The 114,727-nt window shown below is 45.6% G+C and overlaps 1 protein-coding gene across 1 annotated transcript; it reads left to right on the top strand.

Annotated features, from left to right (window-relative positions):
- Positions 1-9,289: 9,289 nt before the first annotated feature.
- On the top strand, positions 9,290-95,723 carry LOC135532198 (phospholipid-transporting ATPase ABCA3-like). Its single transcript, XM_064959803.1, is given in 34 exon segments — positions 9,290-9,454; positions 15,998-16,092; positions 20,884-21,142; positions 29,788-29,915; positions 37,642-37,750; positions 37,753-37,806; positions 43,758-44,017; positions 44,087-44,203; positions 44,364-44,484; positions 50,660-50,833; positions 51,046-51,227; positions 55,284-55,306; positions 55,308-55,419; positions 57,266-57,395; positions 57,996-58,042; positions 58,045-58,077; positions 58,080-58,160; positions 62,223-62,378; positions 63,371-63,581; positions 65,742-65,892; positions 66,365-66,469; positions 70,974-71,172; positions 71,401-71,707; positions 71,932-72,205; positions 77,161-77,261; positions 78,046-78,204; positions 78,770-78,942; positions 79,263-79,397; positions 80,266-80,460; positions 80,906-81,093; positions 86,862-87,032; positions 87,227-87,423; positions 89,687-89,760; positions 92,952-95,723. Coding segments are annotated over 33 exon segments (4,803 nt in total). The 5' UTR covers positions 9,290-9,454; positions 15,998-16,038; the 3' UTR covers positions 93,075-95,723.
- Positions 95,724-114,727: the final 19,004 nt, after the last annotated feature.

The following is a 114,727-nucleotide window of genomic DNA, read 5'->3' as shown; positions in this document are numbered from 1 at the left end:
CATTTGTCTTCTAAACTCTGTCTACAAACTGATATGTAATCTACCCCGATGATGTCTTTCTGTATTCACTTGATCAGCTTCGAACTGAAGTGTAACAAAAAAAATATTTCTGAGGGGTGGTCTTCAAAATTAGATTTATCGAAGTGCTGTATCCCCAGTCCCAAGGAGTTGCTCAGTAACCATACATGACACACACACTGTTGACCTAGGTTTTCAAACACCCCTAGAGCAGTGGTATTCAAACCTTTTCAGCAGGGACCCCATTTTTCTTCCCAGCAGAACTTCCGGGGATCCCATTATTTTCAACATTTCTTGCAACCCCTATTTTTTGGGGGGGGCAACACTAGGTTCCCTGTTACCCACCCTTTGAATACCTAGTCTAGTTCATCAGCTTCTCATTAAAACTTCTGAGGCGTTATTTTAATATTTGTTGAACAGTTGGACGTCATATCAGTCTTGATGCTCTAGTGTGTCGCCTTGACCCCTGCTCTTCCTCTCTGCATTGCAGCTCCCATCTGGCCCATCCAGCTGGCTGAGTATACAGGCTTCTCCAAGCAGGACCTGGTCCCCTGCACTTTACTACTCTTTGTCAAGTGGTAAGTTATAATGCCACGGACGTCCTAGAAATCACTATAACCGGTTATTAAACAGTTCTATATGCATACTAGATACAAGGGCTTATGCTAGTCTGGGTTAGAAAGTCCTCTTGTACTGTTCTTTCTCCAATATTTGTTCCCTCTATTTCTCTCCCTTGTAATCCAATGCCTGACAAACAAGGGGTGCTCGCTGGCTTGACTTTGTTCTCATGAGGGTTACCAAGGTGATAGAGGCATATTGGCAGAGGAGGGTGGGTGTGTAGCTGTGAAAGCAAAACACACAACCCTCACACTACTGCTACAAATACACTGTAAAAGTTGGTCGGCTAGAGAGATTTGACCTCAGGTGTCAAATCTGTGTCAAGCTGATAGTTCGAAGATGTCAGCAATTACATACTAGAGAACAGAAAATCCTCCATACTGCAATTGCCAGTATGGCTTGTTTTATGAAGTTTACACATCGTCCAGCCGTAGTCTAAGAGCTTTTGTGGCTATTCATTGTTGACTGAAACCAAGCTGTTTCTATTTTAGCTGGCCTGCTGGTTGTGGTAGTAAACAACCTCGTTAGCATGCAGGCTAGCTGTGGTGAGTATCAATAGCCCCTCTTCCTGGAGATCCCCATTGTCCCTCAGCAGCCCATCCTGCTATCAATTAGTATTCTAGCAATTAGCATTTCTCCCCTTTTTTCATTCCGTTACTAGTTAACACAGCCACAAAGTCATAAACCCTGCCTATTTAAAAAAAAAAAAAAAAATCTGATTTTAAGAATAGAAACCAAACCTAAAACTGCTAACCTTGTGCCCAATCCTAACCTTAAATTATTTTGTATGTTTATAGCAAATTTTTACTTTGGGGCTGTGTTATCTAGTGGAAGAAAAACAATTCTGGGAAGCAGCAATGGGGGAATGACAGACGGCGGTTAGTTGTGCTAATTAGCGCTGTCAGCGCATGATTAGAACCAATCATTAGCTTGTTTTGAAAGATTTTTTTATACTTGTAGTCTTCGTTAGGGGGAATAAGGCAACACTAGCGTACATGCAGGTGTGTTATTTAGAATGTGTTTGTGAGAAGACATCTTTATATAACTTACTGAGATGGGTTTTTTTCCATTCCTCGGTTCATCATCCACACACGTAGTCAATGTGAAGTGCTATTTAAAGGACTGCTCCAGTATTATTACAATCCTGAAGTGTTCTCTGGGCACCATTACTGTAGAACCCCCTGCAGGTCAGAAAGGTAGCAGTTCTGATGAATGCCATGCTTCTTTTCAATATGAGTGTGATTTCAAGCAGGTGAGGAATGCCAATCTCCTATAGTGATTTTAGTTGAAGAGATGAAAGGTTGTGTTTTGGTCCTCTTAGCCCTTTTGATCAGGCTGGGTTTTCTGTGTGTGTGGTAGGTGGTTTTTACCACATGGGTGGTTAAGACTCCGCCCACTCACAATCTCCCTCACCCCCTCCCTCTCCTTCATGTCCCCGGCAGGAGGGCTGTCAGTTGCTGTCTCATTATAAAGCCAGTAAAATGCACCGACCGCTGTTTGTCTTTCACCGCACACTTACAGAGGCCAGCTCCTGCTGTTCTACGTTTTCCCTCCTGCAGTTCTTTGAGCACACTGTAGAAAATCACATGAAGTCACATACTTATAAAGACAAATGAACAAAGTAGTGTGGTGATTTCTTAGACTGTTGCAAGCCAGCGCTGCAGACAGACAAATTGGACAATGGTATTGATTACAAGATCAGGTTGGTTGTTTGTGGCTATGTCCTAAATGGTCTCCTATTCCCTAGTGCACATGTTTTCCAAGGTAGTGCAATGTGTAGGGAGTGGGGTGCCATTTGGGACGCACACTATCTGCTCCTGTTAACCACAACGTAGATCATCATTAGCGAAGGGTCACAGTGACCCTGATGCAGAGGGCCGTAGGGGTGGGGTGTTGGCTGGGATCGAAAGGTGAGTGGGAGGGAGCTGGACCTAGGGTGTGTGTGGCAGGGAGGGAGGGGGTGTGTTTGCTAAGGACTGTGTGTGTGGGGGATGACTCACCCTGCACCATACTTGTGTGAGTCAGACTAGTGGGAGGCACTGCACTTTATTGACAACGTCCAATTTTCAAACAAAGTACTATCATATACTGATATGATTTCCCATTGGATCTAACACAGTTGGAGAACACAGACTGGATGATTAATCATGCTCCTCTCTTCTTTCATGTCTCTTTCTTCTCTCTTCTTTCTCCTCTCTCTCTCTGACAGCTTCAGTAAGGATGTACCCAAAGACTACAGGCAAATGTCTCTGACAGGTGTCAAGCAGAGGTTTGAGGATGAGGCCTACCAACACATCAGCAACGAAAAGGTGAGCTTGTCATCTCCTGACATGGACTGTTGCCTTTTTCAAACTAGTATGTCAAGGCGAAGTGCACAATGCTGGGCTGCTGGCCTGGATATTCTCCTTTTGGCTGTACTGGTGGTGTGCACATCGTAGCAAAACTAGGGATGGGAATCGCCAGGGACCCCGCAATATGACATTATCACAATACTTAGGTGCTGATATATGTATTGTGATTCGGTGTTCCAAACATTGGTCACTATATGTCTGTTACAGAGCGCATGAGAATGAGTTTTGATTGGCAAAAAAAATAAACAATTATAGGATGAAAAATAGTGAGTTTTTGTACAGGTACAGCTGACTAGTGCTAACTAATGTTACCTAGTGTTCTTTCCTTTTTACAAATCAATATTTGGAGTCATAATATCAATATGATGTTGTCCCCTCCATCACTAGGCAAAGAAAAACAATATGTTCTTATTGGACAAATTCAGATAGTACCTCTCAGTTGAAGAGCTTTGTCTTCCAGTTTGTGCCTACTTAACACTACCCTAACCAGTGTGTTTGTGTACCTGTGTTCTCTCCCAGGTGATTGATTTCAAGGAGCTGTGTCAGGTCCTGAGGTCCCTGAGGTGGAACCCTACATGGTGCTGCCCAGCCTCACGGGCCAGCCAGCTGACATCCACACCTTCTCTCCTCCCCTCCAGCAACAGCAAGAGGTGGGTTCCTACGTTAAGCCACTCAAATGTGAGAGCAATATAATGATTACTGTGCTCTCTTTTATAGGCCAGGGAGGATTTTCCTCTGTCCAATCCTTGCCAAGTGTCTAGGCAGATTGTCAAAGCTTGGGGTTAATTTGGGTCAAGGGGTGTGACCACTCTCACGGAGCCTTTATGGTGGTTGTCCAGCGCTGGTCTCATCTAAAAGTGCTTCTAAACCAAAGTTGTTTGTTTATGCTGTACTGAGTAATTGCCATCTGCCCACTAGATGACCAATGGAAATAAATATTCAACTTTGTCATCCTTTATGACTTTAACATTTAAAAAAACATTGAATTAACTGAACTAAGAAGACAGAGTAGCTCGGTTTCATCAAATAGGTTACATATTTTCATGCAAAAAATTTAAAAATCTCCACAGAGAAAATCTGCAAGTTTTTATACCAGTGGTGTTTCTGCCGAACGGCCTGCGTGATGATGTAGTGCACACAATGTACCTTTTGGCTAAGCCTTTTTCATGTACCGAATACAAATCTAAAGTCCAGTGCATTTCCATGGCATTTTCCACTTTGACTGATTTTAGTTTTGTCAGAAAGCTGTGTTAAACAAACTATTCCTACCTGCAGGACAGGCTTGTATACATGAGATTATTATGGAGAAGACTGGGAATATTCTATTAGTCAAGCATCGATCATCATGTCAACAGAATAAGATCTCTATTTCTTTGTGAAGGAGCATCAAGTCTATCACTGTGCACTTTCACCACCCGGTGACATTCTTCATAACTTCCATCTGTAGCCTAATAAACTGCATGGTTTCCCCAGTCCTAGTGAGAGGACCACACACCATATCACGTGGCTCCAAGCTTACTTGGATAAATATTTTTCTCCCCAGGAGACGGAGAGTCTTTGCCTGTGCACCGAGGCAGCTTTGTGGCCACACCCACAGCTGAGCTGTCCACTCAGGAAGAGACCCTGGTGGGGGACATGTTGGACTGGAGCCTGGACACCTCATGCTCCGGATACGAGGGGGACCAGAGAGCGAAGGGGAGAAGGAGGCCAAGGAGGGAGAGAGGAGGAGGGTATCAACTATATGAGTTCTGATCATTTATGATCAGCTCTTTACCAGGGGTGTATTCACTAGGAACCAAACAGGGAGGGACCTACCTGAATGTGTCCAATAAGAAACACCTGTTTTTTGTTTTCCATTGCAAAGCTTGCACTAATGAATACACCCCAGCCCTATCTAGAGATGGGGGTTAATGGAAGACGAGTGTCATGCTGGCCATTCTAACTGGTGAACTAGATGTAGTGACATCACTATGTACTGGAAGACATAGTCTGACATTATTCTCCTTATGTGGGGTACAGACCAGACTGCTCAGAGGCAGACACGCATGTAAACGCAGCATCATATGATGCAAAACGCATCATATGCATCATCATATGATGCAAAATGCAGCATCATATGATGTAAACGCAGCATCATATGATGCAAAACGCAGCTGATGCATGCATTCTGTATTTCATTTTGAAAGTTGAATATCTTGAAATCTATTGCGCAATTGTTTTTCACTACATCAGCAATGGACTAATGAAACAAATACAAAGAGTTTGTGTGCCGTTTTCCTTTTAAGGCATCCATAATTGATAGTGACGGGGAGGAAATCGATAGTTGTGTATATCAGTATTTCAGGATGATTATTATATCGATATTTGACTCTGAAGTATGGATTTGTAAAAAAATAAATAATAATTGACTGTAGCTAGCGCTAGTCGGCTCTACTGGCGCCAAAACTCTGGTATTTTTCTTCCCGTAGCTTGTTTTCCACCTTAAAAAAAAAGAAAGAAAAAAAAGAATAATGATCAATATATTTTCAGCTCTTTTATTTTATTTCCGTGGCTGATCAAAACTCAATTTCTCATGTTCTCTTATCTGCAGCAGACATAGTGAGCAATATGTTGGCAACCTCAAATCGCAATACATATAGAATCTTAAATATAGTCGTATCATGATATCGTGTGGTCCCAATGATTGACATGGGTTGGATTTTGTTCACATGAGGTCACTACACTCACTATCATATGCTGCCAAGCTAACAGTATCTTCTTCTGTGTAGCCTCTGTTCTGGCCATTACACTGGAGCTAGCAACGGAGCCCGAGGACTCAAAACTGCACTGCCGAGCCCTCTCCAGCGACGATGACAGTTTCTGTGAGGGGAACAAAGATGAAGAGGAGTATGAAGGGAGGGAGTGCCAGGAGCCGACTGCGAGAGCCCCTCTCCTCATTCATCACAACTGACTTCCACAGCTCAGGCTACTCCTCCGTCCAGAGTGCCAGCCCTTCCTCCAATTCCTCTTCACTCCTGATGCCCTGCACCTTCACGGCGCTGCCTCCGGACCCCACTCCAGGCTCCACCTCCAGCATCACGGAGGCTCTGCCTGGGTTCCGCCTCCTGGTGCCGGTGCAAAGACCCCGGGCTGCAGCTCGCAAACAGGTAAAGAGGAAGAACGCAGCAGCTCACAGCGGAGGGGAGAGGAAGGGGAGGATGAAGAGGTGGTATATGCCTCAAGTGTCGGTTTCCTAAGCCTGTAAGCACTGACTTGACTCACCGTTGAATGGATTCAGATGATTTTCTACCACCCTGCCTCAACTTCACCCTCTTTGCCATGGTCGCGTTCATTAGGCACCAAACTGAAGACAAACAGACCCAAAAGTAAAGGGACTACCTGGACTTGTCCAATAAGAAATTATAATTTCTGTCTCCTGTTGAAAAAGTTTAAATGTTCCTGCCCTAATGAACACGACCCAGGAGCACTGTTCTGTCGTTGACAATATTCTACATTTCATGAGGGCCTGAAATCTGCACTGGTTCCTGGAACGCCATAAGATCACAAATACCTGTTGTAAGCTTTACACACAAACCCAAACGGTCTCTCCAGAATCCAGACTTTTTTTATTTTGTTACATTCCGCACGAGTAAACAGACATCTTCTGCTTGGAGAAAGATCAGATGGCTCCCTCTCATATTTCACTGACTTCGGCTGTATCCCAAATGACACCTATTCCTATGTAGTGCACTACTTTGACCAGATTCCTACCCAATTCCTGTTCAAAAGTAGTACTGCATAGGAAGAGGGTGTCATTTGTGAGACTACCTTCATCAGCTGAAAAACCATTGGAAAAGCTCTTCACTATCCACCTCATGACTTTGTTACATTACATTGATCCAGATTGTGTTCCGCGCTGGTCTCACACATTGACTTTTGCAACAACAACCTATCTCAGATTTCAAAGGATTGCAGCTACCACCTAAAAAAAAGAGACACCTCACGGACCATTTTGAAATATGTCTGTATGAAGACTTCCACATGTGAAAAGAACCACAACCTGCATTGTTGACTGTATTTGATTACAATTATTAATCGATGCAACAGTTTTTGTTTTGCTCTCTGCAACTCTTCTGATGTTGGGAGTTTCCATGAATCCCCGTTTATACCAGTGAAGAGATTCTGATATGCACTGCCTGTACAGAATGGTCAGGAGTTGGCTGCTCTGTACTAGCCTGGGATCCAAACTGAGTAGTGAAACAAAGCCAAGTTCAGTTTGGATTCCAGGCTCGATCTGTACTTTAGATATCTACTATTGTGTAGTCTAAAGCCTTATTTTGAGTCTGAATTTTCTCTGATCCATTTTTGTCATTTGTTTGTTCACATACCAAAGGTACTTCAAAACTTAATTGAGGGGACTATCAGGTAAATAGCTTTTACCTGTGAAGACTGATATGATAGTAATTCAAGTGTACGGAAATACATTCTTAGCTACAGTTTTGTATGTACTGTACATGTGCTGCATGTATTGTACTGTTACTGTTTAGAGTTGTCGCACAGGAGAGAACCTATACTACAGGAACAAATCAATTCTACAAGCTTTAACAAGAGCAAGGTATTGTTTCATTTGAAAACAGCAACATTTTGTAGAAGCAGAATATTTCAGTCATCTCCACCACCCCTAACCTTTGACCCCATAACACCTAATTTCATGGGTGAGAGCACATGATTACATCTGTCTGTTAGAAACCACTAAAATTGATGCCCTAGAAATATAATAGATGATTGTATTTCTATGGTTCAATCATCAGTGATGTCATCTGAACATTGAGCCATGAACATTGACCAATGAGGTCACAGTTTTGTCGAAGCAAGTCTATTCGTTTGCCCACCGTTTCTCCCAATGGGTTCGTCTTGAATGAGGTCTGGCACTTCTATTGAATGAGGAGCGTTTGTTTTTCCACAGTGATGTTTTCTATGCTTGAACAATCAACTACTAATGTTATTCCATTAAGTGGATTTGCATTGCCTCCTTTTGGGGAAACGGAAGTGAAGACACTAAAAGGCAAATGATTACTTGATGTGTTGATAAGTACTGTATGCCTTCATCAGGACACGGAGTCCTTGGGCTCCGTCTGAAATGTCATCCTATTCCATATGTAGTGCACTTCTTTTGCCCGCAGCCTCATTGGTCTGGTCAAAGTAGGGCACTGGATAGGGTGCCATTTCAGACACACCCCTTGTGCACAAATGATTGTGACTGTAAATATGTTTTTAAAACTGTTAGGTCAGACTCTTATATCCCTGGTCTGTTATGTACATATGTAAATGTGGTGGGGGGAAGAAAGAACTGTGACAATATGCCTTTTACTTGAAATTGGATGATTGGTTTTGGCTTCATTCCAAGAAGTACATGTCTTTTTCTACATAAAGGTTGACATTTGGCTTGTTTTTTGTCTACATTGTACCATCAAGTGACTTGTGTGAAGATATTTCTGTGCACCCGGTATCAATTTCTATTAAAACAAGCATGTGGACTTGCAGATGTATGTGTTGAATATTTGCTTTGACTGACACTCCCTCAACCTGTTCCACCCTTTTTAACTGCCCTGCCCAGGGAGCAGTACGACCGCCAGGGGGCCACACCCGCAGCGTTCACACACACACGCGCATTTGAATATTTTAATTTAACCTTCTAAGTAGGCAAGTCAGTTAAGAACATTCTTATTTACAATGATGGCCGAACCCGGACGATGCTGGGCCAATTGTGCGATGCCCTATGGGAATCCCAATCAGGGCTGGTTGTGATACAGCCTGGATTCGAAGCCGTGGTGTCTAACACTGATATGCAGTGCCTCAGACTGCTGCCCCACTCGGTAGTTAAAAATACAGTATGTATGCACATGAATTTATGTGCAGAGTTGCACTGATGAGAGGGTTTATTTTCTTAATATCAAACTGATATAAGTAAAGTATTCTTGCTTATATAATTATTGGACCATGCAATTGTCACAAGTTTAAATGACTATACAATAGCACCCCAGCTACAGAATACCCAGAGACACACAAGTTTCATGTCCCCAAATGACTCCTGTATTTCGAAAGAAAAGGGAACATACGGTTAGTGCTATTCGGGATCATTGGGACGTCCCGGGCAGCAAGGAGCCAACGAAACCCCCACACACAGCTGGTGTAGGGTCATGTGACAGACAGGATACGGTCACGTGATTGCCTCTGTTGACGATTGTATCTGGATTTGCACAATGAATTCGGCCTTTCACTGTGTCTGGTGCAATGTCATCGCCTCCCCTAACTGTCGTTTACTGAGTAAAAATACACACTTTCACAGCCAAACGAACGCAACCTCGGGTGTTAAGTCGAACGTCAACAGAGAGGACATGTAAAGCCATCGTTTTGAAAAGGAGGAATTGTATACGCTGACTAAGGAGAACACATTAAGTTCACATATCGAGCCTTTCTTTTATAAGGTAAGGTTGCCTTGTATTTGGAATGATTTAATAAGGGTTTCATAAAACTGTGTTTAATAGTTGTTCTGAGACTAAAATAAATTACATATCATAAAGCAACGTTATTTTGGGGGAAATATTTGTTTTGGACCTGCTTCACCAGTATTGGGGATTGTCGTTTGTCCAATCATTTAGGCCAAATAATTCGGTTGGACCAATAACCGTGAAAACCGGAGGGCATAATTTCTATAGAAAATGCAGACGTATTATTTGCGTTACATCTATCATGTTTATATCAAGACCAACATCACTTGGACGTTTATCTTAGTTTAGTCAGCAACTGACGTTCAATTTTCACATGAACGACAAATCGTATATATTTACTGCATCAGCATTGCGTTTGTAAATGCATGAAAGGGAAAGGGGATACCTATTCAGTTGTACAGATGAAGGCATTCAGTTGAAATGTGTCTTCCGTAGGTAATGTCCTTTGTCTATCCCTTATGCAATGATTTAAAATTAAACATTAATAGCTTAATTCTAGAGTTTAGACAGAATATTTGTTGATTTAAATGAATTTGGGCCTAATATTAGGCCATGAAAGAGATGCATTTTGAGATTAATGACACTGCTTTTTCTATCATACATTCGTCTTTTAATTAGATCTTCAGCACATAAACTTTAGCATGAAGACACTGCCTCTGAGAGTTTTATTCCCTACCTTCCTCACCCAATGAACTAATATTACTATTCTGGTGTGACCCTCCGAACGTGACACAAGAAGACACACTGACCATTGGCAAGAAGTACAAGGGTTGATAAATGTTCCTAACTCCCCTTTCACAGAGGAGCCCTATTTCTTTGAGGCCAGTCACAACAGCAGTCCCTTTGTCTAAACAGAAAGACATAATCAGATTTGTAGCAACTGAGGATAGAGAGGCCTTATATTTCAAAAAGGAAGTTACCTGCCTTGCCTTCACACACAGTGAATGTAGTGGTGATTTAGGTCTTGGTGGTGGTGAATGATATGACAGGTGCATGACGGTTGTCATCTGTCCGCAGCAGACCATTCGGTGTTGCTCTCCAAGGCTGTTGAAACAGAGTTTCAGGGCCATTGAAGTTGATTGACAGGAAAGGGTACGGCTCACATCGGGATTATACCCTTTGCACCGCAGAGTGCAGCCAAGCTGTGCTGCACTGGCCCAATTCTGCATCAAACATACACGACAAGGGCCTCCCGAGTGGCGCAGTGGTCTAAGGCACTGCATCGAAGTGCTAGCTGTGCCACCAGAGATCCTGGTTCAAGTCCAGGCTCTGTCGCAGCCGGACGTCACCGGAGACCATGGTGCGCCGCACAATTGGCCCAGCACTGTCCGGGTAAGGACATGTTCTTGTCCCATTGCGCACTAGCGACTCCTGTGGCAGGCCGGGTGCAGTGCACACAGACACAGTCGCCAGGTGTACAGTGTTTCCTCTGACACACTGGCTGGGTTGTGTTGTGTTTCGGAGGACGTATGGCTTTTGACCTTCGCCTCTCCCGAGTCCGTACAGGGGGTTGCAGCGAAGGGACAAGACTGTAACTGTAACCAATTGGATACCACGGAATTGGCGAGAAAATGGGTAAAATAACATACATGACCAAAAGGTTTACACCACTCCAGTCAACGCTGGCATTGCACATGAAGTCAGGCTTGTGTGCGGCTGCTTGGCCATGGAAACCCAGTTCATGAAGCTCCCGACCAACAGTTCTTGTGCTGACGTTGCTTCCAGAGGTCGGAACTCCGTAGTGAGTGTTACAACCGAAGACCGAACACTTACAGTTGGAGGACCGAAATTTGACCAACTGACTTGTTGGAAAGGTGGCATCCTATGTCTGTGCCATGTTGAAAGTCACTGAGCTCTTCAGTAAGGCCATTCTACTGCCATGTTTGTCTATGGAGATTGCATGGCTGTGTGCTTGATTTTATACACCGGTGATCAACGGGTGTGACTAAAATGGCTTAATCTACTCATTTGAAGAGGTGTCTTGCACACTTTTGTATGTCTTATGTAGTTGCCGGAACAGTGCGTTTCGGGTCACGATAGTATGAAAACTGTATAATAGCTAAGGACGGCCAAACACCAGAATCAAATCCAATCAAATGTTATTGTTCACACGCGACGAATACAACAGCTGAAGACTTTACCCTGAAATGCTTACTTACGAGCCCTTTCCCAACAATGCATAGTTAAAAGGCTCCGACCTCCATCCTATGCTAGCTTGCTACTGATGGCCTGGCTCGCTGTCTAAATCGCCGTGACCCCCAACCAACCTCTCCACTCACCGGACCCTTTTGATCACTCGACTAAGCATGCCTCTCCTTAATGTCAATATGCCTTGTCCATTGGTGTTCTGGTTAGTGTTTATTGGCTTATTTCACTGTAGAGCCTCTAGTCCTACTCACTATACCTTATCCAACCTATAGTCCTGCTTAGTTCCACCACCCACACATGCAATGACATCTCCTGGTTTCAATGATGTTTCTAGAGACAATATCTTTCTCTTCATCACTCAATACCTAGGTTTACCTCCACTGTATTCACATCCTACCATACCTTTGTCTGTACATTATACCTTGATGCTATTTTATCGCCCCCAGAAACCTCTCTTTTTACTTTCTGTTCCAGACGTTCTTAGACAACCAATTCTTATTGCCACCACCCACACATTTTAGCCGCACCCTTATTCTACTCCTCCTCTGTTCCTCTGGCGATGTAGAGGTGAATCCAGGCCCTGCAGTGCCTAGCTCCACTCCTATTCCCCAGGCGCTCTCTTTTGACGACTTCTGTAACCGTAATAGCCTTGGTTTCATGCATGTTAACATTAGACGCCTCCTCCCTAAGTTTGTTCTATTCACTGCTTTAGCACACTCTGCCAACCCGGATGTTCTAGCTGTGTCTGAATCCTGGCTTAGGAAGACTACCAAAAATTCTGAAATTTTAATTCCATACTACAACATTTTCAGACAAGATAGAACTGCCAAAGGGGGCGGTGTTGCAATCAACTGCAAAGATAGCCTGCAGAGTCCTGTCCTACTATCCAGGTCTGTACCCAAACAATTTGAACTTCTACTTTTAAAATCCACCTCTCTAAAAACAAGTCTCTCACCTTGCCGCCTGCTATAGACCACCCTCTGCCCCCAGCTGTGCTCTGACACCATATGTGAACTGATTGCCCCCATCTATCTTCAGAGCTCGTGCTGCTAGGCGACCTAAACTGGAACATGCTTAACACCCCAGCCATCCTACAATCTAAACTTGATGCCCCTCAATCTCACACAAATTATCAATGAACCTACCAGGTACCTCCCCAAAGCCTTAAACACGGGCACCCTCATAGACATCATCCTAACCAATTTGCCCTCTAAATACACCTCTGCTGTCTTCAACCAAGATCTCAGCGATCACTGCCTCATTGCCTGCATCCGTAATGGGTCTGCGGTCAAACGACCTCCACTCATCACTGTAAAACGCTCCCTGAAACACTTTAGCGATCAGGCCTTTCTAATCGACCTGGCCGGGGTATCCAGGAAGGATATTGATCTCATCCCGTCAGTAGAGGATGCCTGGATATTTTTTAAAAATGCCTTCCTAACCATCTTAAATAAACATGCCCCATTCAAGAAATTTAGAACCAGGAACAGATATAGCCCTTGGTTCTCCCCAGGCCTGACTGTCCTTAACCAACACAGAAACATCCTATGGCGTTCTGAATTAGGTTATGTTCCCAAAGCAGGTAAGCGCTCTGTAGACAGCCCGACTGAAAAGACTCTTCAAGTAGTGTCAGGGCCTCGGCGCGCTTGTCGTCCTCCTTGAACTTGTTCTCAACTTGCCTACCTGGTTAAATAAAGGTGAAATAAATAAATACAATAAAAAAGTAAGAGAATAAGCAACTAGAAAAAATAGTAACACAATAACGGGGCTATATAAACTGAGCAAAAAAGGCCAGGCTCAGGGTCCCTGTTCATCTGCGTGAATGTGCCTTAGGCATGCTGCAAGGAGGCATGAGGACTGCAGATGTGGCCAGGGTAATAAATTGCAATGTCAGTACTGTGAGAATGAACCCAAACCGGCTGCGCGCGTGGGTCCATCATGGGGTCCATCATGGGGTCCATCATGGGGTCCATCATGGGGTCCATCATGGGGTCCATCATGGGGTCCATCATGGGGTCCATCATGGTCTGGGGTGGTGTGTCACAGTGGGGCGGTGTGTCACAGCATCATCGGACTGAGCTTGTTGTCATCGCAGGCAATCTCAACGCTGTGCTACAGGGAAGACATCTTCCTCTCTCTCATGTGGTACCCTTCCTGCAGGCTCATCCTGACATGACCCTACAGCATGAAAATGCCACCAGCCATACTGTTCGCCAGTGTTCTGCCATGGCCAGCAAAGAGCTCGGATCTCAATCCCATTGAGCATGTCTGGGACCTGTTGGATCGGAGGTTGAGGGCTAAGGTCGCTCCCGCCAGAAATGTCTGGGAACTTGCAGGTGCCTTGGTGGAAGAGTGGGCAAATCTGGTGCATTCCATGAGGAGGAGATGGACAGCAGGACTTAATGCAGCTGGTGGGCACACCAGATACTGACTGTTACTTTTGTTGTAGAATCTTATGTTCATACAAATATTTACGCATGTTAAGTTTGCTGAAAATAAACGCAGTTGACAGTGAGAGAATGGGGTTACGAGGTAATTGAGATGATACTGTATTTACATGTGGGTAGGGGTAAAAGTGACCAGGCAATCAGGATAGATAATAAGCAGAGTAGCGGCAGCGTGTGTGAAAGTGTTTTTCTACCCATTTTTTGGTATCCAATTGGTAGCTACATTGTCTCATCACTGAAACTCCTTTACGGACTCTGGAGAGGCGAAGGTCGAGGGCCATGGGTCCCCCTAAACACGACCCAACAAGCGCACTGCTTCTTGACACAATGCCTGCTTAATCTGGAAGCCAGCTGCACCAATGAAACACCCTGCGACCGTGTCAGCGTGCATGCGCCCGGCCTGCCACAGGAGTCACTAGAGCGCGATGGGACAAGGACATCCCTGCTGGCCAACCCCTCGAACCAGGATCTCTAGTGGCACAGTTAGCAACTGCGATGCAGTGCCTTAGAACACTGCGCCACTCTGGAGGCCCGTGTGTTTGAGTGTGTGGGTAGAGTCTAGTGAGTGTGTGAGTAGAGTCTAGTGAGTGTGTGGGTAGAGTCTAGTGAGTGTGTGGGTAGAGTCTCAGAGTGTGTAGAGTCTAGTGAGTGTGTGGGTAGAGTCTAGTGAGTGTGTGGGTAGAGTCTAGTGAGTGTGTGGGTAGAGTCTAGTGAGTGTGGGGTAGAGTCTAGTGAGTGTGGGTAGAGTCTAGTGAGTGTGTGGGTAGAGTCTAGTGAGTGTGTGGGTAGAGTCTAGTGAGTGTGTGGGTAGAGTCTAGTGAGTGTGTGGGTAGAGTCTCGTGAGTGTGCATTGAGTCACTGCAAGAGAGTCTGCGCAATACAGTGTCCATGCAAATAGTCCGGGAAGCCATTTGACTGACTGTTCAGCTTGTTGACTGTTCAGGAGCCTTTTGGTCCCAAACTTAGAGGTCCTGGATGACAGGGAGCTTGGCCCCGGTGATGTACTGGGCTATCCGCACTATCCTCTGTAGCGTCTTGCGGTCGGATGCCAATCAGTGATGCAGCCAGTCAGGATGCTCTCAATGATGCAGCTGTAGAACTTTTTATGGATCTGAGAAACCAATGCCATATCCTTTCAGCCTCCTGAGGGGGAAGTGGCTTTGTTGTGCCTTCTTCACGACTGTTGCTGTGTGTGGACAATGTTAATTCCTTAGTGATGTGGACACCGAGGAACTTGAAGCTCTCCACCTGCTCCACTACAGCCCTGTCAAAGGGATGAAGACATGTTATTTTAGATGGGTGTGTGGGGCTGTTCTTAACACCCATAGTTCATCCCAATTTGCTCAACATTCCATTGAATTGGTATATTATAACCTTTCCTGTCTGCCTGTCAAAGGCCTACTCTGTTGAGGCAGTTCAAAAACATTTAAACAAGCATGTCCTGTCAACACTCACTACTCACTAAACAAACTAGGTACAACTGGTTTGGTGAGCGATTGTCAACAGTATACTTTTTGCTTCGTGTTTTTTTTTTCGTGCTTCTCACCTTCTTTCTCATGTCCTCCATTGAGCTCAATGTCACTCATTCCCCAGTTGTCAGACTCAGTGTTTCTCTTCTCCCACTTCAAATTCCTTTTGCAGAACCCGGATTTAGGTATATACACTGATTGTACGTATCAAACACAGTTTATACAAATACCGAGCTGAGTAACATCCAATTTCAGTTCTCTTTTTTGCTTGTTTGTTTTTTCTTTGTTTACATTATGAACTGGTGGTTATCTGGAGGTGAAAAGCCTCTGTGGATCAACTGTGTTTGGTAGGATTGCTCTGTCAAATGTCCGTCAACACACCAAATACATTGATAAGCCTAGTTCAGAACCAGATAAACTTAGTAACTGAACATTTCTTTCTTTTGTCTGTCCAGGTCCTGCTGTAGTTCTGGTCTGTATCCAGTCTCCTCTCTAAATGGCGATAGCACGCCAGTTTGGATTACTCTTGTGGAAGAACTACCTTCAGCAGGTGGGTGGTGTAGAGATAACTACCTTCAGCAGGTGGGTGGTGTAGGGATAACTACCTTCAGCAGGTGGGTGGTGTAGGGATAACTACCTTCAGCAGGTGGGTGGTGTAGGGGATATTGAATGTAAATGTTCAGGGAGATGCTACAGTTAACCACCTGAATAAGATCTATAACTTTATTGTGAGTTGTACTTTGCAGAGAGGGAAATGTGTACAGTACTATTTAATAATAATAATCCATGGGACTTATAGTGCTTTTCAAGGACCCAACATCACTTTACAATTGTAAGAAAAACAAAAAACAGGAGTGAAGACATCAGACTTAACGAAAACATGAATAAAGAGAGGGGTGGGCTCAAAGAAGGTAGTGTGATGTGTATGGGGAGGGTTGGGATTTGGATACGAACCTGGTTTAGGGTAAGTGGTGGGATTGGGGTTGTATACAAGCCCGGTTTAGGGTAAGGTGCGGGTTTGGGGTTAGTATAGAAACCTGGTTTAGGCTAAGGGGCGGGATCGGGGTGAGTGTATATAAACCTGGTTTAGGCTAAGGGGCGGGATTGGGGTGAGTGTATATAAACCTGGTTTAGGCTAAGGGGCGGGATTGGGGTGAGTGTGTATATAATAAACCTGGTTTATATAAAGGGGCTGGGGTTATATAAACCTGGTTTAGGCTAAGGGGCGGGATTGGGGTGAGTGTATATAAACCTGGTTTAGGCTAAGGGGCGGGATTGGATTGGGGTAAGGGGCGGGATGCTGACACAGTGTCACAGCCACAGGTTCTGTCACAAGACTGTCTTGACCCATGTTTGGTCTAGCAGCCCCATAGTTCTATCAACTCTTGGGGAAATCAATGTTTGCAGATAAATTCGGTAATTTCAGGAAATGTTTCAATTTAAAACTTTTGAAGTAGCTTCTTTTCATTTAAATGATAAATGATTGATAATATATGCAAATGTTTTTCTATTCATGAATTGGAATTTCAGTGTAGTTCCTGACTTCAATTCAATCGTAACCCAACTCTGCCATCAACATTGATTTATCATGTGACAAGTTCATTTAGAGGTTAGCAACGGGACATGAAAGCCTGGTGTGTGTCTTGGCTGTTGTTGTGTTGCACTGAAACGTGTTAAGGTGGAGGTCAAAATGTAGTCATTTAAAATCTAAATTACCTTGCTGCCTTTTGTTTTCCATATATTCTATATTGACATGGTACTTTTGCCATCCCACCAATGGTAACCACTAGCTTCCATGGTGTGGATGAATTGACAAATCTACAGTAGGTTTTAAAGACCAGTTCTTTAATTGACTATTGTGAGTGATTAATATGTGATGGTTTGATATAGCCACCTCATCCAAACTCTGTCCTTTCACACATCCTGGGCCAGTATTTGTAAAGTGTCTCAGAGTAGGAGTGATGATCTAGGATCAGTTGAGCCTTTTTGATAGTAATGCTTATAAGATTACATGTACCTGATCCCTAGATCAGCACTCATACTTTGAGACTTTTATGATACGGTCTGACGACCCTCAGTCTTGATATATATTGCCAAGCTTAATGCTGCATTGAAACAGTAGGTGGTGAAACACACTGGCCTGGGATATGTATTCACTGATGAAAGATTGAATTGAATGGTAAGTAAATACACTTCTGTAGTTTTTCTTGTGTGTATAAAATGTGCTGGTGTGTTTGAGTTTGTTTCTCAGTACTTTGGGCTGTTTATTAACGATAGCTCATCACAATGGCTCTCATATCAGACTTAATCAAAACCCTTCACAAATATGGGAGGGTGGTTGCATTATGAAACACACACACGACAATGTCACACCACAGTTTCTCGTGTTAGTGTGTAGCTGCTCTTACTTCCTGCTTTCTGCCCCTCCCTTTAAGATTGTTGTTTCATTACTCATTAACCCACACTCCTGGAGTACTCATTTGAGGCCAGGCAGGAAAAGGGTGTCTATCTTGGCCCCATCACAGGGACACTGCAGAGTGCATGGAAGGTTCATACCAGGTAACTAGGATTGATCCAGAGAGAACTGCTCTGTAAGGGGTCAACGTGGGCCACAGTCTGTATTCAAAAATTATCTCCAAGTAGGTGGAGTAGTAGGAGTGCTGATCTTAGATCAGGTGAAATTCTGTCTATGTAATAGTATTCCTTTAGATCTAAAAGGCAACATTTATCCTATATTAGCACTCCTTCTGTGAGACCACATTAATACAGACCCTACAGTTAGCTGACTATTGTTAATACAGACTAGAGGTCGACCAATTAATCGGAATGGCCGATTTAATTAGGCCGATTTCAAGTTTTCATAACAATCGCAACTCTGTATTTTTGGGCGCCTATTTGCCTATTTATTTATTTAAAAATGTATTTAATCTTTATTTAAATAGGCAAGTAAGTTAATGACACATTCTTATTTTCAATGACGGCCTAGGAATGGTGGGTTAACTCCTGGTTCAGGGGCAGAACGACAGATTTTCACCTTGCCAGCTCGGGATCCAATCTTGCAACTTCATATTAATCAGTAAGGTCACGCTAACTAGAGGGACGGAAGCTAGTACTGTTACACTGGCAATACCAAAGTGCCTATAAGAACATCCAATAATAAAAGACAGAAACGAAATCGATAGAGAGAAATAGTCCTATAATTCCTATAATAACTACAACCCAAACTTCTTACCTGGGAACATGAAGACCTACAAAGCAGAACCCACCAGCTTATATGTTCCCCATGTCTTCTGTTGGGTACTGAAACGGCCAGCTTTCTTACATGGCACATATTGCACTTTACTTTTCTCACTTTGTTTTTGCATTATTTAAACCAAATTGAACATGTTTCCTATTATTTACTTGAGGCTAAATTGTTTTTTATTGATGTATTATATTAAGTTCAAATAAGTGTTCATTCAGTATTGGTGTAATTGTCATTGGCAACCTATGTGACGAGTTGGTGCAATGGGGTCAATGCAGATAACAATTGCTACCTGGACTAAACTATTTAGCAGTCTTATGGCTTGGGGGTAGAAGCTGTTCAGGATCCTGTTGGTTCCAGACTTGGTGCATCAGTACCACTTGTCGTGGCGGTAGCAGAGTGAACAGTCTATCACTTGGGTGGCTGGAGTCTTTGCCATCCAGGACCTCTATATCAAGCAGTGTCAGAGAGCTAGGCCCCAATGATGTACTGGGACCGTACGCGCTGCCCTCTGTAGCACTTTGAGGTCAGATGCCAAGCAGTTGCCATACCAAGCAGTGATGCAGCCAGTCAAGATGCTTTCTATGGTGCAGCTGTATAAATGTTTGAGGGTCTGAGGGCCCATACCAAATCTTTTCAGCCTCATGAGGGGGAAGAGGCGTTGTCGTGCCTTCTTCACGCCTGTGTTGGTGTGGACCCTGGATAATGTTTTAGTGATGTGTACCAAGGAACTTGAGTTCTCGACCCGCCTTGTCTGTGGATGGTGTGGACAGGCCCTTTGTTTCCTTTTAGTCCAGGATCAGCTCCCTTTTTCTTGCTGACATTTAGGGAGAGGTTGGTGTCCTGGCACCACACTGTCCGGCCGCTTACCTCCCCCTGTAGGCTGTCTCCTCGTCGGTGATCAGGCCAACCACAGTTGTGTCGTCAGCAAACTTAATGATGGTGTTGAGGTCATGGACAGGGAAGAGTGAGCACAGGAGGGAAAAAGCAGTTAACATTGAGGGCAATCACAGTTGAGGGTTATGTGGCGGTAGATGTTATTGCCACCCTCACCACCTTGAGATGGCCTGTCAGGAAGATCAGCATCCAGTTGAAGAGGGAGGTGTGCAGTCCCAAGGTCCTGAGCTTAGTGAGGAGCTGGAGGAACTGTTTTGTTAAGCGCTGGGAGCTGTAGTCATGTTGAAAATGTCAGTGAAGACACTTGCCAGCACGTCAGCGCATGTTCTGAGCACGTAACCTGGTAATCCGTCTGAATGTTAACCTGTTTAAAGGTCTTACTCACATCGGCTACAGAGAGCGTGATACAGATCCGGAGCAGCTGGTGCTCTCATGCTGGGTTCAGTATGCCAAGCCCCCAGCTGAAGAGCACTGCAATGCTCTGGCAGCCTCCGTTAATCTTTGCAACTACAGATAGTTTGCAAGCCCTGCCATTATCCGGTGGAGCGGTCCAGCGGCATAGTAGGGATTCACTTTAGTCCTGTTGTCTCAGTACCATCGCTAAGGGACTCGGTGGCCCCATGAAACTGTCTCTCGGATACTGTTGTTCTCCATGGTACACACTCACTCTGTATGGCAATGTCTCCAGAAATATCTGTTTAGGTTCAGCCCTGACCTGTGAGAATGAGATGAGAGCATCTCCACTGTGATAACTTAACACTGTCCAAGCTGCGGCTTTTTCTCCAGTCACTGTACAAGGGGTGGCCTTCACATATCCTATGAGCAGAGGAACTTGTCAAATGCACCATATCTCTCCTATGAGCATTCAAATAATTGATGTCTCGACTCATCTGGTCAAATGGCAGCTTGGACATTTCATCTAACATTTAAATCACCAATTTTCTTCTGAAACTATGGAAATGTACCTTACAGTACTGCTAATGGATAGTTTTTGTTTCAGTCTGAGCCAACTCCGGTGTGTCAGAGGAGGTCACAGAGAGAATTACTATTCGATAGTAACTATCTACTGAGTCCAGGCTTTTGATGATTTAGGTGACTAATGTTCTGTCATGCACAGCTCACTGATCTTTCTCCTTCTCTCCTCTTTCTAAAACTTTGTTTCTTTCCTCTGCCCATACATCCTTTCTCTCCCCCCTACAGAAGCGTCAGATCCTGGTGACTCTAGTGGAGATCGCCCTGCCCCTGCTCTTCTCGGGCATCCTCATCGTGCTGCGCGAGAACGTGCCCTTCAAGGACTACCCCAACGCCACGCTCTACCAGAGCTTCTCTGTGGATGGCCTGCAGTACCCACTGGACAACTACCATCACTACCAGTTGGCCTACGTGCCGGGCAACGCCAGTGTGGTGCGGTGGGTGGCGGAGGACGTGCAGCGCAGCCTGCACCCCGTCATCAGTTCAGGTGAGTAAAGAAGAGTGTGAGGGCTGTGCTGCTCTACCAAGCAAAAATTATGTGATGATGATGATGATGGTTTAGATGGGAACGGATGATGTTGAGTATGACTAAAACGTCTGAAAAAAAGATGTTCCTCTGCTGGAGAAAACATACAGTCTTCATCATGAAAACAAGCTCTGTTCTGCCAGTGTAAATACGTCCTACATTGAGAGGCCATCTCATAGACAGAAGATGGGGTTGGTCTGTCAAGTCTTTGTAGCCTGTATCTGTGTTCTGTTGTGAGGTGACTGGGACCATATCTCTGTGCTGGTCACTGTGTCCTACATGGAGTGGTAGATTATAAATGGATGGAAAACCTAATGCAAATGTACAGTTTAGCTTGGGTTGCCCAGGTGTAGTCAGTGTGTCATTGTCTCGAACATTATTTGCTTTGATGAGTTCAAGTTCATTTGGGGTTACAGCGTGTTTGTATGACAGCTTGTTACTGCATCCTGTTCTGTGAATGATGATCTCTCCGCTGCCCTTAGCTGTTCAGAGGACAATTCTATTATTTAAGTCCAGATTTGTGAGATTCTATAAGCATGGACCTGTAAAGATAATTGGCTATAGTGTTAAAGAAAGCCCTGAGCATTTGAAACCCAGTCACATACAATACTGTTACTGTAGTGACCCCACTTTCTCTGGAAAGCAAAGTCCACAATGCCATTCATCGACTTGAATCAGTGCCACTGTAGGTAAATGATCTCTTCTGTGGCTTGCATTTTGCCAGTGACACTCTATTCTAGGCATTAGGGGTGGATGTTGCTGTTTCTGTAACCAGTGGCACAGCTTTGATACTGTAAAGGCAAATCTCTATTCAATAGGAATCTACTATGTTATAGTTAAACCTGTTTCACATTATGTGTTGTTGTACTGTTGTAGGCTGACCTATTCAATATGAATCTACAAATGTTGTTATAGTAGGCCCAGTAGCCTGTAATAGTAGGCCCAGTAGCCTGTAATAGTAGGCCCAGTAGCCTGTAATAGTAGGCCCAGTGGCCTGTAATAGTAGGCCCAGTGGCCTGTAATAGTAGGCCCAGTGGCCTGTAATAGTAGGCCCAGTGGCCTGTAATAGTGGCCTGTAATAGGCCCAGTAGGCCCAGTGGCCTGTAATAGTAGGCCCAGTGGCCTGTAATAGTAGGCCCAGTGGCCTGTATGCCCAGTGGCCTATGCCACTGCTTTGATGTTATTGCAGATATACAGGTAGCTGCCAAATAAATTTTTAAAAAGCAGGTGCTTCCATACAGGTGTCATTCCTGAGTTAATTAAGCAATGAATATCCAATCATGCTTAGGGGCATGTATAAAAATGCTGGGCAGGGAATTTATTTTGGCTACCAAAGCTATGCCATCCATTTTGTCACCAAATCCCCTTATACCACCCACTGCGACCTGTATGCTCTAGTCGGCTGGCCCTCACTACATATTCGTCGCCAGACCCACTGGCTCCAGTTCATCTATAAGTCTTTGCTAGGTAAAGCCACACCTTATCTCAGCTGACTGGTCATGATAACAACACCCATCCGTAGCACGCGCTCCAGCAGGTATATCTCACTGGTCATTCCCAAAGCCCACACCTCCTTTGGACACCTTTCCTTCCAGTTCTCTGATGCCAATGACTGGAACGAATTGCAAAAATCGCTGAAGCTGGATACCTATATTTCCCTCACTAACTTCAAAACATCAGCTATCTGAGCAGCTAACCGATCGCTGCAGCTGTACATAGCCCATCTGTAAATAGCCCACCCAATCTACCTAACTCATCCCCATATTGTTTTTATTTACTTTTCTGCTCCTTTGCACACTAGTATTTCTACTTGCACATCATCATATTCTCATCTATCACTCCAGTGTTAATTTGCTAAATTGTAATTACTTCGCTACTATGGCCTATTTATTGCCTCACCACCTCATGCCATTTGCACACACTGTTTTTAGACTTTTACAATGGAGCCCCTAGTTCCACTCTTCATACCCCTGATACCACCTTTGTCCCACCTCCCACACATGCAGTGACCTCACCCATTACAACCAGCATGTCCAGAGATACAACCTCTTATCACCCAGTGCCTGGGCTTACCTCCGCTGTACCCGCACCCCACCATACCCATGTCTGCGTATTATGCCCTGAATATATTCTACCATGCCCAGAAATCTGCTCCTTTTATTCTTTGTCCCCAACGCTCGAGGTGACCAGTTTTGATAGCCTTTAGCCGCACCCTCATACTACTCCTCCTCTGTTCCGCGGGTGATGTGGAGGTAAAACCCAGGCCCTGCATGTCCCCAGGCACCCCATTTGTTGACTTCTGTGATCGAAAAAGCCTTGGTTTCATGCATGTCAACATCAGAAGCCTCCTCCCTAAGTTTGTTTTACTCACTGCTTTAGCACACTCTGCTAACCCTGATGTCCTTGCCGTGTCTGAATCCTGGCTCAGGAAGGCAACCAAAAATTCTGAGATTTCAATACCCAACTATAACATTTTCCGTCAAGATAGAACTGCCAAAGGGGGAGGAGTTAGCCTGCAAAGTAATGTCATACTTTCCAGGTCCATACCCAAACAGTTCAAACTACTAATCTTAAAAATTACACTCTCCAGAAATAAGTCTCTCACTGTTGCCACCTGCTACCGACCCCCCCTCAGCTCCCAGCTGTGCCCTGGACACCATTTGTGAATTGATTGCCCCCCATCTAGCTTCAGAGTTTGTTATGTTAGGTGACCTAAACTGGGATATGCTTAACACCCCGGCAGTCCTACAATCTAAGCTAGATGCCCTCAATCTCACACAAATCATCAAGGAACCCACCAGGTACAACCCTAAATCTGTAAACAAGGGCACCCTCATAGACGTCATCCTGACCAACTGGCCCTCCAAATACACCTCCGCCGTCTTCAACCAGGATCTCAGCGATCACTGCCTCATTGCCTGTATCCACTACGGAGCCGCAGTCAAACGACCACCCCTCATCACTGTCAAACGCTTCCTAAAACACTTCTGTGAGCAGGCCTTTCGAATCGACCTGGCCCGGGTATCCTGGAAGGACATTGACCTCATCCCGTCAGTTGAGGATGCCTGGTCATTCTTTAAAAGTAACTTCCTCACCATTTTAGATAAGCATGCTCCGTTCAAAAAATGCAGAACTAAGAACAGATATAGCCCTTGGTTCACTCCAGACCTGACTGCCCTCGACCAACACAAAAACATCCTGTGGCGGACTGCAATAGCATCGAATAGTCCCCGCGATATGCAACTGTTCAGGGAAGTCAGGAACCAATACACGCAGTCAGTCAGGAAAGCTAAGGCCAGCTTCTTCAGGCAGAAATTTGCATCCTGTAGCTCCAACTCCAAAAAGTTCTGGGACACTGTGAAGTCCATGGAGAACAAGAGCACCACCTCCCAGCTGCCCACTGCACTGAGGCTAGGTAACACGGTCACCACCGATAAATCCATGATTATTGAAAACTTCAACAAGCATTTCTCAACGGCTGGCCATGCCTTCCTCCTGGCTACTCCAACCTCGGCCAACAGCTCCCCCCCCCCCCCCGCAGCTACTCGCCCAAGCTTCTCCAGGTTCTCCTTTACCCAAATCCAGATAGCAGATGTTCTGAAAGAGCTGCAAAACCTGGACCCGTACAAATCAGCTGGGCTTGACAATCTGGACCCTCTATTTCTGAAACTATCCGCCGCCATTGTCGCAACCCCTATTACCAGCCTATTCAACCTCTCTTTCATATCGTCTGAGATCCCCAAGTATTGGAGAGCTGCCGCAGTCATCCCCCTCTTCAAAGGGGGAGACACCCTGAACCCAAACTGTTACAGACCTATATCCATCCTGCCCTGCCTATCTAAGGCCTTCGAAAGCCAAGTCAACAAACAGGTCACTGACCATCTCGAATCCCACCGTACCTTCTCCGCTGTGCAATCTGGTTTCCGAGCCGGTCACGGGTGCACCTCAGCCACACTCAAGGTACTAAACGATATCATAACGGCCATCGATAAAAGACAGTACTGTGCAGCCGTCTTCATCGACCTTGCCAAGGCTTTCGACTCTGTCAATCACCATATTCTTATCGGCAGACTCAGTAGCCTCGGTTTTTCTGATGACTGCCTTGCCTGGTTCACCAATTACTTTGCAGACAGAGTTCAGTGTGTCAAATCGGAGGGCATGCTGTCCGGTCCTCTGGCAGTCTCTATGGGGGTGCCACAGGGTTCAATTCTCGGGCCGACTCTTTCTCTGTATATATCAATGATGTTGCTCTTGCTGCGGGCGATTCCCTGATCCACCTCTACGCAGACGACACCATTCTGTATACTTCCGGCCCATCCTTGGACACTGTGCTATCTAACCTCCAAACGAGCTTCAATGCCATACAGCACTCCTTCCGTGGCCTCCAACTGCTCTTAAACGCTAGTAAAACCAAATGCATGCTTTTCAACCGTTCGCTGCCTGCACCCGCACGCTCGACTAGCATCACCACCCTGGATGGTTCCGACCTAGAATATGTGGACATTTATAAGTACCTAGGTGTCTGGCTAGACTGTAAACTCTCCTTCCAGACTCATATCAAACATCTCCAATCTAAAATCAAATCTAGAGTCTGCTTTCTATTCCGCAACAAAGCCTCCTTCACTCACGCCGCCAAACTTACCCTAGTTAAACTGACTATCCTACCGCATTTCGTTCCAGTCATTGGCAGCAGAGAACTGGGGGGAAAGGCGACCAAAGGGGGAATTGGCTTTGGGGGTGACCAGTGAGATATACCTGCTTGGAGTGTGTGCTACGAGTGGGTGCTGCTATGGTGACCAGTGAGCTGTGATAAGGCGGGGCTTTACCTAGCAGGGACTTGAAGATAACTTGTAGCCAGTGGGTTTGGCGATGAGTACGAAGCGAGGTCCAACCAACGAGAGTGTTCAGGTCGCAGTGGTAGGTAGTATATGGGGCTTTGGTGATAAAACGGATGGCACTGTGATAGACTGCATCCAATTTGTTGAGTGGAGTGTTTGAGGCAATTTTATAGATGATATCGCTGAAGTTGAGGATCGGTAGGATGGTCAGTTCTACAAGGGTATGTTTGGCAGCATTAGTGAGGGATGCTTTGCGATATAGGAAGCCAATTCTAGATTTGATTTTGGGTTGGAGATGCTTAATGTGAGTATGGAAGGAGAGTTTACAGTCTCACCAGACACCTAGGTATTTGTAGTTGTCCAAGTATTCTAAGTCAGAGCCGTCCAGAGTAGTGATGCTGGACGGGCGGGCAGGTGCAGGCAGTGATCGATTGAATAGCATGCATTTAGTTTTACTTGCATTATAGAGCAGTTGGAGGCCATGGAAGGAGAGCTGTATGGCATTGAAGCTCATCTGGAGGTTAGTTAACACAGTGTCCAAAGAAGGGCCAGAAGCATACACAATGATGTCGTCTGCGTAGAGGTGGATCAGAGAATCACCAGCAGCAAGAGCGACATCATTGATGTATATATGCAGTATAACTGGATGTTGTTGTGGTAGTATAGCATGTACTACTGCCATGGTGTTATTGTAGGCTCGTATACCAGCCTCAGCAGTCCTGGGAATACTGGTTCCTCCAGAAATGGCGCCTGACTCCTCAGGCAACATGTAAGGGCCAGTCTCTTCACTATCTGATTCAGATGTGGAGGCGGGGAGATGGAGAGGAGCTCACCCCTGTCAGTCTGGTGCGGCTGGACACATGGACACACACACACACACACACACACACACACACACACACACACAGCCCATCTGAGATCAACGCTCTGAATAATTTAGATTGTGAGAGAAGGGGAAGGGAGCGGTCACTATGGAGGTTTCGAATGTCATGCATGTAGAATAACTCTCAACAGGGTATGACACATTAAAATGTATGCACACCTTGTAATACATTATACAAATATACTTTCAGCGATTATACTGAGTTCATAAAAGGATATCAATCAATTGAAATAAATAAATTAGGCCCTAATCTATGCATTTCACATCACTTGGCAGGGGCGTGGCTGTGGGTGTGCCCACCCACTGGGGAGTTTTTCCCCACAAAAGGGCCCCTCTCAGACGATCCTGCCAGGTGAAGAAGAGGATGTGGAAGTCTTGGGCCTGTGTGGTTACACGTGGTCTGCGCTTGTGAGGGCGGTTGCCAAATTCTCTAAAATGACATTGGAGGTGGCATATGGTAGAGAAATTAACATTAAATTATCTGCTGGACATTCCCTGAAGTCAGCATGCCAATTGCATGCTCCCTCAACTTGAGACATCTGTGGCATTGTGTTGTGTGACACAACTTTAGAGTGGTCTTTTTTTGTCCCCAGCACAAGGTGCACCTGTGTATTGATCATGCCGTTTAATCAGCTTCTTGATAAGCTGCTGCTCTCAGGTGGATGGATTTTCTTGGCAAATGTAAACAAATTTGAGAAATAAGCTTTTTGTGTGTATGAAACATTTCTGTGATTTAAAAAAAAATCAGCTCATGAAACATGGGACCAACACTTTGTGTTGCATTTATATTTTTGTTCAGTATAGAATCAATATGAAAAAGGGACAGGAAAAAATAAATAAACCTTTTCAGGATTTTCTCTTTCAAAATAGTTGGTGAAAATATCCAAATAACTTCACAGATCTTTATTGTAAAGGGTTTAAACACCATCTCCCATGCTTGTTCATTAATTGTTTATGGTTCATTGAACATGCACCTGTGGAACTGTCGTTAAGACACTAACAGCTGACAGACATTAGGCAATTAAAGTCACTGTTATGAAAACGTAGGACACTAATGAGGCCTTTCTACTGACTCTGAAAAACACCACAAGAAAGATGCCCAGGGTCTCTGCTCATCTGTGTGAGGCATGCTGCATGCATGAGGCATGCTGCATGCATGAGGCATGCTGCATGCATGAGGCATGCGTGCCCAGGGCAATAAATTGCAATGTCCGTACTGTGAGTAGCCTAAGATAGCGCTACAGGGAGACAGGACAGACAGCGGATCGTCCTCGTAGTGGCAGAGGATCGGTACATCCGAACATCACACCTGTGGGACAGGTACAGGATGGCAACAACAACTGCCTGAGTTACACCAGGAATGCACAATCCCTCCATCAGTGCTCAGACTGTCTGCAATAGGCTGAGAGAGGCTGGACTGAGGGCTTGTAGGCCTGTTGTAAGGCAGGTCCTCACCAGACATCACCGGCAACAACGTCGCCTATGGGCACAAACCCATAGTTGCTGGACCAGACAGGACTGGCAAAATGTGCTCTTCACTGACGAGTCACGGTTTTGTCTCACCAGGGGTGATGGTCGGATTCGTGTTCGTTGTTGAAGGAATTAGTGTTACACTGAGGCCTGTACTCTGGAGGTGGTGTGTCACAGCATCATTGGACTGAGCTTGTTGTCATTGCAGGTAACCCCCCCCCCACAGAAATGTTTGGGTCCTTGCAGGTGCCTTGGTGGAAGAGTGGTGTAACATCTCACAGCAAGAACTGGCAAATCTGGTGCAGTCAATGAGGAGGAGCTGGTGGCAGCAGATTCTGACTGCTACTTTTGATTTTGACCTGTTTTAGAGTGAGCGGGCCTGTGTGTGTGTGTGGGCCTGAATACCAGTGCTCAAGATAAGATTAACAGAGCATGTTGAAATCTATGGGAGAGGTAGACAAATCTATAATTGAATGGAAAACATATTTTGAGCTCTAGATATGATATTGATTGTTTTCTGTAACTGGAACACGGGGTGAAAGTGAGGCTTATTTCACAACTTCACTGTGTCTATATCATGCCACTGTTATATGAGCCTGTTGTGTTTTCAGCTGGCTTTCAAACCACGGTAGTACAGACAGAGGATCTGTCTTTGCCTGTGTGACTGTTATGTTCCTGCCACTTGTTTCTCTTCTTACTGTATGTCTCCATGTCAACTGGTAGAATTCACAAGGTTAATTAAGGATCCGGCCCTTTCTTTTCAATTTTCGCCTAAAATGACTTTCCCAAATCGAATTGCCTGTCGTTCAGGCCCAGAAGCAAGGATATTCTTGGTACCATTTGTAATGAATCGCTTTGAAGTTTGGTAATGTGAAAGGAATGTAAGAGAATATAACTCAATAGATCTGGTAAAACAATTCTTTTGTATTTTTTTGTACCATATTTGAAATGCAAGGGAAAGGCCATAATGTATTTTTCCAGCCCAGGTGCAATTTAGATTTGTGTATGTGCAGCGTTTTAGACTGACCCAATGAACCATTGGATTTCTGTATTAAAAAAAAAAATCAAGGCCCAAATGTGCCTTATTGGTTTATTAGTAACTTTTCATGCTCAACATTTTGCACTCTCCTTAAACAATAGCATGGTATTCTTTCACTGTACTAGCTACTGTAAATTGGACAGTGCAGTTAGCTTAACAAGAATTTAAGCTTTCTGCCAATATCTCATATGTCCTGGGAAATGTTCTTGTTACTTACAACCTTATGCTAATCGCATTAGCCCATGTTTGCTCAGCCGTCCCGTGGAAGGGACACCAATCCCAAAAGTTCAAGGGACCCTAAAAATTGGTAGACATGACATGGGTTTTTGTCACTTCAATTAATGTTTTCTCTCTCTCGCTCTGTTTGCCCCAACAGTGTATGGGTTTGAGACAGAGGAGCAGTTTGAGGACTTTGTGAGGAAGGACCCTCAGTCTCGGAAGGTTCTGGCTGCTGTGGTGTTTGAGCACTCCTTCACTCACGATGATGAGCCACTGCCCCAACAGGTTGGTTTAATAGTGTATTCATATAGTTTGTATTGCACTTAGGGGTGACCCCAATTAGTCGCCTGGTTGATTGTTTGGTCGATAGGCTGTTGATCGTCCGAGGTTTTAATTTTTTGTCGAGCAGTAGCAAATATATGTCTTTGGACAGTATTCAGACCCTTTGCTATGAGACTCAAAAATTAGCTCAGGTACATCCTGTTTCTACAACTTGAGTCCACCTGTGGTAGATTCAATTGATTGGACATAATTTGGAAGGGCACTCACCTGTCTACAGTGTGGCAAAAATGTTTTTAGTCAGCCACCAATTGTGCAAGTTCTCCCACTTAAAAAGATGAGGCCTATAATTTTCATCATAGGTACACTTCAACTATGACAGACAAAATGAGTGAAAAAAATCCTGAAAATCACATTGTAGTATTTTTAACAAATTTATTTGCAAATTATGGTGCCACCAGAGACTCTGGGTTCGCGCCCAAGCTCTGTTGCAGCCGGCTGCGACCCGGGAGGTAATTCACAGAAATGCATAACAAATAGTAGATATGGTTACAAGGAAATGATAGGAGAATATGCCCTAGTGGGGTAAACCGACATGGCGGCTTGTTCGAGTGGGGGGACAGCTGAGGAGACACTATAGAGTTGAATATTATTTCAATTTAAATGCTAATCCTTTGCATATGAACGCTCACTTATTCGGGAACAATTGCAATCAATATATATATTTTCGCTCAGTGTGTCGTCGGGATCTCTGTTGAAAAGTTAGTTTATGTTGGAGAGTCTGTCCGCCCTCTCTCTCTCTCTGTCGTGGTTAGAATGAATAGTTCAGAGTGACTTTCATTCATGTCGTTATAGAATAGATGTTTCGGCGGTTGTCGGTCTTCGTGTTCAATGATAGCGAATTCCTAGCTGCAGACTAGTAATTAATATCAAAGACTTGTTCTTATTATGTCGGTATCGATAGTCTAAGAGTTTAACCACGTGGGATGGTTAAAAGATTCAGCCATCTACTTAAACCTTAGCTTATACTCAGGTTTATGGCCTCTACTCAAACCTTGGCCCTCTCGTGGTAAGCTGGTCTGCAACCTTTAGCCATCTCGTAATTAAGGTAAGCTCGGTCTCCTCTCAAACCTTGGCCCTCTCGTTATCGAGGTAAGCTGGTCTGGCGATAGAAAACCCGGGTGAGGGTTTTATTCGGAAGAGCAGAAAAGGGCCTGTCCCATGACGCCAGACCATAACTGTGCTCATGGGCGGTCCTCTGATTTAGTTAAACTCCAAAGGGAATTGGAGTTTCCTTCATTAAACAGTCCAAAATCACATTACACAATTTCACAAACAGTTCCATCCTCACCCATTCATTTTATACAACAATTAGATGTAAGCCTCATAACTGAGGCTATTTTATAAACAGCGTTATGGTAATGTGGCCATATTGTCTTTCATGAGTTTCACAAAATTGTACCAAACGCACCAGTTCGTAGTTGGATTCTTCACCGATCTTTCATACCTTCTCCAGAACATAAATGTTGTTCGGTTCTCCAGTTCTGTGAGGTGGAAGAAATTCCTTTGTTCTCTCTGACACTCACTCTCTCTATACTCTGGCCATGAGGAGGTAATCTCCTCCAGGAATTTACAACCTGCGGTTGCAGCAGCCTGAGTGTAGGAGACGGAGAGAGGGGGATGGTGCTCGCTATACCCAAAGAGGGCAACGTCATGACACACTGTAGACCCAAACTGCTACCGACCTATATCTATCCTACCCTGCCTTTCTAAGGACTTCAAATGCCAAGTTAACCTCTAGCGTCGAGCAATCCCGTATCCGGGAGCGTAATCACAGCCTCAAGCTCATTAGCACAACGCAACGTTAACTATTTTTGAAAATCGCAAATGAAATGAAATAAATATATTGGCTCACATGCTTAGCCTTTTGTTAACCTCTTGAAACTCTGGGGGCGCAATTTCATTTTTAGATGAAAAACGTTCCCGTTTTAAACAAGATATTTTGTCACAAAAAGATGCACAACTATGCATATAATTGATAGCTTTGGAAAGAAAACACTGAATTTTCCAGAACTGCAAAGATATTGTCTGTGGGTGCCCTAGAACAGGAGCTACAGGCAAAACCAAGATGAAACGGCAACCAGGAAATGAGCAGGATTTTTGAGGCTCTGTTTTCCATTGTCTCCTTATATGGCTGTGAATGCGACAGGAATGAGCCTGCCCTATCTATCGTTTCCCCAAGGTGTCTGCAGCATTGTGACGTATTTGTAGGCATATCATTGGAAGATTGACCATAAGAGACTACATTTTCCAGGTGTCCGCCCGGTGTCCTCCGTCGAAATTGGTGCGTCATTTTCAGCTGCTGGTATTTTTCCATGGGATTCTGAGGGAAAGCAGGCTTCCACGAACGGCATATCAATGAAGAGATATGTGAAAAAACACCTTGAGGATTGATTCTAAACAACATTTGCCATGTTTCGGTCGATATTATGGAGTTAATTTGGAAAAAGTTTGACGTTTTGGTGACTGAATTTTCGGTTCGTTTCGGTAGCCAAATGTGATGTACAAAACGGAGCAATTTCTCCTACACAAAGATTCTTTCAGGAAAAACTGAACATTTGCTATGTAACTGAGAGTCTCTTCATTGAAAACATCCGAAGTTCTTCAAAGGTAAATGATTTTATTTATTTGGTTATCTGGTTTTTGTGAAAATGTTGCGTGCTAAATGCTACGCAAAATGCTAAGCTAGCTTGCAATACTCTTACACAAATGCTTGATTTGCTATGGTTCAAAAGCATATTTTGAAAATCTGAGATGACAGTGTTGTTAAGAAAAGGCTAAGCTTGAGAGCAGGCATATTATTTTCATTTCATTTGCGATTTTCAGAAATCGTTAACGTTGCGTTATGCTAATGAGCCTGAGGCTGTATTCACGATCCCGGATGGGTAGTATCAAGAGTTAACAACACTGTCATCTCAGATTTTCAAAATATGCTTTTCAACCATAGCTACACAAGCATTTGTGTAAGAGTATTGAAAGCTAGCATAGCATTAAGCCTAGCATTCAGCAGGCAACATTTTCACAAAACAAGAAAAGCATTCAAATAAAATCCATTACCTTTGAAGAACTTCGGATGTTTTCAATGAGGAGACTCTCAGTTAGATAGCAAATGTTCAGTTTTTCCAAAAAGATTATTTGTGTAGGAGAAATCACTCTGTTTTGTTCATCACGTTTGGCTAAGAAAACCCCCCGAAAATTCAGTCATTACAACGCCACACTTTTTTCCAAATTAACTCCATAATATCGACAGAAACATGGCAAACATTGTTTAGAATCAATCCTCAAGGTGTTTTTCACATATCTTTTCGGTGATAAATCATTCGTGGCAGTTGCCTTTCTCTTCTGAACCAAATGGAAACGTGCATGCAGCTGGAGATTACCCAATAATTTTGACGGAGGACACCAGGCGGACACCTGGTAAATGTAGTCTCTTATGGTCAATCTTCCAATGATATGCCTACAAATACGTCACAATGCTGCAGACACCTTGGGGAAACGACAAAGTGTAGGGTCATTTCCTTGCGCATTCACAGCCATATAAGGAGACATTGGAACACAGCGCATTCAAAATCTGGGGCATTTCCTGTATGACAATATCTTTGCAGTTTTGGAAACGTCAGAGTGTTTTCTTTCCAAAGCTATCAATTACATGCATAGTCGAGCATCTTTTTGTGACAAAATATCTTGTTTAAAACGGGAACGTTTTTTTATCCAAAAATTAAAAGAGCGCCCCCTATATCGAAGAAGTTAACAGATCACCGACCTTTTCGAATCCCACCGTACCTTCTCCGCTATATAATCTGGTTTCCGAGCTGGTCATGAGTGCACCTCAGCCACGCTCAAGGTCCTAAACGATATCATAACCGCCATTGATAAGAGACAATACTGTGCAGCTGTATTCATCGACCTGGCCAAGGCTTTCGACTCTGTCAATCACCACATTCTTATCGGCAGACTCAATAGCCTTGGTTTCTCAAATGACTGTTGTGGGAGCAAATGTAACACATAGACAAAAGCATAAGATGTATAGAATAGCTGAACACTAAAAACAGACCACATGAAGAGAAGGACACATAGGTGACAGAATAGCTGGACATACCAAGGCCAGAGGGATATACAAAGGAGGGGGTCAGTCAAATGACTAACTGATGACCAATAGACATAGTTCGCATATTTTTAGGACCTAGAGACGCTAGAAACTGAGGAGACACATTGTCTGCTGACCCTAGATAATACACAAACAAAAGAATGGTTTTAGCTAAGTGCTGTGCCAAAGCATATGGTTGTAAAATAGAGGAATGTATAGTATTTTTAGTATAGTTGGACACGCTAGAAACTGAGGAGACACAGTCTGCTGATCTTAGATAATACACAAACAAAAGAATGCCTTTAGCTAAGTGCAGGAACAAAGCAAGGGTCTTGTCATCATTATAATCTGACGGAAAGCAGGTATGGGCGTTATTGAGCTGAACAGGGATGCACGGATTGGAATGTAACTTTATTTGCATTTGGGATGGGCTCATATGCAATATGTGGATAAATACTGGAGCCGGGGCTCTGGAAAGTGGAGTGTGTTCCGCGGACCATCCCGGCTTGTAATACTTTTGTTTTAAAGCCGAATTGATTTCACAAGTTCTGTAATGCGTTGTATTTGATCCGATTTTCCACTACACTGTCTCGCCTGGTTCACCAACTACTTCTCAGAGTTCAGTGTGTCAAATTAGAGGGCCTGTTGTCTGGACCTCTGGCAGGCTATATGGGGGTTCCACAGGGTTCAAACTTCGGGCTGACTCTTTTCTCTGTATACATCAGTGATGTTGCTCTTGCTGCTGGTGATTCTCTGATCCACCTCTACGCAGACGACATACTTCTGGCCCTTCTTTGGACACTGTGTTAGCTAACCTCCAGACGAGCTTCAATGCCATACAACTCTCCTTCCGTGACCTCCAACTGCTCTTAAATGCAAGTAAAACTAAATGCATGCTATTCAACCGATCGCTGCCCACACCTGCCCGCCCGTCCAATCGCTACTCTGGATGGTTCTGACTTAGAATATGTGAACAACTACAAATACCTAGGTGTCTGGATAGACTGTAAACTCTCCAGACTCACATTAAGCATCTGGGGCGGCAGGGGAGCCTAGTGGTTAGAGCGTTGGACTAGTAACCGGAAGGTTGCAAGTTCAAACCCCCGAGCTGACAATGTACAAATCTTAACAGGCAGTTAACCCACTGTTCCTAGGCCATCATTGAAAATAAGAATTTGTTCTGAACTGACTGAATAAATCTCCAATCCAAAATTACATCTAGAATCGGCTTACTATTTCGCAGCAAAGCATCCTTCACTCTTGCTGCCAAACATATCCTCGTAAAACTGACCATTGACTTCGGCGATGTCATTTACAGGATAGCCTCCAACACTCAGAAAATTGGATGCAGTCTAGCACAGTGCCATCTGTTTTGTCACCAAAGCCCCATATACCACCCACCACTGCGACCTGTATGCTCTCGTTGGCTGGCCCTCGCTACTGGCTAACCTACTGGCTACTGGTCATCTCTAAGTCTTTACTATGTAAAGCCCTGCCTTATCTCAGCTCACTTGTCACCATAGCAACACCCACCCGTAGCACGCTCTCCAGAAGGTATATTTCACTGGTCACCCCTAAGCCAATTCCTCTTCGGCCGCCTTTCTTTCCAGTTCTCTGCTGCCAATGACTGGAATGAACTGCAAAAATCACTGAAGCTGGAGACTCCCTCACTAGCTTTAAGCACCAGCTGTCAGAGCAGCTCACAGATCACTGCACCTGTACATAGCCCATATGTGTATAGCCTAACCAACTACCTCATCCCCATACTGTTATTTTTTTTGCTCCTTTGCACCCCAGTATCTCTACTTGCACATTCATCTTCTGCACATCTATCACTCCAGTGTTTAATTGCTATATTGTAATTATATTGCCACTATGGCCTATTTGCCTTACTTCTCTTCTCCTACCTCATTTGCACACACTGTAAATATACTTTTTCTATTGTATTATTGACTGTATGCTTGTTTTGTTTATTCCATGTGTAACTCTGTGTTGTTTTGTCGCACTGCTATGCTTTTTCTTGGCCAGGTCGCAGTTGTACATGAGAACTTATTCTCAACTGGCCTACCTGGTCAAATAAAGGTGAAATAAAAAATAAATAACAGTATGTGTGTGACCAGTCAACTTCACTGTACTTTAACCTAGGGTGAGCACATTTTAAAATGCCCAAAAGCGGGACAATGGTATGATTTTACGGGACATTCGTGGGACAGTGTAGCCTACACCTGAATCATTTTCCCACACACATCTCCCTACCGCAGCACCCAGTGAACTAATTGAAGTGTACCTTGCCTACACATTTTTCCTCACACAAAATTCTGGCTGTATTTTGCCAAGGAATCATTGCTGGTTTGTCTTAGGAAATGTTTAACAGTTAGGAAGAGAGACTTTTAACACGGTATTGATTGAAGCAGCAGCAAATATGTTGAATGAGCAACTAATGAGCATGGACAGCCTCACAAGTTTGCCAAAATGACCTTATATCTTTGTCTAATATGACTATTTACTGACATTAGTAGCTCTTCGTTACACACAATTTTTGTTAGTAGTTAATTAACAGTCCTCCAAGTTTAGCTGGAATTTAGCCCAAAGGTTTTGACAAATGTGATTGGTTGATGATATGACATTGGCCTATGTTTCTTCTTGTGTTGCGCATAATATCAGATCTCAACAACGATTGGAGAAGTGTTTAACATCACCAGCACCACATCCTTGATATTTATCTTGTCGTAAGCTCAACGTGACTTCAAACAAGACCGGTTGGAATGTCACTTCTCAGCAAATGAATAGGAAGTCTGACTGAAATACGTGACAAATGTACCTTTTTTCTAAATTAGTGATGTTTTCATTTGTTGGTAAAATGCGGGACATGATTGTTTGGTTGTGGGACGAAAGGCCAAAATGCAGGACTGTACCGTACAATCTGGGACATGTGGTCACCCTAATTGAACCTTGAACCCTGAATCAGCTCTTTGTTTACATATGAAAGCATCTGGTTCTCACTAACGGTATTATTGCCCCTCAATCAAATACAATAATCCTGTAGTCACCTGCAGTCCAGCCAAATCCTTGACATGCTAACCTTTAACCACACTTTAGTATTTCCTCCTGGTTTGAGGCTATACAGAATGTTTGCATCTGAGGATGCTCTTGAGCCAAAAGGGGTTGCCTATAGAGACAGAAAGCGGCAGACCTCGACACACCAAAAGTGTTTTTTAACCTGTGCAGCGGGAATGACCTGCTGGAAGGAAGTCAGGAAAAAGAGAGGAGAATTCCCTGGTTGGGTTGAAGGACACCATCCTCCCTATGGAGATTTAACTCTGTCACCCTCTCCCTGTGTCAGTGGAATGTGTTGGTGATTAGGTGTGTGTTGGGCAGAGAGGTCTGACTGAGGTCTGAAAGTCAATATATATCAAAAATTCTTAACAGGGCGTGTTTTTTTTTTTTACCCTGGATCAATATATATAATCTTACCTTTCACATCTACAAAAAGAAAATACACTCTTCCAGTTGTTCATAATCTTTCTCTCTTTTACTCTCTATTTCTTTCCCTCCCTCCTCTCCTCCTCCTCCTGTCCCCTACAGGTCAGCTACCACCTGCGGTTCAGCTTTAGTCCCCGTAATGCCCCGGCCAAGGAGAAGTCTGAGCTAAACATCAACAATGACTTTGACTGGCACACCCTCAACTTGTTCCCCTCTTCCAACTGCCCGGGCCCAGGGAGCAGTACGACCTCCAGGGGGGCACGCCTGGTGAGCCTGTACCCTAATTTTAACCCTTAAGCTTAACATAGCCTTTGTACTCGTGAGGATGTGGGTAATGTCCCCACAATGGAGAATGTTCCTTGTTTTACTATCCCTGAGGGGACTTTGAGGGATTTCCAGCACCCGTGAGAATAATATTAAATATATATATATATATGATGCACACACACACAGTGGGACACAAAAGTATTTAGTCAGCCACCAATTGTGCAAGTTCTCCCACTTAAAAAGATGAGGCCTGTAATTGTCATCATAGGTACACTCCAACTACGACAGACAAAATTTAAATTTTCTTCCCCCAGAAAATCACATTGTAGGGTTTTTAATGAATTTATTTGCAAATTATGGTGGAAAATAAGTATTTGGTCAATAACAAAAGTTTATCTCAATACAACAAAGGCTATATAACAGAGGTCAAACATTTTTCTGTAAGTCTTCACAAGGTTTTCACACACTGTTGCTGGTATTTTGGCCCATTCCTCCATGCAGATCTCCTCTAGAGCAGTGATGTTTTGGGGCTGTTGCTGGACAACACGGACTTTCAACTCCCTCCAAAGATTTTCTATGGGGTTGAGATCTGGAGACTGGCTCGGCCACTCCAGGACCTTGAAATGCTTCTTATGAAGCCACTCCTTCGTTGCCCTGGCGGTGTGTTTGGGATCATTGTCATGCTGAAAGACCCAGCCATGTTTCATCGTCAATGCCCTTGCTGATGGAGGTTTTCACTCAAAATCTCACGATACATGGCCCCATTCATTCTTTCCTTTACACGTATCAGTCGTCCTGGTCCCTTTGCAGAGGAACAGCCCCAAAGCATGATGTTTCCACCCCCATGCTTCACAGTAGGTATGGTTTTCTTTGGATGCAACTCGGCATTCTTTGTCCTCCAAACACGACGAGTTGAGTTTTTACCAAAAAGTTCTATTTTGGTTTCAGCTGACCATATGACATTCTCCCAATCTTCTTCTGGATCATCCAAATGCTCTCTAGCAAACTTCAGACGGGCCTGGACATGTACTGGCTTAAGCAGGGGGACACGTCTGGCACTGCAGGATTTGAGTCCTGTGTTACTGATGGTAGGCTTTGTTACTTTGGTCCCAGCTCTCTGCAGGTCATTCACTAGGTCCCCCGTGTGGTTCTGGGATTTTTGCTCACCGTTCTTGTGATCATTTTGACCCCACGGGGTGAGATCTTGCGTGGAGCCCCAGATCGAGGGAGATTATCAGTGGTCTTGTATGTCTTCCATTTCCTAATAATTGCTCCCACAGTTGATTTCTTCAAACCAAGCTGCTTACCTATTGCAGATTCAGTCTTCCCAGCCTGGTGCAGGTCTACAATTTTGTTTCTGGTGTCCTTTGACAGCTCTTTGGTCTTGGCCATAGTGGAGTTTGGAGTGTGACTGTTTGAGGTTGTGGACAGGTGTCTTTTATACTGATAACAAGTTCAAACAGGTGTAATTAATACAGGTAACGAGTGGAGGACAGAGGAGCCTCTTAAAGAAGGAGTTACAGGTATGTGAGAGCCGGAAATCTTGCTTGTTTGTAGGTGACCAAATACTTATTTTCCATCATAATTTGCAAATAAATTCATTAAAAATCCTACAATGTGATTTTCTGGATTTATTTTCTTCTCATTTTGTCTGTCATAGTTGAAGTGTACATATGATGAAAATTACAGGCCTCTCTCATCTTTTAAGTGGGTGAACTTGCACAATTGGTGGCTGACTAAATACTTTTTTGCCCCACTGTGTATACACACACACATAAACACAGTCTCGGGCTTCATATGTTTGTGTTTGCCTGTTCATATTGCCTGTGTACATGTTAAGACAGATTACTGATAAGACAGACAGAGCGAAGAGAGAGAGAGAGAGTGAGGGAAAGTGTTGAAAGACAAGGGTGGTGAGGGCGGGGGAAGACGTGAAATGGGAATGATACATTCGGAGCGGGTCAGAAGGAATTGGAGAGAAGGGTATCAAAGTATTTTTATGGGTGACCGTCCATTCCAATCATTTCTGTAATAAAATATTTTGCCTTGACAATCCTGATTATTTGACAGGGCAGAGGAGCAATATAATATTTATAATATTTAAAAGGTAAGTACACCATTATACACTCACTGGATGAGAACTCCAGGGTTGTGTTCATTAGGCACCAAATGGACTGAAACCGGGAGTAACTATCTGGACTGGTCCAATAAGAAATACTCCTTTTTGTGTTCCATTGCGAAACATATTCATTTGCGTGCCCTAATGAACACCACCCTGATCTGTCATCCATGTTGGTTAATCAGACATTATTGACAGTGAATATTTTCAAGCATAAACACAGTAAATAAAGTAAACAAACACCAAGTGTTTCTGCAGGCTCCTTCGGGAACAGTGGATCAGAGCCAGATATGAGAGGAAGGAGTTTGTGTGTGTGGAGAGACCGTAGCTGTCTGAAGTAGAGGTCGACCGATTATGATTTTTCAACACCGATACCGATTATTGGAGGACCAAAAAAGCCAGTACCGATTTTAATCGGCCGATTTAATAAATACATACATTTAAAATATAAAAAAACGTATTTGTAATAATGACAATTACAACAATACTGAATTAACACTTATTTTAACTTAATACATCAATAAAATCAATTTAGGCTCAAGTAGATAATGAAACATGTTCAATCAAACAAAGTGTTGGAGAAGAAAGTAAAAGTGCAATATGTGCCATGTAAGAAAGCTAACGTTTCAGTTCCTTGCTCAGAACATGAGAACATATGAAAGCTGGTGGTTCCTTTTAACATGAGTCTTCAATATTCCCAGGTAAGAAGTTTTAGGTTGTATTTATTATAGGACTATTTCACTCTATACCATTTGTATTTCATTAACCTTTGACTATTGGATGTTCTTATAGGCACTTTAGTATTGCCAGTGTAACAGTATAGCTTCCGTCCCACTCCTCGCTCCTCCCTGGGCTCAAACCAGCAACACAATGACAACAGCCACCACATCGAAGCAGCGTTACCCATGCAGAGCAAGGTAAACAACCACCCCAAGGCTCAGAGCGAGTGAAGTTTGAAATGCTATTAGCGCGCGCTAACTAGCCAGCCATTTCACTTTGGTCACACCAACCTCATCTCGGGAGTTGATAGGCTTGAAGTCATAAACAGCGCAATGCTTGACGCACAACGAAGAGCTGCTGGCAAAATGCACTAAAGTGCTGTTTGGATGAATGTTTACGCGCCTGCTTCTGCCTACCACCGCTCAGTCAGATACTTGTATGCTTGTATGCTCAGTCAGATTATATGCAACAAAGGACACGCTAGACAATATCTGGTAATATCATCAACCATGTGTAGTTAACTAGTGATTATGATTGATTGATTGTTTGTTATAAGATAAGTTTAATGCTAGCTAGCAACTTACCTTGGCCTACTGCATTTGCGTAACTGGCAGTCTCCTTGTGGAGTGCAACGAGAGAGAGGCAGGTCGTTATTGCTTTGGACTAGTTAACTGTAAGGTTGCAAGATTGGATCCCCGAGCTGACAAGGTGAAAATCTGTCTTTCTGCCCCTGAACGAGGCAGTTAACCCACCGTTCCTAGTCCGTCATTGAACATAAGAATGTGTTCTTAACTGACTTGCCTAGTTAAATAAAGATTAAATGTTTATGTAAAAATACAAAATCGGCGCCCAAAAATATTGATTTCCAATTGTTATGAAATTGGCCCTAAATAATCGGCCATTCCGATTAATCGGTCGACCTCTAGTCTGAAGCATGACAAACACTTTTTTTATTGTTATTAAACACAACTCTACTTTGCATGAAAGTGACCCCTAAGTGGCATATACAATATAACATGTAAACCTGTACTCCTTCACAGGAGGGTTTAACCAACTGCCACAGTCAGGTGCACTGTCATTATCTCGTGTTCACATATCACACACTCTATGAGAGAGCTTTAGCTATTTGCACAGCCCCTTGAAAGATAACCTTTCCTCCTTGCTCCCGCTACGTTCCCATGGCAACCCTTGCTCTGTGTCACAGGGCAACAGTGTTTGGCTGAGCCCTGTAATCTAGTGATACCCCCTTGTCACACTACCTTTCCAACCCAAATGGTATTTTTCACAGCTTTGCCTTCATCATCAGGAAACTTTATTTTTTATTTTTTTTGTCCATCCATATATATATTCACTTTTCTCTCTGATAAATGGTGACGGCTCAGATATTTTTTTAATATTTTCCAGAATATATCCAGAAACGATGGTGGTGGTGGCGGTGGTTGCGTAACAAGTTGTGTATTAAATTGAGAATAGGATGTTGTTGAGATTTGCCCCATCTCTTTGCTCATGGCTCCAGATCCTCCATCTTAGACCCTGCCCTTTTGATTCCCTTCCTCCTTCCTCTTTGAAGCTATGTCAATATTCTGACTCTCAAAAGAGGAAGAGATGATGAACGAGTGACGAGAACAGAGGAGAACTGGCGTTCTGGTGTTCTCTACTGAGCCATACCTTTGATCTCAAATTAAGTGGCTGTGTTAATGTGTCTCCAATGGGAGATATCAGGGTCATATTTATTAAAGCACACAATGGAAAACATATACGAAAATGTTTCAGTGTTAAAAAAATAATTGGTGCCTAATGAATATGGCCCAAGGCTCGCCTAGAGGAAACCATTCCAGTCTACTTGACAATAACCACAAAGAGTTTAAGTCAGAATTCATGAATTTTTAAATATGGATTAAAATGTAAAAGTGTTCATCATTACTGAGGCCTACCTCCTGCCTCTTTCAGCTGTCTATCCCTTCATCAGTTCAGATTATTCAGTGAGTAGCTGTTGTCAACATTTTCAGATCAGCATATGTTAAAATGGTGGGGTTAAGGAATGATCTGGTAAAAAGGTCAGAATGAGTCCTCATTTCCTGTTTATCTCCATGGTAATGGAAGAGTGTCATACTTAGAACCAGACGTTTTTTCCCCACCAGTATACAGTATGACATGAACAGGAAAAACAATGGGCCCAAGGTATAGACGCCGAGAATGGGCCCTAGTAAGATGGCGCTGGAGAATGCAGGCAGATGTTTTACGTGGCCCCAGCCGATATTTTTTTGTTTGTTGTTCATATGCGTTGTTTGTAACACATTGTTTTACTTATTTTGTACATAATGTTGCCGCTACCGTCTCTTATGACCGAAAATAACTTCTAGACCACAGGACTGTGATTACTCACCACGGACTAGCAGAATCCTTTTTTCCCTTTCATGACTCTGACGATCCTGACGTAAAGACTATACTGCTTCCTCGGGAACAGGCCCCCGATCCCCGTGATCTGCGTGAAGAGGAGGCGTAGAATTAGGGGCCGACGGTCTTGCTGCCATCTGAGAATTTGTAGGCTATTGAAGAAACACCCACTTCACTCTGCTCGCAAACGTGCAATCTTTGGAGAATAAAATCGCAGAGTTACGGGGAAGATTAAACTGCCAACTACCAAAAACTGTAACATCTTATGCTTCACGGAGTTGTGGCTGAATGATGACAATATTATCATACAGCTGGCTGGTTATACGATGTACCGGCAGGATAGAACATAGGCGTCTGGTAAGACGAGGGGCGGCGGTCTATGTATTTTTGTAAACAACAGCCGGTGCATGATATCTAAGGAAGTCTCGAGCTATTGTTCGCCTGAGAGTTTTCATCTTTATTCTTTGTAGCTGTTTACATACCACCACAGACTGATGCTGGCACTAACGCTGAACTGAATGAGCTGTATTCCGCCATAAGCAAACAGGAAAACATGACTTGGGTTTCACAGACTAACATTGTCAGGAGACTTATTAAAGAACCTCCCCTAGGCTGTAGCACATGTTTGTGCTGATCCATGGGGGGAGTGCACAAGGGCCCACATTGTGAGAATTGGGATGTCGTTATTCTAACATAACCCGATTCCTCTCCGCAGGTTATTTCCGCGAGGGCTTCCTGGCAGTGCAGCATGCGGTCAACCAGGCCATCATGCGTTCCTATAACAGCACAGGAGCAGCCTGGCTCCTCTCCCACACCCGGGTGGTCCTCCGCCGATTCCCCTTCCCGCCGTTCATGTACGATGTGTTCATCCTGGCCATCCAGAACCAGCTGCCCCTCCTCCTGGTGCTGAGCCTCACCTATACCTCTCTGAACATCGTGAGGGCCGTGGTGCAGGAGAAGGAGAGGAAGCTCAAGGTGGGTGAGGTGGAGTGATTACCTGTCAGTCAAACAAACGGTCCATCTCACTCTACTTACTCTCTACAGGAGTACATGCGGATGATGGGCCTCAGTAACTGGCTGCACTGGACGGCCTGGTTCCTCATGTTCTTCCTCTTCCTCGCCATCTCCATGTTCTTCGTCACGCTGCTCTTCTGCATCAAGGTGAGTTTGCACTTTACCTAACGGTTATGTTATAAAACACAAACAAAACACTTAACTAGTCTTTTCTTTCTATTGCTTTGAGGAGGGGAATTATTTTTCATTCAGTGTGTTTAGTATTCATGATGATAATGATGTTCTTTCCTGTCCTGGCCCTTTCTAGGTGAGCCCTAATGGAGCTGTGTTGACCTATAGTGACCCCACCCTGGTCTTTGTCTTCCTGCTTGTCTTTGCCGTGGCAACCATCAACTTCAGCTTCATGATCAGTGCCTTCTTCTCAAGAGGTGTGTGTGTGTGTGTGTGTTTCAAGAGGTTTGTTTGTGTCTCAAAATGTCTGTCTGACCTTCCATCTGTCTGTTTATTCATGGTTTTCTAAAATCTCAGCCATCCTGTGCTATCTGAGAGATGCTCCATTGTGTATAGTATGTTCTGTTACAGTTGAAGTTGGAAGTTTACATACGTTTTAAAGACTCCAACCTTAAAACGTGTTTTTCACCCACTCCTCACATTTCTTGTTAACAAACTATAGTTTTGGCAAGTCGGTTAGGACATCTACTTTGTGCATGACAAGTAATTTTTGAACAATTGTTTACATAAAGATTATTTCACTTGAAATTCACTGCATCACAATTCCAGTGGATCAGAAGTTTACATACACTAAGTTGACTGTGCCTTTAAACAGCTTGGAAAATTCCAGAAAATGATGTCATGCTTTAGAAGCTTCTGTTAGGCTAATTTACATAATTTGAGTCAATTCGAGGTGTACCTGTGGATGTATTTCAAGGCATACCTTCAAACTCCGTGCCTCTTTGCTTGACATCATGGGAAAATCAAAAGAAATCAGCCAAGAAAAATACTTGTAGACCTCCAAGTCTGGTTCATCCTTTGGAGCAATTTCCAAATGCCTGAAGGTACCATGTTCATCTGTACAAACAATAGTACGTAAGTATAAACACCATGGGACCAGACAGGCGTCATACCGCTCAGGAAGGAGATGCGTTCTGTCTCCTAGAGAGTAACGTAATTTGGTGCGAAATGTGCAAATCAGTCCCAGAACAACAGCAAAGGACCTTGTGAAGATGCTGGAGGAAACGGGTACAAAAGTATCTATATCCACAGTAAAATATCGACAACCTGAAAGGCCACTCGGCAAGGAAGAAGCCACTGCTCCAAAACCGCCATAAAAAAGCCAGACTAAGGTTTGCAACTGCACATGGGGACAATGATCGTACTTTTTGCAGATGTCCTCTGGTCTGATGAAACAAAAATAGAACTGTTTGGCCATAATGACCATCGTTATATTTGGAGGAAAAAGGGGGAAGCTTGCAAGTAGAAGAGCACCATTCCTACCGCGAAGCACGGGGGGTAGCAGCATCATGTTGTGGGGGTGCTTTGCTGCAGGAGGGACTGGTGCACTTCACAAAATAGATGGCATCATGAGGTAGGAAAATTATGTGGATATATGGAAGCAACATCTCAAGACATTAGTCAGGAAGTTAAAACAAATGTGTCTTTCAAATGGACAATGACCCCAAGCATACTTCCAAAGTTGTGGCAAAATGGCTTAAGGACAACAAAGTCAAGGTAGTGGAGTGGCCATCACAAAGCCCTGACCCCAATCCCATAGAAAATTTGTGGGCAGAGCTGAAAAAGCATGTGCGAGCAAGGAGGCCTACATACCTGACTCAGTTACACCAGCTCTGTCAGGAGGAATGGGCCAAAATTGTTAGTATGGGAAGCTTGTGGAAGGCTACCCAAAACGTTTGACCCAAATTAAACCATTTAAAGTCAATGCTACCAAATACTAATTGAGTGTATGTGAACTTCTGACCCACTGGGAATGTGATGAAAGAAATAAAAGCTGAAATCATTCTCTCTGACATTTCACATTCTTAAAATATTGTGTTGATCCTAACCGACCTAAAACCGGGAATTTCTACTAGGATTAAATGTCAGGAATTGTGAAACTGAGTTTAAATGTATTTGTCTAAGGTGTATGTAAACTTCCGACTTCAACCGTAAATGTAGTGTAGATCATATTATTTGACTCTCCTGAGGTTGTTTCGTCTTTCCTCTGAGTGAACAGCAGTAAACCAGCTCCATCAGTCATTGGAGCCTGGAAGATGGGCAATCAAATGTCTATTCAGCCTCATGGAATAATTAAACAGTCACTTGACGTGACAAACTGGAACAAAGGGAGAGGAGATTTGGTGAAAAACCTGTATGTCTACACGTTTATGTTTAGCAGCCAATACACATGCTTGGGAGGTTTAGAATAATCAATTGTTTATGTTCTAATCGAAGGCGATTGATGCTATATGATACATTACATTTCCAGTTCTACACATCCTGGGTGTTGAGCTGTTAAGCTTCAAGTTCAGAGGGTACCTCCTCATTTCACTCAGTTTCGGAAGGTTTTCTTGGTTTGTGCCGACTGAACATGACCAAGGATTAAAGCACAGCCAATCACACACAGCCAATCTCACGCATTTGGTTATTGCTAATATCATACCCTCACACAAAAGGTAATGGTGATTATTAAATGGCCTTCAGTTGATTATGCTTGATAGTCCTTTATCATTTCTCTTTCACAATTTCTTTCTTCTATACTTTCATATCTTTTCGAACAAAAAAGTCCAGTCCAATTTCTCCAAATCGTTCCTCAACAAAAGAGTGCAGATGGAGATTAAAATGATCTGCAATTGTGTTCAAGACCAATTTGGACTCTGGTGTAATCAGACAAGCTGTTATTTACTCCCAGCAGCCATACAATTTCTGTCAGGCTTTGGCTTGTAAAAGAGTAGCTGAAAGCTTAGAAAATTAAAACATTGAAATTGCGTCTGATTACGGTGTGAATGGTATATTTTCTCCTGATTCTTCTTTTTTTTTTTACATTATTGGTTGGGTGTGTGACATACAGTATGATGTCATTATTAGAGTAGGGCGAGAAAGGGCTTTTAGCTGGCCTCAGCTGTGCCTGGCCCCTAGTCACAACAGGACCCCTCTCCAGGTGGCCTTCCGCTGCCTGAAACTCTGACCTCCTGCAGCGTTAGGTGAGTGGGTACTCACATTCAGATCTGAACTGCAGAGTTAGGTGAGTGGGTATTCCCATTGACGGGCTCCTTGGCGTGACTCTGCAAAGGGGGCTTCATTTAAATTCAGGAAGCAAACTGAAACATAATTTCTTCATTGCTTTTTGCTTCTTGCTGGTAGTAATGGAGGAATCAGCCATGCCTGAATGTTGGGGTCCACTGGGGACTGGATCAGGGGCTGATGTGGATGGAGGGCTGTGGAGTCAGGTTTTTAGTGTCTTGCGTTTAGAGATGAGGCATTTCTTCCTTTGTCTTTATTTCTCCCTGTCTCGCTCTCTCAATTCAATTTCAGTTTAAGGGGCTTTATTGGCATGGGAACCATATGCTTGCATTGCCAAAGAAAGTGAAATAGATTATAAACAATAAAGCATTTACTGTAAACATTACACTTACAAAAGTTTCAAAATAATAGTTTTGTATGAAATGTCATGTCTATATACAGTGTTGTAGTGAGGTGCAAACGGTTAAAGTACAAAAGGGAAAATAAATCAACATAAATATGGGTTGTATTTACAATGGTGTTTTGTTCTACCCTGGTTGCCCTTGTGGCAACAGGTCACAAATCTTGCTGCTGTGATGGCACACTGGAATTTCACAAGATCAACATGGGAGATTATCAACATTGGATTTGTTTACAAATTCTTTGTGGGTCTGTGTAATCTGAGTAAAATGTCTCTCACGCTCTCTATCGCCTTTATTTCTATTGTTTTACCACTCCCCCATTTCTCAGGAAAAGGTAGAGTAGCTCATCCTCTTCTCTCTCTACCTCTCCTCACTCGTTCTCCCTCTCCTGCTGTCAGGTAGCACCTGGCCTCTCTGGGGACTGAATTATTAATGTCCCTTGGAGGGAGAGCAGGTGGAATATTCTGTGAGTAATGTTTCTTGTGTTCTTTCTCTCTCCCTCCCCCTCTCTCTCTCTCTCTCTCTCTCTCTGTCTCTCTCTCTCTCAATGTGTGCTCATCTGAAAGGAATGCAGGTTGAAGGAATAGCAAATACAGATAGCCTATCTCTTGTTCAACAGACAGGCACAGAATAACTATTTTAAGATTAATCTTCCACTCAGGCATTGCACACACAGGACCAATGAGTCCCCTGTTCTAACTACCTCTTCCTGGCCCAGAGTTGTCTTCTATGTAATTACCGATAGAGATGAAAGGAGTTGATTGGTGAACAGAGGCTGAATACTGCCTTAACCTCGTCCATCCTTTCAGATTAGATGTGATCTTTCTCCTCTTCTCTCGATCTCTCTCGGCGATCTCTCTCTCTCTCGGCGATCTCTCTCTCTCTCGGCGATCTCTCTCTCTCGGCGATCTCTCTCTCTCTCGGCGATCTCTCTCTCTCTCGGCGATCTCTCGGCGCGCTCTCTCTCGGCGCGCTCTCTCTCTCTCTCTCTCTCTCTCGGCGCTCTCTCGCTCGCTCTCTCTCTCTCTCTCTCTCTCTCTCTCGATGCGCTCTCTCTCGATGCGCTCTCTCTCGATGCGCTCTCTCGCTCTCTCTCGATGCGCTCTCTCTCGATGCGCTCTCTCTCGATGCGCTCTCGCTCTATGCGCTCTCGTTCGATGCGCTCTCTCTCTCTCTCTCGATGCTCTCTCGTGTCTCTCTCTCTCTCTCTCTCTCTGGCTCTCTCTCTCTCTCTCTCTCTCTCTCTCTCTCTCTCTCTCTCTCTCTCTCTCTCTCTCGGCGCTCTTATGATCTCTCTCGGCCGGCGCTCTCTCTCTCTCCCCCGGTCGCTCTCTCTGCGCTCTTTGTATGTGTTCACATTGGTTGAGCTGCACACACTCATCTGCCCTCTTTTTATTGTTCTCCTAAAGGAAGTCATCTCTCTCTCTCTCTCTCTCTCTCGTTCTCCAAAGGAACAGATAATAGAAACTTAGTAGTTTCTATGTACGTAAGCTCCATTCAGGCCTAAAGCAGCACATTGTCAGCCACAATTGGCTTTTCACAGGGCCCTAGTCATTTCACAGGAAGAATGGGGAGAAAGAGGAACGTGTTGCGGTATTTCTCTTGCACAATGCATCTCCTCTGTTTTCTCTCCTCTATTTCTCCACCCATTTCTCTCTTCATTTACTGTCCTGTCTGAAGATTCTGTAGAAGCTGACCAGTCAACAACAACACAGTGACAGTTGCTTTATAAAACACTGTTCTTAACTGACTTGCCTGGTTAAATAAAGGTTAAATAAAAAAAATAAAAAAACATATTTTGTAGGAAGTGGGTTTTATACTCTGTGGGAAAAGGGGCGGTTCTATGACGCCTGATGCAATGTCTGGGCTCACTGGGGTGTGGCCACTGACTAGTTAACTTTATAACTAAACTGTTCAACTGTTCTGCTTGCGGCTATGGAATCCTGACCTGTTCACCGGACGTGTTACCTGTCCCAGACCTGCTGTTTTCAACTCTCTAGAGACAGCAGGAGCGGTAGAGACATTCTGAATGATTGGCTATAAAAAGCCAACTGACATTTACTCCTGAGGTGCTGACTTGTTGCACCCTCGACAACTACTGTGATTATTATTATTTGACCCTGCTGGTCATCTATGAACATTTTAACATCTTGGCCATGTTCTGTTATAATCTCATCCTGGCCACCCCTCAGAGCCTGGTTCCTCTCTAGGTTTCTTTCGAGGGAGTTTTTCCTAGCCACCGTGCTTCTACACCTGCATTGCTTGCTGTTTGGGGTTTTAGGCTGGGTTTCTATACAGCACTTTGAGATATCAGCTGATGTAAGAAGGGCTTTCTAAATAAACTTGATTTGATTTTGATTTGTTACCTAAACAAGTATCTCGTTTAGAAGGCCAAATTGACATTGCGTCTTCTCACAAATAGTTTCATATTCAATCATATATTGTACGCAACATTCAGGTAGAAAATGAATAACTGAGAAACGTACACTTCCAAAACTACCATTATTCTGTGCTACCATCCTTCCTAATGTCACAAAATAAAACAACTATGACAGGATTGTTCTTTAAATACCCATGGACCATTCCCACAAAAATATAAATATTGTTTAATCCTCCAATTTTTGGGAATAGGAGTTGAACCAATCTTTATTTCCCCCTCTTTCTGCATGGCCAGGGAGAGAATCTCTGCCAGGAATTTCTGACCTTTCATAAAGTCATAACTTGTGGTGGGAGAGCGAGAGGGGGATCCACGATATACACCCCAAAGGGCCACGTTGTGACAACTGTTTTCCCCCCCAGACCTTTCCCTCTCAGCGTGTTTAAGGAGATCAGTTTGAGCAAGGCCATCTACAAAATCACTAATGACAAGTTATTTGGGATCCAAGGGGATTTGTAGATCAGTGTTTCTTTGCAGTCTGACTGCTATAATCTTTCTCAAACACACTCCGTCTCTCTCCCTCTCCAGCCAATGTGGGAGCGGCGGCGGGCGGCTTCATCTACTTCCTGTCCTACCTGCCGTACGTGTTCCTATGGCCTCGCTACGACCTGCTTAGCCACGCCCAGAAGGTGTCTGCCTGCCTCATCTCCAATGTGGCCATGGCCATGGGAGCGCAGCTACTAGGCATGTTTGAGGGCAAAGGTGAGCCATGTTCTCATGAGACTCTCACAGACAGACGCACACAGAGAGACACACACTCACACACACTCCCACCAATGCCCTCATACCAATGTTGTGTTTAAATACCAACACTCCAATTGTGAGTCTTCACAATCTATACACAATATATTTCAAATGTCTCTACCCAACTTTACTCCCTCTCTCTCCTCCCGTCCATCCCCCCCTTCCCTCAGGCACGGGGATCCAGTGGTGTAACCTGTTTGAGTCGGTGACGGTGGACGATGACTTCTCCCTGGCCCAGGTGCTGGGGCTGCTGCTGCTGGATGCCCTGCTCTATGGCCTGGTGGCCTGGTACGTGGAGGCTGTGTTCCCAGGGGAGTACGGAGTCCCTCTGCCCTGCTACTTCTTCCTACTGGTACGTAGGAGTGGGTGTAGGTTGGGTCTGGGTGGTGGTGTGGGGGGGAGATAAGGTGTGTGTGTGTGTGTCCATGAAGTCAGTGTTCCCAGGGGAGAAATCTATTAGAGCAGGGGTGTCCAACTCATTTCTTGGAGAGCTGAGTGTCTGCAGGTAAAAAAGCCCTAAACAAACGCGTGGAAATGCCTTACTGTTCAAGTTCAAAGAAGGAGTAAAAACCTGCAGACACTCAGCACTCTGTGGAATGAGTTTGACACATGCGCGTTAGAGCTTTGCCTGTTGACCCCTCGTCTGAGAGGAATGCAGAATGACTAATTATGTTTATTTGCAAGAAATATCAGGAAGTATATGTTGTGTCAGACATTGAGAGTGAGGCTGGCTGTGTTTCCTGGACTGGAAACCCAAACATGTTCATTAGGACACACAATAGCAAAATGTTTTGCAGTGGAAGACTGTGGGTCCCTGATGAATTTGATACCACGATAGGGGTCCTCAGACCCTTAAAGTTTGAGAACCCTTGCATTAGGGTTAGACAGATGTCTGATGGATCCTTTAAGTTCCACTAGGGTAAGACAGATGTCTGATGGATCCTTTAAGTTCCACTAGGGTTAGACAGATGTCTGATGGATCCTTTAAGGTCCACTAGGGTTAGACAGATGTCTGATGGATCCTTTAAGGTCCACTAGGGTTAGACAGATGTCTGATGGATCCTTTAAGGTCCACTAGGGTTAGACAGATGTCTGATGGATCAAGGTCCACTAGGGTTAGACAGATGTCTGATGGATCCTTTAAGGTCCACTAGGGTTAGACAGATGTCTGATGGATCCTTTAAGGTCCAAGGTCTAGGGTTAGACAGATGTCTGATGGATCCTTTAAGGTCCACTAGGGTTAGACAGATGTCTGATGGATCCTTTAAGTTCCACTAGGGTAAGACAGATGTCTGATGGATCCTTTAAGGTCCACTAGGGTAAGACAGATGTCTGATGGATCCTTTAAGGTCCACTAGGGTTAGACAGATGTCTGATGGATCCTTTAAGGTCCACTAGGGTAAGACAGATGTCTGATGGATCCTTTAAGGTCCACTAGGGTTAGACAGATGTCTGATGGATCCTTTAAGGTCCACTAGGGTTAGACAGATGTCTGATGGATCCTTTAAGGTCCACTAGGGTTAGGGTCTGAGATGTCTGATGGATCCTTTAAGGTCCACTTTTAGGTTGTCCTTTAAGACTAGGGGACTTAATATCCACTTAGCATTAAATATGTCCGACTAGGAGGACTTAGATTGACTCCCAGGAAGATAGACTAAGATGATCACATTTTCATTGAATCTGTGCTGGAAGGGAAACGTATTTAATTTGCTGACGTGGTATCCATTAGAGGTTGACCGATTAAGATTTTTCAACGCCGATACCGATTTATTGGAGGACCAAAAAAAAGTCTATTCCCGATTAATCTGACAATTTTTATTTTATTTATTTGTAATAATGACAATTACAACAATACTGAATGAACACTTATTTTAACTTAATATAATACATCAAAATCAATTTAGCCTTAAATAAATAATGAAACATGTTCAATTTGGTTTAAATCATGAAAAAACAAAGTGTTGGAGAAGAAAGTAAAAGTGCAATATGTGCCATGTAAGAAAGCTAACGTTTCAGTTCCTTGCTCAGAACATGAGAACATATGAAAGCTGGTGGTTCCTTTTAACATGAGTCTGCAATATTCCCAGGTAAGAAGTTTTAGGTTGTAGTTATTATAGGAATTGTAGGACTATTTCTCTCTATACGATTTGGATTTCATATACCTTTGACTATTGGATGTTCTTATAGGCACTTTAGTATTGCCAGTGTAACAGTATAGCTTCTGTCCCTCTCCTCGCTCCTACCTGGGCTCGAAACAGGAACATATCGACAACAGCCACACTCGAAGCAGCGTTACCCATGCAGAGCAAGGGGAACAACTACTCCAAGTCTCGGAGCAAGTGACGTTTGAAACGCTATTAGCGCTCACCTCGCTAACTAGCTAGCCATTTCACATCATTACACCAGCCTAATCTTGGGAGTTGATAGGCTTGAAATCATAAACAGCAGGGTTGCTGGCAAAACGCACGAAAGTGCTGTTTGGATGAATGCTTATGAACCTGCTGGTGCCTACCATCGCTCAGTCAGACTGCTCTATCAAATCATAGACTTAATTATAACATAATAACACACAGAAATACGAGCCTTAGGTCATTAATATGGTCAAATCCGGAAACTATCATCTCGAAACCAAGACATTTATTATTTCAGTGAAATACGGAACCGTTCCGTATTTTATCCAACGTGTGGCATCCATCAGTCTAAATATTCCTGTTACATTGCACAACCTTCAATGTTATGTCATAATTATGTAAAATTCTGGCAAATTAGTTCGCAATGAGCCAGGCGGCCCAAACTGTTGCATATACCCTGACTCTGCGTGCAATGAACGCAAGAGAAGTGACACAATTGCACCTGGTTAATATTGCCTGCTACCCTGGATTTCTTTTAGCTAAATATGCAGGTTTAAAAATATATACTTCTGTGTATTGATTTTAAGAAAGGCATTGATGTTTATGGTTAGTTACACGTTGGAGCAAAGACAGTCCTTTTTCTCGAATGCGCACTGCATCGATTATATGCAACGCAGGACATGCTAGATAAACTAGTAACATCACCAACCATGTGTAGTTATAACTAGTGTTTATGACAGATTTAAGTTTAATGCTAGCTAGCAACTTACCTTGGCTTCTTACTGCATTCGCGTAACAGGCGGGCTTCTCGTGACGCAGGTGTTTAGAGCGTTGGACTAGTTAACCGTAAGGTTGCAAGATTGAATCCCTGAGCTGACCAGGTAAAAATTTGTCGTTCTGCTCCTGAACGAGGCAGTTAAACCACAGTTCCTAGGCCGTCATTGAAAATAACACTGTGTTCTTAACTGACTTGCCAAGTTAAATAAAGATGAAATAAAGGTGTAAAAAATGACCGATTACAGATTGTTGTGTGAACTTGAAATCGGACCTAATTAATCGGCCATTCCGATTAATCGGTTGACCTCCAGTATCCAGTAATGAACAATAGTCTTAGTCGGCGTGCGTTGGCTTGATAGAGAGAGACAGGGAAATTACAAACTCTAGACAACAATACAATGCTTGTATTGTCCATTTCCATGGAAATTCATTTTGTGAGTTCAGCAGTACTGCAGTAGTGTTTACTCCCTCCCTACTCAGTTAACCATTCCATAGTCGTTTACATTATTGTCATTTATATCCTTACTGATTAACGAGCATGGGATGGATAGCTATTTAATTAAGCATAAAATAGCCCACCCACTTCCTCATCCCAACCTTAATTTACAGTCATAGCTGTTGTTGTCCTTCAAGAGGGCCGTTTTGTTGATTTAGTTTGGTGTGTGTGTGTGGTGCATGGTTTCCTGAACTTGGTCCTCAGGACCCTAAGGGTGCATGTTTTTGTTTTTGCCCTAACAATACACAGCTGATTCAAATAGTCAACTAATCATCTAACTTTGATCATTTGAATTGGCTGTGTAGTGTTAGGGCAAAAACCAAAACGTGGAGCCCTTGGGGTCCCGAGGATCGAGTGTGGGAAACGCTGGTGTAGTGTCTTGATAAGGAGCAGAGAGGCAGACAGGTTATGTAACAACTCAATGACTTCCCCATTAGCAGCCGTATCGGGTGGTTTTGTTTTGGATGCTTTGTCATTGAATGTTTGGGTCTCATTGAATGTTTTCCAAAGCCCCTGCTAATACATCTGACTCCAATAATCAACTAATCATGGTCTTCAGTTTGGAATGCTTTTAGTTTCATCAGTTGTGTTGACTAGGGATGGGGGGAAAGTGTGACGACTCCGGCCCCGAGGACTGGAGTTGCCCATCCCTGATTAGGTTAATGTTTACTCCATAGACAAGACCTATGATAGAGGTATCTTTCTGATACTGACCATAAGGGTACGAGCTGAGGAAAGAGAAGCATTCCACTTATTTTCTTTCTCCCATTCCCTTTCTCTCCAGCCGTCCTACTGGTGCAGCAGCCCCCATGGCCATGGTGAAGGAAGAGGAAGACGTGGAGAAGGCTCTGAAGGGAGAGTTCATCGAGGAGGAGCCAGCCGGACTGGTCTCAGGAGTCAAGATCAAACACCTGAACAAGGCAAGGTCTTAAATGCAACCTGTCCACCCAGTCCCAATTCGATCCCTACCCATCCCCTTGGCTGTAACATCAAGTGGTTGAACATGTTTTTACAGAAAAAGAACCCCCCTTGTAGCTTTACCATTATGGGAGTGTGCCTTTATTTCAGTGTGGTCCTCAACATGTAAAAGAGAGCATCTCATTTCATATTGTTATGTAATGATGTTTTCGAACTGGAACTAGGCAGGAGATTTTTGGTACATTTTTTGTATGTTTTCTTCCGTTTGAAGATTAATCAACACAACCCAGGGCTGGGTAGTTAAAACACTTTGCTAAGTGTGGGAGAAGGAGATGAGGAGAAGGATAATGGAGAAGGCGATTATGACGCTAGGCCCTTAGACCCAGGGCCGGAGATGAGGTGATTACACCCGGGGCCGGAGATGAGGTGATTACACCCGGGGCCGGAGATGAGGTGATTACACCCGGGGCCGGAGATGAGGTGATTACACCCGGGGCCGGAGATGAGGTGAATACACCCAGGGCCGGAGATGAGGTGATTACACCCGGGCCGGAGATGAGGTGATTACACCCAGGGCCGGAGATGGGTGATTACACCCAGGGCCGGAGATGAGGTGATTACACCCAGGGCCGGAGATGAGGTGAATACACCCAGGGCCGGAGATGAGGTGAATACACCCAGGGCCGGAGATGAGGTGATTACACCCAGGGCCGGAGATGAGGTGAATACACCCAGGGCCGGAGATGAGGTGATTACACGGGCCGGAGATGAGGTGATTACACCCAGGGCCGGAGATGAGGTGATTACACCCAGGGCCGGAGATGAGGTGATTACACCCAGGGCCGGAGATGAGGTGATTACACCCAGGGCCGGAGATGAGGTGATTACACCCAGGGCCGGAGATGAGGTGATTACACCCAGGGCCGGAGATGAGGTGATTACACCCAGGGCCGGAGATGAGGTGATTACACCCAGGGCCGGAGATGAGGTGATTACACCCAGGGCCGGAGATGAGGTGATTACACCCAGGGCCGGAGATGAGGTGATTACACCCAGGGCCGGAGATGAGGTGATTACACGCAGGGCCGGAGATGAGGTGATTTAGGTCCAGGGCCGGAGATGAGGTGATTACACCCAGGGCCGGAGATGAGGTGAATACACCCAGGGCCGGAGATGAGGTGATTACACCCAGGGCCGGAGATGAGGTGATTTAGGTCCAGGGCTGGAGAGGGATAATAAAGAGCAAAATAATGACTTCCCTCAGGGATAGGTAGGCCATTGTTATCATTATATTAGTTTATTAGTCGCATGCACAGGGTCGCAGAATGTAATTACAGGGTACAGTGAAATTGTTAGGCTCCAAACAGTGCAGGAAGTTTTTGTCATGATGCTCCTATATTGCCCGCGTCAGAGTGATGGAAATGGGGAGAAAAGGCCGTGGCTCGGGTGGTTGCGGTCCTTAATGATTTTCTCTGTGGATAAATGGGCAGTTGTAATCACTTAGATGAAATGGTTTTAATCCAGGGATAGGTAGGCCATTGTAATGATTTTAATCCAGGGATAGGTAGGCCATTGTAATGATTTTAATCCAGGGATAGGTAGGCCATTGTAATGATTTTAATCCAGGGATAGGTTGGCCATTGTAATGATTTTAATCCAGGGATAGGTAGGCCATTGTAATGATGTTAATCCAGGGATAGGTAGGCCATTGTAATGATTTTAATCCAGGGATAGGTAGGCCATTGTAATGATGTTAATCCAGGGATAGGTAGGCCATTGTAATGATTTTAATCCAGGGATAGGTTGGCCATTGTAATCATTTAGATGTAATGATTTTCATCCTGCCAGGAGTTCAAAGTGGGTAACAAGATGCGGCAGGCTGTCAAGGATCTGACAGTGAACATGTTCGAGGGCCAGATCACAGTTCTGCTGGGGCACAACGGAGCCGGGAAGACCACCACACTCTCCATGCTGACAGGTGGGACACACACACACACACACACAGCCATACACATTGCTACTTTTCCCTTGTACAATCTACAGACCGAATTGAAAACAGTGATGACGCTAACAGAACCGCAAGCATAGACAGGCCAGTGTGCCTCCACTCTAAAACCAATCTCACAATAGGCTTTGTATTGTAAAACTCACTCCTTATGTTTCTCTATGTATCCTCCAGGTCTGTTTCAGTAGCAGGGCCTACATTAACAGCTATGTTTTTCTGTGTATCCTCCAGGTCTGTTTCAGTAGCAGGGCCTACATTAACAGCTATGTTTCTCTGTGTATCCTCCAGGTCTGTTTCAGTAGCAGGGCCTACATTAACAGCTATGTTTCTCTGTGTATCCTCCAGGTCTGTTTCAGTAACAGGGCCTACATTAACAGCTATGTTTCTCTGTGTATCCTCCAGGTCTGTTTCAGTAACAGGGCCTACATTAACAGCTATGTTTCTCTGTGTATCCTCCAGGTCTGTTTCAGTAACAGGGCCTACAATAACAGCTATGTTTCTCTGTGTATCCTCCAGGTCTGTTTCAGTAGCAGGGCCTACATTAACGGCTATGTTTCTCTGTGTATCCTCCAGGTCTGTTTCCTCCCAGTAGTGGCAGGGCCTACATTAACGGTTTCTCTGTGACATCTGTCAGGACATGGCTCTGATTCGCTGTTTCACAGCCTGGGCCTGTGTCCGCAGCACGACGTGCTCTTTGACAACCTCACTGTCCGGGAGCACCTGCTATTCTACACACAGGTAAGACATGCAAACACGCAGGCAGGCAGGCACCGAGACAGGCAGGCAGGCACCGAGACAGGCAGGCAGGCACCGAGACAGGCAGGCAGGCAGGCACCGAGACAGGCAGGCAGGCACCGAGACAGGCAGGCAGGCAGGCAGTCACCGAGACAGGCAGGCACCGAGACAGGCAGGCAGGCAGGCACAGAGACAGGCAGGCAGGCAGGCAGGCACCGAGACAGGCAGGCAGGCAGGCAGGCACCGAGACAGGCAGGCAGGCAGGCACCGAGACAGGCAGGCAGGCAGGCAGGCACCGAGACAGGCAGGCAGGCAGGCAGGCACCGAGGCAGGCAGGCACCCAGGCAGGCAGGCAGGCACCGAGGCAGGCACGCAGGCACCGAGGCAGGCACCGAGGCAGGGAGGCAGGCACCGAGGCAGGGAGGCACCGAGGCAGGCACCGAGGCAGGGAGGCACCGAGGCAGGGAGGCAGGCAGACAGGCAGGCACCGAGTCAGGGAGGCAGGCACCGAGTCAGGGAGGCAGGCAGGCAGGCACCGAGTCAGGGAAGCAGGCAGGGAGGCAGGCACCGAGGCAGGCAGGGAGGCAGGCACCGAGTCAGGGAGGCAGGCAGGGAGGCAGGCACCGAGTCAGGGAGGCAGGCAGGCACCGAGTCAGGAGGCAGGGAGGCAGGCAGGCACCGAGTCAGGGAGGCAGGCAGGCAGGCAGGCACCGAGTCAGGGAGGCAGGCAGGCAGGCAGGCACCGAGTCAGGGAGGCAGGCAGGCAGGCAGGCACCGAGTCAGGGAGGCAGGCAGGCAGGCAGGCACCGAGTCAGGGGAGGCAGGCAGGCAGGCAGGCACCGAGTCAGGGAGGCAGGCAGGCACCGAGTCAGGGAGGCAGGCAGGCAGTCAGGGAGGCAGGCAGGCAGGCAGGCACCGAGTCAGGGAGGCAGGCAGTCAGGGAGGCAGGCAGGCAGGCAGGCACCGAGGCAGGCAGGCAGGCAGGCACCGAGTCAGGGAGGCAGGCAGGCACCGAGTCAGGCAGGCAGGCACGCAGACACCGAGTCAGACGGGCACAGAGACAGACAGGCATGCAGGTACAGAGACAGGCACGCAGGCACCATTCCCCTCTACTTTCCTTACATTCCGTCCTCTTATCGTTCCTTTTAAGTTTACTTTCTCAATTTCACTCTAACTTTTCCTCACATTCCATACTTCCCTTCTTCCCACTTATGTCTCTCACGCTCGCTCTCCCTTGCGTTCTGTCATGCTTTCGCTCTCTATTGCACTCTCCAGCTGTGGTATGTATTCCTTATGCCTCTCATCTCCAGTTGAAGGGTTATTCCTTATGTCTCTCTCTCTCCTCCAGTTGAAGGGTTATTCCTTATGTCTCTTTCTCTCTCTGTCTTGTCTCCAGTTGAAGGGGTATTCCTTATGTCGCTGTCTCGTCTCCAGTTGAAGGGTTATTCCTCTCTCTGTCTCGTCTCCAGCTGAAGGGTTACTCCTCTCTCTGTCTCGTCTCCAGCTGAAGGGTTATTCCTCTCTCTCTCTCTCTCGTCTCCAGTTGAAGGGTTATTCCTCTCTCTGTCTCGTCTCCAGCTGAAGGGTTATTCCTCTCTCTGTCTCGTCTCCAGCTGAAGGGGTATTCCTCTCTCTGTCTCGTCTCCAGTTGAAGGGGTATTCCTCTCTCTGTCTCGTCTCCAGCTGAAGGGTTATTCCTCTCTCTGTCTCGTCTCCAGTTGAAGGGTTATTCCTCTCTCTGTCTCGTCTCCAGTTGAAGGGTTACTCCTCTCTCTGTCTCGTCTCCAGTTGAAGGGTTACTCCTCTCTCTGTCTCATCTCCAGCTGAAGGGTTACTCCTCTCTCTGTCTCGTCTCCAGCTGAAGGGTTACTCCTCTCTCTGTCTCATCTCCAGCTGAAGGGTTATTCCTCTCTCTGTCTCATCTCCAGCTGAAGGGTTACTCCTCTCTCTGTCTCGTCTCCAGTTGAAGGGTTACTCCTCTCTCTGTCTCGTCTCCAGTTGAAGGGGTATTCCTCTCTCTGTCTCGTCTCCAGTTGAAGGGGTATTCCTCTCTCTGTCTCGTCTCCAGTTGAAGGGTTATTCCTCTCTCTGTCTCGTCTCCAGTTGAAGGGGTATTCCTCTCTCTGTCTCGTCTCCAGTTGAAGGGGTATTCCTCTCTCTGTCTCGTCTCCAGCTGAAGGGTTATTCCTCTCTCTGTCTCGTCTCCAGCTGAAGGGTTATTCCTCTCTCTGTCTCGTCTCCAGCTGAAGGGTTATTCCTCTCTCTGTCTCGTCTCCAGCTGAAGGGTTATTCCTCTCTCTCTCTCTCTCTCTCGTCTCCAGTTGAAGGGTTATTCCTCTCTCTGTCTCGTCTCCAGCTGAAGGGTTATTCCTCTCTCTGTCTCGTCTCCAGCTGAAGGGTTATTCCTCTCTCTGTCTCGTCTCCAGCTGAAGGGTTACTCCTCTCTCTGTCTTGTTTCCAGTTGAAGGGTTACTCCTCTCTGTCTCGTCTCCAGCTGAAGGGTTATTCCTCTCTCTGTCTCGTCTCCAGCTGAAGGGTTACTCCTCTCTCTGTCTCGTCTCCAGCTGAAGGGTTACTCCTCTCTCTGTCTTGTCTCCAGCTGAAGGGTTATTCCTCTCTCTGTCTCGTCTCCAGTTGAAGGGTTATTCCTCTCTCTGTCTCGTCTCCAGCTGAAGGGTTACTCCTCTCTCTGTCTCGTCTCCAGCTGAAGGGTTATTCCTTATGTCTCTGTCTCGTCTCCAGCTGAAGGGGTATTCCTCTCTCTGTCTCGTCTCCAGTTGAAGGGGTATTCCTCTCTCTGTCTCGTCTCCAGCTGAAGGGTTATTCCTCTCTCTGTCTCGTCTCCAGCTGAAGGGGTATTCCTCTCTCTGTCTCGTCTCCAGCTGAAGGGTTATTCCTCTCTCTGTCTCGTCTCCAGCTGAAGGGTTATTCCTCTCTCTGTCTCGTCTCCAGCTGAAGGGTTACTCCTCTCTCTGTCTCGTCTCCAGCTGAAGGGGTATTCCTCTCTCTGTCTCTCCAGTCTCCAGCTGAAGGGGTATTCCTCTCTCTGTCTCGTCTCCAGCTGAAGGGGGTATTCCTCTCTCTGTCTCGTCTCCAGCTGAAGGGGTATTCCTCCTCTCTGTCTCGTCTCCAGCTGAAGGGGTATTCCTCTCTCTGTCTCGTCTCCAGCTGAAGGGTTATTCCTCTCTGTCTCGTCTCCAGCTGAAGGGTTATTCCTCTCTCTGTCTCGTCTCCAGCTGAAGGGGTATTCCTCTCTCTCTCTCGTCTCCAGCTGAAGGGTTATTCCTCTCTCTGTCTTGTCTCCAGCTGAAGGGGTTATTCCTCTCTCTGTCTCGTCTCCAGCTGAAGGGTTATTCCTCTCTCTGTCTCGTCTCCAGTTGAAGGGGTATTCCTCTCTCTGTCTCGTCTCCAGTTGAAGGGTTATTCCTCTCTCTCTCTCTTGTCTCCAGTTGAAGGGTTACTCCTCTCTCTGTCTTGTCTCCAGTTGAAGGGTTATTCCTCTCTCTGTCTCGTCTCCAGCTGAAGGGTATTCCTCTCTCTGTCTCGTCTCCAGCTGAAGGGGTATTCCTCTCTCTGTCTCTCCAGCTGAAGGGGTATTCCTCTCTCTGTCTCGTCTCCAGCTGAAGGGGTATTCCTCTCTCTGTCTCGTCTCCAGCTGAAGGGTTACTCCTCTCTCTGTCTCGTCTCCAGCTGAAGGAGTATTCCTCTCTCTGTCTCACCTCAGCTGAAGGGTTATTCCTCTCTCTGTCTCGTCTCCAGTTGAAGGGGTATTCCTCTCTGTCTCGTCTCCAGCTGAAGGGTTACTCCTCTCTGTCTCGCCTCCAGCTGAAGGGGTATTCCTCTCTCTGTCTCGTCTCCAGCTGAAGGGGTTATTCCTCTCTGTCTCGTCTCCAGCTGAAGGGGTATTCCTCTCTCTGTCTCGTCTCCAGCTGAAGGGTTACTCCTCTCTCTGTCTCGTCTCCAGCTGAAGGGGTATTCCTCTCTCTGTCTCGTCTCCAGCTGAAGGGGTATTCCTCTGTCTCGTCTCCAGCTGAAGGGGTATTCCTCTCTCTCTCTCGTCTCCAGTTGAAGGGGTATCCCCAGGAGAAGATTCCAGCTGAGGTGGACCGGATCATCAGGATTCTGAACCTGGAGGACAAGCGACATTCCCACTCCAAGACCCTGTCAGGTGGGATGAAGAGGAAACTATCCATTGGCATCGGCCTCATCGGAGACTCCAAGGTCAGTATTGTATTGTGTCCCAAATGCCACTCATTTCCCTATTCAGTGCACTGCTTTTGACCTGAAGGTATGGTCTTGTCACTCAATTCAAAATGGCTTTATTAACCCCAGAGGGTTAGTTAGCGTGGCATTGTCAAAGTACAGGCATAACATAATTGCACAAATAAATACATATCCCTTTGACCTTTTCCACATGTTGTTGTGTTACAGCCTGCATTTAAAATGGATTACGTTGAGATTGTTGTCACTGGCCTAAACACAATACCTCATAATGTCAAAGTGGAATTATGTTGTTTTTTTATGTACGAAAATATAATGCTGAAATGTCTCGAGTCCATAAGTATTCAACCCGTTTGTTATGACAAGCCTAAATAAGTTTACTCCTAAACATTTGCTTAACAAGTCACATAATAAGTTGCATGGACTCACTCTGTGTGCAATAATAGTGTTTAACATGATTTTTGAATGACTATCTCATCTCTGTACCCCCCACATACAATATGTAAGGCCCCTCCGTCTAGAACCAATTTGACAGCCCTTGAAGAATGTAGAAAATAATAAATGGGCAAATATTGCACAATCCATAGAGACTGACCCAGCCTACTCACAGCTGTAATCCATGCCAAAAGTGCTTCTACAAAGTATTGACTCGAGGGTGTGAATACTTAGGTAAATTAGACTTTTATTTATTTCATTTTCAAAAATTCCTAAAAACATGTTTTTACTTCGTCATTATTGGGTATTGTGTGTAGATGGGTGAGAAAAACAATCTATGAAATCCATTTTGAATTTGGGCTGTAACACAACAAAATGTGGTATGAATAGTTGATGCACTGTATGTGCAACACACAAGGCTATTTCAACACATCTTACCCCTCTGGCTCTTTCTCTGTCCCTTCACTTCCATCCCTCAATCTTCCCTTTCCTCCACCCCCCTCCCTGTCTCTATCTTTGTCCTTCCATCCCTCCATCTCACCACTCCTCCCCTCCAGGTGGTGATGTTGGATGAGCCCACGTCGGGCATGGACCCGTCGGCGAGGCGGGCCACCTGGGACCTGCTCCAGGGCGAGAAGCGCGGGCGCACCATCCTGCTGACTACGCACTTCATGGACGAGGCCGACCTGCTGGGGGACCGTATAGTCATCATGGCTGGGGGAGAGCTGCAGTGCTGCGGCTCTCCACTGTTTCTCAAGAACAAATACGGTGAGAGGAGGGAGGGAGAAAGAGAAGAATGGGGAGAGAGGGTAAAGGGTGTGGGAGAGGGGAGAGAGGAGGGAGAAAGAGAAAATGGGTAGAGGGGGTAAAGGGTGTGGGAGAGGGGAGAGAGGGAGGGAGAAAGAGAAAAATGGGTAGAGGGGGTAAAGGGTGTAGGAGAGGGAGAGGGAGGGAGGGAGAAAGAGAAGAATGGGTAGAGGGGGTAAAGGGTGTAGGAGAGGGGAGAGGGAGGGAGGGAGAAAGAGAAGAATGGGTAGAGGGGGTAAAGGGTGTGGGAGAGGGAGAGGGAGGGAGGGAGAAAGAGAAGAATGGGTAGAGAGGGTAAAGGGTGTGGGAGAGGGAAGAGAGGAGGGAGGGAGAAAGAAGAATGGGTAGAGAGGGTAAAGGGTGTAGGAGAGAGGAGGGAGGGAGAAAGAAGAATGAGTAGAGAGGGTAAAGGGTGTGGGAGAGGGGAGAGGGAGGGAGGGAGAAAGAGAAGAATGGGTAGAGAGGGTAAAGGGTGTGGGAGAGGGAAGAATGGGTAGAGGGGGTAAAGGGTGTGGGAGAGAGGAGGGAGGGAGAAAGAGAAGAATGGGTAGAGAGGGTAAAGGGTGTGGGAGAGGGGAGAGAGGAGGGAGGGAGAAAGAGAAGAATGGGTAGAGGGGGTAAAGGGTGTGGGAGAGGGGAGAGAGGAGGGAGGGAGAAAGAGAAGAATGGGTAGAGGGGGTAAAGGGTGTAGGAGAGGGAGGGAGGGAGAAAGAGAAGAATGGGTAGAGGGGGTAAAGGGTGTAGGAGAGGGGAGAGGGAGGGAGGGAGAAAGAGAAGAATGGGTAGAGGGGGTAAAGGGTGTGGGAGAGGGGAGAGAGGAGGGAGGGAGAAAGAAGAATGGGTAGAGAGGGTAAAGGGTGTGGGAGAGGGAAGAGGAGGGAGGGAGAAAGAGAAGAATGGGTAGAGAGGGTAAAGGGTGTGGGAGAGGGAAGAGAGGAGGGAGGGAGAAAGAGAAGAATGGGTAGAGAGGGTAAAGGGTGTGGGAGAGAGAAGAATGGGTAGAGGGGGTAAAGGGTGTGGGAGAGAGGAGGGAGGGAGAAAGAGAAGAATGGGGAGAGGGGGTAAAGGGTGTGGGAGAGGGGAGAGAGGAGGGAGGGAGAAAGAGAAGAATGGGTAGAGGGGGTAAAGGGTGTAGGAGAGGGGAGAGGGAGGGAGGGAGAAAGAGAAGAATGGGTAGAGGGGGTAAAGGGTGTAGGAGAGAGGGAGAGGGAGGGAGGGAGAAAAGAAGAATGGGTAGAGGGGTGTAGGAGAGGGGAGAGGGAGGGAGGGAGAAAGAGAAGAATGGGTAGAGGGGGTAAAGGGTGTGGGAGAGGGGAGAGAGGAGGGAGGGAGAAAGAAGAATGGGTAAAGGGTGTGGGAGAGGGAAGAGAGGAGGGAGGGAGAAAGAAGAATGGGTAGAGAGGGCACCCTGGTAAAGGGTGTAGGAGAGAGGAGGGAGGGAGAAAGAAGAATGGGTAGAGAGGGTAAAGGGTGTGGGAGAGGGGAGAGGGAGAAAGAGAAGAATGGGTAGAGGGGGTAAAGGGTGTGGGAGAGGGGAGAGAGGAGGGAGGGAGGGAGAAAGAAGAATGGGTAGAGAGGGTAAAGGGTGTGGGAGAGGGAAGAGAGGAGGGAGGGAGAAAGAAGAATGGGTAGAGAGGGTAAAGGGTGTAGGAGAGAGGAGGGAGGGAGAAAGAAGAATGGGTAGAGAGGGTAAAGGGTGTGGGAGAGGGGAGAGGAGGGAGGGAGAAAGAGAAGAATGGGTAGAGAGGGTAAAGGGTGTGGGAGAGGAGAGAGAGGAGGGAGGGAGAAAGAGAAGAATGGGTAGAGAGGGTAAAGGGTGTAGGAGAGGGAAGAGAGGAGGGAGGGAGATAAAGAAGAATGGGTAGAGAGGGTAAAGGGTGTAGGAGAGGGAAGAGAGGAGGGATAATAAAATGAACAGGTGTGATGGAGAGGTTGTGGAAACAGAGAAGAGAAGAGGTGGAATGTAGTGGTGAAATGAAAAGGGTTGGATAGAAGGGGTGAAGTGGGAGTGAAGAATACAAGACAGAACATAGTGTGAATAACTAGTCATGGTAGAATGTCATGAGGTGATGGTAGAGGGATTCAGAGATGTAACTTCACCTTCCTTCTCCTGCGTCTCAGGTGCTGGCTACCACATGGTGATCGTGAAGGATGCGCTGTGCAACGTGTCTGAGATCACACGGCTGGTCCACATGTGTGTTCCCAATGCCACGCTGGAGAGCAGTGCTGGGGCTGAGCTCTCATACATTCTGCCCAAAGAGAGCACCAACCGGTAAGACAAAATCAATACCCAATCTCACACAGGCCATCAGTGCCGATGGCCACAGCTCAGTGTTTAGTGTGACACACACATACTATTTTTGTCAGTCTATTTTGATGAGCCCAAGTTGGGTCCAATCTGAGGGTGTTGCTGCTTGCTACAGAATGATTACAGACACCTATACTTTTAGAGGTAAGGGTGATGTTTCAAGTAGATATATAGCTTATGTCCCAAATGGCACCCTATTCCTTATTTGGATGTACTACTTTGACCACTTTTGACCTGGTGAAAAGTAGTGCAGTAAAATGGGAATAGGGTGGTATTTTGGTCCCTGCCCTAGTTGTTGGTTTTATCTGGAGGGAGTATTGACTGACTGTTGAGGTTGTTTACGGCCTGTGATGTCACCGTAGATCCCCATGACAGAAGACTGTTTTAGACCCGGGTCTGACTGATCTCTGATGGATCAATGTTCTTCCCTCTCCAGGTTTGAGCTGCTGTTTGCAGAGCTGGAGATGAACAGAGAGGAGCTGGGGTGGCATCGCATCAGCTATGGAGCCTCTGTCACCACCATGGAGGAGGTCTTCCTCAGGTATGGGATTACACACTCACCACAGCTCCCAGGGAGAGTACCAGCTAGGTCTGGACCTCTCACCACAGCACCCAAGGAGAGTACCAGCTAGGTCTGGACCTCTCATCATAGCTCCCAGGGAGAGTACCAGCTAGGTCTGGACCTCTCACCACAGCACCCAGGGAGAGTACCAGCTAGGTCTGGTCTCACCACAGCACCCAGGGAGAGTACCAGCTTAGGTCTGGACCTCACCACAGCACCCAGGGAGAGTACCAGCTGGGAAAGAACCTTTCACCACAGCACCCAGGGAGAGTACCAGCTAGGTCTGGACCTCTAACCACAGCTCCCAGGGAGAGTACCAGCTAGGTCTTGACCTCTCACCACAGCTCCCAGGGAGAGTACCAGCTAGGTCTGGACCTCTCACCACAGCTCCCAGGGAGAGTACCAGCTAGGTCTGGACCTCTCACCACAGCTCCCAGGGAGAGTACCAGCTAGGTCTGAAGTTGTAATACATTTTAACACTTGTCATGAGTATGTATGTACCTGCAGGCTTTTAAGTGTACGCACATATATATATATATATATATATATACGCACACCTACCTGTGGCGGTCGATGCCGTTTAAGATAGAGCATGATTTGTTTCATGCGCATGGCCTTAATTCTATTACAGCATATTGGATAACTGTCTTTCATATTCCATTCAACCAGCTCAGTGTAACATCGATAGGCTTAGGCTACTACATGATACTCACATGTTCCCTATACCCATCATGAGGTTGCTACAACCTAGCCTGTGAATGGAAGTTTACAACGTCAGTGCACACAGGTCGAGAGAAACAGTGACAGACAGTGACAGACAGTGACACATGCAATACCGCCTTGCACAGTCTTGCCTGCGTCTAGCTGATCTAGGGTGTAATCATTAGTCTAACAGTGGCAAGTGAGAGTTTCTATTGGACAAATTCAGGAATGTTTATCCCTGTTTCGTTCCGTGTGCTTCCGTTTTAAGAAATGTTTTTCAACAGAATCCGTGGAATGAATTCACCCGTGATCACTCATGAACATTTGTTTCATAGCAGCCTTGTTAAATTCCTTCTCACATCTATGCTCTCTCCTCCTCTCACCTTTTTCCCTTTGCTTGTGGACTTCTTCAATGCACAACACATTAGATGTATGTGACCAGGCGAAGAAACCTTTCCAAGCCAAACCATATCATAACCACTAAAGCCTACATTGTTGTCACCATATTAGCTAAAGTAACGTCCTAGTCAACATGGCTAATAGAAATAACAGGTTACTAAACCCGCTACAATCATGCAGTAACGTTAAGTCAGTAAACAGTTTAGCAGTTACACCGTGTGCAGTCATTAGTAAAATCAAAAGTAAAAGCAGTGTTGTGTTGGATAGTCATAGCTAGCTAGCTAACATGGCATCCATCTGTTTGAGCAGGGGGTTTGAGTAGGCTAAACTAGCTAGCTGCATTTGCTAGCTAAGTAAGTGAAACTGAAAGTTAAAAAAAAATTCAATCTTTCTCTTGCTTCTCTTTCATTTTGGAAGAAATTAATTTGTTAACTGTTCACCTATTGTCTTTATCTTTCTTTGAGTCAACTACTCACCACATTTGGTGCACTGCAGTGCTAGCTAGCTGTAGCTGATGCTTTCAGTACTAAATTCATTCTCTGTTCCTTTGGTTTTGTGGACAACATGTCAGTTCTTGCTGCCAGAGCTCTGATAGATTGGAGGACGTCCCCCGGAAGTTGTCATAATTACTATATAAGTCTATGGAAGTGGGTGAGAACCATGAGCCTCCTAGGATTTATATTGAAGTCAATGTACCCAGAAGAGGACGGAAGCTAGCTTTCCTCCGGCTATGCCATGGTGCTACCCTACAGAGTGTTGTTGAGGCTATTGTAGACCTTCACTGCAAAAAAGTGTGTGTTTTAATCAATGATTTGGTGACGTGAATATATTTTGTATAGTTTTATCTAAAAAAGATAACTTTTTATACATTTCTATTTTTCTGAGGAGGACGGTCCTCCCCTTCCTCCTCTGAAGAGCCTCCACTGACACACACACACACACACACACACACACACACACACACACTTATTCCAGTTCTCATCTTCCGCTCAATTACTCTGCATCACCAACCAGCCAGCTGCTTTCAGCTTACATCTGAGCAATTATTTCTGCCTGCGTTTAAAGCCTCTTTGTGTGTGTGTGTTTTTAAGCATATTTTAACATGAGTGTGTGTTTTGGGGGGGAGGGGGGGTGAGCATACATACATGCATGTCTTTGTGTTACTGTCTGGTAGGATAGTTTGTTTGCTTGCACGTGTTCTTGTGGGCACGTGTTTTTTCAGTAGAACACAGCTGTGAAGGCTCTAAACAGGATATAACAATTACCTCCAGAATATCTCATTTCAGGCGTCATTATTTGTACATCACTATGTGGGTCTGTCAGGGAGTGTCTCCATCCCCGTATACAAAAGCCACATTAGTCCTTAATTTTCAACTCCACTAAAAGCCACCATCTTAACACGTGTTCAGTCTGTACAAACCCTGGCTGTTACATGCAGCCTCTTTCCATTACCAATTTCATTCAGCTGTATTCCCACCCAGCTCTCTGAAGGGGTGGACCATCTACATTAGTCCTGTCATTTCAGTTTCAGTTCAAATATACTGAAAGCCACCTAATTTAACACCTGTTCAGACTGTTCCTACCTCGGCCAAGTCATTTCTGCTTCTCTTCATCTTACTACATATGCAGTCTCTTGGTCATTATCAATTTCATACAGCTACAGCAGATGCCCGAGTCCATTTTCACACCCTGGATAGGGGTCTCGAAGATCACTTATAGAACTGTTAGATGAAGCTCTTTGAGGGGAGTGCTGTCTGTGCCAGGCGTTGTGGGAGTGGGGTTTGGCTGGATGAAATGATCATTCATTTGTAATGGACAGAAATGGCGTTCTGGCTATTGTGGTTGTCCAAGCTCCTGTCCATCCCCTCAGAGTGAGAAGACGAGAGAGTTAGCAGGACTGGAATGACATAAAATGCTCACCGTCACCATCACCAGTAGCACAAACACACTCCCACTTATTAAGTCCTCTCCGATGAGCTCCTTTGTTTGGTGTACAATAGACCCCGGGGTGTGTTCCTGAGTTCTGTGAAGAGATTTCAGCATCAACATCCATCTGATTCACACACAGTGCTCTCTCCATAAGCCACTTCCGGAACATAAAGATTAATCCAATTATAAATGAATGTGTTCCATGTCTATAAATACATTTGTACAGTCTAAAACGGTCAGGATGTCATACAGTACAAAGAAAGGTTCCTACGTTCCTCCGGACCACCTGACATGATTAGGGAAAAATGGTTCTCGAACTAAAGTTTCCTGGTCAGGACACATGGTCTGGAAAAACTCAGCATAGTTAATTGAATTTACAGATGAATTGAATTGTCATAATCTAATACTAGGTATTTAACTACTGTAAATTGTATATTTCCTTATGTTGTCCTGATAAAGCTCCGTTCAGTAGGGAAGCTCAGTTAAATTGTTATAAGTAAGTTCATCCCTGTCTACTGACAGACTAGAGAAGTCCACTAAGTTGTATTGGTCCCTGTGTACTGTCAGACTAGAGAAGTCCACTAAGTTGTATTGGTCCCTGTCTACTGTCAGACTAGAGAAGTCCACTAAGTTGTATTGGTCCCTGTCTACTGTCAGACTAGAGAAGTCCACTAAGTTGTATTGGTCCCTGTCTACTGTCAGACTAGAGAAGTCCACTAAGTTGTATTGGTCCCTGTCTACTGTCAGACTAGAGAAGTCCACTAAGTTGTATTGGTCCCTGTCTACTGTCAGACTAGAGAAGTCCACTAAGTTGTATTGGTCCCTGTCTACTGTCAGACTAGAGAAGTCCACTAAGTTGTATTGGTCCCTGTCTACTGTCAGACTAGAGAAGTCCACTAAGTTGTATTGGTCCCTGTCTACTGTCAGACTAGAAAGGTCCACTTATGTGAGTCCTCAGAGTGGTGAAGTTGTTGGTCTCTAGCCTGGACATCCAGGTCCTGCTGTCTACTGTCAGACTAGAGAAGTCCACCTAATCCAGTTTGTTATTGCTACTGTCCATTCTAGTCCAGAGTGGGGAACTGTCAGACTCCAGAATAGGTACTAAGTGTACATTTTGTAAATGTTTTCTGTGGATTTCACTGCTATGTAATAAGCTGTAGTGTATTTCCAGAGTGGGGAACATGGTGGATTCTAGCCTGGACATCCAGGGTTTGGGTTAGATACACTGCTACTGTAATAAGCTGTACATTCTAGTGTATTTCCAGAGTGGGGAACATGGTGGATTCTAGCCTGGACATCCAGGGTTTGGGTTAGATACACTGCTACTGTACTAAGCTGTACATTCTAGTGTATTTCCAGAGTGGGGAAGCTGGTGGATTCTAGCCTGGACATCCAGGGTTTGGGTTAGATACACTGCTACTGTACTAAGCTGTACATTCTTGTGTATTTCCAGAGTGGGGAAGCTGGTGGATTCTAGCCTGGACATCCAGGCCATCCAGCTTCCCCCGCTGCAGTACCAACACGAGAGACGCTCCCACGACTGGACCATGGACGACACCAGCAGCTACAGCGGCATGACGGACGTCACCGACTTCACTGACAGCGGCACGCTCATCTCCGAGGACTGCTCCAACATCAAGCTCAACACCGGGGTGAGAGAGGAGAGTTTTTGTGTGTGAGTTCAGACAGGAAGTGAGCTAAATGTCAATATAGAAGGTTGCCTGTACACATCTTCTCTTTCTGTCATTAATATGGTTTATTAGTAGGAAGGTTTAGGAGCTTACAAAATATAGGAACATACTGTATTAAATCAGGGGTGATATGGTAATAATCTCTTGCTCTTCTCTCTCTCCTGTCTGTCTTCCCACCCTCCTCTCCAGGCCAGACTGTACATGCAGCAGTTCTATGCCATGTTCCTGAAGCGGGCGCTCTATAGCTGGAGGAACTGGAAGGTGATTGTGGCCCAGTTCCTGGTGCCCCTGGTGTTCACCGTGCTGGCCCTGGTGGTGGCAAAGACCTTCCCCGGGCGCCACGACTCACCGCAGCTGAGGCTGGCACTGGGCCGCTACGGCCCCACCACCGTGCCCGTGGCCCTGGAGCCCGGCAAGGGACCGCTGGCAATCGCCCTGGCACAGGTGTATTCTTCACAATTGGCAGCCCAGCAAGCCCAGGACGTCAATATTAGGGGTAAGCGTGACAGCATGTTGGAAGAGATCACAGGATCACAGTACCACATAATAACTAGTTATTTGAGATGAAAGGTGATTTGTAGATCAGTGATTCTGTGCAGTTGTCTGCAATGTAGTGAATCTCAAACACGCATGGTGGAAGCTGCTTTAGACCATAGAGATGCAGACATGGAAAAAGCTTGTCTTTACTGATCCACCCTATCCCCTGCTTCTTCTCCTCAGACTTCACGGAGTACGTGCTCACCAAGACCGAGGAGGAGGGCGGGGCATTCAACGAGCGCTGTGTGGTGGGTGCATCATTCAGCGGCGGCACGGGGGAGATCGCCGAGGTCACGGCCTACTTCAATAACCAGGGCTACCACACGGCCGCTACAGCCCTGATGATGGTGGACAACACCCTGTTCAAAATGCTGGCCGGGCCCAACGCATCGATTATGACGGGAAACATGCCCATGCCCCGCAACGTCTCAGAGAGCGCCCAGAGTCAGCTGACAGAGTGAGTGGGGAGTATGGCAGGGATGGAGGGGAAGGAGGGAGGGAGGGAGGGATGGATGGAAGTGGAGAGGGTGTTATGAAAAGAGGAGAGGGGATAGGAAAGGAAGGAGAATGGATGGAAAAAGAGGAGAGAAGGAGAAGAGGGTATGGACAGAACACAGGTGTTATCTTGAACACATTTGAGAAGAGGAGTGAATATTTAGTTGAGCCACTCTGACTCAGTTCATAACTTCCTTATTGTTGTCAGATAGAAGTTGACTTTTCCATCAACCACCTTGTTTTGGGTCCTTATTCTGGCCTATCCTTTAAACACCTGCGGTCAACACATCTGTTACAGCCACTAAACCCCAATTAAACCAGGGTACTTCCCAAATGGCAACCTATTCCTTACAGAGTGCACTACTTTTCACCAGGGTCCATAGGGCTCTGGTCAAAAGTAGTACACTATGTAGGGAATAGGGTGCCATTTGGGATGGATACACATCCAGTCAATGACCTCCCGGCCCTGCTGGATGGCTGGCGGGATCGATGGGGAAGCAACAGAGGCTGATAACAAGTTAGAGTCTGAGGGGGAGATATTGACCAACACCATTCATCAGGAGGTGTTTGTTTAGAGGTGAGAGGATGGAGAGGGAGTGGTTCGGTCAGGGAAGGTATATTGATGGGAGGAAGGATAGAGTGAAAGAAGGATGAGAGGATAGAGGTCTGGTGAAGATGTTCTCCTGGCTCTCAGGATATTTATTGTTTCATAATACTCCATCTCTTCCTCTCCCTCCTTTCCCCTCTGCCTGCCGACCTCACCACTCTACATAATCTGCCTCCCTCCTTTTCCCCTCTGCCTGCCGACCTCACCACTCTACATAATCTGCCTGCCTCCTTTCCCCTCTGCCTGCCGACCTCACCACTCTACATAATCTGCCTCCCTCCTTTCCCCTCTGCCTGCCGACCTCACCACTCTACATAATCTGCCTCCCTCCTTTTCCCCTCTGCCTGCCGACCTCACCACTCTACATAATCTGCCTCCCTCCTTTTCCCCTCTGCCTGCCGACCTCACCACTCTACATAATCTGCCTCCCTCCTTTTCCCCTCTGCCTGCCGACCTCACCACTCTACATAATCTGCCTCCCTCCTTTTCCCCTCTGCCTGCCGACCTCACCACTCTACATAATCTGCCTCCCTCCTTTTCCCCTCTGCCTGCCGACCTCACCACTCTACATAATCTGCCTCCCTCCTTTTCCCCTCTGCCTGCCGACCTCACCACTCTACATAATCTGCCTCCCTCCTTTTCCCCTCTGCCTGCCGACCTCACCACTCTACATAATCTGCCTCCCTCCTTTTCCCCTCTGCCTGCCGACCTCACCACTCTACATAATCTGCCTCCCTCCTTTTCCCCTCTGCCTGCCGACCTCACCACTCTACATAATCTGCCTCCCTCCTTTTCCCCTCTGCCTGCCGACCTCACCACTCTACATAATCTGCCTCCCTCCTTTTCCCCTCTGCCTGCCGACCTCACCACTCCATAATCTGCCTCCCTCCTTTTCCCCTCTGCCTGCCGACCTCACCACTCTTAATCTGCCTCCCTCCTTTTCCCCTCTGCCTGCCGACCTCACCACTCTACATAATCTGCCTCCCTCCTTTTCCCCTCTGCCTGCCGACCTCACCACTCTACATAATCTGCCTCCCTCCTTTTCCCCTCTGCCTGCCGACCTCACCACTCTACATAATCTGCCTCCCTCCTTTTCCCCTCTGCCTGCCGACCTCACCACTCTTCCCTCCTTTTCCCCTCTGCCTGCCGACCTCACCACTCTCTAATCTGCCTCCCTCCTTTTCCCCTCTGCCTGCCGACCTCACCGCTCTACATAATCTGCCTCCCTCCTTTTCCCCTCTGCCTGCCGACCTCACCGCTCTACATAATCTGCCTCCCTCCTTTTCCCCTCTGCCTGCCGACCTCACCGCTCTACATAATCTGCCTCCCTCCTTTTCCCCTCTGCCTCCGTCTCACCGCTCTACATAATCTGCCTCCCTCCTTTTCCCCTCTGCCTGCCGACCTCACCGCTCTAATCTGCCTCCCTCCTTTTCCCCTCTGCCTGCCGACCCTCACCGCTCTCTAATCTGCCTCCCTCCTTTTCCCCTCTGCCTGCCGACCTCACCGCTCTCATAATCTCCTCCCTCCTTTTCCCCTCTGCCTGCCGACCTCACCGCTCTACTAATCTCCTCCCTCCTCAATTAAAATCTGCTCCCTCCTTTTCCCCTCTGCATGGAAAGATTAAAGGCCTCCCTCCTTTTCCCCTCTGCCTGCCGACCTCATAATAAATGCCTCCCTCCCCCTCTGCCTGCCGACCTCACCGCTCTACTTGCCTCCTCCTCCCCTCTGCCTGCCGACACAGAGGTCACATAATCTGGCTCCCTCCTTTTCCCCTCTGCCTGCCGACCTCATCAATCTGCTGATTTTCCCCTCTGCATGGCATCCCTACATAATCTGCCTCCTCCTTTTCCCCTCTGCGCCGACCTCACCGCTCTCAATCTGCCTGCCTCCTTTTCCCCTCTGCCTGCCGACCTCACCGCTCTACATAATCTGCCTCCCTCCTTTTCCCCTCTGCCTGCCGACCTCACCGCTCTACATAATCTGCCTCCCTCCTTTTCCCCTCTGCCTGCCGACCTCACCGTCTACATAATCTGCCTCCCTCCTTTTCCCCTCAGGTCACCGCTCGTCTGCCTCTCCCCCTCTGCCTGCCGACCTCACCGTTCTAATCTGCCTCCCTGCTTTTCTGCCTGACCTGGTCACCGCTTACATAATCTGCCTCCTCCTTTTCCCCTCTGCCTGCCGACCTCACCGCTCTACATAATCTGCCTCCCTCCTTTTCCCATCTGCCTGCCGACCTCACCCCTACATAATCTGCCTCCCTCCTTTTCCCCTCTGCCTGCCGACCTCACCACTCTACATAATCTGCCTCCCTCCTTTTCAAATCTGCCTGCCGACCTCACCACTCTACATAATCTGCCTCCCTCCTTTTCCCCTCTGCCTGCCGACCTCACCGCTCTACATAATCTGCCTCCCTCCTTTTCCCCTCTGCCTGCCGACCTCACCGCTCTACATAATCTGCCTCCCTCCTTTTCCCCTCTGCCTGCCGACCTCACCACTCTACATAATCTGCCTCCCTCCTTTTCCCCTCTGCCTGCCGAACCACTCTACATAATCTGCCTCCCTTTCTTTTCCCCTCTGCCTACCTCACCACTCTACATAATCTGCCTCCCTCCTTTTCCCCTCTGCCTGCCGAATGGTCAAAAAGAATCTGCCTCCCTCCTTTTCCCCTCTGCCTGCCGACCTCACCGCTCTATAATCTGCCTGAAGCCTTTTCCCCTCTGCCTGGACCGTCTGTTAATCTGGTCCTTTTCCCCTCTGCCTGGGACCTCACCGCTCTAAATCTGCCTCCCTCCTTTTCCCCTCTGCCTGTGTTTCCCTCCCAACATAATCTGCCTCCCTCCTTTTCCCCTCTGCCTGCCGACCTCACCGTTCATAATCTGCCTCCTCCTTTTCCCCTCTGCCTGCCGGTCTTAATCTGCCTCCCTCCTTTTCCCCTCTGCCTGCCGACAGACATAATCTGCCTCCTCCTTTTCCCCTCTGCCTGTCACCGTTACATAATCTGCCTCCCTCCTTTTCCCCTCTGCTGCCGACCTCACCGCTCTACATAATCTGCCTCCCTCCTTTTCCCCTCTGCCTGCCGTCACCCCTCATAATCTGCCTCCCTCCTTTTCCCCTCTGCCTGCCCGACCTCACCGCTCTCCTGCCTCCCTCCTTTTCCCCTCTGCCTGCCGACCTCACCACTCTACATAATCTGCCTGCCTCCTTTTCCCCTCTTCTGCCGAACTCACCACTCACATAATCTGCCTCCCTCCTTTTCCCCTCTGCCTGCCTACCTCACCACTCTATGATCTGCCTCCCAGTTTTCTGTGACTCCTCCCAGCTCCATGCCCTTCTTTATTTTCCTACTACTCTTTTTTATTTGATTTTTTACCCTCCTCTCTTCCGTCCTCTATTCCGTCTCGCCGCCTCAAACTCAAACTGTCTCTCTCTTCTGTCTCTGATCTTTTCCGGATGGTCTCTCTCTTCCGTCCAGTCTCTAAGTCTCTCTAGTCTCTCTATCGGCTCTCTAGTCTCTATCGTCTCTCTCTAGTCTCTCTATCATCAGTCTTCTATCGTCCCAGTTTCTTCCGTCTCTCTCTTCCGTGCCGAAGTCTCTCTATTGTCTCCTCTCAGTCTCTCTATCGTCTCTCTCTTCCGTCTCTCTCTTCCGTCTCTCTATCTCAATTCAATTAAAATTGCTTTTTTTGCATGGAAAGATTAAATGGACTGTTTACATAATAAATAGTAACCCCCCCCCCTCTACACTTCCTTCCTCGACATGGAGGAGATTTGCCATTATCAACCTGATGTATGGCATGGCATCCCTTCCAGTACCTTCGCCTGCTCCTGGTCACAGAGCGTCTGCTAGTCCAAAACAGCAGGTCAGCGACGTCTACCTCTCCAACTTCTGGTTCTCTGCACTGCTCTGGGACCTGGTCAATTTCTGCCCTGCATGCTCATGAGTATACCATCTGGATGTATTAAAGGCCCAATGCAGCTGTTTTTTATTTTAATATCAAATCATTTCTGGGTAACAATTAAGTACCTTACTGGGATTGTTTTCAATGAAAATGGTCAAAAAGAAACAAAATAAGTTTCTTAGCAAGAGCAATTTCTGAAGCAAGAATTTTGCTAGGACTGTCTGTTAATGGTGTGAGTGGGGAGGGTAAAACTGAAAACTAGCTGCTATCCAAACAGTGTTTCACTCCCTCCCAACAGGTGGTCTTCCGGGCGTTTGGGGTCTTGGCCTTCGTCAGACAACCACCTGGTTGACGTGTTATTACTCCTGCTGCTATATGGCTGGGCCGTCATCCCCTCATGTACCTGCTCAGCTTCCTGTTCTCCACCGCTGCCACCGCCTCACCCGCTCACCATCTTCAACATCATCAGCGGCACCGCCTCCTTCCTCACCGTCCCATCATGACCATCCCAGGTGAGAGCCAGGGCCAGGATACTCATTTCCACCATCCTCCCAAACCAAACTGTGTTGATATTTTCAGGATGGTCCAGCAACTGTGGGGATGCGTAGCCAGTACAGCTTGGCCCAGTTTGCTTCTGAGGTGTGAAATTACATATGCCCTTCAGTGTACTGGAACACTGGACCTGTTGGCAGCTCAGACTACTACACACAGACTACATGGGGAATCATTAAGATTTGGCGATTTAGAGCCTGTTTCTCTGCTAGGAAAAATAACGACCCCCTACTGCACACAGGTGCACTTATTTGCTTCAGAACTGGGGATTAGGCTGGCAAAATATGCTGTGGAAATACATTTGATGAATTTCCCTTACCTTGATTCTCTCATCTCAATTCCTCTCCTCATTTCCCTCCTCTCCTCCTCCTGTTTCCCCTTCTCTCCTCCTTTCCCATCTCCTCCTGTTTCCCCCCTCTCCTCTCCTCCTTTCCCTCCTCTCCTCCTCCTGTTTCCCCTTCTCTCCTCTCCTTCCCATCCCCTCCTCCTGTTTCCCCTTCTCTCTTCTCCTCCTTTCCCTCTCCTCCTCCTCCTGTTTCCCCTTCTCTCCTCCCTCCTCCCACCCCCTCCTCCTGTTTCCCCCTTCTCTCCTCTCCTTCCCATCCCCTCCTCCTGTTTCCCCTTCTCTCCTCTCCTCCTTTCCCTCCTCTCCTTCTCCTGTTTCCCCTTCTCTCCTTCCCATCCCCTCCTCCTGTTTCCCCTTCTCTCCTCCTCCTCCTGTTTCCCCTATTCTCCCCCTCCCAGAGCTATGTCTACAGGACCTGTCTCGTAACCTGGACAAGGTGTTCCTGCTCTTCCCTAACTACTGCCTGGGCATGTCCTTCAGCCAGTTCTACCAGAACTACCAGTTCATCACCTTCTGCACCCCCAACCCCGTGACCACGGCCTTCTGCCGTGCCTTCAGTGAGTAGTGTACGGTGTTCTCCTACAGCAGGGAGACAGCAGCCGTAGCTGTATCACAGTGTCCATAGTTGAGTAGAAATAACTATTGTATTCGTAGCTGCTTTGGGAGGGGGTGGGGACCAAAAATGTAGAGGATTATTTTATGGGACAATATACAAATGTTATTGAGAAAGATAATTTGAAAAGAAAATGTTATTGCGTTAATAAATATATGTTGGTTCTCTTAATTTTGATAGATACACATGTAATGAGTAAAAGGTTGTTTGTTAATATATAACAGAAGGTTGATGTTAGATTTAGGGTGGGGTCGCCAGAATAAAAATAATAATGAAATGGGTATCCTGAAATGCTGGTGAAAAATAAAGGTCTCCGCTGAAGAAGTTTCAATACCACTGTGGTACATGATATGTAATGGTAGTAATATTGTGATGATGATCATAAATAATGTTGATGAGAATGATTCTGACTATGACGATGGTAAAGAGGATGATGAAGAGCCTGTCATGCTTTTTTCTAGTTAACCTTTCGTAGCACTGACTGGTCTTGTTGCTCCTCCCTCTTCCAGACATCACGTACCAGGAGAACTACTTCTCCATGTCGGAGCCGGGGGTGGGGCGTTTCCTGGTGGCCCTGTCCCTGCAGGGTGTAGTCTTCATCACCCTCCTCTTCATCATCGAGATGCAGTGTGTCAAAACCCTCCGCCGCTTCCTCACCCACCTCGCCAGCAGACGTAAACAGGTTAGAAGGGGAGGGGCCAGAGTTGACTATAGGGTGCTGCCTCATGCCCCGGGTGGGTGGAGTTTTCAGAAAATGTGCCCACCTGATGCCCTAAGTGAGATTAAACTAATGCCCCATTTGTTTATATAGGGCTGTAGTCAAGAGCAAATTATACTCCTCTTTTAAGAATTTCAGATTTCTGAAAAACTGGTAAAATGTTGGTGTGGTTGGGTACATGTCAAAATTCAACATTACTGTTCCCTGCTGTCATTTCTTACAGCTGTATTATGCCAATAGTATAAAAAGACCTCATTGATAATGACAGTCAGTATGTCTCCTAGTTGCCTCTGATGGGGGATGCGGCCCTACTGCCGGAGGACAGGGACGTAGCGGAGGAGAGGAAGAGGGTTCTGGATTGTCAGCCCATAGTAGAATCTATGGTGGGGAGCCCACTCATTCTGCAGGACCTCAGCAAGGTACAGTAATCTGTCTGTTAGTCTGGTCTCCCTCCCAGAGGCATCCAGTAGTGGTGAGGGCCTGCCTGCCTGCCTGCCTGCCTGCCTGCCTCTAGGCACACAGCAGTGATCTCCCTCCCTCCCTCTAGGCACACAACAGTGATCTCCCTCCCTCCCTCTAGGCACACAGCAGTGATCTCCCTCCCTCCCTCTAGGCACACAGCAGTGATCTCCCTCCCTCCCTCTAGGCACACAACAGTGATCTCCCTCCCTCCCTCTAGGCACACAACAGTGATCTCCCTCCCTCCCTCCCTCCCAGTGATCCCCTCCCTCCCTCCTCCCACCAGTGATCTCCCTCCCTCCCTCCCTCTAGGCACCAACAGTGATCTCCCTCCCTCCCTCCAGGCACACAGCAGTGATCTCCCCCTCCCTCCCTCTAGGCACCAACAGTGTGATCTCCTCCCTCCCTCTAGGCACACAACTGATCTCCTCCCTCCCTCTAGGCACCAACAGTGATCTCCCTCCCTCCCTCCCTCTAGGCACACAGCAGTGATCTCCCTCCCTCCCTCCCTCTAGGCACACAGCAGTGATCTCCCTCCCTCCCTCCCTCTAGGCACACAGCAGTGATCTCCCTCCCTCCCTCCCTCCCTCTAGGCACACAGCAGTGATCTCCCTCCCTCCAGTTCTACAGCAGTGCTCTCCCTCCCTCACTCCCTCCCTCCCTCCCTCCAGTCTCTAGGCACACAGCAGTGATCTCCCTCCCCCTCACTCCCTCCCTCCAGTTCTACAGCAGTGCTCTCCCTCCCTCCCTCACTCCCTCCCTCCAGTTCTACAGCAGTGATCTCCCTCCCTCCAGTTCTACAGCAGTGATCTCCCTCCCTCCCTCCAGGTATACAGCAGTGGAGAAACAGTACTGGCGGTAGACAGACTCTCTCTAGCAGTGGGGAAAGGAGAGTGTTTTGGCCTGCTGGGTTTCAATGGAGCAGGGAAGACTACCACCTTCAAGATGCTCACCGGGGACGAGACTGTCACCTCTGGCGATGCCTACATTGACGGCTACAGCATTCTGAGGGATGTCAAGAAGGTTGGAGAGAGAGAGGAAAACATTTTCACTGTTTTTTTGTTTTTTTTAAATAAACTTTTTTTTTTATGTCATACACAGGATAGGTGCAGTGAAATGTGTTGTTTGACAGGGTCGTCCATAGTAGTACGGCATCCCTGGAGCAAATTAAGGTTAACTACCTTGCTCAAGGGCACATCGGCAAATTTTTCACCTGGTCGGCTCGGGTATACTCAAACCTCTAAGCTACCTGCTGCCCTTACTTAAAAGTTAATTAGGGCACACCGTAGCAAAGCATTTTGCAACAGAAAACAAAAACTAGCATTTCTTATTGAATGCGTACAGATAGGACCTTCTTAATTAGGGACTGTTTTCTTACGCTTTGTGCCTCCTGAACACCAACCAGTTCTAATATTCTATGAAACAAAATCACCTTGCATGACACCACCCTCTCTCCCGTGTGTCGTAGGTACAGCAGCGGATTGGCTATTGCCCGCAGTTCGACGCTGTCCTGGATCACATGACAGGAAGAGAAACGCTGAGCATGTATGCTAGGCTCCGGGGGATACCAGAGAAATACGTGTCAGGCTGCGTGGAGAACGTGCTACGGTCCTTACTACTGGAGCCCCATGCTGACAAACTGTGCCGCAGCTACAGGTAAGCATTCAGGGGGAGGGGCTGTGTGGATGTGTGGGGGTGGGGGTGGAGGACGTGCTACGGTCCTTACTACTGGAGCCCCATGCTGACAAACTGTGCCGCAGCTACAGGTAAGCATTCAGGGGGAGGGGCTGTGTGGATGTGTGGGGGTGGGGGTGGAGGACGTGCTACGGTCCTTATTACTGGAGCCCCATGCTGACAAACTGTGCCGCAGCTACAGGTAAGCATTCAGGGGAGGGGCTGTGTGGATGTGTGGGGGGGGGGGTGGAGGACGTGCTACGGTCCTTATTACTGGAGCCCCATGCTGACAAACTGTGCCGCAGCTACAGGTAAGCATTCAGGGGGAGGGGCTGTGTGGATGTGTGGGGGTGGGGGTGGAGGACGTGTGTATGTCCTTACTACTGGGCCCCATGCTGACAAACTGTGCCGCAGCTGGTAAGCATTCAGGGGGAGGGGTATGTGTGGGGTGGGGGACGTGTGGTCCTTATGTGGAGCCCCATGCTGGGGGACAGTGTGGATGTGTTGGTTTGGGGGTGGGGGACAGTGTGTAGGTGTTGGTTTGGGGGTGGGGGACAGTGTGTGTTGTGTTTGGGGTGGGGGACAGTGTGTGTATGTGTTGGGGGGGGGGTTTGTGTGTATGTGTTGGGGGGGGGTGGGGGACAGTGTGTGTATGTGTTGGGGTGGGGGTGGGGGACAGTGTGGATGTGTTGGTTTGGGGGTGGGGGACAGTGTGTAGGTGTTGGTTTTGGGGGTGGGGGACTGGTGTTGGTTTTGGGGTGGGGGACAGTGTGTTGGTGTTTTGTTCTGGGGTGGGGGACAGTGTGTGTGTGTTGTTTTGGGGGTGGGGGACAGTGTGTGGATGTGTTGGGGGGTGGGGGACAGTGTGTGTGTGTTGTTTTGGGGGTGGGGGACAGTGTGTGTTGGGGTGGGGGACAGTTGGTTTGGGGTGGGGGACAGTGTGTGTGTGTTGGGGTGGGGGACAGTGTCCGTGTGTGGGGGTGGGGGACAGTGTGTGTGTGGGGGACAGTGGGGGTGTGTGGGTGTTGGGGTGGGGGACAGTGTGTGGGTGTGTTGGTTTGGGAGTGGGGGACAGTGTGTGTGGGTGTGTTGGTTTGGGGGTGGGGGACAGTGTGTGTGTGGGGGGTGGGGGACAGTGTGTGTGGTGTGTTGGTTTGGGAGTGGGGGACAGTGTGTGTGGGTGTGTTGGTTTGGGGGTGGGGGACAGTGTGTGTGTGTGTGTTGGGGTGGGGGACAGTGGGTGGGTGTGTTGGTTTGGGGGTGGGGGACAGTGTGGGAGACAGTTTGGGGGTGGGGGACAGTGTGTGTGGGTGTGTTAGTTTGGGGGTGGGGGACAGTGTGTGTTGGTTTGGGAGGGTGTGTTGGTTTGGGAGTGGGGGGAGGGTGTGTTGGGGTGGGGGATAGTGTGTGTGGGTGTGTTGGTTTGGGGGTGGGGGACAGTGTGTGTTGGTTTGGGAGTGGGGGACAGGGGACAGTGTGTGTGTGTGTGTGTTGGTTTGGGAGTGGGGGACAGTGTGTGTGTGTGTGTGTGTGTTGGGAGTGGGGGACAGTGTGTGGGAGTGGGGGACAGTGTGTGGGTTTGGGAGTGGGGGACAGTGTGTGGGGCGTGTTGGTTTGGGAGTGGGGGACAGTGTGTGGGGCGTGTTGGTTTGGGAGTGGGGGACAGTGTGTGGGGCGTGTTGGTTTGGGAGTGGGGGACAGTGTGTGGGGCGTGTTGGTTTGGGAGTGGGGGACTGTGTGGGGCGTGTTGGTTTGGGAGTGGGGGACAGTGTGTGGGGCGTGTTGGTTTGGGAGTGGGGGACAGTGTGTGGGCGTGTTGGTTTGGGAGTGGGGGACAGTGTGTGGGCGTGTTGGTTTGGGAGTGGGGGACAGTGTGTGGGCGTGTTGGTTTGGGAGTGGGGGACAGTGTGTGGGAGTGGGGGACTGTGTGGGGCGTGTTGGTTTGGGAGTGGGGGACAGTGTGTGGGTGTGTTGGTTTGGGAGTGGGGGACAGTGTGTGGGTGTGTTGGTTTGGGAGTGGGGGACAGTGTGTGTGGTGTGTGTGGAACTGGATGAATCATTGTGTTCTTTACCTTTGTACTTTTGTGGCTGAAATCTCTTCACAGTATCATACTACTGGAGGCCGTCTATTGTACATATACAAAATCGTTCATCTGGTGTGTTTGTAGGGCACTTGCAGGTCACAGAGCTCTTTTCTTGCTATTTTTGTTGTGCTCCTTCTCTCTAGAGACATATCTTGTCCTATAGTGTACACTACTCCTTCTCTCTCTAGAGACATATCTTGTCCTATAGTGTACACTACTCCTTCTCTCTCTAGAGACATATCTTGTCATATAGTATACACTACTCCTTCTCTCTCTAGAGACATATCTTGTCATATAGTGTACACTATCCTTCTCAGAGACATATCTTGTCATATACTACACTTCTCTCTCTAGAGACATATCTTGTCATATAGTATACACTACTCCTTCTCTCTCTAGAGACATATCTTGTCCTATAGTGTACACTATTTTATTTTAGAGACATATTTTATTTTTATTTCACCTTTATTTAACCAGGTAGGCTAGTTGAGAACAAGTTCTCATTTGCAACTGCGACCTGGCCAAGGTAAAGCATAGCAGTGTGAACAGACAACACAGAGTTACACATGGAGTAAACAATTAACAAGTCAATAACACAGTAGAAAAAAAGGGGAGTCTATATACATTGTGTGCAAAAGGCATGAGGAGGTAGGCGAATAATTACAATTTTGCAGATGGGTGGGCTATTTACCAATAGACTATGTACAGCTGCAGCGATCAGTTAGCTGCTCAGATAGCACATGTTTGAAGTTGGTGAGGGAGATAAGTCTCCAACTTCAGGGATTTTTGCAATTCGTTCCAGTCACAGGCAGCAGAGAACTGGAAGGAAAGGCGGCCAAATGAGGTGTTGGCTTTAGGGATGATCAGTGAGATACACCTGCTGGAGCGCATGCTACGGATGGGTGTTGCCATCGTGACCAGTGAACTGAGATAAGGCGGAGCTTTACCTAGCATGGACTTGTAGATGACCTGGAGCCAGTGGGTCTGGCGACGAATATGTAGCGAGGGCCAGCCGACTAGAGCATACAAGTCGCAGTGGTGGGTGGTATAAGGTGCTTTAGTGACAAAACGGATGGCACTGTGATAAACTGCATCCAGTTTGCTGAGTAGAGTGTTGGAAGCAATTTTGTAGATGACATCGCCGAAGTCGAGGATCGGTAGGATAGTCAGTTTTACTAGGGTATGTTTGGCGGCGTGAGTGAAGGAGGCTTTGTTGCGGAATAGAAAGCCGACTCTTGATTTGATTTTCGATTGGAGATGTTTGATATGAGTCTGGAAGGAGAGTTTACAGTCTAGCCAGACACCTAGGTACTTATAGGTGTCCACATATTCAAGGTCGGAACCATCCAGGGTGGTGATGCTCGTCGGGCATGCGGGTGCAGGCAGCGATCGGTTGAAAAGCATGCATTTGGTTTTACTAGCGTTTAAGAGCAGTTGGAGGCCACGGAAGGAGTGTTGTATGGCATTGAAGCTCGTTTGGAGGTTAGATAGCACAGTGTCCAAGTACGGGCCGGAAGTATACAGAATGGTGTCGTCTGCGTAGAGGTGGATCAGGGAATCGCCTGCAGCAAGAGCAACATCATTGATATATACAGAGAAAAGAGTCGGCCCGAGAATTGAACCCTGTGGCACCCCCATAGAGACTGCCAGAGGACCGGACAGCATGCCCTCCGATTTGACACACTGAACTCTGTCTGCAAAGTATCTTGTCCTATAGTGTACACTACTCCTTCTCTCTCTAGAGACATATCTTGTCCTATAGTGTACACTACTCCTTCTCTCTCTAGAGACATATCTTGTCCCATAGTGTACAGTACTCCTTCTCTCTCCAGAGACATATCTTGTCATATAGTGTACACTACTCCTTCTCTCTCTAGAGACATATCTTGTCATATAGTGTACACTACTCCTTCTCTCTCCAGAGACATATCTTGTCATATAGTGTACACTACTCCTTCTCTCTCTAGAGACATATCTTGTCATATAGTGTATACTACTCCTTCTCTCTCTAGAGACATATCTTGTCATATAGTGTACACTACTCCTTCTCTCTCTAGAGACATATCTTGTTCTATAGTGTACACTACTCCTTCTCTCTAGAGACATATCTTGTCCTATAGTGTATACTACTCCTTCTCTCTCTAGAGACATATCTTGTCCTATAGTGTACACTACTCCTTCTCTCTCTAGAGACATATCTTGTTCTATAGTGTACACTACTCCTTCTCTCTAGAGACATATCTTGTCCTATAGTGTATACTACTCCTTCTCTCTCTAGAGACATATCTTGTTCTATAGTGTATACTACTCCTTCTCTCTCTAGAGACATATCTTGTCATATAGTGTACACTACTCCTTCTCTCTCTAGAGACATATCTTGTTCTATAGTGTACACTACTCCTTCTCTCTCCAGAGACATATCTTGTCATATAGTGTACACTACCCCTTCTCTCTCTAGAGACATATCTTGTCATATAGTGTACACTACTCCTTCTCTCTCTAGAGACATATCTTGTTCTATGTGTATACTACTCCTTCTCTCTCTAGAGACATATCTTGTCATATAGTGTACACTACTCCTTCTCTCTCTAGAGACATATCTTGTTCTATAGTGTACACTACTCCTTCTCTCTCTAGAGACATATCTTTTCCCATAGTGTACACTACTCCTTCTCTCTCTAGAGACATATCTTGTCATATAGTGTACACTACTCCTTCTCTCTCTAGAGACATATCTTGTTCTATAGTGTACACTACTCCTTCTCTCTCTAGAGACATATCTTGTTCTATAGTGTACACTACTCCTTCTCTCTCTAGAGACATATCTTGTCCTATAGTGTATACTACTTCTTCTCTCTAGAGACATATCTTGTCCTATAGTGTATACTACTCCTTCTCTCTAGAGACATATCTTGTTCTATAGTGTATACTACTCCTTCTCTCTAGAGACATATCTTGTCATATAGTGTACACTACTCCTTCTCTCTCTAGAGACATATCTTGTCCTATAGTGTACACTACTCCTTCTCTCTCTAGAGACATATCTTGTCATATAGTGTACACTACTCCTTCTCTCTCTCTCTCTCGAGACATATCTTGTCATATAGTGTACACTACTCCTTCTCTCTCTAGAGACATATCTTGTCATATAGTGTACACTACTCCTTCTCTCTCTAGAGACATATCTTGTCCTATAGTGTATACTACTCCTTCTCTCTAGAGACATATCTTGTTCTATAGTGTATACTACTCCTTCTCTATAGAGACATATCTTGTCATATAGTGTACACTACTCCTTCTCTCTCTAGAGACATATCTTGTCCTATAGTGTACACTACTCCTTCTCTCTCTAGAGACATATCTTGTCATATAGTGTACACTACTCCTTCTCTCTCTCTCTCGAGACATATCTTGTCATATAGTGTACACTACTCCTTCTCTCTCTAGAGACATATCTTGTCATATAGTGTACACTACTCCTTCTCTCTCTAGAGACATATCTTGTCCTATAGTGTATACTACTCCTTCTCTCTAGAGACGTAGCTCATGAATGTCAAGATACAAATACACCGCCTTTCCTCGTTCCTTCCTCCCTCTTGCCCCCCATCCCTTCTCCCTCAAATCCCTTGGTACCCCCCTCCCCCCTTTCACTCTCTCTTCCTCCAGTGGGGGCAATAAGAGGAAGCTGAGTGCGGCTGTGGCTCTGATTGGTGGACCCCCGGTCATCTTCCTGGACGAGCCGTCCACTGGCATGGACCCGGTTGCTAGGCGACTGCTGTGGGATGCTGTGACGCGCACCCGAGAGTCTGGAAAGGCCATCATCATCACCTCTCACAGGTGAGCATAGCACACACACACACACCATCCTCTTTATCGCCATCATCATCATCCACCTTCCAGTACAGTCATTACTGTGTCACAGGAAGGAACAGAGTGACTCAGAGAATAAAATAATGTTGTCGTGCTTGGTTTATCTTTCTCCCTCTCCTCTTTTGTTCCTCTCTTCTTCCCCTTCTCTCTCTCTTCTGTAGTATGGAGGAATGTGAGGCCCTGTGTACCCGGCTGGCTGTGATGGTGAACGGTCAGTTTAAGTGTCTGGGCAGTCCCCAGCACCTGAAGAGTAAGTTTGGCAGCGGCTACACACTACTGGCTAAAGTACGAGTGGACAAGGAGGTGGAGGATAGCGACCTGCAACTCTTCAAGGACTTCATCGAGAGCACCTTCCCAGGTCAGAGAGACACACACACACACTCTGAGTCAGACTCATGAACATACACGGGTGCACACACACAAACAAACTTATGCAGGCGCATGTAGTGTACACACACACACGTAGACATGCACAAACACTCACGCGCACGTATGCACACAGACACATGTGCACGCACCCCAACCCCTGAGGCTGGTTCAAAGATGATCCAAGATGTATGACTGTCAATGGTTTAGGGCAGTGGTTCCTAAACTTTTTATAGTCCCATACCCCTTCAAACAGTCAATCTCCAGCTGTTTAGCATCAGCACACTCTCAAATGTTTTTTTTCCCATCATTGTAATGAGCCTGCCACACACACTATACGATACATTTATTAAACATAAGAATGAGTGTGAGTTTTTGTCACAACACGGCTCGTTGGAAGTGACAAAGAGTTGTTATAGGACCAGGGAACAAATAATTAGAATCAATAATTTTGCTCTTTATTTAGCCATCTTACATATAAAACTTTATTTGTTCATCAAAAATTGTGAATAACTCACCACAGGTTAATGAGAAGGGTGTTCTTGAAGGATGCACATAACTCTGTAATGTTGGGTTGTAAATTAGAGAGAGTCAGCCTTAAATGATTTTCCACACACAGTCTGTGCCTGTATTTAGTTCTCATTCTAGTGAGGGCTGAGAATCCACTCTCACATAGATACGTGGTTGCAAAGGGTATCAGTGTCTTAACAGCACGATTTGCCAAGGCAGGATACTCTGAGCGCAGCCCAGTCCAGAAATCTGGCAGTGGCATCTGTTTAAATTACATTTTCACAGAACCGCTTGTTTGAATTTTGATGAGGCTCTCTTGTTCAGATATCTGTAAGTGGACTGGAGGAAGGGCATTACAGGGATAACGAATCCAGGTTGTGTCATCCGTTTCAGGAAAGTACCTGCGTAATTGCGAACCCAACTCACTCAGGTGCTTCGCTATATCACATTTGACATTGTTCGTAAGCTTGAGTTCATTTGCAAACAAAAAATCATACAATGATGGAAAGACCTGTGTGTTGTCCTTGTTAATGCAGACAGAGAAGAGCTCCAACTTCTTAATCATAGCCTCAATTTTGTCGCGCACATTGATAGTTGTGGAGAGTCCCTGTAATCCTAGATTCAGATCATTCAGGTGAGAAAAACATCACCCAGATAGGCCAGTCGTGTGAGAAACTCTTCATCATGCAAGCGGTCAGACAAGTTACTATTATGGTCAGTAAAGAAAACTTTAAGCTCGTCTCTCTATTAAAAAAGTGTCAATACTTTGTCCCTTGATAACCAGCACACTTCTGTATGTTGTAAAAGCGTTACATGGTCGCTGCCCATATTTTTGCATAATGCAGAAAATACACGAGAGTTCAGGGGTCTTGCTTTAACAAAGTTAACCATTTTCACTGTAGTGTCCAAAACGTCTTTCAAGCTGTCAGGCATTCCCTTGGCAGCAAGAGCCTCTCGGTGGATGCTGCAATGTACCCAAGTGGCGTCGGGAGCAATTGCTTGCACACGCATTACCATTTACATTTTACATTTAAGTCATTTAGCAGACGCTCTTATCCAGAGCGACTTACAAATCACTCCACTGTGTCTCCCTGTCATGGCTTTTGCTCCATCAGTACAGATACCAACACATCTTAACCACCAAAGTCCATTAGATGTCACAAAGCTGTCCAGTACTTTAAACACATCTTCTCCTGTTGTCCTGGTCTCCAGAAGAGGATGTCTTCCTGATGCGTTGTGAAACAGTTGTTTGATGAAGTCAGTGTCTGGTTTGTTGGCCTTTTCCCCCAGCATTGTCCCAGCCATATCCGCGGCAGCAGGAAGAATTCAGTCCTCTACAATAGTCTGGGGCTTGCCTGTCCCAGCCACTCGGTAGCTCACCATATAAGACGCTTCTAGCCCCTTCTTATTAATGGTATCGGTTGCTTTTATACATGTTTTACTACGCAAAAGTAATCTATTCTAGCTCAAAAAAACCCCATGGCTTATTTTTGACATTTCGTCGCGTTTCATTTCTATATGTCTGCGTAAGAGGGAAGGTTTCCCGCAAGAGAGTAACGGTTAATGTGATTGGATGTTAATTATTTGACTAGGCTGCCTGTATTTGACATTGTGTTTTTGTTTCGATAAGCACTAGATGGTTTAATTTTATTTTTGGCAGTGGAATGAGGCTACACCTACCCCAGTTTGGGAATACCTGATTTAGGGGGTTGGTCTAACATGACATCACTTCCTTCTCTCCACAGGAAGTCTACTAACAGATGAACACCAGGGCATGGTGCACTATCACTTAACTGACAAGACTCTTACCTGGGCACAGGTAACAATAATATATAATAATAATATAATAATAATAATAATATATCCCATTTAGCAGACGCTTTTGTCCAAAGCGACTTTCTCCACTACTTTTGCATATGGTGGCCCCAGTGGGAATCGAACCCACGACGCTTGGCGTTGCAAGCGCCATGCTCTACCGACTGAGCCACTCTCTCTTTCTCTTTCTCAGCAGGTCCCTATTCACTCCCTACCCCTTCTCCTTGGCCCTAACCTGTCAGCCAGCCTGTCTTTTAGACTGTAAGAGCACTGTCTAATGGAGACCTAACCTGTCAGCCAGCCTGTCTTTTAGACTGTAAGAGCACTGTCTAATGGAGACCTAACCTGTCAGCCAGCCTGTCTTTTAGACTGTAAGAGCACTGTCTAATGGAGACCTAACCTGTCAGCCAGCCTGTCTTTTAGACTGTAATAGCACTGTCTAATGGAGACCTAACCTGTCAGCCAGCCTGTCTTTTAGACTGTAATAGCACTGTCTAATGGAGACCTAACCTGTCAGCCAGCCTGTCTTTTAGACTGTAAGAGCACTGTCTAATGGAGACCTAACCTGTCAGCCAGCCTGTCTTTTAGACTGTAAGAGCACTGTCTAATGGAGACCTAACCTGTCAGCCAGCCTGTCTTTTAGACTGTAAGAGCACTGTCTAATGGAGACCTAACCTGTCAGCCAGCCTGTCTTTTAGACTGTAAGAGCACTGTCTAGTGGAGACCTAACCTGTCAGCCAGCCTGTCTTTTAGACTGTAAGAGCACTGTCTAATGGAGACCTAACCTGTCAGCCAGCCTGTCTTTTAGACTGTAAGAGCACTGTCTAATGGAGACCTAACCTGTCAGCCAGCCTGTCTTTTAGACTGTCTTTTCAGACTGTAAGAGCACTGTCTAATGGAGACCTAACCTGTCAGCCAGCCTGTCTTTTAGACTGTAAGAGCACTATCTACCTAACCTGTCAGCCAGCCTGTCTTTTAGACTGTAAGAGCACTGTCTAATGGAGACCTAACCTGTCAGCCAGCCTGTCTTTTAGACTGTAAGAGCACTATCTAGTGGAGACCTAACCTGTCAGCCAGCCTGTCTTTTAGACTGTAAGAGCACTATCTAGTGGAGACCTAACCTGTCAGCCAGCCTGTCTTTTAGACTGTAAGAGCACTGTCTAATGGAGACCTAACCTGTCAGCCAGCCTGTCTTTTAGACTGTAATAGCACTGTCTAATGGAGACCTAACCTGTCAGCCAGCCTGTCTTTTAGACTGTAATAGCACTGTCACTAACCTCAGCCAACCTAGACTGGAGAATGGAGACCTAACCTGTCAGCCAGCCTGTCTTTTAGACTGTAATAGCACTGTCTAATGGAGACCTAACCTCCAGCCTGTCTTTTAGACTGTAATAGCACTGTCTAATGGAGACCTAACCTGTCAGCCAGCCTGTCTTTTAGACTGTAATAGCACTGTCTAATGGAGACCTAACCTGTCAGCAACCTGTCTTTTAGACTGTAAGAGCACTATCTAGTGGAGACCTAACCTGTCAGCCAACCTGTCTTTTAGACTGTAAGAGCACTATCTAGTGGAGACCTAACCTGTCAGCCAACTGTGTCTTTTAGACTGTAATAGCACTGTCTAATGGAGACCTAACCTGTCAGCCAGCCTGTCTTTTAGACTTTAGCACTGTCTAATGGAGACAACCTGTCAGCCAGCCTCTTTTAGACTGTAATAGCACTGTCTAATGGAGACCTAACCTGTCAGCCAACCTGTCTTTTAGACTGTAAGAGCACTATCTAGTGGAGACCTAACCTGTCAGCCAACCTGTCTTTTAGACTGTAAGAGCACTATCTAGTGGAGACCTAACCTGTCAGCCAACCTGTCTTTTAGACTGTAAGAACACTGTCTAATGGAGACCTAACCTGTCAGCCAGCCTGTCTTTTAGACTGTAATAGCACTGTCTAATGGAGACCTAACCTGTCAGCCAGCCTGTCTTTTAGACTGTAATAGCACTGTCTAATGGAGACCTAACCTGTCAGCCAACCTGTCTTTTAGACTGTAATAGCACGGTCTAATGGAGACCTAACCTGTCAGCCAGCCTGTCTTTTAGACTGTAATAGCACTGTCTAATGGAGACCTAACCTGTGAGCCAGCCTGTCTTTTAGACTGTAATAGCACTGTCTAATGGAGACCTAACCTGTCAGCCAGCCTGTCTTTTAGACTGTAATAGCACTGTCTAATGGAGACCTAACCTGTCAGCAACCTGTCTTTTAGACTGTAAGAGCACTATCTAGTGGAGACCTAACCTGTCAGCCAACCTGTCCTGTAAGAGCACTATTTAGACCTAACCTGTCAGCCAACCTGTCTTTTAGACTGTAATAGCACTGTCTAATGGAGACCTAACCTGTCAGCCAGCCTGTCTTTTAGACTGTAATAGCACTGTCTAATGGAGACCTAACCTGTCAGCCAACCTGTCTTTTAGACTGTAAGAGCACTATCTAGTGGAGACCTAACCTGTCAGCCAACCTGTCTTTTAGACTGTAAGAGCACTATCTAGTGGAGACCTAACCTGTCAGCCAACCTGTCTTTTAGACTGTAATAGCACTGTCTAATGGAGACCTAACCTGTCAGCCAGCCTGTCTTTTAGACTGTAAGAGCACTATCTAGTGGAGACCTAACCTGTCAGCCAGCCTGTCTTTTAGACTGTAAGAGCACTATCTAGTGGAGACCTAACCTGTCAGCCAACCTGTCTTTTAGACTGTAAGAGCACTATCTAGTGGAGACCTAACCTGTCAGCCAACCTGTCTTTTAGACTGTAAGAGCACTATCTAGTGGAGACCTAACCTGTCAGCCAACCTGTCTTTTAGACTGTAATAGCACTGTCTAATGGAGACCTAACCTGTCAGACAGCCTGTCTTTTAGACTGTAAGAGCACTATCTAGTGGAGACCTAACCTGACAGCCAACCTGTCTTTTAGACTGTAAGAGCACTATCTAGTGGAGACCTAACCTGTCAGCCAACCTGTCTTTTAGACTGTACGAGCACCATCTAGTGGAGAAAGAGTGTAATGGCGTATTTGCCTTTGATTTGTATCCGACAACTCCACACAATTGACGTTGTCAGATACATCTTTTGATTTTAGGCTAAGCACTGACTCACCCTATGATTTCCCTCTTTCTATCCCCTCTCTTCATCCCCCCATCCTCCCCAAGGTGTTTGGCACCCTGGAGGCAGCCAAAGAGAAGTACAACATCGACGACTACGCTGTGAGCCAGATCTCCTTGGAACAGGTGTTCCTCAGCTTCGCCCAGTTCCAGCATTGCAGCAGGAAATAGATACAGCGAGGAGGAAGAAGAGGGGGAGCTCCATCTCTCTGTTTCTCTCTCTTTCTCTGTCCATCCGTCGTGTGTATCTCTCCACTCTGTGTGGCTGACCTGTGTACATGGGCTCGACTATGTGACGCGCCACTGAGCTATGATCAGGTCTTGATCAACATACACACAGACATACACTGTGCAGTGATGGAGCAGAGTTTGAATCCCTGGACACCCGGTCTTCAACGTGGCCGTGTTACCCCAGCTCCCTCTAACCCCGCTGGGCTTGGTCTGCCAACCAGACTGGACCTGTTGATCCAAGCCTGGGTCTTAACCATCAACCACTCCTTTCTCTTCTGTTCAATCAGTTTGTGTGTTGGACATTGAGGTCAGTACAGAGGCAAGGTTAGGGTTAGGGAGTTCTAAGTAAGGAATCTTCGATGTTACCCCTTTTTGTCTTTGACGTTTAAAGACCATGTATACAACTGGATACCACTGGATATGATGGTCTACTCTGTATAATACAACTCAGCCTTGTGAATGTGTGACAGGCAGGGTTGTGAATGTGTGACAGGCAGGGTTGTGAATGTGTGACAGGCAGGGTTGTGAATGTGTGACAGTCAGGGTTGTGAATGTGTGACAGGCAGAGTTGTGAATGTGTGACAGGCAGGGTTGTGAATGTGTGACAGGCAGGGTTGTGAACTGTATGCAGCTTTCTTTATGAATGATTTTTGTCTCCTCATATAATTCTTACTGTGATCCTAAACAATTGTGCACAGTGGGTATTGTTCGTCACTGATATGATTGAAATATACAATGAAGCACTTCAAGTGATGGAATTGTAAAACAAATCAACATTTTTTTTTTCTTTATTAGGGTAAATGCCATGCTAATGCCATGCCAGGGTAAATGCCATGCTAATGCCATGCCAGGGTAAATGCCATGCTAATGCCATGCCAGGGTAAATGCTATGCTCTAACACGTGTTCATCATTTTTGGTCGGATGTAAATGATGTAATAGATTCATGGTACTGAAGCCACTTCCGGTAGGAAATCATTAGATTGGTTTGCAGAAACAGTAGCTAACAATTGCATGTCTGAAAGAACAACAACCTCTCTGCACTGCATTGCATGGCACACCAAAGGTGTGCTAGGTATTGAGTTGCCCTCAGACCATCATCAAAATTCCTAATTGCAAGATTCAGAAAGAAAAAAGGTCTTGAAGGATTTGGGCATGTTGGACTGTGTGGTTTCTATCCTGAGCATTGTGTCCACTGACTGAAGCACAACTTCCCTTTCTACGGGCTATAGTAAGTTTGATGCAGTGTCATAGTTACAGAATCACTATCTCAACCTGCTGAGGTACAGATATGTTATTTGACTTTAAGGGACAAGTCAATGACCTTGTGAAATCACTGAACCCACACTAATTTAACTGCAGTTTAAGCATTTCTTGTTAACTTTATTTGTTTGTGTGCTGTCCCTTTACTGCTGTCAATTATACTACTACAGTACTACAATGTTATTCCTGAAGGCTGAAACAAAATGATGTTTTTGCTTATCAATGTGTAGATGCATTACAGCTATGGACCAATGCACTGTTACTTCTTCTTAATATAGAGTTTAGAGTACTTTACTATAGAGTAACACAGCGTCCAGTCAACAAATCAGTCACTTTTTCCCGTCCATTGGCTGTTTTGTTTTCTCATTTGCAAACCCTTTCTCAATGTAATTGAATGAAGAGGTTGAATGAGAATGTGATGTTTAAAGACAGTAGCTTCCACAGGAATGAAAGTATTTCTGTCCAGACAGAGAATTCCTGCGTCTTGTCCCAGCATTCCATTTATACATTTTTTTTGCTTTGTGGAAAATGTTTAGGCCAAGTCCAATATTTAGTCCAATTGTGTCTCGACAGGTTAACTCTCCTATGTTCTCCCAATGCTACACTGGTTGATGTGGTTATGTATCTAACCTATCAACAGTAGTCATGGGAGCATAGTATAAACGTCTTAAAGGGGTAGCTGACTTTTTTGTTGATGTTTTCAGTTAAAAAAAGTAAGCTGTCCTTTTTAAAAGAATGTTTCTGAAAATGGTTAACTTATCAATGCAACTGACTGTAAAACAGCCTCTTTATAAGGACCATGAAGGATCAACTCTGCCCCCCAAACCCCTCCCTCATAGCTCACTCAATCTAGCAAGTTGACTTTTTATTTTATTTTTTAAAAGCACTTTTGAAGTAAACCTCCGCAACAATGGCTGTTTCTGGGATGGTGGAACTTAAGCACTGTGTAGGATAGTTGACAAACTGATAGGCAAGTGGTGACAGACTTAAGTAGAGGCTGACGTTCATGTTTGGAAGACAAAAAATAGTGCTTATTGATTATACAGGGCTCTGTCCTGACAACTGTTTTTGTTACGTTTATACATATTATAGATGCTAGTTCATCCAAATGGACATGTCTTACAGCAAGTAAAAGAGAACTTGAAAACATTGTGATGATGATGATGATGCATATGATTAGGATGAAATACAATGTATCATATTTAAAAAGGGACTCTTCATCATTGTACTCGTATGTACTGTATCATGGAACTAACCTTGTCTACTGTATAATTACTGCTATTATTTTTTAAATTAAATTTGCTTTATGCAAATTGGAACAAAAACAAGTATTCCTTTACTTTAGAAACACCACACTCCCATTATACATAATCAACGATGAGGTATTTCTAATAATAAGCCAGCTGTTCTACAAATATATAAAACTGGACCAGCTGAACTCAGCCAGTAGTACACTGTGGTCATATACTGTTAACACCTGTATGCTTTGTTTGTGAATCAGAGCATGACCTGTGTGTATCCCCTCAGTAGTTACAACCCAGGTTTTCTCTGGTGTTTTCAGAGGGGAAGGCACAGAAACCCTCAGTAGTTACAACCCAGGTTTTCTCTGGTGTTTTCAGAGGGGAAGGCACAGAAACCCTCAGTAGTTACAACCCAGGTTTTCTCTGGTGTTTTCAGAGGGGAAGGCACAGAAACCTTCAGTAGTACAACCCAGGTTTTCTCTGGTGATTTCAGAGGGGAAGGCACAGAAACCATCAGTAGTTACAACCCAGGTTTTCTCTGGTGTTTTCAGAGGGGAAGGCACAGAAACCCTCAGTAGTTACAACCCAGGTTTTCTCTGGTGTTTTCAGAGGGGAAGGCACAGAAACCCTTTTCTCTGGTGTTTTCAGAGGGGAAGGCACAGAAACCCTAGTTACAACCCAGGTTTTCTCTGGTGTTTTCAGAGGGGAAGGCACAGAAACCCTCAGTAGTTACAACCCAAGTTTTCTCTGGTGTTTTCAGAGGGGAAGGCACAGAAACCCTCAGTAGTTACAACCCAAGTTTTCTCTGGTGTTTTCAGAGGGGAAGGAACAGAAACCCTCAGTTGTTACAACCCAGGTTTTCTCTGGTGTTTTCAGAGGGGAAGGCACAGAAACCTTCAGTAGTACAACCCAGGTTTTCTCTGGTGTTTTCAGAGGGGAAGGAACAGAAACCCTCAGTAGTTACAACCCAGGTTTTCTCTGGTGATTTCAGAGGGGAAGGCACAGAAACCCTCAGTAGTACAACCCAGGTTTTCTCTGGTGTTTTCAGAGGGGAAGGCACAGACACTTTGACGATGGACAAAAGTCTTGCAGGACCAGTTATTTGACCTCCCTATTCCCTGCTGTATTGCCAGATTTGCATATATGTCATACAACCTGGAACCTATGGGCTGGTTTCCCAGTCTAGGACTATGCTACATCTGTCTGGGAAACCTTTATTGGGCTTGGGTTATTCTTTCACTCCCCTGAATGGAAAAGTAGGGCTTGGTCAAAGACATTCATATTACCAGGAAGCATGAAGAAAAGTATTTTATAGGTGTGAGGGATTTGTGTTAGTTCTTTGTTCATGTTCACAATCTGCTAACTGATTCTTCAGAAAGTGTGAAACACAATCAGACCTAAAAGACAATCGAGGTTAAACTGTATTCCTACTTCCTCTTATTCTGTTTTGTGATTACGTTTAATCAGTACATTCTCTGTTGCTCAGTATAGACGGATTACCGTATGAGATAATGACAGATAATGATATCTACGTGATATCCATGTTCTACATTCTGTTGAGGCTGTACCGTTATGTTGAAAACTATGGTCAGCATTTACAGTGCCTTCGGAAATTATTCAGACCCCTTGACTTTTTCCACATTTTGTTATGTTACGGCCTTATTCTAAAATGGATTTAAAAAAATAATTACTCAGCAATCTACACACAATACCCCAGATAACAAAGCAAAAACAGGTTTTTAGAAATTTCTGCAAATGTATTAAAAATAACAAATACCTTATTTACATAAGTATTCAGACCCTTTGCTATGAGACTTGGAATTGAGATCAGGTGCATCCTGTTTCCATTGATCATCCTTGAGGTTTCTACAACTTGATTGGAGTCCACCTGTGGTAGATTCAATTAATTGGACATGGTTTGGAAAGGCATTTTCCTGTCCAACAGTTGACAGTGCATATCAGAGCAAAAACCAAGACATGAGGTCGAAGGAATTGTCCGTAGAGCTCAGAGACAGGATTGTGTCGAGGCACAGATCTGGGGAATGGTACCAAAACATTTCTGCAGCTTTGAAGGTCCCCAAGAACACAGTGGCCTCCATCATTCTGAAATGGAAGAAGTTTGGAACCACCAACACTCTTCCTAGAGCTGGCCTCCCGGCCAAACTGAGCAATAGGGGAACAAGAGCCTTGGTTAGGGAGGTAACCAAGAAACCGATGGTCACTCTGACAGAGCTCTAGAATTCCTCTGTGGAGATGGGAGAACCTTCCAGAAGGACAACCATCTCTGCAGCACTCCACCAATCAGACCTTTATGGTAGAGAGGCCAGACAGAAGCCACTCCTCAGTAAAAGGCACATGCCAGCCTGCTTGGAATTTGCCAAAAGGCACCTAAAGACTCTCAGACCATGAGAAACAGCCTCTCACTCAATGTCAACAAAACAAAGGAGATGATGGTGGACTTAAGCAAACGGCAGAGGGAGAATCCCCCTATCCACATCGACGGGACAGCAGTGGAGAAGGTGGAAAGTTAAGTTCCTCTGCGTACACATCACGGAAAAACTGAAATGGTTCACCCACACAGCGTGGTGAAGAAGACGCAACAGTGCCGTTTCAACCTCAGGAGGCTGAAGAAATTCTTGTCAGCTAAAAGCCTCAAACTTTTACAGATGCACCATTTGAGAGCATCCTGTCGGGCTGATTTTTTATTTATTTTATTTCACCTTTATTTAACCAGGTAGGCTAGTTGAGAACAAGTTCTCATTTGCAACTGCGACCTGGCCAAGATAAAGCATAGCAGTGTGAACAGACAACACAGAGTTACACATGGAGTAAACAATAAACAAGTCAATAACACAGTAGAAAATAAAGTCTATATACATTGTGTGCAAAAGGCATGAGGAGGTAGGCAAATAATTAAAATTTTGCAGATTAACACTGGAGTGATAAATGATCAGATGGTCATGTACTGGTAGAGATATTGGTGTGCAAAAGAGCAGAAAAGTAAATAAATAAAAACAGTATGGGGATGAGGTAGGTAAAATTGGGTGGGCTATTTACCGATAGACTATGTACAGCTGGAGCGATCGGTTAGCTGCTCAGATAGCAGATGTTTGAAGTTGGTGAGGGAGATAAAAGTCTCCAACTTCAGCGATTTTTGCAATTCTTTCCAGTCACAGGCAGCAGAGAACTGGAACGAAAGGCGGCCAAATGAGGTGTTGGCTTTAGGGATGATCAGTGAGATACACCTGCTGGAGCGCATGCTACAGCCATCGTGACCAGTGAACTGAGATAAGGCGGAGCTTTACCTAGCATGAACTTGTAGTTGACCTGGAACCAGTGGGTCTGGCGACGAATATGTAGCGAGGGCCAGCCGACTCGAGCATACAGGTCGCAGTGGTGGGTGGTATAAGGTGCTTTAGTAACAAAACGGATGGCACTGTGATAAACTGCATCCAGTTTGCTGAGTAGAGTGTTGGAAGATATTTTGTAGATGACGTCGCCGAAGTCGAGGATCGGTAGGATAGTCAGTTTTACTAGGGTAAGTTTGGCGGCGTGAGTGAAGGAGGCTTTGTTGCGGAATAGAAAGCCGACTCTAGATTTGATTTTCGATTGGAGATGTTTGATATGAGTCTGGAAGGAGAGTTTACAGTCTAGCCAGACACCTAGGTACTTATAGATGTCCACATATTCAAGGTCGGAACCATCCAGGGTGGTGATACTAGTCAGGTGTGCGGGTGCAGGCAGCGAACGGTTGAAAAGCATGCATTTTGTTTTACTAGCGTTTAAGAGCAGTTGGATGCCACGGAAGGAGTGCTGTATGGCATTGAAGCTCGTTTGGAGGTTAGATAGCACAGTGTCCAAGGACGGGCCGGAAGTATACAGAATGGTGTCGTCTGCGTAGAGGTAGATCAGGGAATCGCCCGCAGCAAGAGCAACATCATTGATATATACAGAGAAAAGAGTCGGCCCGAGAATTGAACCCTGTGGCACCCCCATAGAGACTGCCAGAGGACCGGACAGCATGCCCTCCGATTTGACACACTGAACTCTGTCTGCAAAGTAGTTGGTGAACCAGCCAAGGCAGTCATCAGAAAAACCGAGGCTACTGAGTCTGCCGATAAGAATATGGTGATTGACAGAGTCGAAAGCCTTGGCAAGGTCGATGAAGACGGCTGCACAGTACTGTCTTTTATCGATGGCCGTTATGATATCGTTTAGTACCTTGAGTGTGGCTGAGGTGCACCCGTGACCGGCTCGGAAACCAGATTGCACAGAGGAGAAGATACGGTGTGATTCGAGATGGTCAGTGACCTGTTTGTTGACTTGGCTTTCGAAGACCTTAGATAGGCAGGGCAGGATGGATATAGGTCTGTAACAGCTTGGGTCCAGGAAGTCTCCCCCTTTGAAGAGGGGGATGACTGCGGCAGCTTTCCAATCCTTGGGGATCTCAGACGATATGAAAGAGAGGTTGAACAGGCTGGTAATAGGGGTTGCGACAATGGCGGCGGATAGTTTCAGAAATAGAGGGTCCAGATTGTCAAGCCCAGCTGATTTGTACGGGTCCAGGTTTTGCAGAACATCTGCTATCTGGATTTGGGTAAATAAGAACCTGGGGAGGCTTGGGCGAGTAGTTGCGGGGGGGGGCGGAGCTGTTGGCCGAGGTTGGAGTAGCCAGGCGGAAGGCATGGCCAGCCGTTGAGAAATGCTTGTTGAAGTTTTCGATAATCATGGATTTATCGGTGGTGACCGTGTTACCTAGCCTCAGTGCAGTGGGCAGCTGGGAGGAGGTGCTCTTGTTCTCCATGGACTTCAGTGTCCCAGAACCTTTTGGAGTTGGAGCTACAGGATGCAAATTTCTGCCTGAAGAAGCTGGCCTTAGCTTTCCTGACTGACTGCGTGTATTGGTTCCTGACTTCCCTGAACAGTTGCATATCGCGGGGACTATTCGATGCTATTGTAGTCCGCCACAGGATGTTTTTGTGCTGGTCGAGGGCAGTCAGGTCTGGAGTGAACCAAGGGCTATATCTGTTCTTAATTCTGCATTTTTTTGAACGGAGCATACTTATCTAAAATGGTGAGGAAGTTACTTTTAAAGAATGACCAGGCATCCTCAACTGACGGGATGAGGTCAATGTCCTTCCAGGATACCCGGGCCAGGTCGATTCGAAAGGCCTGCTCACAGAAGTGTTTTAGGGAGCGTTTGACAGTGATGAGGGGTGGTCGTTTGACTGCGGGTCCGTAGCGGATACAGGCAATGAGGCAGCGATCGCTGAGATCCTGGTTGAAGACGGCGGAGGTGTATTTGGAGGGCCAGTTGGTCAGGATGACGTCTGTGAGGGTGCTCTTGTTTACAGATTTAGGGTTGTATCTGGTGGGTTCCTTGATGATTTGTGTGAGATTGAGGGCATCTAGCTTAGATTGTAGGACTGCCGGGGTGTTAAGCATATCCCAGTTTAGGTCACCTAACAGAACAAACTCTGAAGCTAGATGGGGGGCAATCAATTCACAAATGGTGTCCAGGGCACAGCTGGGAGCTGAGGAGGGTCGGTAGCAGGCGGCAACAGTGAGAGACTTATTTCTGGAGAGAGTAATTTTTAAGATTAGTAGTTCGAACTGTTTGGGTATGGACCTGGAAAGTATGACATTACTTTGCAGGCTATCTCTGCAGTAGACTCATGCAACTCCTCCCCCTTTGGGAGTTCTATCTTGATGGAAAATGTTATAGTTGGGTATGGAAATCTCAGAATTTTTGGTGGCCTTCCTGAGCAAGGATTCAGACACGGCAAGGACACCAGGGTTAGCAGAGTGTGCTAAAGCAGTGAGTCAACAAATGAGGGTGCCTGGGGACATGCAGGGCCTGGGTTTACCTCCACATCACCCACGGAACAGAGGAGGAGTAGTATGAGGGTGCGGCTAAAGGCTATCAAAACTGTATCACCACCTGGTACGGCAACTGCACCGCCCACAACCGCAAGGCTCTCCAGAGGGTGGTGCGGTCTGCACAACGCATCACCGGGGGCAAATTACCTGCAATCCAGGACACCTACAGCACCCGATGTCACAGAAAGGCCAAAAAGATCACCAAGAACAACAACCACCCGGGCCACTGCCTGTTCACCCTGCTACCATTCAGAAGGCGAGGTCAGTACAGGTGCATCAAAGTTGGGACCGAGAGACTGAAAAACATTTCAAGGCCATCAGACTGTTAAACAGCCATCACTGACAGAGAGGCTGCTGTCTCCATACAGACTCGAAATAATTGTTCATGTTAATAAATGGATCACTAGTCACTTTAATAATGTTTACATATATTGCATTACTCATCTCATATGTATTTACTGTATTCTATACCATATATTGCATTTTGCCTATGCCGCTCGTTTATTGCTCATCCGTATATTTATATGTACATATTCTTATTCCATCCCTTTACTTAGATTTGTGTGTATTAGGTAGTTGTTGTGGGGTTTTTAGATATTATTGCACCGTAGGAACAAGAAGCACAAGCATTTCACTAAACTCTCATTAACATCTGCTAACCATGTTTGCCAAGCGTCACGTCTGGAGGAAACCTGGCACCATCCCTACTTTGAAGCATGGTGGTGGCGGCATCATGCTGTGGGGATGTTTTTCGGCGGCAGGGTCTGGGAGACTAGTCAGGATCGAGGCAAAGATGAACGGAGCAAAGATCAGGGAGATCCTTGATGAAAACCTGCTCCAGAGCGCTCAGGACCTCAGCCTGGGACAAAAGTTCACCTTCCAATAGGACAATGACCCTGAGCACACTGCCAAGATGCTGGAGTGGCTTCGGGACAAGTCTCTGAATGTCCTTGAGTGGCCTAGCCAGAGCCTGGACTTGAACCCATTCAAACATCTCTGGCGAGACCTGAAAATATCTGTGCAGCCATGCTCCCCATCCAACCTGACGAGGCTTGAGGAGAAGAATGGTAGAAACTCCCCAAATACAGGTGTTCCAAACTTGTAGCTTCATACCCAAGAAGACTTAAGGCTGTAATCGCTGCTAATGGTTCTTCAACAAAGTACTGAGGAAAGGGTCTGAATACTTAAATGTGATATTTAAAAAAATATATATTCTGAAAAAATGTGCCAACTTTTCTTAACCTTTTTGGTGCTTCATCATTATGGGATATTTTGTGTAGATTGATGAGGATACTTTCTGAATGCGCTGTTGTATGTTGCTCTGAGCCTGCCATAGTGTTGGATAGAGGGCAAACTTGGCCCGAAGCTTATATTAGTATGGGCAGCACCACTGAGGACTTTGACCATTTTGAAGTTGTCAACTTAATTTGCCTGATGACGAGCGAGTGGAGAAGGAGTCTCATTTAACTAAGCTCATTTTTGTCCACTTTCCCTCTCCTCGCCACCTTGTCAGCTCGGGGGGTTTGAACTTGCAATCTTCCGGTTACTAGTCCAACGCTCTAACCACTAGGCTACCCTGCCACCCCTTTTGAGGGCTATCTCAATTTTAAAGTAGTTGATTTCTACTTCTTAAAGACCCACTCAGTTGACTACTTTCAAACGGTGAAAGCCCTCCATGATGCTGCACATGTTAAAACAGGCTACGGGCCAAGTGCCTCTCTCCATCTCAATTGGTCCTATGCATAATGCAGTTACACCTGAACAGATCCCACCCCCAGTCATGTCCCTCCCTTCCTGTGTACCTGAGGGTGGGGCATAGAGATCAATAAGGAAGTCCACAGTGGCCCAATGTAGAGCTTCTGTGAACACAGATTGACAAGATGCATTATGTATAAGATCTTCTCCTCCAGACTCCCAGCATGGTGACCCTGCTGGGGGCTGTACTTTTTCTGCCTCCTCTCCTCAGGTTCCAACTCTGAGGAACGGAGGAAGGAGCCTCCAGGACCCAGGCCTCTGCCCCTGTTTGGTAACATGCTCCAGCTGAATCTCAAGAGGCCCTACAGCACCCTTTGTGAGTTGAGGAGAATTCCTGAGTTGCTTTAAAAAAAAATATATTTTTTAGCTTGTTTGTATTTCCTAAAATAGTTTTTAACTTGACCTGTGTGGCTATAAGCTCTATTTAGAGTTTCAACCAAAAGTTATAGTACAAATGTTTTGAGAATTTGGATAATTGCTCACCCTGAAATCTTAGCTTGGAACATAGGAGAAGTACAAACTCACCTAAACAAACACATGAGTTAGCCAACTACTGTCGTTCAAAGGTCTATTTGTAGGACTTTGTGACTGAAACTGAAATTTAATACATTTTCAACTTCAAAGAACACAGTTTGCTGCAGTCAATTCAAGTAGATTGCAAAAACAACAAAAAAATAATTATTGTCAACAGTGTGACAGGTACCAGACCCGCGGTTGACACAACCAAACAGGCAATTGTGCTGCCTTCAATATCATCTCCATTGTCTACGGCAGCAGGTTTGAATACAATGACCCTCAGTACCAAGGCATGGTGGACAGACAATGAGACCATAGACCTTACAGGCTCTGCACCTATTAAGGTACCGTCTACTTATTTAGTGCACTTTGTTTCTCAATCTTTTTTTTCTCAGGAAACTAAGAGTCAGTTTACCAGACCCAGATCTGAAAAACTAATCCTATGGATGTCTTGGTGCAGAATGATATGAGCTAATGCTTACCCTTTCTGTATCAGGAGATCGGTGTACTTCATGTTTCCCTGGCTGGGTCCGTGGCTGAAAAACTAGGAACTTATGACTACGTGAATCAGGCCTTCATTGCTCCAAAGAAACCACTAGCAAAGGACACCAAATAGAAGAAGATAATTGCTTGGGCCAAGAAACACGAGCAATGGACATTTGACCAGTGGAAATCTGTCTTTTGGTCTGATGAGTCCAAATTTGAGATTTTTGGTTCCAACCTCCGTGTCTTTGTGAGACACAGAGTAGGTGAATTGATGATCTCCGCATTTGTGGTTCCCACCTTGAAGCATGGAGGAGGAGGTGTGATGGTGTGGGCGTGCTTTGCTGAGGACAATGTCTGTGACTTCTTTATAGTTCAAGGAACACTTGACCAGCATGGCTACACCAGCATTCTGCTGCGATACGCCATCCCATCTGATTTGCTCTTAGTGGGACTATCATTTGTTTTTCAACAGGACCATGACCCAAAACACATCTCCAGGCTTTGTAAGGGCTATTTGACCAGGAAGGAGAGTGATGGAGTGCTCCATCAGATGACCTGGCCTCCACAATCACCTGACCTGAACTCAATTGAGATAGTTTGGGATGACCGCAGTGTGAAGAAGAAGTGCTCAGCATATATGGGAACTCATTCAAGACTGTTGGAAAAGCATTCCAGGTGAAGCTGGTTGAGAGAATGACAAGAGTGTGCAAGCTGTCATTAACGCAGCTTTGCACACTCTTGTCATGGCTACTTTGAAGAATCTCAAATATAATATATATTTTGATTTGTTTAACACTTTTTTGGTTACTACATTATTTCTTATGTGTTATTTCATTGTTTTGATGTCTTCACTATTATTCTACAATGTAGAAAATAGTAAAAATAAAGAAAAACCCTTGAATGAGTAGGTGTGTCCAAACTTTTGACTGGTACTGCATGTCGGTTGTTTTGCTTCAGGACGCTCACAGGCCTCACAAGACTCATCTAACAATCCCCCGGTACTAGCTGAAAAAAAGCCTCCTTCACTCACACCGCCAAACTCACCCTTGTAAAACTGACTATCCTACCGATCCTCGACTTCGGCAATGTCATCTACAAAATAGCTTCCAATACTCTACTCAGCAAATTGGATGCAGTCTATCACAGTGCCATCCGTTTTATTACCAAATCACCTTATACCACACACCACTGCGACCTGTATGCTCTAGTCGACTGGCCCTCACTACATATTCGTCTCCAGGCCCACTGGCTCCAGGTCATCTATAAGTCTATGCTAGGTAAAGGTCAGCCTTATCTCAGTTCACTGGTCACGATAACAACACCCACCCGTAGCACACGTTCCAGCAGGTATATCTCACTGATCATCCCCAAAGCCAACACCGAATTTGGCCGCCTTTTCTTCCAGTTCTCTGCTGCCAGTGACTGGAACGAATTGCAAAAATTGCTGAAGTTGGAGACTTTTATTTCCTTCACCAACTTTAAACATCAGCTATCTGAGCAGCTAAACAATCGCTGCAGTGGTACATAGTCCATCTGTAAATAGCCCACCCAATCTACCTACCTCATCTCCATATTGTTTTTATTTACCTTTCTGCTCTTTTGCACACCAGTATCTCTACTTGCACATCATCATCTGCTCATTTATCACTCCAGTGTTAATCTGCTAAATTGTAACTATTCGCTCCTGTGGCCTATTTATTGCCTACCTCCTCATGCATTTTGCACACACTGTATATAGACTTTCCTTTTTTTCTACTGTGTTATTGACTTGTTTATTGTGCTATTGGCTTGTTTATTGTTTACTCCATGTGTAACTCTGTGTTGTTGTCTGTATCACACTGTTTTGCTTTATCTTGGCAAGTTCGCAGTTGTAAATGAGAACTTGTTCTCAACTAGCCTACCTGGTTTTAAATAAAGGTGAACTACTAAAAATACAAAAAATGAATGGAAGTAGAGTGCCTTCAGAAAGTATTCACACCCCTTGACTTTTTCCACATTGTTGTGTTACAGCCTGAATTTAAAATAGATTCAAATGAGAGTTTTTGTCACTGGCCTTCACACCCCATAATGTCATCATGGAATAATGTTTTCTATTTTTTGTCAAATTTTTAAAACAAATTAATTAAAAATGGAAAGCTGAAATGTCTTGCGTTAGTAAGTATTCAACCCCTTTGCTATGACAAGCTTAAATTAAAATTAAATAAGTTAATGAGTAAAACATATTATGGCTGGGGGAGGAATTGAGTAGTTTAGATGAATAAGGTGCCCAGAGTGAATGGCCTGCTCCTCAGTCCCAGTTGCTAATATATTCATATTATTAGTACATTTGGATAGAAAACACTCTGAAGTTTCTAAAACCGTTTGAATGATGTCTGTGGGTATAACAGAACTAATATTGCAGGCATAAACCTGAGAAGAAATCCAAACAGGAAGTGGGAAAACTGAGGTTGGTTGATTTTCAACTCAGTCCCTATCAAATACACAGTGGAATATGGGTCAAGTTGCACTTCCTAAGGCTTCCACTAGATGTCAACCGTCTTTAGAAACTTGAATGAGGCTTCTACTGTGATGTGGGGCTGAATGAGTCAGGTGTCTGGCAGAGAGCCATGGGCTGGTAATGCGCATTTCACATGAGAGGTTGCTCCGTCCCATTGCTTTTCTACAGACAATGGAATTCTCCGGTTGGAACGTTATTGAAGATTTATGATAAAAACATCCTAAAGATTGATTCTATACTTAGTTTAAAATGTTTCTACGAACTGTAATATGACTTTTAACCTTTCGTCCGACGTTCGGCTGGACCTGCACGAGCGTTTGGATTTGTGTACTAAAACGCCCAAACAAAAGTAGCTATTTGGACATAGATGTTGGACATTATGTAACAAATCAAACATTTATTGTGGAACTAGGATTCCTGGGAGTGCATTCTGATGAAGATCATCAAAGGTAAGTGAATATTTATAATGTTATTTCTGATTTCTGTTGACTCCAACATGGCGGATAAATGTATTTGTTTTCTGAGCGCTGTTCTCAGATTATTGCATGGTTTGCTTTTTCCGTAAAGCTTTTTTGAAATCTGACACAGCAGTTGCATTAATAAGGAGAAGTATAGCTATCATTCCATGTGTAACACTTGTATTTTCTATAAAATTATAAAATATTTCTATAAAATTGATGTGGTTATGCAAAATCACTGGATGTTTTTGGAACTACTGAACGTAACGCATTAATGTAAACTCAGATTTTTTAATATAAATATGAACTTTATCAAACAAAACATACTTGTATTGTGTTACATGAAGTCCTATGAGTGTCATTTGATGAAGATCATCAAAGGTTAGTGATTAATTTTATCTCTATTTTGTGATTTTTGTGAATGTATTCTTTGGCTGGAAAAATGGCTGTGTTTTTCTGTGGTTTGGTGGTGACCTAACATAATCGTTTGTGGTGCTTTCGCTGTAAAGCATTTTTGATATCAGACACTGTGGCTGGATTAATGAGAATTTTATCTTTAAAACGGTATAAGATACTTCTATGCTTGATGAATTTTAATTGAGATTTTTGTTGTTTTGAATTTGGCACCCTGCTCTTTCACTGGCTGTTGTCATATCGATCCCGTTAATGGGATTTCAGCCCTAAGAAGTTGTTTAACAAGTCACCTAATAAGTTGCATGGACTCCCTCTGTGTTTAACATGAGTTTTCAATGACTACCACATCTCTGTACCCCAGACATACAATAATCTGTAAGGTCCCTTAATCGAGCAGTGAATTTTAAACACAGATTCAACCACAAAGACCAGGGAGGTTTTCCAATGCTTCACAGAGAAGGGCACCTATTGGTAGATGGGTAAAAAGCACCATGATGTTAGGAATTACACTTTGGATGTGTATCAATACACCCAGTAACAACAAAGATACACGTTTCCTTCCTAACTCAGTTGCCGGAGAGGAAGGAACCCACTCAGAGATTTCACCATGAGGCCAATGGTGACTTTAAAACAGTTACATAGTTTAAAATGACTGACTATGAGAACTAAGGATGGATCAATAATATAGTAGTTACTCCACAATACTAACCTAATTGACAGAGTGAAAAGAAGAACCTGTTCAGAATAAAAAATATTCCAAAACATACATCCTGTTTGCAAAAAGGCACTAAAGTAATACTGCATGTTTGCAGCAAATCCAATACAACACATTACTGAGTACCACTCTCACTTTTCCACGGGCCATTCAGTTGTACAACTGACTAGGTATCCCCCTTTCCCCTTTCCATACATAAGGGAACATTTTCACATTCGCCATATGGTTCGTGAGAAAGTCCATATTGCAAATGTATGGTCCCTTACTAGACGTCCGAAAACGTTTCTAAAATTCGCGGACGGCGTCGGGCCATGCGGCAGGGCCGGATCTACCGGGAAGTCATCAAAGGAGCTCTCTCGGACATTCGGTTTCCGGTTTATAAAATTATCAAATTTTGGTCATTTTTCCGCTGTCCCGGTAAATCCCACAAGAGGGCATAAGCAATCATATTGCAGATGTACAAAACATCACGAATCACGACGTGGCCTTATCTCCAAAACGGAAAATATTTTGAAGCCGAAACTTGTTGAGCGTAGGTTTGGCATAATGGGCAGTTGGCCCCGAACAAGATGGCATTTAGGCCTCAACAGTTGTTAGTTATGGCCATTTTTCTGGGATTAAAGGTCCAAAATGATTTTTTTTCCGCTTCACGTCAAAGTCAAGCCTCCGGTGTCAATAAAAAAAGAACCAGCCATTTACTTATCGTCATTTAAGAGAAATTGTACAATGTCAAATTGGTGATTTTAAACAGTTACAGATCCAGTTGCAGGGGGTTCATACAAATCTTTTTAAAGTGTGCTGCGGAGCTCTGCGAGATTTCTGTGATTTTCTGTGATTTTCTGAAATAACACACACTCCCTAAACCCTCTGTAAATAACTCAGTTCTTAACGTAAAGACTTAAAATTCAGGATTTTGTAAAGGCATACCCCAATCAGGATATGTGTTTACTTATAGCTTCCTGTGCCAACCATAATTGGTGTCACAGGGGCTGTTTTGAAGGGTTAAAAAAGTCAGATCTTTCCAAAACTTTATATGTGTGATTAGGCAACCCCCATGAACTGTAAATCAGTCATTTTTCCCATAAAATTTCAAAGAAAAACTAAATCACACACACACAACATGGAAGGAGGGACGTATTGGGGTGCATAGAGACAGACAGTGCCTGCAATAGTTAGCTTTGTTCGAGCTAAAAAAAAGAACCGTCAGACCTAGAGTTCTGAAACTTTAGAAACCTGTTCTAGACCTCAGGTCGATAGTGTGTGGTGAGTTACGTGGCTCTAGAAGGTTCTCGGACCGAGAAACAGCCTCGTACATTTGCAATGACTTCAATTCATTTTGACCATTACGAAAATGACGACATTTAGAAAAGTCTCAGAGACGCAAGACTAGGTGCATTGAAACCGGCTCGGCCCATAGAGATGGATCCCAACGTTTCTGTCCAATAGCTCATTCAAGGACCCCGTAGCAAGGCATAGAAAAAAGTGGATTTTCAGCACCAATTAGGGTTTTTCTCGGGCACCGAAGGACCTATCGAGCCGAGATTCGGGGTCGCCTCACATAGGCCTACACATAATGTCCGAACTGGACCCACAGCTAGAACGTAACTATGTGTTTTACGTTTTTGTTTTGTTTTAAACTGAAGGCGCTGTGAATTATGGGCCTGCTCTGACATATGTGATAGTTGGCTTCTAAATGAGTTGGAAAAAGTGGGTTTGTTGTCAATTGGTATCAGTTTGGTGTCAGAATGACATCTAATTGACTGATAGACACTGACTTGCTCGTTGACTTTTGTACATTTGCAATATGTTTAAACGGAGAGGGACCATCACCAAAATGGCATTCTGAAATCAACACAAAAAATGGCATCACCATAGTCTCCAGACTGTGCCGAGTTTTGTGAAGTCCACCAGTCCCTCCTGCAGCAATGCACCCCCACAAAATTATGCTGCCAACCCCGTTCTTCACGTTGGGATGGTGTTCTTCAGCTTGCAAGCTTCCTCCTTTTTCCTCCAAACATAACGATGTTCATTATGGCCAAACAGTTCTGTTTTTGTTTCATCAGACCAGAGGACATTTCTCTAAAAGTACAAACTTTGTCCACGTGTGAAGTTGCAAACTGTAGTCTGGCTTTTTTTTATGGTGGTATTGGAGCAGTGGCTTCTTCCTTGCTGAGCGGCCTGTCAGTTTATGCCAAAATAGGACTCGTTTTACTGTGGATATAGATACTTTTGTACCTGTTTCCTCCAGCATCTTTACAAGGTTCTCTGCTGTTGTTCTGGGATTGATTTGCACTTTTCGCACCAAAGTACGTTCATCTCTAGGAGACAGAACGCGTCTCCTTCCTGAGCGGTATGATGGCTGCGTGGTCCCATGGTGTTTATACTTGCGTACTATTGTTTGTACAGATGAAAATTGCTCCCAATGATGAACCAGACTTGTGGAGGTCTACAATTGTTTTACTGAGGTCTTGGCTGATTTCTTTTAATTTTCCCATGATATCATGCAAAGAGGCATTGAGTTTGAAGGTAGGCCTTTAAATACATCCACAGGTACACCTCCAATTGACTCAAATGATGTCCATTAGCCTATCAGAAGCTTATAAAGCCATGACATCATTTTCTGGAATTGTGAAATAATCTGTCTGTAAACAATTGTTGGAAAAATGACTTGTCATGCACAAAGTAGATGTCCTAACCGATTTGCCAAAACTATAGTTTGTTAACAAGATTTTTGTGGAGTGGTTGAATGTATGTAAATTCGATATTTCTATATTCATTTTCAATCAATTTGAAACATTTCTAAAATCATTGTGAGGTATTGTGTGTCGATGGATCAGAAAAAAATCTAATAAATTTTGAATTCAGGCACAACAAATTGTGGAAAAAGTCAAGGGTATGAATACTTTCTGAAGGCACTGTATATATGTACAAATAAATACAACTAAATGTTCTGATCTTTATTATATCTCTCAGATATAGGACAGATCAAACAACCCCCCCCCCAGCTTAGACAGGGTTTAGATTGTTTAGTGCCAAAAATAAGAGGTTAAATACCTGTAAAAATATATATAAATATATATACTCTACCGGTTTTAGAACCTACTCATTCCTACTCATTCAAGGGTTTTTCTTTATTTTGACTATTTTCTACATTGTAGAATACACAAGAGGGAACGAAATTCCACAAATGTACTTTTAAGAAGGCACACCAGTTATTTGAAATGCATTCCAGGAAGGTGCAAAGCTGTCAAGGCAAAGGGTGGCTACTTTGAGGAATCTCAAATATAATATATATTTTGATTTGTTTAACACTTTTTTGGTTACTACATGGTTCCATATGTGTTATTTCATAGTTTAAATGTCTTCACTATTATTTTACAATGTAGAAAATTGTAAAAATTAAGAGAAACCCTTGAATGAGTAGGTGTGTCCAAACTTTTGACCGTTAGTGTATATGTTTCCTGATCTTTCTTGTATCTCTCAGATATAGGACAGACAGTTCAGAACAATCTTCCTTTTGATTTTTGGGGGGACTATCTGTTGTTCCATGTTGTGAATCTGTTATTCAATGCATTTCTATGGGCTTATAGGAGTAAAGTCCACTAAATCAAATAGCTAAATGATCCTTGGTATGACATTCTTAATATAATTCCATATGGCTTAGACTCTTCTGGGTTAAATGCTGCAGTAATTTCACTCGTTTTACTAGCTGATGTGTATAGTGTTGAGTCACCCGCATACATGGACACGCTGGCTTTACTCAGGTGTGAATGCTCTGAGAGTCTAAACCTACCTAACCAGTTTGAATATCAACCATCAGCAGACAATAGGAAAAATGAGAGCCTTTGAGATCAACCCCAGAAGCCTTTGCAAGGGCTAATTCTATATTTTGATATCTGTATGATCAAGACATATGATAGCGGTTTATCCTTGCTGTTAACCTACACTATATATTATATGACTGTTCCTGTAAGCACATAGCCGTGAGCGAAAATACTGTTCCAAAAAGTAACACACCTCCTCTATGCCATTTCTTCTCCAACTTCCCCCTCAGCTCTTTTGGGACAAGTTGGCTATTCACTTGCTGGTTAACAGGGAGCTATGTAGGATTAAGAACGGTCAGTGATCCCTGGGTCAGGTTCTACCAGACTTTACACCATATGTTAAATGACCCTGATTCATAACCCTCAGCAATCACACCTTTTTGACAGAAAGTAACCCTTTTTTCAACTCTTGCGTGTTGTGCACTTTTGTGAGTTTGCAGAGTTTGGATGTAGTCACCCAACCACAATGACAGCACATCGGAAGCCCATGATACAGCGGCAATTTATGAGGCAATATTGCAGAGGAGAGAGTTTGGGCCCAATGTGTATTTCCACACTGGTTAGACCAGGAGGGTAGGCAACTACATTCAGCCGCAGGAAGGTTCTTTCATGAGCAGATAGTCATTGGGCCGGAACATAATTGTTATCATTTGTACATGGACAGCAGGTAAGCCCAAACAGATGTTATATTTCACAATACCATAATCATTTCATACTTTGATTACATTGAGACAGACCACATACATGTAACTGCCAAAAATAATGGAAACACAAGTACATGAGGGATACAAAGTATATTGAAAGCAGGTGCTTTCACACAGGTGTGGTTCCTACCCTCCTTAATCAAGCAATTAACATCTCATTACATTTACATTTAAGTCATTTAGCAGACGCTCTTATCCAGAGCGACTTACAAATTGGTGAATTCACCTTCTGACATCCAGTGGAACAGCCACTTTACAATAGTGCATCTAAATCATTAAGGGGGGGGTGGTGAGAAGGATTACTTATCCTATCCTAGGTATTCCTTGAAGAGGTGGGGTTTCAGGTGTCTCCGGAAGGTGGTGATTGACTCCGCTGTCCTGGCGTCGTGAGGGAGTTTGTTCCACCATTGGGGGGCCAGAGCAGCGAACAGTTTTGACTGGGCTGAGCGGGAACTGTACTTCCTCAGTGGTAGGGAGGCGAGCAGGCCAGAGGTGGATGAACGCAGTGCCCTTGCTTGGGTGTAGGGCCTGATCAGAGCCTGGAGGTACTGCGGTGCCGTTCCCCTCACAGCTCCGTAGGCAAGCACCATGGTCTTGTAGCGGATGCGAGCTTCAACTGGAAGCCAGTGGAGAGAGCGGAGGAGCGGGGTGACGTGAGAGAACTTGGGAAGGTTGAACACCAGACGGGCTGCGGCGTTCTGGATGAGTTGTAGGGGTTTAATGGCACAGGCAGGGAGCCCAGCCAGCAGCGAGTTGCAGTAATCCAGACGGAGATGACAAGTGCCTGGATTAGGACCTGCGCCGCTTCCTGTGTGAGGCAGGGTCGTACTCTGCGGATGTTGTAGAGCATGAACCTACAGGAACGGGCCACCGCCATGATGTTGGTTGAGAACGACAGGGTGTTGTCCAGGATCACGCCAAGGTTCTTAGCGCTCTGGGAGGAGGACACAATGGAGTTGTCAACCGTGATGGCGAGATCATGGAACGGGCAGTCCTTCCCCCGGGAGGAAGAGCAGCTCCGTCTTGCCGAGGTTCAGCTTGAGGTGGTGATCCGTCATCCACACTGATATGTCTGCCAGACATGCAGAGATGCGATTCGCCACCTGGTCATCAGAAGGGGGAAAGGAGAAGATTAATTGTGTGTCGTCTGCATAGCAATGATAGGAGAGACCATGTGAGGTTATGACAGAGCCAAGTGACTTGGTGTATAGCGAGAATAGGAGAGGGCCTAGAACAGAGCCCTGGGGGACACCAGTGGTGAGAGCGCGTGGCGCGGAGACAGATTCTCGCCACGCCACCTGGTAGGAGCGACCTGTCAGGTAGGACGCAATCCAAGCGTGGGCCGCGCCGGGAGATGCCCAACTCGGAGAGGGTGGAGAGCAGGATCTGATGGTTCACAGTATCGAAGGCAGCCGATAGGTCTAGAAGGATGAGAGCAGAGGAGAGAGAGTTAGCTTTAGCAGTGCGGAGCGCCTCCGTGATGCAGAGAAGAGCAGTCTCAGTTGAATGGCTAGTCTTGAAACCTGACTGATTTGGATCAAGAAGGTCATTCTGAGAGAGATAGCGGGAGAGCTGGCCAAGGACGGCACGTTCAAGAGTTTTGGAGAGAAAAGAAAGAAGGGATACTGGTCTGTAGTTGTTGACATCGGAGGGATCGAGTGTAGGTTTCTTCAGAAGGGGTGCAACTCTCGCTCTCTTGAAGACGGAAGGGACGTAGCCAGCGGTCAGGGATGAGTTGATGAGCGAGGTGAGGTAAGGGAGAAGGTCCCGGAAATGGTCTGGAGGAGAGAGGAGGGGATAGGGTCGAGCGGGCAGGTTGTTGGGCGGCCAGCCGTCACAAGA

Source organism: Oncorhynchus masou, unplaced genomic scaffold (genome assembly GCF_036934945.1).
Source record: "Oncorhynchus masou masou isolate Uvic2021 unplaced genomic scaffold, UVic_Omas_1.1 unplaced_scaffold_1765, whole genome shotgun sequence".
NCBI lineage: Eukaryota > Metazoa > Chordata > Actinopteri > Salmoniformes > Salmonidae > Oncorhynchus > Oncorhynchus masou.
The sequence above is the reverse complement of the archived record's forward strand: the minus strand, read 5'-3'. Positions and strand labels throughout refer to the sequence as shown.